This window comes from Camelus dromedarius, chromosome 5 (genome assembly GCF_036321535.1).
Source record: "Camelus dromedarius isolate mCamDro1 chromosome 5, mCamDro1.pat, whole genome shotgun sequence".
NCBI lineage: Eukaryota > Metazoa > Chordata > Mammalia > Artiodactyla > Camelidae > Camelus > Camelus dromedarius.
Window position 1 is genome coordinate 59,935,635 of NC_087440.1, and position 121,896 is coordinate 60,057,530.

Below are 121,896 nucleotides of genomic sequence, written 5' to 3' on the forward strand. Positions count from 1 at the left end.
GTTGTATATAAATATAATTTTGTATTGAAACACGAAATTTCATCTGTGTACAGCACATTTCATTGAATAAGGTCATTAAAAATAAGGTCCTGGAATGCCTTCCAGCTTATATAATTCTGAGAGTTTTCAAGGGCATTTAAGGATGTGTAGATCTTTGCCTGAGAAGCTGCTTTAGTGCAACAGAACTTAGGCAACCCGGAAGAACCAGGTAACATCTTTGGATTGTCCCTTTCAAATAGCAGATGTCTGAAGGAAGACCTTGAAAAATGTCAAAGGGCATTTTCTGACACAAGAAACTATCAGACACTATTTTTGACTGCAGAGAGATTTAGCCAGGCACTTGAGAAAGCAGGAATGAGGGAAGCGGAGTTGTCATTCAGACTCAGCCAGAGTGAACATCATTCCTCTTTAATGTTGGCATAAGCTGTTAAGTTCCTGGCAGTTAGGCTAATATTTTTCCGAAAGAAAATTTTTGAATCTATCCGTGCATGTAGACAGATATTTGGTTGACCTTACAGAGTTCTGTGCCAACATGGAAGCCATGATTTTGACATGGAAAAATACTTAAAATAAGTGTTAGCAATTGACTACCTTGAACATGAAAAATCTTTACAAAGTCTTCTGGAAAAATCTGATTTTCCATAATATTTTTCCTTGATAGGTTAGGCAGTATAGATTAGAAGAAAAATATACCAAAAATTAACATGATAAAATAAGCAACTGCCTAATATTTCACTTAGGGCCAGACCAAAGGAGCTCAAGAGTTATGGATGGAAGGAACTAACAAATGGATGAATAAATAATCTATTTGATGGAGTTGTTTCATATTTCAATTAATTGAGAAAGAATGTCTATCAACTGAGAGATTTTAGTTTTGATATTTTTCAGCCATATTGCTCTTTCTAGAAATTATTAGTTAGTAGGTTCATTTGCTTGAATTTTGAAAAAATAAAACCAAGTATCAAGCATAAACTTGTCTTCTTTTTGCTCTATCTGGAAGGTATATATCCCAATCTTTAGCAACTAGTAACAAGGTATTTGAATACACATTGGAAAGAAGAGATACACATTGAATACACAGGCTTATTTTCTATAATGTTAGGGATGAAGTTCAGTTAACACTAGACTTTGACAGTGGTGCCATGATACAGACACAGAAGAAGCATTAATGGCCAGTGACTTGGAAACAGATTATGTAGTTTGGTCTACTGTTTATGGAATGAGATAAATGGGAGAATTGATCTGCACTATAAAGGACTTCCTTTACCATTGCCTAATTTTTTCTTATGAAGTGAAAGAGAACAGAACAAAATCAGTAGTGGAATTGATACCACAACCTCTTTGTTCCTCAAGGTACTAGACTGAAAAACTTGACCCCATAATTTGAGAAGACATGTGTGCAAGAGACTAGTGGTCTATAATTTGACAGATTAAATAAATGGTTCTCCTTTCCCATCAAAGAAAACAGTAAACCCCCAATTATATAAAGAACCTCAGCCCAAGGCTCTGTGTTTTAGTTGAGTCCATCTTCTTGATTTCAGCAACTGGAGACTCAGAACCTTGGCAAACTTGGCTGACAAGGACCTGGTCACACTGGCACCTATTCTTCAGGCCTTGTGGATTAGCATAAAGTTTCCTCTTTACCACTTCTCTACGATGGCCTCTTATGTAGAGAGAAAATCTCAGATTTTACTTGATGTTCTGGTCCAATTTTTTTTTAATTAAAGTACAGTTGATTTATAATGTTGTGTTAGTTTCTGGTATACAGCAAAGTGATTCAGTTATACATATATATAGTCTCTTTCATATTCTTTTCTGTTATAGGTTACTACAAGCTACTGAATATAGTTCCCTGTGCTATCTAGTAGAACTTTGTTGTCTACCTATTTTGTATACAGTAGTGTGTATCTGTTAATCCCAAACTCCTCATTTATCCCTCCCCCCACTTCCCCTTTGCTAACTATGAGTTTTTTTCAATGTCTGTGAGTCTCTTTCTATGTCTGTGAGTTTTGTGAATAAGTTCATTTGTGTCATTTTTTAGATTCCCACATATAAGTGATATCGCATGATACTTGTCTTTCTTTGACTTATTTCACTTAGTGTGATAATCTCTGGGTCCATCCATGTTGCTACAAATGTCATTATTTCATTCTTTTTTATGGCTTAGTAGTATTCCATTGTATATAGATACCACAACTTTATCCAATCATCTGTTGACAAACGTTTAGGTTGTTTCCGTGTTTGTTTATTGTAAATAGTGCTTTATGAACATTGGGGTGCATATATCTTTTTGAATTAGAGTCTTCTCCACATATACATCTGGCCCAATTATTAACAGCACTTGTTTTCACTCTCAAAATGACCCCAATTAGAACAATAAATTATATGGTCACCCCACATCTTATCAACCTAGTGTGGAAATCACTCTCTCAAGGGTTTTCCATGAACATTGAAATCTGCCTCTATCCTGGCCATCCTAGATTTGAAGATATCTTGGGTACCATAAGTAATTAATTAAAGAAGAGCAACTGGAACAGTATACATCAATTCTCTGTGTGACTATGAGTAGGTCAATTAAATTTCCTGGCCTCAATTTCCTCATGTAAAATAAGGATATTAAAGTAAGTGATCCTTTCAGCAATAAATGTCTCTTGGCTGAAACCAACCAAGTTTTAGTCCTCTCTACTCTTTTCTTCAATTCACTCCTTGAGCCTGGGCACATCAGAAGGAAAGGTCAGGTGTCCTGTCATAGTATAGTCAAAGTCTCTGTTGAAGTCTAATAAACTCAACCATTATGAAGCTGCTGTGGATTCTTCATCATGCTTCTAAGATTCAAACAAACATTATCTTGAGCTTCCAGAGACATCCAGACCAGCTTTAGGGAGACAGAGCTACTAGGCTTCTGTGTACAGGAAACTCCAACCTCCCATTCCATGCTGTCCCTAAAATATTATGCCTGAGAACAAAACAGTGTTCTTTTCTACTACCCAGAAGACTTGACTCTCATTTCTGAGAAATATGGCTATGTCATAGACATACATTACCATTTATGATTGTATGGAAATAGGTAGGTGCATATCTTAAGCAACTCAACATTCCATCATTTGCAAACATTCATCTTGTACTCTACCTCTTCCAGAAAGGATTTGAGTTTGCTTTCATCTCCTCATTGATAACTACAATCTTGTTAGCTTATTAATTGTCTTTATGATCCAATAATTTCCACTTAATTATGAAGGGCAACTGGCAGGTCAGAGGTGAAAAATGAAGTCAGTGTCTTGGCAAGACAAAATCACACACAAAATGAAGTTGTGGGAATGGGGTGTGAAGAAAGAATCAAGAGAAAACAGAGGAGAATGCTCCACAGAGAAAATGGAACAGATGATAGAGACAAGAAACTACAAGGTCTGAGATCAAAACACAGAGTCTAGTTCTCAAAGGGGATGACTTGCCCTTATCATACCTCCTTTGTTTTTCAGTTTCCCTGTGTCCATTCAATCAGCCCTCTTTTCATTCAAAGTCGCAGTGAGTCTCTGTTCCTTGAAACCAAATAATCCCTTGAGACAAAAAAAAAAAAAAAAAAAAAAAAAAAAAAAGCCTGTTCATCAGATCTTTCAGTATAACTGCAGTCTAGCTGAGCGTATCAGTAAAAATCTCAGCAGCAAACAGAAGGCACATTCAACTTGAAGGTTTACAAAGGTGTGGGGGAAACATGGAGCCTCAGGGGAGAGCGCAGAAACCCAAGGTTAGTAACTGCAGAGCCAGCCCTTACCACACCTACACCTGAAAGAACAAAGGGAAGGAGTAGTTACTGGAACTCAGGAGAGTCCTGTGCAGAGGAACACTGAGAGGAGCGGTGACTTAGGTCAAGGAACACAGCTAGCCCGAGGCACCCTCTCAGAGAGGGAATCAGGGAAATGTATCCCAACCTCACCTCCCTGCCTCCAGTATCCTTCTGGGATTCCCCATCGGCCATCACCCCCACCTGAAGCCAGAGTGCAAGGAATTCTATGGATGTCCATACAGCTTACTGTCCCAGTGTAGAAATATCCGCTTCATCTGCATTTATCTGGATAAATGTCTGATTGCAACTTCCCAAGAAAGTGGTTAAACCTCCTGCACTCACAGCTTTGGGGGAGAAAGCACTATCTTTCTGGAAGGTGAGGTGCAGGTCCCGCTTAGTGAGAGGCAAATACACCAGACCTCCCATAGCATCCTTCTGGCCCAGCAAGGCAGGGGCCGCGCCTCACCCATCTGCCTCTCGTGTGCGTGCCTCTGCCTGGGAGGAGAAGCCTTCCTGAGAAAGGGAGCCATGGGCAGTAATGAGAAGTGGCAGCCAAGTGTGAAATCCTGCCACTGGCCAGCGGCAACTGGAAACAAGGCCGAAAATAGCTCAGGCAGAATCCCAGCTTCAGGGCAGGGTTAGAGACAGTGCTTTTACCAAGAGATGTCCTTTTAAGCCGTTTAGAGAACTCGTGGAAATGATATTGTCGTGTTATTTTTATTCCAAACATCCATTCCCAAAGGAACCCTGTGCCACAACGGCCTTTTGTGTCCCCCAGGAAAACAGGACTATTCTGGTAGGGCTGAGAAATCTACATGCAGGGACACAGCAGATGGCAGTTTACAAGGACCAGGGTCCAGGACAAAGCTGCGTGTGAAACACGAACAGAAAATGCCGCCTCACTCTCAAAACTCCTTACGTTCTTTTTTGTGGAGTATGAAAGTACCTCTTTCAATTTTATCACCAGGTCTTTGTAAAATAGATCATCATGTTCTCAGTTCTCATTCTATGAAACCCAGTGTGACTGCCTAATAATTGAGTATCCTTCTGAATAAATGCATTTTCTCTGCTATCTCTCACAACTGTTCCCTGGAAATCATGAAAAATTCCATTAAATACTGATTTTTGTGCTATTTTCATCACAAAAGAAGTATCGCAAGCCTCAAACGTGATCGCCAATTCCGGAGTGTAAAGTCTGAGTCAATATAATTCAGTAGACTGGTACGGAGTTTCTTCTGTGTGCTAGACCTGACCTTCAAGGAAGTGGACACAAACAAGGGACTATAGTACAGAATAACAAGTAAACTGGTGAGGGCCCATTGCCTGATCTACAGAGGGCCACCTTCTTGCCTTGTCCTTGTACAGCAGAGACAGAGATCTTCCTTCTCGTGTCTGTTCTTATCATGGCATAGTCCCATTCACAAGGGCTCTAACCTCACGACCTGATTACCTCCCAAAGGCCCACCTCCATGTATCATCATATTGGCAATTTGGAGTTCACTACATGAATTTGGGGAGGTGGTGGGGGGAACATTCATTCCATAGCATTGAGCCTACAAAGAATTTGAAGTACACTCAACTTTCAACACTAGAGTTTTCCGTAGGATTATGCTCTGTGTTATGCTAGTGCAATGAGCAGAGACGTACCCCAACAATCCAGAGGGGCTGGGTATCTTTTCAGTCATCTGTGAGAAGCAGATGTTGTGTCAAGCTGGGAAGAGAAACCAGCTTCTCGGGGGCTCAGGTTACATCTTGTCTTCAGTGAAACTCTTCAGAGTCATTTACAGAGTGGAGCCAAAGTTGATTGTTTTCTGTCTTACCCTTCTATAATCTACATGTGTGTGTGGTTTTTTTTTTTTTTTCTATTTTTATAATAATGAAATACACCTGCAATAAAACAAAAAAGAATTCAACCAAAGTAATGGAACATTTGCAATGAAAAAAAATTCCCATTAGTTTGGTTGAATTCTTTTTATTTTATTGCAAGTTTATTTCTAATTTGCTCACTAATGAGGCAACCAGCCTTCAGAAAGGATATTCTCCTTTAAGGGAACACAGATGTTTGACCTAAAACTCCATATTTGTGACATTTCAATATTGGTATCCTCATTTTCTTTCACTAATGAAATTGTAAGAAAATACAATCTGTTTGTCCTACAGCAATTTGGCTACAGTTCAAAAACTTTCTCATTAAAATGAAATAATATGCTCTGCAAATCTAATTGCAGGGGAATTGAACACACATATCAAATTGTCATCTGTGACCCAAAATGAAGGAATACACTGTAGAAGAACAGTGTCAGCAAACGAACAGTAGGAAGAGGTTCTGAGGAATGTCCACCCATCTCTGCTGTGGTCATTTCTGGGTCTATTTTGATATTTTTAAGGAAGAATTTTAAACCTTATACTTCACTTTTTGGTGTGAAATGACACATTTATTTGACTCTCATGGTAGTACTTCAAGAGTATTTGAAATGAATAAATGAAGACTGTTTGCATTTATAAGCCATTAAGTTTGTCGATTATAGCCAATATACCTGTTGGAGTTACAGCCAATAGGCAATGTTTAGGAAGCAGGCAAGGATACCAAGAAGGTTCATTGAAAGTTTGGTGTGGGTATTAGGTGTGCACAGGTAAAACCGGTCAAAACTTTTTGGTTGTTTTAATTTGCCTGAGTTGTTAAATTTAAATAAAAACATTTAGTCAATTAAAGCACTTGGCTCTATAATGGTTTTGATTCCCCAAACGCCATTGGATTTTCTGTTACCCAGTGCCAAGTCAAATGTCAGGTATATAGTGAGTATGTATTTGTAGAATGAATGAAGTAAGTGGAGTAATGTACAAAAAATTCCACACCTCCTGTTTTTCCTGATCAGGGTATACAGGTTAGTAAATACTTCCAAGTTCTGACATCAGTATTCCAAGACAAACATTTGACCCACCCAACTTCACATTATAATTGGAACACTGGATGATTTGTCTTCCTTGCTAATGACACTAGGAAGTAACTAACATTTAGTTGAAATAGTTACATCTTTGTAAAGATACCTACAAATTTGAATTTTTCTGTTGTGTGTAGAACGTAATTTTATCTATAAATGGTTTCCAAACTAGACAGTGACACTGATCAATTGGATAATTCAAGCATTTTTAACTGACATCAGACGTTGCAAGTGATTTGGAAATTTGGTGAAACTCTTTGACAGTTCCAGTCACGTCCCACACGCATATCTAATCCAAGCCAAACAGATTGCAGCAAAGGTATGTTTGTGCGTGTGTGTGTGTGTGTGTGTGTGTGTGTGTGTGTGAAAGCACTTGTGGATTTTTGTGTGTTTGTTTATTTTGCTAAATCCTGCCTGTCAATCCCAGAGGAATTTTGCACATTCACTGTTTACATAAGTAACCAAATGATCATAGAAAGTCAACCTGACCATATAGAAGAGACCCTAGTGGATCTTGAAATAGCATTCTTCTTAAAATTTTCTCAGTAACTGCCAGCATGCTCAGGGATTGCCAGGGTATGATTAACCTTCTTAGATCAGTTCCCACCATTGTGCAATGCATTTAAAAATATAGGAGCAAATAAATGATGTCACAGAGACAAAAACTCTGCAGGTAAAAACTAGCATAAAGCAGATAAGCATTTTCTGGAAGGGATACAGAGCTCTAAAACCTCTTAAAATAATTAAACCTTACTCTGAAAACATACGTATCAGATGTGAACTGCCCAAACTTGTTTCTGAACAGATCCGTTTTATATCCACAGAGGGTTTTTTAAAGACTTTTTTTTTATTTGTTCATAGAGTTTTAATGCACTAATTCCTGTTCATGCAGTTTAATTCATGGATCATTAAAATACTTCAGTGCCTAGCCCAGTCATTGCTCTGAGCCTACACCTTAAAATGTTCTTTTTCTTCCATTTAAAGATGAGAAAAGACTATTTCTGCCAACGGCTATTGGGTCATCCCATTTAACTAAAAACAGATCCCTTGCCTACCATACATATACACAAAAATGACCTGAGGCTTTTCTCAACTGATAGTTAGATCGATGACTTTGGTGTCCATGAGGTCCACATCTTGGCTAGGTAGCAGGAAAATGAAGTTGGGGTGTTAGCTCATCTCGAGTGGAAGAAGCATGGAATAGGAAACAAAATAGCATTCTAATCCTGGCTGAGACTTCAACCAGCCGCATACCTTTGTCAAAGAAGGACACCACTCTAAGCACTCATTAAATTCTCACACATGCTGCGGTAGGTTTAGCTAAGCACTACTAGTATCCCCTTTGCAGATGAAAGGATTTAGATACTTTCCCAGAGTCAGGTGGTAGGTTAGCGGCAGAGCCAGGACTCTCCCTTAAACAGGTTGGCTACTATACTGCTACTATGATCATGTATGTGAAAGGACTTTGAAAAATGTAACGAATGATTATTCTGACATTAGAGGGAAGCTCAGTAATCATGTTCATGTGCTGAAAATTGGAATGATTTAGAAATGGAATTTAGAATTGGAAAATTGGAAGGAATGGATAGCTGATGGTGATGGCTATCAGTGGTTGTAGGAGTGATCACCACTTGATTTTGAGGAGTGGCACATGTTAGTTAAATAAGGCAGCTAGGCTAAACATAGTCTGACCATATAATTCAGCAGGTGCACCTCCAGGTATTTACCTAACTGACCTGAGAGTTTATGCCCAGACAGAAACCTGCACAAGAATATTTATAGCAACTTTACTTATAATCACAAAAACTGAAAGCAACAAAAATGCTGTTCAATAAGTGAATGGATAAATAAACTGTGGTACTTCCATACAATGGAATATTATTCAGAGATAAAACGAAATGAGCTATCAAATCACAAAAAGATGTAGATGAACTTTAAATGCATAGTGCTAAGTGAAAGGAGGCCGTCTGAAAAGGCTATATACTATACGATTCCAATTTTAAGACAATCTGAAAAAGATAAAACTACAGAGATAATAAAAAGATCAGTGCTTTCCAGGGTTTCCAATATAAGGGAGGAAGAGTTAAGCAGATTAAACAGAGACAATTTCTTAGAGTGGTGAAACTTTTCTCTATGGTACTGTAATTGTTATACATGACACTATGCATGTGTCAAAACTCAAAGATCTTTTCAGCCCAAAGACTGACCCTTAATGTAGGCAAGCTAAAAAAAAATCATTTAGGAAGTTGAGGGATCCTAGGATGGAATTCAGGATGTGACAGAATAATCTAACTATATTAAATATATATAAATGAAACAACTCTACTGAAGAAGGTAGGAAGATAAGGTACTCACTTAACTAATTTTGGAAATGGGTGGAGTCTGAATACTAAAGGCAAAATAAAATATATATCAAACTGTACTCTAGTGGATAAAATCACTTCCCATGGGGTTTCGGGTTAATAATTCTGATACTGTTATACCTGTACACTGGAATTGAGCAATTCAGTAAATGGATGGTGGATAGCAGGGAACCCAGATTTCTCACTATTAGAGTGGGAGTTCACAGATAAGCAATGTGTAGGTTAGAATGGCCAATGTGGTTATGGATTAGATTCGAAGCTCTCCATATGAACTCATGTTTAGCTTAACATAGATCCATATGATTACATACAGAAATAGTACAAGTATGTATATATACAAGAGTTAGTACATGTAAGTATATTTCTTTGTTCTGCCAGCTGAGAGAGCCTAGAAGTAATGACATCCCAGTAGCAAGGAGCACTCTAAGTGCCCAGATCTTGGTTTCTAATACCATGCACTAAGAAAAGAAACCAGGGCTCCCTGGAAAAAATGGCTGATTCTAGGACTAGATCTGGAAATACACAAGATGGTCCTGGAGAAACTTGTAGTTCCAGAAAGTTAGGAGGTATTAAAACACACACACACACACACACACACACACACACACAATGATAGGGGAATGTCAAAGGGATATACCAGCCAACTGAAAGAGTTCCAATGGCTGAACCTGGATTTGAGCAAAAAAATTAAAACATAGTCTTGGACTATAACCCAAAGCATAAAAATAAATACCTGTGAGTCCATACTAATATAAATAAAAAATTGAATAAATAAATAAATGGAGGCAAAGAGACAAATCTCCCATGCAGAAGAATTCCAAATAATTTATGTAGATACGATACCTTCAAGGAGGTGGAACATATCTCCTTACTCCTTTAGCATCGGTTGTGCATAATGACTTCTTACAAAGAGTGCATTATGGAAGGGGTTTAACTTTACAGTGGAGAAACATAACAAACGAATTCAGCCAGGTGACCAAGGTCAACATCAACAGTTGATAGGTCATGTTGATAGCGTGGACCACAGTCATGGATAGCACATGGAGTGATGAAAATGATTCTTTATCTTTGTTGTCTTTCTCAAAAACTGATAACCCAGACTAATCATGAGAAAAACATCAGCTGAATCCAAATTAAGGCACACTCTACAAAATACTTGACCAGCACTCCTTAAGAACAAATTAACTCTGAGAAATTGTCACAGTCAAGAGAAGCTAGAAGGGACACAATAACTAAATGTAATGTGGTACCCTGGATGAGATCCTAGAATACAAAAAGGACATTAGGTAAATACCAAGGTAATCTGAGTAAATTCAGGACTTTAGTTAATAATAATATATTGATATTGATTTTTTTAAATTTTTTTTAACATTTTTTATTGATTTATAATCATTTTACAATGTGTCAAATTCCAGTGTTCAGCACAATTTTTCAGTCATTCATGGACATATACACACTCATTGTCACATTTTTTTCTCTGTGAGTTATCATAACATTTTGTGTATATTTCCCTGTGCTATACAGTGTAATCTTGTTTATCTATTCTACAATTTTGAAATCCCAGGATATTGATTAACTGTAACAAATCTACCATACTAATGTAAGATGAGAATCATAGGAGAAACTGGGTATGCAATATATGGGAACTCTCTGTACTATCTTTACAATTTTTATGTAAATATAAAACTTCTCTAAAATATGCAGTCAATTTTTTCAAGGGGAAGATTTTGGTTTTACCTAGAAGACCACATCACTGAAATCCCCAGATTCCAATATGGGAATAAAAGGTGTAATCAGATGTAATCCAGTAAAAAAAAAAAAAATCAATTTATCTCCTTGGATGTAATGATGATCTTAGTCACAACTAACTACTTCTTACAGATGGATATAGATATTGGAAAGGGATTTTTTTAAATGCAAAATCATCTTTAATTTATTGGCTAAATAAACAATAATCATTTTCAAACAGTTGCAAAGGGCAAGGAAATACATCTAGTCATGTAACTAGCCATTTTCAGAATCGCTACCTTTAGAAGTTCAGTGCCTTGACTAGAGTATCATTTTCCTAGAGATGGTTTGTTAGATGATTTATTTTACAATGAAACCTACCACAGCCAGTTCCTCAGCCCCTCCAATAACCTGGTGAAAGGCTTGGTCTGATGGAAGGATGCAGTGGAAGTTATGGAAAGGGGTATTTGAGCCTCTGTGTGGTTCTTGGCCCTATAATATGGTCAGTGAAGCACTGAGTCTTCACCCTTTCCCAACCCTGTGAAGCAAGATCTGATGGAGAAGTGTGAGTTGGAGGGGCCGGCATGTGCGGATACCATTGCCTTATCTCACCCTTACCTGGAGGCAGTTCTTGGAGGACGACCACAAAACAAGAGCAACAACTAACACATACTGGACACAGGTCCCATGCCAGGCACATTACTGTTGATCAATCCTGATGATCACACTGTGAGCAATAGAGTTTTATTCGTAAAGTTTTGACGGGGTGCAATAAACACCACCCTTCTTCACTACCTCCATTCCCAACAAATTGAGATATAAGACCAAGGAGTGACAGGTGGAGATAATATCTGTCTATCACTAATAAGTCTTTCTTACGGTGCTGGTGAGAGAGTAAACTGGCACAACCATTTTGGAAAATGAAAGCTGAACATATGTACACCTTATGCCCCAACAACTCCCCTCGTAGAAATACAGCCAATAAAATGTGTACACACGTGTCCACCAAAAGACATCTGCTACGATGTATGTAACAGCACCATTTGTCAAACTGGAAAATACTTAATCACCCAGCAACAGTAAATGGATAAGTAAATCTTGGTATATTTACACAACGGACTTGTATACAGCAATAAGAATGATTAAACTGTAACTACAGCCAAATACAAAAGATCACGAACTACGTAATTCCATTTATGAGAAGTACAAAGGCAGGCAAAACGAAATCTGTGGTTTTAGAAGTCAGAATGGTTGCTGCCCTTGTGTGGGGTGGGGACAGGGACCCAGAGGGAACAGGCATGAGGCTTCCTGCAGATGGTACTTGGTAAATGGGTGCTGCTCAGTGGATTTGGTTGTGAAAATTGTGGAGCTATACACTTAAGCAATATGCATTTTGATCATGTACATTATACTTCAATAAAAAGTTGTTTTAATCCTCTCTTGGTCCCACCTCCCTATCCAGCCACCACTTCATGTCTCTCCTCTTTAAAGCAAAGCAAATGCTTCTGAAAGAATTGTCTTTGTTCACTCCCTCCAATGTCTCTATTCTCTCTTGGATCCACTGCAACAAGGCTTTTGCCCTGTACTCTGTAGAGCTCCTCTTATGAAGATGAGTGATGACTTCCGGATGGCTCAGACCAACTGCTGGCTTGCCTGATTTCCTTATCAGCAGCATTCCATACAGATGAGTACCCTCTCCATAGTCACCTGGCTCTACACTCACTTTCACTCTTTAGGTGAACTCATTATGCCACATATCTTTAAATACTATATATACCTTTATGACTCCCAAGTTTATTTATCTTTAGCCCCAATCTCTTGGCACACCCCGCTTGTGTATCCCACTGTTTACATAACATCTCCATTTGGATGTCTAATAGACATCTCAAACAACATAGCCCAATCTGATTTCCTGAGACCCCTCCAAGTCTGCCTCTCTCACATTCTTCTCCTTTTCACTAAACTTCTCAGCCCTACTCTGTTCTCCCAGTTGTATACCCTCCCTCAAAAGTTGGAGTGATCCTTGACTCTTCTCTTTTTCTTACACAGTACACCTAATCTATAAACCAGAGCGGTTGGTTCTACCTTAAGAATCCAGCGAGAATTTGCCCACTTCTCACCACTTCTTCTGCTACCGTCCTGTTTCAAACCATCATTATTTCCTACATCATTATCTCTCAACAGCCTCCTCATGCTTCCCTCGCTCCCCGACCGCTTGCCTCTGCCCTTACTCCCCTACAGTTGATTTCTCACACAAAGTGATCTTGATAAATAATAATTCAGATCATCTCCTTTGCTCAAAACCCTCCTAATGGTTTCCATCTCACTCAGAATAAAAGACAAATTCCAAACTTTTGATCTTTAAAACTCTGTAAGATCTGACCTCACATTATCCCTCAAATCTCATCCCACACAACTCTCCCCTGGTGTTCCCTGCTTCATCCATTCTGGACTTTTTTGTTGTTGTTGTTCCTTATACAGACCAGGTATCCTCTCTGACGCTGGGCATTTGCACTTGCTGTTTCCTTTCTCAAGAATGCTTTTCCCCTGATATATACCTGATTTGCATTTTCATTTTTTCAGGTAGTTACTCAAATGTCATCCTTTTAAAAGAGGACTTCTGTGGCCGTCCTAACATTTCATACACACCTCTTCTGATTCCTCATCTCTGCATTAGTTTTTCTTTCCTCCTTGGCACTTATCACTCTCAGAGGTGTGTGTGTTCGTTTATGGATTGATGGGCTGTCCGTCTCCCCCACTAAACTGCAGGCTCTGTGAAGACAGGCAGTTTTGTCCATTCTGTTCCTTTGTGCTCCAAGCCCAAGGTGCAAGTAGAAGGCATCCATTCACTGCCCAGCTGCCTGTGATGTTGCAACTGTCACCATAAACCAAACCACTCTTCTGGTGTAGCATTCCAAGAGACCTTTCTCCCACAGGAGAGATGTTTCTTTTTATGATTCCACCAAAATGACCACGAGTTTCTCTAGGACTATTTGTACCTTTTTCAGGGTGCTGAGGAATTTGCTCCTGGGTCGTGAACGTGGGCAGAGGAGCCAGAACACAGTTCTTAACCTGCTCCCAGCGTGCCGCGTGTCTGCTTGGGGGCGGGAGCGGCCTGCCTCCCCGCCGCAAGGCTCCAGAGTGGGTTCTTCCTTCCGCAAGTCCTAGGATCGCAGCCTGACTGTCAAAGCCACGCGACGGCCATCTGTTCAGGTTATGTAACTTGAGATCTGGAACAGTTTTCAATGCAGGATTTGCTGCCCAAATAGAATCGTTTCAGAAAGAAGATTAAGGTTTCTTTGCAGGGAAAAGGAGACATTACCAGAAAAGCTATCATTTCGCTGGGTAGAAATAAACCGTGCTCTAAAATACAATAAATGAGGAAGACAAATTTGCTTCACTCGCAGTTTCCGGCTTTTTCAAAATAAAAGCAAGGTTATAGTTCAATTTTGTCAGTGCAAAATAAACTCTTAATCGGGAAAATGGAATTACTAGGTTAACAGATCTTGATTTTGCTCGGCCTGTCATCCTGCCCTGCAACGCTCCAAGCAGAACTGGGAGATGGGCTGGGGGGTGTTGATTGCTTAAGGCTTGATAAACTTATTGGCTTTATAGAATGGTCTTTCTTCCCGGGAGAGAAAGTTATCTGATCCCTCATTAGCAGGAGAGAAGCCCTGATTTGTTTTTCTAATATCACCCCATGTGACCCACAGTCACCTTACATGACCAAAGGAAACCATTTATGAAATGACTGCCTGGGGTTAAGGATTAAAATTGTACCTTTGTAGATTAGAATTTCTCCTGCTAAATTCAGTCACCTATACAAGGCTTGACTCTGCCCTCATTCTTCCTGGCTCCATAGTTTAACGTGCTGAGGATTTATGTTAAACACCACTCATTTTTCCACCTGGAACTAGCACTGTTGTTTTGTCTGATAGCAGAAACAGAGGTTTTATAATCACTGATTGGTTTTACTGGGGTTAAAATCAGTCAACGAATTAAAGTGTGAAAAAGGAAATGAAAATTACCATGACTTCCATTACCTGGGGATTCAGTGATTAATATGATTTGAAGATTCTTCTGTATTTTTTGAATATGCACATCTCTCTCTCTCTTTTTTTAACAAAATTAATCCTACTGTACACACCAATCAATACTGTTTAGCTAACAAGATGACAATAGACTACATTTGGGGGGTTGGTTGTATATCAAAGAGAAATCAGCTATTCAGAGAGGAATAGTCAGGTAAGGAAGGAAGAAAGATAGGACATGAACTCAGGTTAAGTGAATCACTGATTGACTGGCTGAATGGATGGATGGATGAGGAGTTACGGGCATGCCTCCGAGACATTGCAGGTTTGGTTCCAGACCACTGCAATAAAGTGAATATCAGAATAAAACAAGTCACACAAGTGTTTCAGTCTCCTGGTGCATATAAAAGTTAGGTTTACACTATACTGTTGTCTATTAAGTGTGCAATAGGATTATATCAAAAAAAATGTGTATAACTTGACCAAAAAATACTTCAATACATCTAAAAAATACTAACCATCATCTGAGCCTTCTAAGAAGGTTGAGTACTAATCTTTTTACTGATGAAGGGTCTTGCCTTAGTGTTGATGGCTGCTGACTGATCAGGTGGTTGCTAAAGGTTGGGGTGGCTGTGGCAATTTCTTAAAATAAGAGAGCAATGAATATTGCCACATTGATTGACTCATCCTTTCACAAACGTGCTGTGATGTTTGACAGCACTTTACCCACAGTAGAACTTCTTTCAAAATTGGAGTCAATCCTCTCAAATCCTGCCTCTGCTTTAACAACTAAGCTTCTGTTAGCATCCTAAATCCTTTGTCATCATTTCAACAATCAGTTACATTTACCATCTTATATGGGCACAGTTTGTGGTGCCCCAAAACAATGACAACAGTGACATCAAAGATCACTGATCACAGATCACCATAACAAATATAATAACGAAAAAGTTTGACATACTTCAAGAATTAACAAAATGTGACGCAGAGACACAAAGTAAGCAAATGCTGTTGGGAAAATGGTGCCAATAGACTTGCTCAAGGCAAGGTGGCCAAAAACCTTCAATTTGTTGAAGGGAAAAAAAAGGCAGTGTCTGTGAAGCCCAGTAAAGGATAATGGAAGAGAGAGCTCTGAACGGCCCTGGGGGAGATCTACCCAGGGGAAGAGAGCAAGTGTGAAGATGCTGAGGCAGGTGTGAGCTCTGTGCATCAGCAGAACAGCATGGAGACCCCCAGGGTCGTGGCGTGGGATAATCCTGGGGAAGGCAACACTGCAGAAGCAGGTTTTCTCTTTTCCAAATTTCTTTCAATCCTTCTGATTACCTCATGAAAAAGGTCTCAGTCTGATGCAAGTTCACACTTAACACTCCTCTTATGCAAAATCTGTTACTCTAACATCACAAAAAGAGGGCAGCTTTGGGGATCACAGCCTTCTGAGGTGACAATATTTAACTAAAATATAATAACATTGCTGGTTTTGTAAATTTACTTTCACATTTATTATCTATTATGGCAAGCAATCTGGTTTCCCATTCATAAGAGTGATAAAAATTTCTTTTTAAATAAACACATTTACATTTTCAATTAAATCATCTTCAAGAAAATTATGACATAAGAAGTGTGTAAAAGGTAACGATCGGAAATGGCAAAAATCATGAAGGTGATTGGCAAATGACTATTGTTTGGGAAACACTGTTCTAGCCCATCCCATCTGCACCTGAGCTCCCTAAAGATGGGTCCAAATCCACTGAAGTTCTGTTTCTGCTTTCTAAGATGATTACTGTGTAGTGAACCTAGGTATAAACTAATCCAGGTGCACAAGTCAGTGATACCACCACGTCTGAGGAGAATAGCTGCTTTTTAAAGAACTTTAAATCAAAGATTCTCTTTGGAAGAAATATCAAGGTATCATGGCAAGTATAAAAAACTGGGCAGAGAGTTCTGTTCAGAACCAAATAGGTTCTGGAAGTGATTTCCCATTTATATTATCTGGATGATTTTATTGACTGTTCTCCCTGTTGTTTCTGGACTTATAAGCTAGTTTGTTTTGAGATGGGATACTAATTTAGATGGAAGCCTTTCTTAAATGGAGTGCTTTCACAAACAAAAAGATACACTCGGGGAACAATGGTTTGGAAGATTATGTCCTATCTACTTTGCCGATGCAGTTTGAATTCCTCAGTGCTGTATATTTGAATTTTTTTTTTCTGAAATTGTTTCTAGTGAGATTTAAGCTAGGAGATAGATGGGAGTTGCTTTGTATTCTTGGCACCCTCTGGAAGTAGAAAATAAAACAGGAACAGAGCCATTCCAAGTATAGGTCCAGGCTGATTACTAGCAAGATAAGTGGTACAATACCATATCCATTTACAGTATAAATATTTTGCTCAATTTTTAGTGATTCCTGGAAGACAGAGTTGGAAAATGCTGTCCCTACTCTCACATGGAAGAAAGCCCCACTTGTACCAAATTTTAAATCATTAAAGAACTACTGATATAATCTTAATAATCAGAGGAGAAATTAGTCACCCATTTAAATTGTCTGTAGGATTTTTGAAATCCACATAACAAAATACATACAGTGACTAAAACAAAAAAGGAATTCCTCCCCCACCGCCACCCAGAAAAAAGCCCTGGACTAGAAATCAGAAGGGTCCAGATTCCAGTCTCAGCTCCATCAACCACCTCAGTGTCTGTTGACTTTGAAGAGCTCACTTCGTTTCTCTAGGCTGAGATTTTTTTTAACCCTGAAGTGAGAGAAACAGAGTAGACAGATGCCCTTTAGGATACAGATGCAATGTTTTTTTTACAACAACAACAACAAATATTACCAAACTGAATAAATTGGATGTCCTAAATAAACAGCATGTCTGGATAAAAGGCTTTCTGAATGACTGAGCAACGAAATTATAGAACACAGCCAGCCCAAAAGATGGACTTTTTAAAAATAAAAAGGTGTAATTGTCAGGAAGTACTAAATTACATTCGGACTCTGAGAAGCATGAAAGGATTCAAGCAGACACAAAGAAACTATATGAGATAAGAAACCCACACAGTCAGGATGTAGTCATAACACTGCCCAACTCATTGGACCCGAGGAGGAACAAATTTGCTCTATATTTCCATCTCTAAAACATGCACACCATCTGGGTCACTGTGACATGGACTGAATATCAGGTTACTCCTTAACTGGAATCAATGTGTAGCTGTGAGAAGAGAGTTGTATAAAGCTCCATTTCTGAGCAGGAGGAAAGGGAGCAATAGCCAGGCTGGAACCATTAAAAGTATTTTAGGGCCACACTTATATCATTTCACAATAATGTGCATGTCATTGTCTACTTGTATATTGTGTGGTCTGAGGACAACTTCCAAATTAAAATATGGTGATGGCTTCCATTAAGTTTGTCCTCGTAAATTTTTCTCTTTTCTATTCTTTTTTTTTTTGAGATTTTTTAAAAAAGTTATTTTAATGTAGGTACTAGGGATTGAATACAGGACCTTGTGCATGCTAAGCATGTGCTCTACCACTGAGCTATACCAACCCCCCTTTTTTCACTCCTTTAGATGGGACCCATCATTGACTCAATACTGTGAAACAGATATATACAATGGAGAGAGAAAAATAACAAGCCACATATAAAGCAAAATTCTAAGGGCCACAGGAAGCCTTGGCCACATTTATGGAAGACTAGGATAATGCTAGCCAGTCTGTCCAGATGTCTGGGAATGGATTAAGGTACTTTCTGGGGTTCCTTTTAGGATCAAGATGCCATAGAAAGTTTCAGTAACTGGCACATTGAAAGGGAGGAAAGACTGTGGGTTTATTTATTTTTAAATACTATATATCTTTGTGCTTAGGTAAATACTTGTGAGCACATATATATATTTTATTCATGAATATAATTTACATTGGATTCCTTGTAACAATTTTCAGAGAAACCATTTACTTAGAAGACAGCAGAGTAATATGGCAAACCTCTGTGGGTGGAGGTGAAATGTCATAATTTACAGGAAGTAATTTATCTTCCTGGTGGGCTATCAGGATATGGTGATGACTAGACTTGTTACTCAAATTATTTCCTAACAACAACTTTAAACAAAACAATGCTGAACTAGAAACTGTCTAGCATTTGAAAACCTGTGTGGGTTTCAACTCAACTTCTCAAGGACCACATTTTCCAAGGGGTTAGAAAGCAAGGTATATATAGAATTTCAGATATTATCTACCATAGTGGCTATGTCCTCTGAGCCCCAAACATGTCACAGGATGAGCTGCTAACAGAAGGAAGCAAATGTCTCTGCTCCATGGTAGAGTGAATTTTTGAAGAGGACATTCTAAAATAATCCATCAAGATAACTAGGGAAAAAAAAGGACAGAAATACAAATGTAGAGTCTAGTGGATACCTAAAGCCCAAGGGGGCAAACATTTGTCATTTTTGAGCTGAATACAAAAATTCCAAGAAGGCAAAGAAAAAATTTTTTTGCCAAGTGGCATCCTTCCCGCATCCCAAACTAAACTCTGCACAAGTAATATCACTCAGGTTGTGAAACTCCTACACGAAACCAACAAAAAAGTGTACACCAGAATTGCTGAAACAGATGTGTTTGTTTGTTTTTAATCTGAGTCCCTAACATCTCTGAAACACGAAGCTGAGCCATAAAAAGTACAGTTGGCCACATGTGCTAGTTGCCCTCACTTTTAGAACTGGCCAACTTTAAATCCAGAGGGGAGAAACAGCATCCTTCAGACATCACAAATGTCTTTCTACCCTGTACCGTAGCAATTAAACAATACACCATATTTTAAAATATATATATATATATATAAAAAACCAAAAAGTAAACAGAATTGTGGAATTCCTGCCATTGTGTTAAGGCATTTCATCAGCAGCCTCTATATTAGACTGGGACATCAGAACCCCTTAAGTGTACAACATTGTAAATCAGCTTTACTTCAATAAATAAATAAAAATTAAAAAGAACACCTTAAATGTGTGTCGTATTTTCTTTTAATTTTATTTTTTATTGACGCATAGTTGATTTACAAGGTTAGGTTCAGGTGTACAGCAAAGTGATTCAGTTATATAAATGTGTGTTGTATTTAACTTTCTTTTTTTCCAGAAGAATAAAAAAAAGTACATTTTTTACGGTAAATAAGTTGGATTAACATTAAGCAAAAAAAAAAGTAGTAAACAGGATGTCTGAACCATACGCATTAAAGATTTCAGAATGACGTGGCAATCAAATTATATATGCAGTACTTATGCTTTCAGGAAAAAACCCAGAATGCTCAGAAGGGGCTAAGTTATATGTGGATACTATAAAAAATGACGAGGTAGGATGTAGTTTTTTAAGGTAGATTTGGGGCTTTTTTTCACTTATAATACTCTGAGCTCATTCGTGTGTGCAATGCCTCAATCCTTCATGGAACAAAGAAAAGCCACAAAGACAAACAGGGCAAAAGTTCTCTCCAAATGGAAGATACAAATCAGAATCTTTGAAGAGGGAGGTTTCCCTGCACCCGCTCCGTAGAGGTGGTCAGCACCCGCTCAGCTAGACACAAGGCGACGTGAGAGAGAAATGCTGTGACGAGGATGCCGGTGGTCTCTGGTGCCCTTGCACTGCCCTAGTCCGCTGTTGATCAGTAACAGACCAGCTTGAGTGAGCGGTTCAGCTAAATCTGTCTGGTTTGCTGCCCCCTGTGCTCCAAGGTCACGTGCCTGGACGTGATCGTCTGCTGGTAAGTGACTAACCTTGCTGAGTCATGCTAAACTTGTGGGGCATGTAGCATCAGTGTTTTAATTAAACTGCCCTTAGAAGCACTGGGAAGCAATAACCATTCTCTGCCTTTGCTTGGGGTGTATCAGTGACACAGGACAGGGTTCCAGGCAGGGTATAATTCATATGAGCTAGTCTTCAGTAGATTTTTTTTCCAGTTAGAAGAAGGGAACCTGACCACTTCTTATAGATTTGACAAAAGGAAAGGCATTTTCCTAATTTTTCTGTCCATGCAAAAGATCGCATCGGGGGAGAACAAAGAGCAAGGCTATCCGTGGATGTATTCCCTCATTCCAACACTCGGGTGTAGGAAAGGAGCAGAAATGTCTGTCTTTGAGAAGACTCTGCAGATGCCGGAGTATAATAAAGTTCCAATAATTAAAAAGACCTTGCACTTGTACAGACTTTTATAGTTTGCCAAACACTTTCACGTAAATAATTTCATTTGTATCTCACAGCTTCCCATGAGATGTCAGGATTGTTCTTTTCCTTCAGTTGATTTTTGAAACTTGGGATGCACTGTGATATGTATACAAGTGATGTTCATTATACAAGTGAGTTTTCATTGTTCCCTACAAGTGTATGTAGAAAATTTCACAAGAGAAGCCATCCTCCAACCCCCACAAATACACACCCCATCCTACCCTAAAACCCATGGAGAAATGATTTTTAAGAGAAAGTGGCTGTTCACACCTTATTTTAGTTTTTCTAAAACAGGAAGCTGGTACCACAGTCAGAAAAGGGAAGCTAACCTTCCTCTTTCATTTTCTCTGGAGCTGTGATGCAAAGCAATGATGCAAAATATTTTATCTCAGTTAATCACCATAAAAGAAAATATCATTTAAAATATCAGAGTTAAAGGAGATAAGAGTCAAAGAAAGCTAATTTTTTTTTGAATGACAAGCTTCAACTCGTGATATGCACACGTGTATGTGGGTTGGTGAATCAAGTGAAGTGGAATGAGAATTCTTAATTTTGGGGTTTTTTTTTTAAATTGTGTTTTTTCTTAATTCAAGTATAGTCAGTTTACAATGTTGTGTCAATTTCTGGTGTACAGCATAATGATTCAGTTGTGCATATGCATATACATATACATATATTCCTTTTCATACTCTTTTTCATTATAGATTACTACAAGATATTGAATATAGTTCCCTGTGCTATACAGTAGAAACTTGTTTATCTGTTTCGTATATAGTAGTTAGTATCTGCAAATTTCAAACTCCCAATTTATCCCTTCCCACCCCCTTTCCCCCCAGGTAACCATAAGTTTGTCTGTGTCTATGAGTCTGTTTATGTTTTGTAAATAAGTCCATTTTTATTTTTTATTTAGAAGAACTCTTAATTATTACTTCTTCTTTGTTGTAGAGTTTTTAAAAGGTTACTCCCTGTCTACTCTGATAACCAAACAAAGTTCCCTCTGGTTTGGGGCAATTTGTCCCCCTTTTCATTTATTCAATGATATATGATTGCTTGAATGGTATAAATGCCACTGCACTTTTTGGCGATTGTCACAAAACTGTTGTTTTGAGCAGCCTTGATAGTTATTTGACCCTTTCTATTTGTTCTAGTGGTGTTCTTTCTTTCCCTTTGTCTGTCTGTCACTCAATCTGTCGTCCATGTCTCTGTGTTTCTCTCTCTCCGTACCTGTGATTTCACTCTCTCTTACTTTCTCCCTCCTCACACCATCCTCCTCTGCCCTCTCCGGTTACCGATGTCCTTAATATATCAAGAACAATAGCAATTCATAAACACCTCCCTCCCGTGGGCCCCTTTACATTCCTATTCCAATGTTCCCGCAGCTTGCTCCAAAATATCTCATTACAAGTGCTTGACGATTCACCTTAAAAAATCAGTTGCCGATGGCTCATTTGTATGCAATAGTGAAAAACTGGAGGTTAGCCAAACGTCTCTCAGGGAGCTATTGGTTAAATAAGTTATGGTCAGTTAATGAAATGGAGTACCATACAGCCATTAAAGCACAACTGTGTACTGCCATGGAAGATTATTCATGACATATTTTTGCATGGAAAAAGTGGGTTACAGAACAGTATGTACAATATGAAGATACTTGTAAGTATACAGATTCATGTCTTAGTCCATCCAGGCTGCTATACCAGAACACCGTCAACTGGGTGGCTTATAAACAACATTCATTTCTCACAATTTTGAAGGCTGGGAAGTCCAAGATCAAGGTGCCGGCAGGTTCAGTGTCTGGTGAGAGCCTGCTTCCTGTCCATAGATGGCTATCTTCTCGCTGCGCCCGCACATGGAAGAAGGGGCCAGGGAGCAACTGGGGTCTCTTTCATAACAGCACTGATCTCATTCATAAGGGCTCCACCTTCATGACCCAAACACCATCACACTGGGGATGAGGTTTCAACATCTGAATTTTGGAAGACGTGAACATTCAGTCTCGAGTGATTTGCGTGACAGTCGTTTTAGAAGAATTTATTCTGAATTGTAAGAAGAGGTTGCCGCTACGTAGTGAAAGTAGGCTTGATGTAATTTCTTTTTCTTCTTCTTTTTGTTTTTTAGTTATGTGGTAAAAAAAAAAACTATGGTGTTTTAAAAATCTTTTTAAAAATACCAGTCACTGCTACTCAGAGTAAGAGATCAAGGACTCACTTTCCCTAGCTTCTCACTGCTGCTTCCATCTTTAATGTAGGAAGCGGGGGCAATATTTCTGTTGGATTCTCAACCACCAGAAGACAGAGGACAAACTGAAGCAGTCAGTGGCCTCATTCCTCCCTTCCCAACCGCGGACACAGAGCAAGCAAAGCACACGGTCCCTGGAGCCCAGTGTCGCCCCTCCCCCTGGTGACAGAAGCAAAACCCTTGAATCATAGCTCTTAGGGACAGACCTGACTCTCCTCTGAATAACAGAGTCCTTGCTCTTAAAAGGACTATCATACACAGGTGTCAAAAACTTTAAATGGGGACCTTGCTATTATGACAACAATCTGTTTTTCTGGATCATGTACTGCTGCCAAAATTCCCTTTCTTTACTTGAATTTTCCTAAACTCTGAGCATAAATACTCCTTGATTTAACTAATTATATGCTATTCGAGTTGCTTTTCTAACATCCTTATTTGCATGTTTTAAAATAACGAAATAAAAACTGTTAGAGGCCCCACACAAATTTCCCCTTTGTGTGTGTGCTTGCATGTGTAAGAAAATGTAGTCCTAGGAACGGTAAATGGAGCAATATGTGATTTAAATTAATATAATTGGCTCTTATTTTACTAATTATGAAATGTCCTGTCTTAATAGCTCTTCTTTGCTCTTACTGTCAAAACCACTAAAACCATATCAACATTTACACATTGTAATGCCCCATATGTAACATTCGATTTATTCAGCCACTGCTCGGAGTTGGTAACATGAACCCTGAGGTCACCTCTGCAGATCATTTCCAGGGAAATCAATTGTGTATCCAAGATTAGGGGATTAGGCGGGGTTTTTAACGCATTTAAACAAACTTGCAATCTTCAGTTCACTTAGCAATACCCTTCATATACACCATTGTATGCACAACTGCAATGATTTCTAATTATTCTTATCTACCCAATAAATGACTTAACAACTGGGGCAACTTATTGCTGTTCACTCATTTGCATCATGATAATCCTGAGGGCAGTAAAACTGCACATGCTAACAAATATTCCATAAGTCAGATTTCTTATTAATTCAGATTGGGCCATCCTCGGGTTGACTGAGTTCCATTTTATTGTAAAAATGAATGTAACCACCAATTAATGTCACTTAAATTATATGTAGGCTTATGCATTCATTTCTTCATTCGCTCAGCCTACATTACTGAGTGCCAATTCTCTACCAGGTGTTGAGTTTGTCTGGGGATCTGGGGAGGGATAAGCTAGTTTTTCCACACTTAAAGATCGGTCTGGCTGTTGCGGGACACAGACAGGTAAGGAGACAACTGCACTCCAGGGAAGTAAGTCCTCTGACAGAAAGTCCAGTTATCTGTGTGTTGATGACTCTAGCCCGTATCGCTCTTCCACATACAGTTGCCTTTTCCATCTCTCCACTCTGATGTTCCTCAGAAAAACAGAACCCCTTCTGAGTATTTAAAACAGAGAGTTTAATGCTAGCTACATGGGAGTGAAGAGCTAAGAGACCAAACAGGAGACTCTGAGGGAACCCTGAGTCTGGCAACAACAGGGACCCACGGCCACCCCTACTCTGGAGGGACAAAGGTGATGTGTCTCTAGAGCACAAGGTGTGGGGTTCTCAGAGGACACAGGAGCAAGCGTGTCAGGAGGGACTGGGGCCACAGAGCAGACGCAGACGCTGCTGGAAACACGCCGGAGGTTGGAAGGGAAGAGGGACAACATCCTGGCTTTTCCCTTCTTCTGGTCGTCTAATCTCTTGCCAAAGTCTCCCGTGCCCAAACCAAGCCAGAGCCAGCTAACAGGAGAGCCTGGGGACCGCAGCCAGCAAGCCAGCTCCTGCTGATGCACAACAGAGCAGGGAAAGAGCAAAATGCTCTGTGGGCAGACAGGCCCGGGACCAACGCCTGCCTCCAACTCATTCAAAATGTTCATAATGGAAATTTTTATCTCCCTCACAGTCCAACCTAATCCCCAGAAACCTCTTCATCCTTCTCTGTTTTCTTACTTTCATTGCTGCCAACAACTGCCCAAGCAAACAATTTGGGTATCATTCTTGATTGCTTTCTCATTCTCATTCTGCCAATCAATCACCAAATCCGTTGACCTCTGTCTCCTTAATCTCGCAACACAGTCATTCTTCTCCATCCCAACTGCACATGCTTCTTTCAGGTCACCACCTTTTCTGACATCATTGACCACACCATCCTCCTAACTGATCTCATGCTGCTAGACTTGCCTCTTGCTCTCCTTCCAATTCATTTTACCCAAACTAATCTTTACAGTATAAATCTGATTATATCAACCTCTTGCTTAAAGCCCTTCTATGCAGTCCCAATGGGGTGTCCTCAGAATAGAATTCAAATTCCTTTTCATATGAGGTTCTTCTAATCTGACCCTTTTTGTTTTCAGCCCCATGTGTTCATTCATTCATGCATGCATGCATTCATGTAATCAATAAATGTTCATTGGGCCAAGCACTGGGACACTTCCTATGCTGAACAGTCCAGGCTCTCACTAACTAGCACCCTGAAAACCACATTCCCTCTCTCTTTCCTCTTCCCCAGCCACTCCCACCTTCACTCATTCCTTTCCCTGTGTTCCTGTTCTTCCTTCATATCTTAGATGAATCTTCCTCCAAGCAGCCTCCCCATTCTCCAAGTTCAGACTTGTGTCCCTTCTAAGTATTCCTCAGAGTGCTTTGTGCATTCTTCTTTCATTAGCTAGCCACACTTTATCGTGATTGTCCCTTTATTGATCTAAATCCTCAAACTGTGGTTCAGTTCTTGGAGAGAAGGAGCTCTATTTTATTTACTGTTTTATTCCTATCACCTAACACAGTGCACAATACCCGGCAGGCCTTCAAATCTTAAAATCAATTAATTCATTAATGAGCACAAGTGCTGTGGGAAGTCACCCTGTAAGGGAGTGGCAGGATGCTAGGAGGGGAAGGTGGGGGACGTTTCCCAGAGGAGATAGTATCTAGACTGAATTTTCAAGGACAAGTTGGAAAAGTGGTTGGAAGTTGGAAGGAAAACAAGTAGGTGAAAAAGTTAGGGGAAGCATGAGAAAAGCTATCATAGTATAAACACAGAGGCACATTCCAGAACTTTAGGTAGCTTTACAGACCCAGTTCATAAAGTTTGAGAAGAAAGAGAGTGAAAGATGAAGCTAACTAGGGATTATGAAAGGCCTTGCTAAAGAGCTCAAAGCTTAATTTATAATAGCCAAGACATGGAAGCAACTTGAATGTCCACTGACAGATGAATAGATAAACAAGATGTGGTGTATATAAATAGCGGAATACTACTCAGCCATAAAAATGACATAATGCCATTTGCAGTAATGTGGATGGATCTGAAGATTGTCATTCTAAGTGAAGTAAGCCAGAAAGAGAAAAACACCATATGATATCATTTATATGAGAAATCTGAAAAAAAAATGATACAAATGAACTTATTTACAAAATAGAAAGAGACTCACAGACAGAAAACTTACAGTTACCAAAGGAGAAGAAGGGGAGGGATAAATTAAGAGTTTGGGATTAGCATATAAAATAGATGAACTACAAGGTCCTATTGTGTAGCACAGGGAACTACATTCAATATCTTATAATAACCTATAAAGAAAAAGAGTATGAAAAAGAATATATATAGATAGATAGATAGATAGATAGATAGATAGATAGATAGATTTGTATAACTGACTCACTATGCTATACACTAACACAACATTGTAAATCAACTAAACTTTACTTTAAATTTTTAAAAAATTAATAACAATATAACAAAGGCTTAAAAATAGAAGTAAGAACTTAAACTAAAATTCCTGAAAGATGTTAAACAACAAATTGAGATGCTAACCCTTGCATTTACAAACAACGCTGTGGCAGCTGTGTGGGAAATGAATTGGAGACAGCAAGGCTGGCTGCAGGAAGGTCAGTTGAGACAAGAAATGGTTGGAGCTTGAACTTGGACAGAGTGGAGAAGATATTAAAGAAATAGAACTATTAGGACTTGGTGACTGATAAGAAAAGAGGGAAAATAAAGAGTGAAAAAAACAAGGATGAGTTGAATTTCACCAGGCTGGGTTTGCGATGCCTCTGGGCCATCAAGGTAGACATGCCCATTTGGTCCAGATATGTCTGAACTCAGAAATGGTCTAAAGTAGACATATAGGATAAGAATGGCTGCAAGTGTGAGAAGAGAAGTGAGAAAGGGATGGGTATGTGGATGTTCACTGCACAATTCTTCCAACTTTTCTCCGATTTGAAATTTGTCATCATAAAGCATTGAGAAGAAATGAGAAGAGGCTGAAGAAAATAAAGAAAAACAGAATAGAATAGAACAGAATAAAAATAAAATAAAGAGAAAATGCAACTAAAGAAGGAAGGTGGAAAACCAGCAAAGAGCGGTATTTTAGAAATCAAGGGAAATGTATCAAGTAGGAGGAAGTAATTAACAACATCAAATTCTGCAGATAATAAAGTGAGATAAGAAGTCTAAATCATTTATTGAGCTAAGCAATTTGAAACCTAGATAAAGGCAGTTTCCTAGAGTGATGGGAGTAGAAGTAATAATCAGGAAGTAAAAAGGGGAGACAATGAGCATAGACTACTTTCTTAGGAAAATTTGGCTGTGAAGGGAAAGCAGTATCAGGTGACAGACAGAGGAGACTATTACAAGGGTCCTTTTGGGGATGAGAGGCACCTGAGCTTGTTTGTACTCCGAGAGGAAGGAATCAGGGTGGAGGCTGGAGAGACAAGTGAGAGAGGAGATAAAGGGGGATCCAGATCCCTGAAGAAAGGGCAGGTGATGAAATCCAAACACAAGAACAGAAATCTGCTGCTGGCAGCAGGGAAGGTATCTCTTCCTAGAGACAAAGAGATAAGGATGTGAGTAGAAGCAGGTAGTTTTGTCAAGGGAACACAGGAAGTTGAGTGAGTTCCTGTTGAACCACCTCCAGTTTCTCAGGGAAACACTGGCAAGGAGCTGCTGATAAGGATGGGGAGGAGGCAACCCAAACAGCCAGGTGAGAGGATGGGCCTGTGTATGCTGTGCATGTTTACCGGTTTTCATGGAGTTAGAGGACTGGCGGGTAAAAGTAATCAGTACTATATTAAATGACCCATAACATAACTAATCTTTCTTTAAGGTTTTTACTGCCTGAGAATTATTTTACAAGTATCAATCGTAAGTCGGTACAATTTGAAGAAGTGCCGGTTAATAGGAACAATCTCTCTATGCCTTGTAAGGCGAATCAGTAAACCAAGACATCTGGACCACAGATGGGTCTCAGTTTTCACGACCCCTGCATGTGAAGGGCTCTTATGCACCTGTGCAGTGTTGGCTACTTTGGTCTCGGGGCAGTGTTTTTGACAATGTTTTCTTAAGAGGTATTCAAAGAATTTCTTGAACATGTCTTCCACTTAGCATGCCATATAATTCTCCTGGGCTGAGACTCCACTGCAGTGCATGCGACCTTCGTTAATTTCCCTCCTAAACAGCACAAAATATAATTGAAGTCAGACCAGGTTTAAGTCAATTTTTCTATAAATGTATTTTTTATTATAGATAATTGTGAGGTAGAAGCTTGAAACGGTTATTTTTCAGAAAGAGGCTTGAACCTATAAGCCTTATATTAATACGTCTAAGGGGGATCTCATTTTTTATGTGACTTAAACAAGGAACAGTTTTTCTCTCAGGTATCAGCAACCAAAGCCTTTATTTTGAAAACAACATACATGAAATAAATAGACAAAAGGAGAACAGATTCTTTCTGCCCTTTTACCTCTACCACTGCACCGTATTTCCCCCTAAAAGTCAACCAACTCCCTAATTAATGATAAACACTGGTACTTTTCCGCAAAGCTCTGCTACTGTTCTACAAATATTCGTTGGGCTTGTTCAAGTTACATTTAAAAAAGACTTCTTACAAGATGAATGAACAAATAAGCATGACATTTTATCTGAAGTCAACAATAGTAATGTCATAAGCAAAGTTTGCAATTTTGACCACCTGGCTGCAGCTGATGGTAATTGCTAGGGTTAATTAGTTGGGAAATTTTTGATTACATGCTCAGATAGTTGTATGAGATTGGGTTTTCTGGAAACATACTTTGAAACCAAAAGTTGCATGCAGAAAACTTATTAGGGAGACCTCTTAAGGAAATATTCCTACAAAGAAGAGGGAGAAATAAACCTGAGCAGAGGGAGAAGTTAACCCACAATGCATTTGCAAATGAGACTTCAGTTAATCCAGCAGTGAGCCCTGGAGCTGGGATGGCCTTTCAGAGTTGTCTCAAACTAAGGCAGTTGGGATGTGCCTTTGTACCCCTACATCAACTAGGCATTGACTACAGGCCCCTCCACAGGAAAGGATACAGCACGAGGCAAGGCTTTTCTCTGTGGTTGTGGGTAATGCCCCGTGAGAGACACAGCTGCAAGCTGTTAGCTGATATTCCCAGGAACGTGGGTTGGATGAGCCAGGCCCCAAGGGGACCTGGGTGGAGCCCAGGGAATCCACCAAAGCCCACCATCACATAGAACAGTCAGTCTCCTTGTTTCTTCCCAGTGTGCGCCATCTGGGAGGAGCTTCTCCAGGAGTTTCGTTGGGAAATCTCACGTTTTCTGGGCAACTCAGAAAGGTAAGTGGGACGAAGTACCGCTCCCTTTGCTGCATTTGACCTTAGGGCCCTAACTGATACTCAATATCCTGCTCCACTATCCACCCTCATTTAGCCCCTCTGATCTAGGCAGTTTGCCTAGTAGGCTAACCCAGCTCTCCACCTCCAAGGAATCCGAGCCTCTGGTTACCATTGCCCTCCTCAGGTGGTGGCTGCTGATGGTATCTATTTACTCTTAACAAGAGGGCAGGAGAAAACCAAGAGAGACGCCAGTGGATCCCTTGCCTGCCAAACACATTCTTTCCTGTCCCTACTATGGAGCAGGAGCTCACATTCTTCTGATGATTAGAGGCAATTTCTCTTGCCAGGATAGTGATTCCTTTTCTTGCCCGCTAGTCTTTTGGCACATGGAGCCCAAAGTGACCAAGTGAACGCTGAAGCTTAAAATGCAATGGGACTCTTATTATGTTCCAGGCCCACAGTGCCCAAAGCAGGGACGAGACATACAGATTTCCCAAATGGATCTCTGGGAGTGATGATATAAAGGGACATTCCCACTCCATTCCTTAGTTCCCAAATTCTTGTATTTTACCTATAAGGAATACAGGAGTGCTATATGATGTTTGTTATTTATGATGTATACAGCACCCTGGGAGATGGTGCCAATCTCTCAGGGAGTCATCTCTAAGATGGAGCCTCAGATGCATCTTTAAGAGGCTGTTTCACCACTCTATCAGGCTGATGGCCTCTGAGGGACACAGTGAGATAGGACTGATGAACCCCATAGCCATGTTCCACTGCTGCACTCCTGTGCTGTAAAGTGGGTCCCTACGTAAGTCTGAAAAACATCCAGTTCATGATGGGCATGAACAGTAGCTGAATGGCTACTTCATGTCTCATGGTCATGTGCTCTGTCCATGGTCCAATAGCCGACTGACTGGTTTTTGAATGGTTTATAGTTCTTTGCAGTAGAAAGCATGACCTTATGCCAAAACACCAGAAGTATACGTTATGATTTTCCTTTTGAAACTTCCCCTGAACTACAAATGATGTCATTTCCCACCACAAATACCGCTAGTACACATGTTTTGAACAAGGGCAAAAATTGATTATTGGATAAAAAAAACTCTTAGATATTACAATAGTTGTGGTTCTCTAAAGCTCAACTCTGACAAAATCATATTCCTTAATATTTCATTTCTCTTATTGAATTTTCATGGGCATCACATGAGCAGCATTGACACTGATTTCATGGAAAATACACAAAAGGCATACAAGGTGAGTGCTACAAAATAATGGTGAACAATGGCTGTGATTGGCAGGTTTTCTCTTGATGGATTGCTCGATCTTGAAGTCATATAGTGAGAGTAGACTGTGTGTGCCTACGGGCAGCCATTGACTACCTTGTGGATATGGTCTATGTTTCACCCTCAATGTTTATGTGTGTAACTTGGACTCTGAGAATTAAGTAAAAATAGTTTACATTTTATTATTTAATTCTAGAAAAGCCCTTCAACTCATCATTATTATGTCAAGTGCTAAAAAGAAAAGATGGTCAACAATATCTTACTGAAATTAGCCTATGGTTTTGTTGAAAGCCATTTGACTCAAGACAGTCTATATGTCATTTATTGTGATAGTTCTTTTATAACAGGGGCTTTGAAACATTACAACTTTTGGATTACTTGAAAAGAAAACATCTTGATAAAGCAAGTAAATGTATAAAGAGTTCAAAATTTTAAAACAGAATTTTGAGTTATGTAACTCTGACACTTTCTCAGTTGAGAAGAATACACATTTCGTGATGATCACTTTGTAAACTTAAGTAATGTTATATACCAGTTCTACCTCAATTAAAAAAATTAATATGTGAACATGATTGAACATGGTACATTGAAAGTATATGTTTTTCTGGGCTAGCTCTCAAAACAATTTAAAAATGTAAAGGAAAAAAGAACACATAAACAAAAAACAATGGAATGGTTGGGGCTTACAAAATTGCAGAAATCATTACAAAATCTGGTGGTGCTCATACACTTGCTAGGACGATTGTATGAATGTAGAGTATGCAATTACAAAAGTGATGCAGCCAAAATACAGTACTGTAAAAGAACTGCTATTGAGCAATGATTCAATTCAAAGTGTATCCATGAGTTGTCTGTTGACATTGAAAAGCAATTAATTAACACTAAAAACAATAAAAATTTTGATTTAAGTTGATGAAATACAACTTACTGACAATAAGGCCCTTCTAATGGTAACTCTTTGTTAACTCTGTGCTGATTTTAAATTGTAAAAAGGGATGTTTGTAAATTTTTTAGGAACTGAGTACACTCGAGCATCTATTTTTTTCCTGCTGTAAAATTCTGGCTTGATGAAACACAAGTACCATAGGAGAATTAGGTGCCCTGTACTACTGGTGGAGCAAATTGCAGGGTTGGAAGACATAAAGGTTTAGAACCCATCTAAAGGAAGTATGTTCTGAAGTTCTGACTATAAACTGCATTGTGCATCAACATCAACTGGATGCAACAAATGTTAGTGCAGTTCTTTATTTCACTATTATAATTAGAACCATCAACAAAATAAATTCACATAGCAAATATGATTACCTTTTCAGAAAATTTAATGTTGTTGAGGAATAGCATGTGAGGCTTCTACAAACAGAAGTCAGATGGCTCTCTGAAGTAAACTGTCTAAGAAGATTTGTAAACCTTTTTGATATGATAGTTCATTTTTTCAGAAAACAAAGGAGACAAGTTTAGCAAAGGAGATTGGCAAGCACAAAAACCAGCTTCTGTACTATGGTTAGAATTTTTCAGAGGTCTCATTTCAACTTCAAGTGAAATTGTGATAAATATGCAAATTTAGCAACCTTTACTGAAAAACTGGAAGTATCTTTACTTGAATGAAAAAAATGATTTCAAGGTATGCAAGAGTTAATTGAAATCAATGGATTACTCACTGAGAATAAGCTTAGGAATTTTTCAGATAGTTTAAGAAGTCAAACTTCTAACCAGAAAACAAGCTGGAGCAGCATGACTTATGGGCCAAAATCCAGGGAGAAAAAAATCCACTGTTTTGTGATCCCACACGACATCTTGTTAGTAGTAGTCCCCACCTGTTTAGGTAGGAACTCCAATTCTCCAAGTATTTCTGGGAATCCCAGAGGGGTATCCCACATGCATTAACTAATTAGTCCAGGTCATTCACTTTTCTTGCTATGGCTGGCGTATGCCCCGCTGGGACTCTGCTGTGGGTAAATGTCAGCAGGAGATCTGCTTAAATACTGTTGCTTGAATCTGCTGTGTTGATGTACTACACCGGATCCTTGCCAACACTCCAGCTGTCAGTGCCCTCAACCCATTCTGCATGTAATAGTACAGGAGCAGTGAGCTGCCAAGTGAAAAGATAAACAGTTTTCTTACCTCTGTATTATACTGTTTGAAGGTCTCTTAGCAACATCCTTAAACTCTAATGTGTTTGGAAAAATGTAGAACAGCTCTCTTTAATCCCTTAGTTTACGTTCCATACTGGACCTTTCTCCCTATGGGATAAATTGTATTTGAGGTTCAGCTGTCCTTTTATTGTAATTGGCTCCCATTGAGTTCTTAATAATCTATAGGCTCCTATATATGCCTGAAATCCAATAATTGACACTATCCCAATTATTTTTCCAAAAGGTGTATCAGCATCTGTTTAAATCATATCTAATGGAATAGATGCAAATAGATGCAGGGAGAAAGGAAGTTGCCTGTCTCTGCTCATAACTGTATTAGAATTTCAGTTTTGTCCCAGCTAGGATGCCCTGTTACATTCTCAAAGAAAATGTAACAGATTTTTATGGACAACAGTTTATATATGTGTATAAATATAAATATACATATACATATATATATATATACATATACATATATATTTTAAAAGGAAAAAAACCCTAAAACTAGAATTCTGCAAATTTGGATTCTAGTCTTATCTCTGTCACTAGTTTTCTGTGTGATCTCATGTCAGGAACCCATTTCTTAGTGCATTGCATTAAAGAGTTTCATAAGGTAGCTTTGATTATCAAGGATGATAGATGTGAAAGTGCTTTGGAAATACTAAATGTACTAGTCAAAGATGAAGGATTCTTATTTTTATAATGTTTAATTAAAATCTTGGTCTTTGACATTAATTGTCCACCTACTAAGTTATGACATTCACTTTGTATTTCTTAGTCTTTGAAGCTGTGAGATAAATTATTTTAGATGAGCTTTGTCATAAAATTCAGAGCTAGAAGGGACTTTGGAGATTCTATAGCTCCAATCCTTCATTTTTTTGGATGAGGAACTTGAGTCTCAAAGAAAGGTAGGTCATCTAGATTGCAGATGGGATAAAAGGCCAGGAACTCAAGATATTGATCCAAATGTAGTACTCATTTTATCACATGATGGAAGTGTGCTCTCCAGACATTATGTCTTCCTTTTCAGAAGTTATTCAACATGAGTAGTTGTCCACCATGCTTATTCCTCAGGCCTCCAAGTAAGCAAAAGGATATTTATTCACACCATTCTTTATTCCCCAAAATTTACACGCTAGTGTTCATGGAGCCCAGTTTTTAGGAGTCCAACAAAATGATATTTATTGATTTCTTTTTCTGTCCTAGACACTATTCAAGGCACTGATGATTTAGCAAGCTGACAAATCACTGCCAGAGCTTATATTCTGTTGAAATATTAGGCATAAAAGCAATATATGTGTTAAAAGTAAGCTGTTCTCTCAAACACATGACATACAGCTAATGCTCTTTTTGGCAGTGTGTTTCTTTAGTTGGAAGGCTCTGTTGGAGGATTGCTTCTCTATATTGGATTAATATTCAAGTTTCAGTCTTCCTAGAGGTGGTTTCTAAGTCCTTAAGTGATTTAAGAATACATCTATGGAAGCCTAGATGCAATATGAGAATGAGCTGTATGCCTTGTATGTTTTGTACTGAATGACACACATATTTTGCGAATACCCTTGGTGGCATTTGTTCCCTAAACATGCAACAGCCTTTAGTTAAGCAAGGGGAAAAGAGCCAGCTTTTAAAATCTGTGTCTGGCCGTTTGATTTTCCCTCCACATTTTAGAACAGAAAAAATTCATTCAGCTATTTTATCTTCTGAATTCTTCTCCTTTATGCCAACTGATAGTCAGCTGCTATTTATATACTCTTCTGGTTGGAGTATGAGAACAGGGTGTGTAAACCTCTGAAAAATGGAGCCAGACTTTTTTTTATTATACATATTTTTTATTATTTTTTTCCAGAAATGAAGAGCTTTAATATTCAGACCACCCAGATGAAATGTCATGGCAAATTTGATAAAAACCAAGAGGAAGTGAAATTGACACTGGGGGAAGGAAGAGGCAAATAGAGAGAAGGTGAAACCAAAAGGTACTGAGCATGTTTGGTGGGATGGGGAAGGACACCATCACTCCAGAGACATGTCATAGTAAAGGGACAGGAACAGTCCATATCAGCTTCAGGCTCTTCAGAAGCCAGAGAGATGCCAGAGTCCACCAAACCAGGTTCTCCAAGGTTTTTCAAGAAACAGGATTTGCTTTGCCAGATGAACAAGGAAGGAGGTCCCATGACTTTCAGGAGATCATGCAAGTCCTCCGAGACCTAGAGGTGGCCCAAGAGCCAATGGGCCACAGATAGAGCCAAGATGAACAACCAAAGGCTGGAATGTAGACAAAAATCTTGTGATTGGTCAATTGATAGTTGAAATGTAGCCTGGTAAGAATGATACTGAGTAAAGGGTCAGAAATTAGAGCAGTGGAACAGTGGCTAGGTGGTGAGCCTCTTAGTGATAGCGTCATTTTAAATCAACTTTATTGAGGTACAATTTACATACAATAAAACAAACCCATTTATGTGAGTTTGATGTGTTTTGAAATATGGATATACTCGTGTATCCACCACAACACCAAGACAACAGTTTTTCAGGATGGATTTCTGTTTTCCCACCACATAATTGTCTCAGCTATATCTTCCTGCAGGTCCTAGGATAGTCAAGCTCTGGGATTTGTCTGTGCTCCAACAGAAAGTGTCAAGGAAGTACCAGTAGCAAAAAGACTCTGAGATAAACTTCTTGTCCCTGAAGCTAGTTGCCACAGATATTGCTAACAGGATCTGGAAGGGGCTTGGAGAAAGTCCATGCAGCAAGGATCACAGATGTTCTGCTGCTTGGCCACACGGTGAGTGTAGAGGGAACAGTCAGGTATTGGATGGAGATGCTTATCTGTACAAATACAAAAACTTTTAACTCACTAAATTGTCTTACTTTTATCCCTTACAATCCCAGAAGAGTGGACAGGAAGTAGGGAATGAAGGTGAGGGTCAGGACAAGAAGGTGCTGGTTGAGGTAATGAAAGACAATGTCTGTAATTCTCAAGATCACCCCAAACCTTAGAACATAGTGCTTGTTCAATGTAATGAGCCATGATAACAAGATAATGCTGTGAAGCTTGGCTTTCTTGGTACTGCTTTGTAATTTACACTTATACAGGATAGTAGCTAACCTGTCTTTGCAAGTCCACATATAAAATTAATCAACTTCTTGCGACTGCCTCTGATTCTTCATAGGCAAGTCTGACACACTTAACCAAAGAACCTTTATAAGTTTTCCAATATAAGAGCCAAACAGCTAATGTTTCTGCATTACCCACAAAAAAAATCAAAGAGAAAACATTATCCACCCAAAATTTGGAAAATGTGAGTTGCCAGTGGCTTAGTGTACATGGAAAGAAAACCAGGCTAGAATAAATATTAAGCAATGTGAGATCCTTCTTTTCTTTCTGCTTTAATTTTTCTACCCCAGTTTTTTTCATTTAAAAATGCTTATTCTAAAATCCATGAATAAAAAAGATACAACCTGTAGTGGAAATTAACATCTAGAAGAAGGATACCTTTTAAATGGCGTGTTCACTGGCATTTTTAATGTCCTGGTAGTGTTTTCTTCCAGATAGAAACCACGGTTGTTTTGGAGAGGATGACTATTTTGCACAGTTTATAAAAGTAACCACTTCTGCCCTAAGACTTATTTTGAGATTCTTTCACCTACCTTCCAACATCTGACTGCCTGAAAAAAAAAAAAGAGTTTTCCTTGTAGCATTGAAACGAAGTTGGGTGAAGATGCGCAGAAGTTCTGGAAGGTTACAGTCTACCAAGAGCTATCTTTTAGCAGAGTTTTGGCAGAACTTCAGCAGACTGTATGTGGAAATTGAAGATTTTCTCCTCTAAGAGATAATGTGAGCAAATCTGAATTTTGGCCCCAAATAAGAAATAATTATACAATGTTAATTTATATCACAACTATAAATGCTCCAAATCTAGCAAGTGAATTCTTAAAACTCCTACTATAGAGTCATAGTGTACTTTTCACCCTTCACTTTCATAAAAATCAGATGGAGCTAAGCTGGTTTGAACTGGACTTTGAAATTCTTAGTTGTTTACAATGAAAAGCTTTCAAGTCCTTGCAGCTGAAAAACATGATGTATGGTATGCAAATCAGAGTAGATGCTGTAGAGATAGTAAGAACAAAGAAAAAAATTAATTTTTAACCTGCTGGAATAGTGAATATAGGTAAAAAGTAATTTTCTCTATTTAATTCATTTAAGGTTGATAGCTTTCACAAACAGATAAGGAAATTGACATGGTAGGATTTTTCCAAAGCAAACTATAATATAAAGATTTATCTTTCTAGCTGATGAATGTCTCTGCTAACCTGCCTAGAGAAACCCAATTTTTTTTGTACTCAAAGTTAAAAGATCTTTTTCATAGATACGAGTATTACATTAATTTTATTTTAAAAATTCTTTCGATTTTGCATTCTACTTCACTGTAAATCTGTTTATTATAAATATTGAAATTGTTAGATATAGATATACTGATAAGAGATAACCTGCAAACAGTATTGTCACATGAAATAAATTCAACAGGAAGACAAAGTATATACTAGTCTATTGTAGAAGGGAAGAACAAATCTGATTCCATATATTAGATCTGTGCCTTCAGCTCTAACCCTGTGCTCTGTTTCCAGTGCTTAGTCATGCTGGTTCTGAATCTTCTGTGAAAGAATGTGGCTTATAGCCTGAAATATATAGGATAGCCCATTCTCAAGGCTCTGACCTTTAAAGGTGTAACACTTTCCTGTTCATATAAAGATGAAGAAGTTGCAGAATAGAAAATAACACTTGTCTTGTTGGACAGATCAGGGACATCCTGATCTGATCTACGTGGACAGCTGCAAGAACAAAGGATTCTGAACACAAGAAGCTTGTGGCAACCAACTACACACCCTCCCCTTTTTTGTATAAAAGGAGCCTAAATTCTGACTTGGGGAAGATAGCTCTCTAGGACATTAACCCCCACTTCTCAGTCTGTTGACTTTCTAAATAAAGTCGTTATTCCTTGCCCCAACACCTAGTATCCTGACTTACTGGCCTGTCGTATGGTGAGCAGAACAAGTTTGGACTCAGTAACACTATCATCTGTTAAAAAAAAAAAAAAAAGGATCAGGGTAGAACATGAGACAGACCTTTTGACATACTAATTGAATATCTCTGGATAGACACAAATAATTGGTAATGGTGGTTCTCTGTCCAGAAAAAGAAGAGGCAAGAGAGGTCAGGAGAACTTTTTTATATTTGCTCATTTGCTGTATTTGAATTTTTTTTCTAGCCAAATGCATAATGTACCCACAAATACACATGTAGTTATATTACTCAACTTTTCCTCATTCTAAAATAGATACTATATTTTTGGCCTCCCCACCCCCACCTTCTATAATTGAGCATTTTTTGACACACAGGTATCACAGTATGAATAGCATAAAAGAATGGCATGGTTCCATTGATTCCTAGCTTTGTGACTTTGTATTCTGAACCTCTTTGTCCATACCCTTACTGATCAATAATAGGACCACCACAATTTCTATCTCACAGGGCTGTCATAGTGTTTAAATGAAAGAGTGTATCCAAAAATCCTTAGCACAGTGCTTAGAATGTTGCGTTCAAGAGATGATTGTTCTTTTGTGCTGGTTACAATCCTAGATTCTGGGGCTGCCAAGATAAAAGTGTTCACGTTCATAAGGAGCTTTCTACACCCTATAGTGGCACACAAACCTGCAGATTAAATAAAAAGTATATTTCTGGCCCATAATAGAATGGACACAATATATATTAAATCAATGAATGAAACAATGATATACTCTAAGTATGCTAACATATTGGTGTGGTCTGGGATGGGGGCTAGGAAGTGGGCAAGACAGATTCTCAATAAGCAGCTTTTCTTAATAAACAGCTTTCTACATTTATTAATGTACAAACGTATATGCAGATGAAAAAAAAGTTGAAATCCTGAAAGTATTTGGACCAGGAGATGGTAGTACTATTAATTTTCAAAGATAAGACTGTTCTTTTCTCTTAATGTCTTACCTTTCTACAAATGGAAATCCTTATGAAGCTGTCACTTTTCAGAATCTTTCAACTAACTCTGATGTTGAAAAAAAAATCCAAATATCAGTTTCCTTTCTGTTCAAAGGGATGTTTCATCAAGGTTCATTCCTATAAATTTAAGCCTTTTGCTTTATTCAGGAATACATGAAAACGACTTTGGAAGAGTGTTCCCTTTTCCTCTTATAATTAATAGACTATTTCTTATAAGAGTTCTGGGTTTACAGAAAAATTAAACAGAAAGTACAGTGGGTTCCCATGTACTTCCTCTTCCTCCACCTGCCAACCCACAGTTCTATTACTGGCATCTTGCATTGATGTGGTACCTTTGTTATAATTGATGAACCAATACTGATACATTATTATTAACTATAAATCCATAGTTCACATTAGGGGTCACACTTTGTGTTGTAGATTTCTATGGGTTTTGCCTAATGCATAAGGTCATGTGTCTACCGTTAGAGTATCATACAAAATAGTTTCACTGACCTAAAACCCCACTGTGGTCCAGGTATGCACCCCTCCTCCCCTCCCCCCAGTCTCCAGCAACCGCTGAGAAAAAATTTTTCTCTCTCCGTGTTTTTGCCTTTTCCAGAATGTCGTACAGTTAGAATCACACAGTATGAAGCTGTTTCAGATAGGTTTCCTTCACTTAGCAATATGCATTTAAGTTCTTCCTTTTAAGAACATGCTTTTAATGTCTTCTGGTAGCTTGATAGCTCATTTCTTTTTAGCACTGAATAATATTCCATCATCTGAATGTACCATAGTTTGTTTATCCATTTGCCTATTGGTGAATCTTAGTTGCTTCCAATTCTTAGCAGTTATGAATAAAATTGCTGTAAATATTCACGTGCAGGTTTTAGTGTGAACTTAAGTTTTCAACTCATTTGGGAAATTACGCTAGACTGTGTGGTAAGACTATGTTTGCTTTGTAGACTGACAAACTGTATTCCAGAGTGGCTGTACCATTGTGCATTCCTATTAACTATGAATAAGAGTTCCTAGTGCTCTACATACTTGAAAGCATTTGGTGTTGTCAATGTTCTGGATTTTAGCCATTTTAAGTGTGTGGTGGTGTATCATTGTTATTTAATTTGCAATTCCCTAATGATATATGATGTTGAGCATCTTTTCATAGGCTTGTTTGCCATTTGTGTATATTCTTTGGTGAGGTGTCTGTTCAGAACTTTTACCTACTTTTTAATTAGGTTATCTGTTTTCTTATTGTTTAGTTTTAAGACTTGTTTGTATATTTTGAATACAAGTCCTCTATGAGATATGTGTTTTGCAAGTATTTTCTCCCAGTATTTGGCCTGTTTTTTCATTCTCTTAGCAGTGTCTTTTGCAGAGTAGAAGTTTTTAACTACATGGAGTCCAATTTAACTATTTTTCTTTCATGGATCATGCTTTTGGTATTGGAGTGAAGATCACCTAGATTTTCTCCTGTTGTCAATAAATTTTATAGTTTTGCATTTTACATTTAGGTCTAGGATCCATTTTGAGTTAATTTTTGTGAAAGGTGTGAAAAGGTAGGAATCTAGATTCTGGTGGGGTTGTTTTGAATGTGGGTGTCGAGTTATTCCAGCTATTCTTTCTCCATTGGAGTGCCTTTGCTCCTTTGTCACAGATCATTTGGCAGTTTTTGTGTGGGTCTATTTCTGAGCTCTGTGTTCTATTCGTCTACTCTCTTGACAACACCACACTGTCTTGATTACTGTAGCTCTATAGTAAATCTTGAATTTAGGTAGTGTCAATTTAATTCTACTTTGTTCTTCTTCAGTACTGTGTTTGCTATTCTGATCTTTTGCCTTTTCATATAAATTTTAGGATCAGTTTGTTGGTATTACAAAGAAACTTGTTGGGGACTTGGATGGCACTGGGTCTATAGATCAACTGGGGGAAGAACTGACATCTTAACAATATTGAGTTTTCCTAACCATGAACATGAACTCTCTCTCTATTTAGACCTTCTTCAGTGTCTTTCATTAGAGTTTTATAGCTTTCCTCACAGAGGTCTGGTACATATTAAGTTAGATTTGTTCTTAAGTATTTAATTTTTTTGGAGCTAATGTAAATGATGTTGCATTTTCCCCCTAGTTTTATCAAGATATAGTTGACTTATGGAGTAAGTTTAAGGTGTACAATGTGATAATTCGATACACGTGTATATTGCAAAATGCTTACAACAATAAGCTTAGCTAACACATCCTTTACCTCACATAATTACCATTTTGTTGTTGTTCTTGTTATGGTGAGAACATTAAAGCTCTACTCTCACAGCTATGTTTAAGTACGCAGTACAGTATCATTAACTATACCTAATAGTGCTGTGTGATTTTAATTCAAATTCCAATTGCTCATTTCTTTATTTAGGAAAGCAGTTGACTCATGTATTAACCTTATTTCCCACAATCTTGCTATCATTGCTTCTTCATTCCAGGAGTTTTTCTGTTTGTGTTGTTTTTGTTTTATTGATTCTTTAGAATTCTATTTATTGCCCTTGTCCTTTATTTCTTTTTTGTCTTCTTTTTCTGCCTTCTTTGGTTTTAAAAAGAAGATTTCCATACGTTGAATTCTATATGATTACATATGCTCTCCTCTCTTAGCATATCAATTATACTTTAAAAAATTTAGAGGTTGCCCTAGAGATTGTAATATAGTTTTATGACTAATTCAATTCCACTTTCAAATAACATTATACTGCTTCACCAATAGTGCAAATACCTTATAATACAGTTTTCCCAATTCTTCTCTCCTATCCCTTTTAACTTTGCTGTCATTCACTTCATTTATCCATAAGGTATAATTATCAAACATACTTTTACTGTTTTTTTCTGAACAAAGTGTTATTTGCTAGTTCTACTAAGAATAAGAGAAAAATTAAAAAATTTATTTTACCTTCTTTTATTCATCCTATTACACTCTTCCAGTTGTTATGTAGATTTGATTTTCTATCCCATATGATTTTCCTTCTCCCTGAAAGACTTCCTTTAACATTCCTTGTAAGGCAGATCTACTGACAACAAATTTCCTCAATTTTATTTCTTCTTCGCTTTTGTAGGATAATTTCTTTGGGTACAGAATTCTAGGTTGGTGTGTTTTTTCTTTCAACACTTTAAATATTTCACTCCAGTCTCTTCTTCCTTGCATGGTCTCTGAAGAGAAATCCAATGTGATTCTTTTCCTTCCTCCTCTATAGGTAATCAAGATTTTTCTCTTTGCCTTTGATTTTCTGCATATGTGTGTATATGTATGTGTGTGTATATATACACATACACATACACACACACATACTTTTGGGTATTTTTCCTATTTGGTATTCTCTAAGCTTCCTGGATCTATGATTTGGTGTCTGTCATTAATTTTGGAAAATGCTCAGCCATTATTTCTTCAAATATTCCTCTGTTCCTCTCTCTTCTCTTTCTGGTGTTCCCATTGCAGTTAAGTTATAGCTTTTGTAATTGTTCCACAGTCCTTCGATATTCTGCTCCATCTTTTTCACTAATTTATTTTCTTTGCATTTCAGTTTTACAAGTTTGTATTGACATATCTTCAAGATCACTCATTCTTTCCTCAGCTATGTCCAGTCTACTGATGAACCCATCAAAAGCATTCTTCATTTCTGTTACATTGTTTTCCATTTCTAGCATTTCTTTTGATTCTTCCTTAGAGTTCCCATATCTCTTCTTACTTTACTTCTGTGTTCTTTCATGTTGTTCTTTTTCCATTAGAGTCCTTAGCATATTAATCATAACTATTTTAAATTCCTGGTCTGATAATTGCAAAATCTCTGCCATATCTGAGTCTGGTTTTTATGTTTGGTTTATCTCTTTGGATTGTGCTTTTTGCCTGTTAGCAAATGACTTATAATTTTTGGTTGAAAACCAGCCATGGTACATCAGATAAAAGGAACTTAGGTAGATAGGCTTTTACTATGAACTTTTATGTTTGTCTGGTGAGGAGACAGGCTATATTATTGTTTGCTGTAGCTGGGGTGTCTGAAGCTAAATTTTCCTCTAGTGTCCTTGTTTTTGTTTCTCTTGTCTTTGGTTATCCTTAGAGACTCTTTAAATAGGGTCTGAGGCTTGCAGTTCTTTAAGCTGTAATCCCGTTATTACCCAGGATTTTAGTTATAATCACTGGCCAGAGAGCATTTCTTACAAGTGGTTGTATGGTAAGGTGTGGGAGGAAGGAAAGCATTCTATAGTCTTATGATTAGATCTCAGCCTTTTTGTGAACCTGAGTTGAGTATTTCCCTTCTCTTATGTGGAAGGCTAGAGGGGGCTGGAGTTGCCCTAAGTTTGGTTAGGCTCTGGTGAAATAGTTTTCCTCGAGGGCAGATCTTGTTAAGAAGAACAGAGTACTCTGAAAGTATTTCAAAGGGGTTATTTTTTCCCTACCCATGCAAAAAGCAAGAGATTTTCTCAGATCTTCACACTGAAAATCTGTTAGGTCTCCTGGAGGTGAAACTCAAGGAAGCCGTGGGGCCCCCTAAGGCTGAGCCACACAGAGTCTACAGTAGCTCCTCATTTGCAGTTTAAAGTGTTCCTACTGATATTTGCTCCAACTCTGATGTTGGCTTCAGCTTCTGGCTTCTGCTCCTGGTAAACTGTGATCCTCTGGTAAGCTGTGATTCTCTGTATCTGTCTATCTGTCTCTTCAGGTTTCAGGGCAGCAGTTTTCCCTGTGACCTCAATTTCCTGATGGAGCTAAGAGTTGTTAGTTTTCAACTTGTTAAGCTTTATTTTCTTATTGTGAGGATGGGTGTTTCCAAGCTGTTTACATGATGGACCAGAAACTGAAAATCCTTTGGCATTCCTTTGTAAATGTATGCTGAAAATGTCTATCATAATTGAAAAGGGCTAGAGTCAAATTTCAGTCTAGTCTTATTCTCTAAAAATTCAGGAAAATTTACTTATTTATCTTCTGTTTTGATCCTTGAAAGAAAAAAAAAAGATTTTTAATGCCTATTATCTGCTAAGCACTTTCCTTCCAAATGATATGCTTTTTTGTTGTCCTTAGAATATAATAGATCAAAGGGATGGGGACAGGGGAAGAACTAAGGCTAAAAATAAGCCAAGAATCATTTATTGATCAGTTGGTCTTCTTATATACTTTGATACATTCTAAATTATCGGAATCTGATGTGTTTCACACTTTAAAAGGCTCAATGCTCTATGTAGTAGTAATCTAGATTGCAAGTTTTACCTTCCCTCCTGCTGAGTCACTGACTCACTTCCTACTATAAATGTGGGTTAGGAATCAATTCAGTCATTTGCAAGTAATCGTTCAGTCTACTCAGAAGGTTCTGCAAAGTGATTTGGAAGGAAATTTGGACACTTACATAGACTAGAAAGTAATTCAATAGATTGTTCACTAAGGTTTATTCACATTGTAATAACCTAAATGTATTTATTAATATGTTTGTAAAGAGGATAATTTAAAGTTTCATCCCCTAGAAAATTTCACTTTTTATAATTCTGTTACTTAACAGAATTGATTGATTTAGGGGATACCATTTGGTGCCTCTGTAATTATGCAAAAACAGGGTGGTTCAATATTACTGCTTTCCATGTTCATATGTGTATGTGTACGCTTATATATATATATGTATACAGACACACATAAAATACCATATTTCATACATTTTTAGAAAGGAAATTTGAACTTTGGCAAATGTAATAACTGTTCAAAAGTATCTTTTGCTGATTGGATTATCGTTCTACTTTAACCTTTAAAAATGCTCAAACATTTTTTAAAAATGACTTGATTTGTCATTACAAAAGGTTCGCTTTTTTGTTATAATAAATATTACATACTTCAGTTATAATCACTGTGCCATAGAGAATTTCTTACAAGTATAATGAGAGAGGAAATGATTGAAGATCTCTGCAATCATGTTCATATACAAGGGTGGGAACACCCTGTACAGTTCCACAGTTGAAAACAGATAATATATGTGAATTTATATTAACATAACTGACATTCTTTGATAGTTAAAACTGGCTGAAATGTGGCAGAAATCCAAGTAATTATCACTCGCAAAGGCACAAATTTGGGGGTAATAATGATAAAAGTAATGAAAACAAGACCACCAATAATACTAGTGGCTAACATTTATTGATAGTTTACTATCTGCCAGCTATTATTCTAAGTGTTTTACATGTACTTTCTCATTTAATCATACCCTGATTGTGTGGCATGGACACAAATGACTAAACTGAGGCACAGAGAAGTTAAATGACTTGCTAGTTAGTGTCAGAGCCTGTACTCAAGTTCACCTTGACTCTGACACCAGTGTTCTTAACACTGAGTTTTCAGGATGTTAATTTAGAAGGTTTTTAACTTAGAGAGCTGTTCTTTCTACAATTAAAAAAGAAAACATGAGTAATTATTTTTGGTCCTTTCCTCTTTTCAGGCATTTCCCATGTTACTTTCCAAGGAGACATATAATTCAGCACTGTAGATATGAAAAAAAAAAGTGGCATTAAGATCAATCTTTAATCATATCTTTATGGATCCAGTTAAAAAGAGGTGCTATGTGAATTCATTTTTGTCTTATCAGAGTTTAATGCTATGTTATGTAGGCCACTGTTTTTATATGCCAACATAATTGAAATCTACTGCAGATATCCATATTAATTTATAACCCAAAGCTAGACTGTAACAACATAACTAATAAGGCAAAGGTGAGAAGTAAAATAATCTCCAAGAGAAGATATAAGTGCAATGCTCCTTTTTCGAGCTAGAAATACATTTCTTTTTCATTTAAAAGACTGCCAGGCTTGAAATATATGCTTCCAAAGACAAAAAGTGATTAGGTCTTATCCAGGAGCCTGCAAAGTTCTGTTAGCAAACAGGCAATACTGGCTGCCACTATATCGAGTTAATTCCAGCTCATGTCCCCCGCTAAGATCCAGTGTGGGTGGTTTGGAGTCTCGGTCCTCTTTCCTGTCTACAAAGTGAACTCAATTCAAGGTAGTAAGTCTCAAACTACGTGTCGTCTTCTTTTTCTGAATCCAAGATTATTTTCCACTTTAAAAGCAACAATAGAATATAATAAAAGTCTACCCTAAAACCGTTTTCCTACTCTTTTCCTGAAATTCAGGTTTATGCTTTTATTAAAGTCACTTATACCTATTTGTAATGCTTAACGTAATTTCAGATTGTTAAGATTTTCTGGTACCTTAACTACTTCCCTTGTGAGGTTTACAGCAAGAGGAGTTTGCTTTATATTTTTATTGGTGCTTACTCGGTAATCAAATTTCATCAGATTAAAACTTAGTGGACCATCAGAGTACCCTCGTGTTCTATGGCAAAGGGTGCGGTTGGTGACATGGCCCGTGGTTGGGTAACCTGGCAAGAAAGACCCCACTGTAGCACATCTTAGCAAAGGGTTTGCTGCCACGACGCGAAAAGCCTGCTTTTTTAAAAACTGGGACTCGGCAGAGCCGGCGGCAACCTGCACATCACAGCTGCCGAGGAAAAAGAAAGCGGGAGACTTGCTGCACCGAGAGCAGAAGTGTGATGCAGGCTTGGAACCCAAAAACCGAAATCCCTTCTCAGCAGCGCCTCCCAAAGCCAGTCACTGCTTTCCTCGGAGAAAGCGCAGAGTCCCCAGATCCAGCCTGGCCGCACCCCATCTCCTTTCTCTTTCCTCCGCAGCCGCACACAGACGAGCACGTGAGCGCGGCAGCGCGTCCCAGCTGTGCCTCAGCTGACCACCTCCTGATTGGCTGAGACAGACGTGGGCTGGGGTGGGGACTGGCCGCCTGCGTCGTCCACCATTGGCTCTCAGGGAACCCGCCTCCCCCTCAGGTGAGGCGGGATTGCGTGAGCGCGCGCCGGACTCCGAGGGCGGGCGCGCCCCCGACACTCCCCCCGGACGCGCGCCCCCGAGCGCGCCTCCGCCCTTGCCCGCCCCCTGCCGCTGCCTCAGCTCCTCAGTGCACAGAGCCGCCTCGTCTGAGGGGACGCGAGGATCTCCCTCGCCGCCGCTTCGGCCAGTGCCTCAGGCCAGGCCCTGACAAGCTGCCCCAGGGGAGGCTCTTCGGAGCCAGACCTGGACCCTTGCGCCTGCCTCCTGCTCTCCTGCCTCTGGTCTCACGAGGGGTTTCCCGCCTCGCACCCCCCACCTCTGGACGTGCCTTTCCTCCCCTCCCCGCGTGTGGAGGGAGCCAGCGCTTAGGCCGGAGCGAGCCTGGGGGCTGCCGGCCGTGAAGGCATCGCGGGGACCGATTCGCCATGGAGGGCGCCGGCGGCGCGAACGACAAGAAAAAGTAAGCCTACTCCCCCCTCCGGCCGCGTTCTCCGCCCGCCCCCCGCCCGGGGCCCGCGGGCCGGCCTCCGCGTTCCGGGGGGCCGCCTTTTTGTTTCTGCCTCTCCTCCCCTCCCTCCCTCTCCCCCAGCCTCGCCGGCCGGGCTCCCCCACTGTCCACGTCGCCATCTTGTCGTGGGGGGTGGGAGACGCGTCGAAAGTGCTTTCAGGGGCCGCGGGCCGGGGGCTGGGCCCTGCTCGCCTCCCCTCCCGGCCGCCTGGGCCTCGCACCGCCCTCCCTCCCCGCCTCAAACCCCTAGCTGGCCCCGAACCCCGCTCGGGGTGACTTCCCCGAGCCTGAAAGCCCCGGGAAGAGAAATGAGCCGCAGCGCGGTCGCCGCCGCTTGCACCCGAGCTTCCGCTCCTTCCCGCCCCCATCCTCTCCGGTTCCATTGAAAACTCGGCCCCGGGGCGGACCGTGTCCGCAGGTTCTGGCTTCCCTGTGGGCTCGGGGCCCTGGGTTTGCGATCCAGGGGCTCGCGTGGTCGAATGCGACCTGGCCCCGCGGTTGTCCAACCGCGGCGGGTGTCTCTGCCTTTGTGCGTTAGGGATTTGCCGCGATGGCCTGAGATGCTAACTTTTTAGTCTGCACGTGCAGATTTGGTTTGGTTTTGTTTTAATCGCCTGGAAAAAAACTTGCCTCTCGACTGAGAGTCAGAGTAACGGGAATTTAGAGAAATAGCAACATTTTAATTAGGACATCAGAATTGGATGCTTGGTTTTCTATCACCTGTCAAGAGAGTCCAGACGTTATAAGTGAATTATATGCTTCATTCATTCTTGGAAATATCGTAGTGAAAACGTAGCGGCGGGCTAAATTCAGGCAAAGACTTTTCATGAGCTTAAAAAAAAATATGTGATCAGAACAAATGAAACCCAGCACTAAAACGCTGGAAAAACTTTAGACCTGTCTCATTTCTCTGAAATTGAAGTAAATGAAAAATATATCCAAAATAAATAATCATTCTGTTAGGACTTAATGCAAGTTTCTAAAGCACCTTTAAGTTTGAGTCTAAGTGTTATATTATAGGATTAAGAATTGTAGGTCCAACCAGTGGAATTAAGAATGATTCTCCCCACCCCAATTTGGTCCACTTTGGTATTTTAACCTTTGAGGAAATTATTTTAAGGAATTTAAGATTTATGGTAGGAGTTGTGGTTAGTAGACTGGCTTTACTGTTAAGTCCTTCCACTCTTCTGAAAGGGATTAACTGCCCTAATCAGTATCAGCAGAAGATAAACTTGTTTATGTTCTTGCTGTTTTGTGGATTCCTATTTTGGTCTTTATCAAATAGAATGATAAATTCTCAGTTTGTATACACCAGAGAAAGCACGTATAAAACTCAAAAAGTGAATAAACAGGTCTAGACTTAATTCCAAGAGTTGCTTGGGGTTAACTACAATTAATTTTACAGTAGTGATTACAAGGCTTTTGATGAAATGATAAGACTGCTATATTGTAAACCTAAGGCAGATCACCTCTGTATCGCCAATTTTCTGCCTTTATATGCTGAATCATACTTAATATTGTGCATGAAGTTATTCACCAATCACTCCCTTTTTTAATGCAATATTGTACTCATTTCTCCTTTGCAATTCATCAGTTGAGAATATCGTAAGCAGCTTTAATGTGAATGAATTAATTAGCTACTGTGCTTCACCCCCAAGTCTAAACTAGTTCTTAGATTTTCCTGTCCTTTTTGTTATTTTCAAATTTTTCTCATTTAAAAATTTAGCAAGCTTGGATTGGGTTTAATCATATTTCTTAACGCAGAGTTTCTTATACCTGAAAAGTTGAGTTAAACACACAATAAATGGTGGCTACTCAACAATTCTTAGACGCTGTTTGTTAAAGATGTCTTTTTTATCCCTTTCTAACTAATAATTTTAAAACTTTTTGAAAAGATAACTGAGAGATTGAAGGGTAGAGATTTTTCTTACAGTTTTTCCATTTTAAATAAGCCTGTAGAGTGCAGATAGGGGAGACAAATTTGTCTTTTTTAAAGGGGGGCTAGGAAACTCAAAAGCTGAAGGAGTGGAAGAAATCAGAACAGAGGTTAGGTATGGTTAAAATAGATTTAGCATAGAGAATTTCGTGTTGATTCCTTAGCAGTAGGGATTGGACAATTAATAGCACATTAATATTGATTTTTAGATTTCAAAGGAATGTGAAGAGGTTCATTGTTCCCTTTCAGGTTTCAGGCCAGACTCCGTCAAAGTTTTCCAAAACAAAGAGTTATTAGATCTTTAAAGTAAAATCTCTGAAAATGGACATTCCTTTATCTTTAACTTTGGTCATTAAGAATCAAGAAGCTCTCATTCACTAGTAAACTTTTTTCTTGTTACAATTTTACTCTGATTTTTTCTTCTTTGAAGAGAAGCCTGGTGGTTAAGAGCATAGCATTTGGACCTGACACCTCTGAGTCCAGCCTTTTCACTTGTTAGCTTTGTGAGCCTGGGCAAGTTACTGAATGCTTCTGAGCCTATTTCCTCCTTTTGAAACCATAATAATAGCAACCATTTTAATGGTTATTGTGAAGATTAAATAAGATAATGCCTAGTGGCTGGTTTAGGAGTCTTGGTAACACTGTATACTTGAAAATAGGCATTACCTGTTAAAGTTTTAATTTAAACTTTCGCAACACTTAAAAACTTTTTTTCATGTCCTTTCAAATATTTCTTTTTCTTAGTTCCTTTTCTCCCCACTTTAATGCATCTTTTCTGTATCTCCTAAGAGTGAAAAGACTATCAGTGGATCCAGAACTTTAAAGGGGGTTCTTTCCAGTTGAAACAGTACATCCCTGGGTTATGTTGGCATCTAGCATCAGTTATCCTTGACCATCTGATCTGCTGTCTATCCTAGACCCCCTTTTTCACACTTCCTTACCCCTTGTTTCCTCCCCAAATCGTCTACTAAATATTTACTCTGGACTTTCAGAGAGTCACAAACACATATACTAGTCAGTTTGTTTTAGCAGGGTGTGTGCAAGGCACTGCAGTCTTAGGGATGGCAGTAACTTAAAACCTTTTTTGTCTTGATACCACAGTTTAAAGTAGACAATTTTATAAATGTTAATATTTGGTAAACATGATGGATTGATAAAATACTTCCAGTAGAGCATATGAACCTATATGGTAGAAAAACTGTTTTTCACTTAAGAATTTCTCCACAGGTAAGATCATTGGCTTTCATCTCAAGGCAAGGCCTCAAGCCTATATTGTTAGTCTGATTTTTGTGGCTCAATTTGTATAAAATTTATATTAGTGCACTCTTCTACATGTATGTATTTATTGAAGTATCACATAGTTTTAGATTAAGTCTGTAGTTCATTCCTTTGGTCCACTGCAAAGCATTTTGTGCAGTTTAGATAACATCAGTCTTTCTACCTGTTGACTTCCATTGTCTTCGCAGCTTTATAGGTGTTTGGGCTCAAGGTTAAGATTTTGTGGTTATAGTCTATTGTATGTTAAGAATGGTGTGTAGGAGGCTGAAGGGGATTAGTCTCTTGACTGATTTTTTTTTTTTTTGGAAGAACTTGTGATAGTTTACTGTGTTTGGTGGTGAAATAAAAAATTTATGCCACGGATATTAAAGATTTGGGTTAGATTACTGTGCTGTTTATAGACATGTCCTCTTAAAATATAATTTTTAAAAACTTAGATACTTAAAAATACTATATTCTTTTCTTATCTAAGATTAACATAGGTCTGTTTCTCAAGTAGGAGAAAATAATCTGACTTAAATGTGTTGTTGGCTTAGTTGTCTATTAAGAAATTTATTTTAATTAATAAGAACGTTCTTCTTTTTTTCTTCTGGTTTAATATTTTTTAACACTGGGACTAATCCAGTTGGTGGATTTTACCCAGCCTTCTGCTACTTGTGTATATGTTGTGTATGTTTTCTGCTTAACTAGAGGGTTAGAAAAAGAATTTGAAACTAAGATAAGCCAATCTTCTTGTTGCTCAGTATTTTTGGTAAAAGTATGGCCATAATTTTTAAATTTACTATAGGCCTTGGAATTTTAAAAATAATTGTTAATCCCTGTTTTCTTGGAGCATTAATAATCAACTATTTTGCATGTGCATTGAATTTTATATTAAATTTGTCTTTTCTGCAATAAAGAGTAATAAACCCATACCTGTGCCAGACATGACACAGATGTGCCAGACACTTTTATAAAATATAATATATAAAATCTAAATCTATAAAAACAAAGTTTAAGTGATTACCTCATGACTTTTTCCCCCTATAGCTTTTGAAGTGATTGTGGGGTTTTTTTAATTGTGGTTTTAAAAAACACATGACATAAAATTTCCTGTCTTAACTATTTCTGCGTGTACAATTCAGTAGTGTTAAGTATTCACATTGTTGTGTAACCAGTCTTCAGAACTTTTTCACCTTGTAAAACTGAAACTCTGTAACTAATAAATAGTTACTCCCAATTTCCCCCTTTTACTCCTGGCAACCATCATTCTACTCTGTTTCTATGAATTTGACTACTAAATATCTCATATAAATAGAAACATACAGTTTTTGTCTTTTTGTGACTTGTTTATTTCACTTAGTGTAGTATTTTGAAGATTCATCCATGTTGTATAGCATGTGTGAAAATTTCTTTCCTTTTTAAGGCTGAATAATGTATACCACATTTTATCCATTCACCTTTCAATGGACACTTAGGTTGTATTCAGGAAAATAATAAATAAACAGTCTATAATAGAAATAGAAGAGGGTTTTATTTGAGCCAAACGGAGGACTATAGCCTGGAAGACAGCCTCCCAGATTACTCTGAGAAACTGCTCCAGAGAAGTGTGGTTTTCACCATAGTTTTGTCTTGTCAGAACAAAGAACATCAGACAAACGAGGGATCATTCCATCAGGGTTTCAGAAAAACAGATCAGCACGTACACAGCGAGTTCAGTATGGCCTTGGCACCTGGGAAGGGAGTCTTATCATCCAAGGAGTACCAGCAGTGGCATCCCAGAAGGGGAGGCATTTAATCTTTATTTTTAACATGGACGTTCTTTGCTTCTGGGCAGTGTGTCCTTTTCTTTAATAATTAAAGCAGACATACAAAGTATGTTTGGTTGGCTACAAACAAGCTATTCTACTTAGCATAAAATTCAAGTTAACTCATATATAAGTCAGAATGACGTCCCTGTACTTCGATATGTGAAATTTTCTTTTATCACTTGCTTCCACTTGTTGACTGTTGTGAATGGTGATGCTATGAGTATGAGTGTGCAAATACCTCTTGGAGATCTTGCTTTCAGTTATTTTGGATATATCTCCAGAAGTGAATTGCTGGATCATATGGTAACTCTTATTTTTAATTTTTTAAGGAACAACCCATACTGTTTTCCATAGTGGCTGCACCATTTTAAATTTCCATCAGCAGTGCACAGGGGTTCCTATTTCTCCACATCCTTCCCAACACTTGTTATTTTGTGTTTTTATGATGGTAGCCATCATAATATGTTGAAAGGATTGTATTTTTAAGGGTTTCTTTGTGGATAATTAAACAACTTAAAACTAACAACAGAGAACAGTTGCCGGTGGAAACTTTATCAGAAGTGAAGTTAAGCACCTACAAAATGAGACTTAAGTTTTTCTAGTGACCTAGAAAAATTTGATGTGCCAGTACTTTTTCAGAAAAATATTTATTGTTAAAATGGTCTCTACCAGTTTTATTGTTGATAAAGTCCCATTTCATTAGTAACTTTGTTTTATAGACCTTAAAACAATAATTGAAATTTTTATAAGAAAACTGTCCCCAAGATGTTACCTTTTAGTTGTTCTGGTGATCTCAGCTGTTATTTTTAAGTATTTCTTTATTTAAAGTTGTGCTTGGTTATAGTATTAAAGATTATTTCAAAACGTGATTTTCTTTTTTTTTTTTTTTAAACGTGATTTTCAAAATTCATTGTTTTGTAAATGGGACAAAAATCTAGTAATGGAACATAACTTACTATAATTCTTCACCCACTTTTTTTGAAAGTCACAATATAAAGTGTCTACTAGTTAATACTGCATTTTTCACTTATTAATGACAGTTCCTCTGTGCTTGTCCACTTTTCCTAATAGTTTGTGAGAATTTTTTTTCCAACTGAATAGTACTATGGTAAAAATAAACAGAAGGTTTAAAGGCAGAACATTTAAGTCTTTGAGTTGGAATATATTTCTGTTCTTATAGATCTTTTCTTGTGAATTCTGATGCTAAGCAAATTTCTTTAAAGTTACTCCTTCCCCATTTCAGTTATAAAATTGAAACATATTTTCAATGGACAAGGTCACAAGTAGACTGAATTTGAAACTTGTGATGTAAAAGAGGATACTGGCACACAGTGACCTCTTAATAAGTATTTGAATGAATAAATGAAACAATGAAAAACTGAATGAACAAAGAAAACAGAGAAAGATTGGAAGAGTTTTAAAAGGATTTTTGGAAGTCATTATTGCTCTTCTGTGTTCCACTTTTCACGTGAAATTTTCTTATGGTTGGGAATCTCTTGTGCTATTTTCTTTAGTACCTTTAAATCTTGAATTTTAATTTTTTGTTATTTAAAAAATATTTATAGTATCTATTAGAACCAGGCTAGAAAACACATTTTGTTAATAAATATAGCTACGTGACATGTACTGGCCTTGAAAGTAAAACAGTACCCTATTTTAAGGCACGTTAAAAGTTAGTACCTGCCAATTGTATATATTCAGAACACCAAGTGAAAAGTTTATTAAAAGACGCATATGTGTTTGGCTGTGGAAAATCAGCTAGGTAAATGTGGAAAGTATCTCTACTTTATCTATCTTGTTTCATCTTTAGCAAACATTACTTAAGTTTATTCTGAACTTCCAGCAAGTTTACACAAGTTTATACTCTCTAGCAGTATTTGAAAGTGCCCTTTTCTGTACTTTATCATCACTAGTTTATTTTTTAATATGATACTGGCAGTTTATAAGTATATTAGAATTCTTTTTTATTGCAAGTGGTGAAACACAACTCAAAGTAGTTTGGGGTGGTGAGATAGGAGGCTGTTACTGGCTCACTCAATCTAGCTTTGGTTTAAGAGATGGAGTCTCAAATGATATCCTTAAAGTGTAAGCCTAGGCTTTCTTTTGATTATTACTTGGTTTATATTTTGCTCAAGTTTGCATGTTTGCCTCATTCTGCCACTGACAGGCTATTTATATGGTATGAAATATAGCCACTAAGCATTCCCATGTCGGTATCCATACAGTTTGTGATGGTAAAAAAAAAAGTGAAAAGAAACTCCCTTTGTCTTCTAGTATCCACATATCAGTCTCCTGGATGAATGCCAGTTTGTCCTGCTTAGACTATTCATTTTTAACTATGTCAGTGGGGTTTCCTGATTACATGAGTCAAATGTCTTTTTGTACGTTATTTGATTGTCTTGATATAGATTATTAATTACCTCCTTATACAGGACTCTTGATCAATGCTAGTATCCTAATAAATGGGCTATAGGTTTTGGTTATAAATCACCTGAATTAACGTTCTACAGAATTTTCTATCAAGCATAGTTACTCTACAACTGTTCTTGCTGTGCCTTTGGGGAAGCTTAAAATCTTTTCTATGGACTAGGATTTTCATTTCATTTCCTTAAGAAAAATGTAGTAATAACTGACTAATGGCCAAGAGCTTTGCCTCTAGAGGCTGGCTGCTCACTTTGCCTCTTAAGCTGTGTAATCTTGTACAAGTTGCCTTACCTCTCTAGGTTTCACTTTGTTCATCTGTAAATTAGGATAAGAATAATTGCTTTGTAGGATTGTTGTGAAGATAAAAGAGATACTAACCCATGTGGAACACCCATAACAGTTCTTGGCACAAAACAAGGGCTTAATAAATTAGAAACCATAATTTTATTCATATTATTATTGTATTTATTAAGTTGTTTTTAAGAAGAATTTCACTCTCTTGAAGTCTCATGATACTATTTAGAATCCCTCAAGCCTTCTTTAGGACAATCTGACAAAGGCTGGTGTCCTTTTGAGCCAAACCATCAGTGAACTTACAATAGTGGTAGGATAGTTAGTGCTGCTTTTCTTTTACGTTGGTTTTTTCCATGAATATCTGGCCTTTGAAAATTAAATAAAGACACTTTTTTTTTGTGTAGATATGTGTCTTTCCAAAATAATTATTTTCTACAGTGACAATAGTAAAGGAAAAAAATTCTCAAGGATATTCATTTGGCTGTTAAAGGATGGGAAATTAAGGAAGCCTACTTTTCCATGCTCTTTTGGTATCAAGACTTCATTAAATGTCTCGTTAGTTTGTTCGCAGAGGAGATTGCCTGCCTTTGCAGATAACATAGCTAAAATGTTTAAATGGGTTATATGTCAAACCAGTAGAGCCTTCCTTGTGAGTGGAGGAAGGGATATTTTCTTGGTTAAGAAGAAAAAGTTGATTTATTTCAATGGTTCAAAAATTTTTTTCAATCCTAGACCCTAAAAAACTATTTCAGAGAATTGAAAAAACATTCCACTGTTACCACATTTTCATTTAGTCATCTTTAAAGCCTAATCATACTCTTATCTTTTTGAGAAAAAGTTGGTTTTTATTAAGCATGCACTTTATTACTGGATTTTCATTGAGTTATACTTCTGGCTTCTTACTCCCAGCAATTGTATCTCACTACATAATACAGCCCAACCCACTCAGTTCAGTGTTCTGCCTGACAAACATAGTTGTCATGGTATGTGTATGTAGTTGCAGCTAAAAATAAATTTTTCTCATTTTTCAAATTTGCTGGCTAACCTGTTAAACCTCTTCTACAAGACCGGCTGATGGTTCTCAAACTTCTGTGGCTTAAGAATCACCTGGATGTTTAGTTAGTTTAGTTAGTATGAGGATTCTTAGGTACCCATCTTCAGAGATTCTGATTTGGTAAATTTAGGAAGGAACTCAGGAATCTGTAAACTTTATAAGCACCCATAGATGAAACATAAACCTTGAACAGCTAAGGGTGCTTACTAGAATCATCTGGAAGATTGTCGTTTATTTTTTATTTTATTATTATTTTTATTGGACTTCATCAATATTTCTTCCAGTTTTATTGAGATATAATTGACATACAGTACTGTATCACTTTAAGGTTTACAGTATAATGATTTGACTTATAAATATCATGTACTGATCACCACAATAAGTTTAGTGAACATCCATCATCTTATATACATGCAAAATAAAAGAAAAAGAAAAAAATCGTTTCTTCTTGTGATGAGAACTCTTAGGATTTACTCTCTTAACTTTCATATATAACATACAGCAGCTAATTTATTATCATCGTTAATCTACATGGAAGATTGCATTTTAAACAGATATGTCAAGCCTACAATTTGAATTTCCAGGGTTGGAATCTAGCCACAAATATCTGGGGGGAGAAAGTTCTGTTAGTGATTGTGATGTATATCACAGGTCAACCATTGATCAATCTAGTCTAAGTCCTTATTTTATTGTATAGTTACTGTGTTCTAAGTATGTGGCAGTGTTAATGTCTTAGAGGCTGGATATGTTTCCAGTATTTGTAGAACATCTGGGCAGATTTTTTAAAGACAAAGTATTTGATAAACAGTTTTTGAGTGTTGAGGAACAATCTTTTACTTCTCTAGGCATTTTTGAAGGATACAAAAGAAATATTTTCTTAGAGTAGAGGAGCTCAAAGTATTCTAGGAGACCAGCATCTTTGGTGTTAACCTAACTTACTAGCAATGCAGATTCTCAGGTCCCACCCAGCACTTCAAATTGGAAACTCTGTGATGCAAGCTAAAGTTTGAGAACCTTTATCTTAGAGTAATAGCTTCATATTTTTTGTTTAATTTATCTAGTACTTACACATTGTAGGGGATCAAAGATTCTTCTGAGAGGCTCACCAATTCTGAACCGAGAGAGTTTATTTAAATATAGTTAAGAATAATGTAAAAACAAAGTGTATTCTTTATGTAAACAGATGTAAATCTATTAGCTAATTAATAGATTTAATTTATGCATAAATAGAACATTTACGGATTAATGCTATCTCAGATGTGATACAGATTTCTTTTTCACAGTGTACCCTGTAATTTAAAAGTGATTCTTTTCCCCCCTATTTATTTTGCTATAGCATTAGAAAATCAAGTATTTAAACTAACTATGCATTTTTGTGAAGTTATTGAAAGGTGAATAATCCATAGTTTCTCTAATTGTGGATATTTAAGAGATACTGCCAAGTTAGTAAGATAATGATCATCTATCTAAGCTGAGAAATTTTTAAGCTGTTTTCAAAAATAATACAAGTATGTATATTCTTAATATTTTTCTTTAGAAACAAACCATTTCACCTATTTTTTTAAATTTCAAATTAATTATGAAATGATGAATTTTCAAAATCTGAAAGTTAGACTAGAATGAAAAATTGACTTACTCAGTTTTTACTTTCCACTTCCTGGGAAGAAATGTGATCTTGCTTTATTCCAAAATGAAGGAAAATTTTAACTTGTTTTCAATTAGTCTTTTTGGAAAACAAGTTAAAAAGTTAGATGACTACTTCTCTCAGATTTTTTTGACAAATTCAGGTGCATTAATAGTGTTAGTTCACTGGTGAGTTTTTCTTAAAGTACAGAATAATCTGTGATCCTGTCATCTTAAAACTGCTTATTTGTAAACTTTGCTAACTGTATATCATTGTATCTTTCTGGTTTTATCTGTGCATTTATAATTTATACATTTATTTTTATACACACATGTATTACATCCAGAGAGAAAGGGATTCATACTCAAATTTGTTGTAAAGCCTGCTGTTTTTGCATAGTATTGTGTTGTAACATCTTCTGTGAGCACAAATTAATTTGTGTAGACTTCTCTTTGTCTCCTAAAATTTGATGTTACTTGGTTTTGTGGGAAGATTATTTCTATGACTAATGTTTTGTCAGTTAGGGATTGACCCTGGTAACCACTATTGAATGAAGACAGGAGATAAAGATATATTTGTCCTAGAGTGTAAGCTCCATAGGCAGTGGAGACTTGGTCTGTTTGTTTATTGCCTTATGCCCCATGTTAAGAACAGTGTCTGGCTCCTAGGAGGTGATCAAGAAATATTTGGAATAAATGAATGACTTCTCTAACATGAGTATCCTGACAACTCACTTTTAAATTTATTGATTAGACCTCAGAAGACATTTTTCTGGAGAAATTAATTACAAATAACAGCTAGCTAGCTGTCCTGAAAATGTAATTTATATTTAATTTGAAATGTCAAATTTTTGCTATTTTTTTCCATTAAGTGGGGATTTTTTTTAAAGTTAAACATTATTTATTTGAAGTATTCTGCTTTTGCAGCAATTACCAGATGGAAAATATAACAACAAATCCTGTTTATAATGAGAATATTTCTAATAATAAATACAAAATACTTGTCTAAGGGTAACCCCCTCCTTGGAAAAAAGCCGACAAGATTAGAAATCAACTTAATGAAAACTTTTGTGTCTTATGATAAAAATTACAACACTTTCTTGGAAAAGATTATAGAAGACAAAGTGAATCAACACTCATGTTTCCAGTTGGGCTAGGGAGACATAATTATAAAAGTGATAAAGGCTATTGATTTAATTGATTAACATCATTAACTATAACTCATGCATTTTCCTGACATATAGATTGCAGTAACTGGGGAAGTAACCTTAAACCTTGAGCCTCTTTTCAGCAAATTAGTACTCTAGTTTCTCGACACTCTCCCTATGCCTCTAAATCTCTTCTCTGGCAGGATCACTTACTCTCCTTGGTGATGATATTGGTACTATTCACTGTTACGCTGCTTGGTGATATATATATATATATATATATATATATATATATATATATATGTATGTATATATATATATATATATATGTATATATAAGCTTTTCTCCCCCCATTCTAACTTACATCTAGTATGCTTACTTATATTTGAAAGTGCGTACCCAGATAATTACAGTAAATCCGAATAGTATGCCTTGTTCATAGCACTAACATTGTTATGCTGTTTAAGTATGATTGTAGTCTGTAGGATCACAGGAGCGCTGATAAAGCACAAATTCAGTGATCCCAAAAAAGAATGTTGAAGGGGCAGTTAGCCTTCCATGGACTGAAGTCAAAGTCAAATAGCAGATTTGGACCAAATACTAAATCCACTTGTGCACATGCCTACTAAGAATACAAAAATAAATGAAGCAATTTCCTACCTCCAAGAAGCTTCAAGGACTAGGAAGATAAATGTAGCAAAATAACCAGAATGGTCAGATGTAGGGGAGAGAAGCAGTTTTGGAAGACAGAACAGAGGTAAAGTGATGATGGAGTTGAATCTTGAAAGTTTCTCACATAAATTTACTAAGTCACATATTGAGAAGGATACCCCAGCAGAGAGAATGGGGTGAGTGAGCCAGAAAGCAATAAAATATTATGCTTTTGAGTAATTGCAATGTGGCCGATGAAATGTGGGAAATGAAAAGGATGAAGTGATGGGCAGGGCAGGGAATTAGGTAAAGGAGGGTTTCATCTGAAAATAATTAGACTTTGTTGTATGTACATTTGATGGGATATAAGCAGGACATAATATCAGGTTTCTTATTTTGGAAGGCTCATTGTGGTAGTAATTTGAGGGTGAAATTAAATAAAAGTGATAATGAAGATTAGTTCAGTCATTGGTTCCCAAATCTCACTGTGTATCATACGCATTTTGGGAGTTTTTAAAAACCCAGATTTGAGGGCCCTACTTCAGACCTACTGAATCAGATTTACAAAGGTAGAGAGCCTAGAAGTTTGAAATGTTGACTGTCCCCAAGTAATTACACTGCAGCTAGACCAGCATTTGGAAATATAGCGTTAGATAACTATTTCAGTAGACCAAGTGGGAGGCTGGCAAAGCTCTGCTTATCACTATATCCCTAGTACTTACATAGTGCATGATACTTGATAGATATTCAATAAATATTTATTGAATGAATAGTTCTTGAATGAAGGTTTATTCTGAGGTTCAGGAAAGCCACTTCACATCTATTGTTTTGGTTTTCTATAGAATTGTTATGCTAATTATATACGCTAATACATGAAAGCATTATATGCACCTGAAAGCAATACACAGTACCTAGCAAATAGTAACTCCTCAATAAATGTTAGAAGTGGGAAAATTCTCTTCATCTTTTCTCTCATGGTACTTTGTATATAATTAGGTATCTTGGCAGTTGTCTTGTGCCTAGCCAGATCTCCTGACGTTAACATGCAGATTGGTTTTACTTTGGGAGTACAGATAAGATTGGTTTTACTTTGGGGATACAGATATTAAGCAAATAAAACACCAACAATAGTGTGCTAAGTTGTTCAAATTGCTCTTCTGTATAAATTAAAAATAGTCTAGTGGGAGTATATGAGGTAGATTGCACTACTAATTCTCTCCCCTTAGTGGTTGGCAGTACCCACTAAAAGTTGGTTTGCTTTGAAGAGGTGGCTAGTGGGGCAGAGAGCATCACCATTGTAGATGCTTTTCAATTAGGATTTTGGATTTACAAGCCAACTCCAGGAAAGAACCTGCATGTGTTCCTCTGAATAGCTTAAGGTCAAGTCCTAAATTCCAAAGCCAACCCTGTATGTCTTTGTAGATGTGAAGTTGATCGGTTTTGAACTTTATAATAATGGTCTGGACTTATAAATACTTATCTTGGTAATTAAAATGAGTTTCTGAAGGGCAACATAGTCTAGTATTAAATCATGGTTTGTAGAGCCAGACTGCTTGAGTTTGAGCTTACCATTTATTAACTGTGTAAACTTGGGTAAGCTATGTAACCAGGTTTCATTATTTGTAGCATGGTGATGATATAATGATTTAAATAAATTAGTAACTGAAAAATGTTTAGAATACCACTGTGTATGTAGTAAGCACCGTGTGTAGATGTTTAGATTTGCAGCTGCAGGCCAGACTGTCAATGAAAGAATGAAAATTTCCTTGGAATTTCCTCTGACCTGAGACATTAAGAAGGATAGGTTAGTTAAAACAATGAGATATACAAATTTCACCCAACAGCTTAGCAAAAATTAAAAAGCTAAAAAACATTTATAACATATATTACTGCTGAATGTATAGAGAAATAGATACTCCTGTTCTTGGATTGGCAGAGACAAAAATGGATACAGGCCTTTTTGGAAAGGATAATTTAAATGCCACATCCTTTAGATTATGAAATTTTACTTTAAAACGTCTATCTTATAGAAATCTAACACAAGAAGTGCAAAACAACAGCTTTTACCTTCAAGACCAGAAGAAGTTTTTAAAGCAACAAATAATAGAGCTGAGTTTTTTTTTTAAAGATTTATACATTAACTTTATTATAAATAAGTCTGCTCGTCTGTTAACATTTTAAATAATTATGATCTAACTTCAGTTCTTAAAGTCACATATATTTACAATCAGGAATGCCAACAGGTTTTTCTTATGAAATTAGTAGACAACATAGATGAATTAACATGTATGCAATTATTTTGTGTTTTTATTAATCTGAAGAATAATAGGCATTCTCTGTAAAATGGCTATTGCTTATTCATGAACTTTGTACACAATAAGCTTAATGAGACAACGGCTCTAAATGTATTTCCTTTACAAAAGATATAAGATATAATTGTTAGCTTCTTGTCCAATACTGTATGTTAAGTAATAACATAGCACCACAAAGATTGAGCTATTTTGCTAATTTACTCAAACATTGGTTCTAAAACAGTCATGGAAATGGGTAATTTTTACGGTACTCTTGACTGATATCTAGTATGAGTAGCAGACCATGAAATAGCACCTAATGCAGACATATCAGTAGCAGAACTTTACTTGATCTGTACTTAATGGAAACAACATAGATGGAATTGGTAATTTAGAGAAAAACAATACCCTTATTTGCATGCTAAAAATCTGCCTGTTCTGATCTACAAAACTTGTATTGTGCCATCTAAGTAGTAAGTAAGTAAATAGTAGAGGATTCATCTCTGTGGGACCTAGACCCCATGATCTACCAGAGGTAATTGTTGATCAATAGTACTGTAATTCTGCGGGGTATGACTTGATTAAAAAGTCTTCCTGTGAGTAGACAGGAGGCTGTGCAGTTAAGATGCTGAAACTATTAAGAATTTTGGAAGTTTTAGCTTTAAGCTGAGAAATGTTTTAAGAGCTCCTGTAGTCCACATGTGAAGAACACCAGATAAATTTCTTCCATTAAATCTTTATTACAGGTCTCCTGATTGCTTTATGTCTAGATTGATTATGAATAGAAGACATACTGATTTTCATCACCTTCTTCATCTAATTTAGGTTTGTCAACTCTTGAAGTATCATATTACTTGTTTTATTGAGGCTTATTTTTCCCCCCAATTCTGGCTCGTGCTCAGATTCATATTTTCACAGTCTTCACTAGCTTAAATACATTGTCCTTAAATGTTTTATCCAAGCTCACATTTCTAGTGGGTTTATCTTAAAATTTAGTTGTCACATCTTAGACAATCATTATCTTCAAAGTTCTGGACAATACAAGTATTTCTAAAGGTACGGAGATAATCCATCACCATGGTTAGCTTGATCAGATGCCCTTTAGAAGCATATAGCAGGTAATACAAGGATTTAAACTTTTCACCAAGTATTTCAGTTGGATAATCATTTGTTGGTAGCTTAGTTTGGTTGAGTAATTAAAAGAGGGCTACTAAGTCTGATGAAAGTTGTGATAAAATTCTAATTACCTGGGCTAACTGTGGCATTTGAACCAATATTTGAGTTTATCATGAGATCATTGATCATCATTCTTTTATTGGTGATTTTACTTGAATCAGATAGGAGTCCGTTTCCCACTGCTATTGCTGCCTCTTACCTGCTAATTCAAGATGGAAAAGTGAGAGAATCAGTATCTGAGCTACTAGGGCAAGTGGGAACACACTAGATCTCTAATTTTTAATAGCTCACCTTAAATCTCAAGCTTCCCAGCTTAAATTGATCTAGATGCTTGAATTGAAATTTTTCTATCAAAGTTCACTTACTAACAATAGCAAATGTTCACATTCCTTGTCAGAGGAGCACACAAACTTGAACAAGTGCTAGAACTATATCATCACTATTGTCACAACACTACTGCTAGATACTCACTTTTTTATATACAACGTAACAGAGGCATACTCTTGAGAATGAAGAACCCTGCTTGTTTTTGAGAATGTTGCTTCTATGATTGAACCTTGCAGCTTTGCAGATCATTGGAGGGAGAAGAGATTTAAGTTAGAGACAGTTATGTGCTTAATTCACAGAATGTAAGGAGGATTAAGTGGAATAATGCTGGCGGGGTTCTTAGCATACTGCCAAGTGCTCAATAAATGGTAATGGCTATTTTCAACATTTAATAAATAATTGACTTATTAGGATTAAGTTGAGGTTCATAGGAGAGCAGATGAGTATTTGAACATTCTCCATTAAGGTAAAACCTTGTAGAAGAGCAGAGTTGAGTGAAAAAACATCTGGGTTCAAATCCTGTCTGTTACAGCATGGCTGTTTTTAAGCTACTGAACCCTAGTTTCCTCGTCTGTAAAATGGGGATATTTAATCTATTTACAGGTTGTTATGAGAGAACTAGTACAAGATAGTGCTTGACATGTAGTAGGTTTTAGTAAACAATAGCCACTAAAGAAGAAGCTAAGGACAGAACCAGGCTAGCCTTGTTTATCTTCTGCTGGTAGAGAGGAATAGATATTGCTACACAGTAAAGCAGAGGAAGTTGGCTCTGCTGGGACAACTTACGAAAATCTTTCCAACTGACTTTATTCTTGGAAGAGTTCCCTAAAGATGTATCATTGTATTGACACCCTTAGTAATCTTCCTTAACCTGCTGTCTTGAATTCTTAATATTGTGCCATGTCTTTTTTTTCTTCCATAACCCTGCATTTATTTGGTACCTTTTGTGCTAGTAATAGATAAGGTGCTGCTAAGGGAGTAAGCAGGCTAAACATGGTAGCTGATTATAGCTAAGAGAAATTCCTATAGCTTATAGTCAGTATTGCTCATGTGGTAGGGTAGAGAGTGAGAAAGCTGTAAGTTGAGACTACTTTTGAACGGCCATGAAAGTGCAGCCTTAGATATACATGCCAGGGAGGAAACACTTGCTTTGGACAGGTATAAGACTTCCTCTTGGACTTCTTAGGAGAGTTCCTTGTACCTGCAGTAATCCAAAAATTTGTATAGCTGTCTTTTATAAAAATACATTTATGTAGTAGACAAATCGCTATATAATTTTAATTATATGGCATTTTCTAATCTTTCCATGGTAAGCAGAAAAATGTAAAATGAGTTTTATTCAAGCAAAGGCAACAAATGTATAAATTTTCCATCTTTTTTCTCTCCTCCACCTCCTCCTTTTTTGTTAAATAGGATAAGTTCTGAACGTCGAAAAGAGAAATCTAGAGATGCAGCCAGATCTCGACGAAGTAAAGAGTCTGAAGTTTTTTATGAGCTTGCTCATCAGCTGCCACTTCCCCATAATGTGAGCTCGCATCTTGATAAGGCTTCTGTTATGAGGCTTACCATCAGCTATTTGCGTGTGAGGAAACTTCTGGATGCTGGTGAGTTGTTTTACAAGGGCATGATAGGTCTAGAAATTAGAAATCAGAAGTAATTGGAAATTACTTTTAGAAGGTGGTCATACTCTCACTTCTTTTTTAATATATCCTTTTTATTACTTGCTTTTAAAGCTTCAGTCAGGAATTTTAAGACACTGACCTTCCCTCCTTCTTTTTCTCTTGCTCCACTTACCTACCTACCTATATCTATCTTACTTTTAATGACATGACCTTTCTCTTTTCAGTGGTTCGCCTTGCTACATTATTTTAAATAACCATTAAAAGTAGCTGACAAATCTAATTTTAGTCTAATTGTCCTCTGGCCTTGACTGTTATGTGTTAAAAAGACAATGACAGGAGAAAAATGTAAATATACAGAAAAAACATGCTTCGTGTATTAAAGTATCTGGGGAAAACTTTATAAAAATATCTGAATATTACTATCATTTAAGTATAGCTTTTTAACTAGTTATTTTTTTCTTCTTTTACCTTTTTATTAGGTGATTTGGATATTGAAGATGAAATGAAGGCACAGATGAACTGCTTTTATTTGAAAGCCTTGGATGGTTTTGTTATGGTTCTCACAGATGATGGTGACATGATTTACATTTCGGATAATGTGAACAAATACATGGGATTAACTCAGGTAAATACCCGCATATTAAGAGCCCTTCTGTATGTTTTTATAATTTTATGTTATAGATCGAATTCTTTTAATGTTTTTACAGTTTGAACTAACTGGACACAGTGTGTTTGATTTTACTCATCCGTGTGACCATGAGGAAATGAGAGAAATGCTTACACACAGAAATGGTGAGAAGAAAAGCTTACTGTTTGATTTATTGTGATACGTGGTTCTACATAATCAGATACTGTCATTAATTTTAAAATTTTGCTATTGTACTAACCTAAGGTAAAACCTCATTTTGTGCTTAATAAAATGTTATTCTGTTCTTTGTTAAATTCATGTTACTCTATTTTTTAGAAATTTTATAAAAATACCCAAATTTTTTAAGAGCCCACACAATTCCATAAATAATTGTACAGATTCAAGGATTGATAAAATAAAGTGGAAAAATAAATAAAAATTAGGACCAAGGAGGTTAGTTTGTAATGTAACTTTAAATAAGGGGAAATCATAATACAAATAATAGGATTTTAGACAGTCATTAAAGCTGAAGTGCCAGTTTGGGTTCAAGCTTCTAAAGTCCCAAGCAAAAGAAAATAAAAAGTTTACCAAATTTTAAAGAGTGTAACTGCTTATTTGACCCCTCAGGTTGTCCACAATAATTTGAGACTATGTTGTTAGATGCAAAGTATTATCTAATAGATGTCCCTGTATTAGCAACAACAAAAAAGACCTGCTAAGAGTTAACCTTTAACTCTTAAGAATGAATTATTCAAAGCAACCAAATGTTCCAAGATTTGGGAGAAAAGTACCTTTTGAATTACAAAAACTTAACAATTAATGAAAGTCTTTTCACATGTGTGCCTTCTTAAGCAGAGTATACTGATCTAATTTGATCTTCCTTTCATGACTCAAAGTGACCACACTGAAAATTTGTCATTGTGCTCTGCAGTTGTTCTTTGCAGTGCTCCCATTTAAGTGTATGTTTTTTTTTTGCCTCTACATGAAACAACCTCAGGTTTGTAGTTCTTTTTAAATCATTTTTTTATGGCTTTCTTTTTCATCTCATCTCATTTATACTAAGTTGGCCTTTATTGAGAAATTACTCTGTGCCAGGACACATTTTATGTCCTTTAACTCCTTTATTCCTCACAACAACCCTGTGAAGTTACTATTTCTATTTTACTGAGGAAACTGTGTTCCAGACTAATTGAGTGACTTGCCCAAGATTACTTGGTTAGTAAAAGGCAGAGTGTGGGTTAAACTCAGGTAGACTGGCTTGAGTCCATACTCCTCGTTAGTACTTTAAAGCTCTTTTCATGTCTACCAACTCTCACTACATTCTCACCTTGTCAGTAGGAGCCCTCTTCTGTTTTTTAATTTCACGCTGTGTGTTTACTGTGAACTTGGAAAGCAAATGCATACTTCTTAACAATCCTGTGTAAAGGAGTAAATATACTCTGAACAGGGACCTAAGTGGGCTGTCAATGAGTTTAGTATATAACTTTTAGTGTTTAGACTTTGAGGTTTGTATTGGCGGCTCAGTGCTTCCCTTGGGCTAGACTATAAATGCATGGGTATATGGAAGTCTTGTTTTGATTTGGTGATGAGGCTAATGCATTATTCTAAATCAGTATAATCCACTAATTATAGCTTACGTGTTTGTTTTTAACCAAATGTTTTTTTTTAAAGCATATGAACATTAAGAAAAATCATTCCTGATGTAGTTAATGAGTTTCTGATATTTTATTGGGAAACAAAAATGCAGATTTTCACTATTAGCAAAGAGGGACTGCTACAGTGCATCACGTGTTAATGATAAACTAAGAACCTGTGATATGTTTACACAGCATAGTCCCATTTCATTTACATTCTAAAAATACGACTTTATTATAAAGTATTTATTTTTATAGGGCTGAAAAATTAGTTGTTTAAAAATTTTTCTTCATTAGGAAAATGCTATTTCTTTTCAGTTACCTTAGTTTTCAAATTTATCTTCATGTCCCAGTTCAAAGACTTTGGGTTTCCAAAGATTAGTCCAGTTCAAGTTTAGATTATGAAGGACTGAAAATACCCCTAAAGAATTTACATGTAGATCTCTACTGCTTCCACAACCACCACCCTGGCAACCCAGCCCCATCTCGACACACACATACACACACACACACCTCCATACCATCACCAAGACCATTATGGTTCTTATGGCATTTTTAAAAAATCCACTTTCAAATGCTTCTAGGAAGGGCAAATTCATTCTTAGGTAAGTAAACCCCAGTAACTTATATCAGCACGAAGATGGCCTCAACTTGCCTATGTTCCATTATTATGAATGTGAACTAGAACTCTTATTCTTTTCTCAAAAGTCCAGCATTTCTAGCTAAGCAAGCCTAAATTTAAGCATATTATCTTGTTTTCCACTTGACACTTTTCTTTCAATATACCAGCCTTAAAATATCTAGATTTTTTAAAGAATTTCTCTTCTCCTTTATTTCCATTAATCTTCAAGTTTTTATAGATTTTACCTCTTCATTTGTCTTTTGTCACCCTTTTTTTCACTTCTACTGCTGCTCAGCCCCTCATTACCATCATTATATTCTAACACATCATATATATTGCTGCTAGATTAATGTTTCTTAAGCTCTTATTATGCTTCCCAACTCAGATTTGTTAGAAGCTGCAATTTGTATATTTAAAGCTGAACTCATCGTGGCACCCATGGCCCTCTATAGTTATAGCTCTAACCATCCCTTCTAACTTTGTCTCATTATCCTTCTGCATGTACTTTATATTGTAGTCAAACTTAGTGTGTACTGTTCCCCAAATTTGTGCTATTTTTTTACCTCTGCATTTTTCATTCTTTTTCTTCTGCACTGAATACCCTTCTTACTCACCTCTTACTTACTAAGAAGAACTTAGTGTTCTTGTAACTCTTGAGTGCTTACTCTATATTGTATTGTCATTGGCCTCACTACATCTATTAAATTTTTAACTTCTTCAGGACAGGCATTTTGTCTTATTAATTTTTGTACTGCCCGAAGTATCCAGTCCAGGTCCTGAATAATAAATATTTTTGTATTTGTGTTGAATCAGACTGTTCAATGAAGATAAGAAATCAAGTTGCTATTTGCTTAGTCACCTGAGTGTAATCTCATTTTTTTAGTTATATGAGGTCTGGAATGAGAGGAAATAGACTTGAATTTATTTAACTCTAACTTTGCTTTGGAAAGTCATTCAGTATTTTTTTTTCCCTAGTAACAAAGTAGAAATAATTTCCTGCTTGCTTTCCAGGAAGATTTAAGGAAAAATCAGATATATAAAAATTTTATTTGCTATTGAAAAGAAATTTTCTATTTTAAGAGTTCTATAAATATATAGAATATTTATCATACATTGAGCTAACACATTTAGTAAAGATTTGGAGGAGTTTACTGAAATTATTTTTTTGGGTGTGTTTTGTACACGGATAGCACAGTTGTAGGGCAAATTCATACCACCTTTATATTTCTTTGTAATATGACCAACTTTACTAGCTTGAATGTGAAATGATTAAGTATTATCCCAAATACGGATTCTCATCCCAACTCAGAGAATCACTGCTGTTGTGAACCTGTTACTGACCTAGAGTGTGTTAAATCCCTTGGATATGTTGCAATGAGCAAAGCAGGTATGAATCACTGTGTTCATGCTGAGACTTCATTGAACAGCACCTAGGTGCTGAGTACTGTGCTACCCTTACTGTAATAAATTTGTGTATTAATTTTGTTTAACTTTATTTCATGCTTTCTTTAGGCCTTGTGAAAAAGGGTAAAGAGCAAAATACACAGCGAAGCTTTTTTCTCAGAATGAAGTGTACCCTAACTAGCCGGGGGAGAACTATGAACATAAAATCCGCAACATGGAAAGTAAGTAAAAATTATTTGTGAATGGTAATACACTTGATTTATAGATAAATTCCTACATCTTGACATTACTAGTACTAAGACAGCATTAGAACTGTGAGGGAAAACTTACTATTCCTTGGCATTTGCAGATTTAACATCAGAAATAGTGTAGTAATTCACCAGTTTGAGGCATGAACTTAAGTTATGTGCACTGTGACACTGCTGGCTTTGCCAACCACTCTGAATCTTGATAGAGATTAATTTTCCATTCATTGTTGTATCATTTCTTTGCTCATTGTTGAAACAGTCATCAGAGCAAGAAATAACCATCAAACAGCTACAGTGACCAGACGAATGAAAAATCAGCCTAGATTTCTATGAAGGAAAAGTTTTTTAAAGAGTAATCTATGTTCCTGAAGAGTAGGTCATGGCTGATGTTGTGGGGAAAACATTTGTTGATTTTCAAAAATATAGTTAATCTAACTAATGACAATAAATTTTATCAATGGTTACTTGCCATGTCTGACTTGACTATCTCTGCATTTTGTTTTTTATTAACATTGTATATCTTTTTAAAACTGCTTTGTTTTCTTCATACACAGGTACTTCACTGCACAGGCCATATTCATGTGTACGATACCAACAGTAACCAATCTCAGTGTGGGTATAAGAAACCACCCATGACGTGCTTGGTGCTGATTTGTGAACCCATTCCTCATCCATCAAATATTGAAATTCCTTTAGATAGCAAGACTTTTCTCAGTCGTCACAGCCTGGATATGAAATTTTCTTACTGTGATGAAAGGTAAATGAAATACAAAATATAACTTGAAATTTTTAATTAGCCCATGGTACTTTTTTTTTGTATTAACAGTGTAAAGACTATGTATGCTTCTTCCCACTTAAGTTGAATACAGTGCATCCTAGAATTTAGTAAGATCAATTTCATAAATTAACTCAGCCGTATTTATTGAACATTTACTATGTACCATGCATACTTACTCTTACCAGGTGCTACCCAGAGATTATTAAGATGAGATCTTTTTCCTTTCGGGGCTCTAATTTATGTAAAGAAAAAACAAATATATTTCAAAGACATACAGTGTATAATTTGAGGAAGGATAAATTACTTTTTGTTATGGACTAGGAAGGAAAGTCTTTGGTTATCTCCTTCCCTGTATATTTTTTCTGAGCAGTTTCATTCTCATTCTACTGCTGTTTCCCAAATTTCTGTTCATAACTATTTCCACTTAATTGCCAATTCGGTATTTTTATCTGGACAGATATTCTTCTGTATTAAAAACTAAATGTTTCTGTAACTGAACTGAACCACTCCTGCCCTAAAACAACATCAAAAACTGCTTTTCTTGTTACAATGCCTATCATGGTCAATACACCACTGTAGACATGTGACTCCAGCAAAAATTGGAGTTTTGCTTTCATTATCTACACTCAGTTGGTCTCTAAATCTTAATAGATTTACCCTCTACATATATCTCTTGATCCATTCCTTCCTTCCACTCTTTCTTTCCGGCCATTGAGTTCTTCAGCGCATTATTACCTTTGGCGTGAACTGTCGCCACAGTCTCCTAACTGCATATCTGCCAAAAGATTTGTGCCCTTTTAATCACATCCAGGTTTCCAAGAAGTGGTCTTTCTAATGTGAAAATCAGATCATGTCATACTTCTGTTGAAAATGCCTCATTCCTTCATCTTCACACACAGAAACCTTTGTTTATTATGTTGCTTAAAAGGCCAGGGGATTACTTTTTATATAAAAATCATCCTCTGGCCAATTTGGGTATTCTTGTCTATACTCCCAGTATATGTCTTTTGATCTCTCAAATTTATGATCTTGGATGAAAATGAATGTAGAAGGATCTCTTGAGATCTGACTACCCCTAAATCTCCTGGATACTTTGTTAAGAGGAAATAATTTTAGGTGATATTATCTCTGTAGCCCCCTTGAACCTTTTTCTTTCAAATGGAGTCTGCTGGGATGTTTGAAAGGTGCAGATTAAATCCTTAGTGAATAAAGAAAGATAGGTACAAGGGTCTGCAGTTCCCAAGAGTTCATGGGTAAAATCCAGATCTTTGAACATGGATGGGAAAAATTATATCTTTATTTTCATTAACTTCTAATAAAGTGAATCTTTAATTATGCATCTAGGTAATAAACCACAGTAGTATAAACAATCTGTGAGTTTGTCATCAGTACAAATCAGATATTTTTATATCATATTACTTGTCATAGGCATCTGTTAATATTGTGTGCACTTATCACCACTTTGATATTGTGTTTATTAGACTTGCTGCTAGAGCTTGTTATTTAGTGCATGAGTAAAGAATCACATAATTATTAAAAAAAAAAGTTTTGTTTATGAAAGTATTAGAAGAGCAGGAGATTTTTGTTTATCAAAAGACAATATGGATTTTGAAAAGCTCAAAGAAAAATAGACCTATTCAATAAAATCTAAACTTCTTAGCATGGTAAGCAAAGATATTTATGATCTGGCCCCTGCGCATTTCTCCAGATTAATCAGGAGGAGGGGGGCCCCTCCTGATGTGGCCCCAACACCCTACACCAGAGAGCTTCACATGTTGTATTACTGTCTTACTGCAATGTTTTCCTCAACTCCAAACACAGACTTAGCTTCCAGGATCCTCCTACGTACAGCTCTACTTGTAGAGCTTTCCTTCTTTTTTTTTGAGAAACTACTGTTCCTTGTACATAGCCTGTCATAGTCTTTTCTGTGCTTTTGTAATTATTTGCTTGCTTGTTCCTTTTTTACTGTAAGACTGTAACATAGTGGCTGAAGGCATAGGTTCTGTAGCCAGGGACTACCAAATCCTGACTTTGCTGCCTATTTCCAGATGATCTTGGACACACTACTTTTATCTGAGCATCAGTTTCTTCATCTTTAATAACACCTGCTTTGTACAGAGTATAATACATGTATTATCTTCAGCTTGAAGGTTATATGAGAAAACCAATTTTAAGCCCTTAGCTATAAAATAGATAAGAAGCCCCTGCCACACTGGACAAGGAAAAGTGACCGAGCACCAGCTTTGGTATCACGTAATCCTAGACTCAGTCCTGGTACTTAAAGTGTGGCCTGGGTCTTAGAACTTAACTGTTTTAAACCTCATGTTAAATAAGGGTCATGATTCAAAAATCTGTTGTAAGGCTTGAAGGAGTTTGTTGAGTGCCTAGTGCACATAGTGACTGTTTCACCACTGGGGTTAGCTTTAAGAAAAGTGAAGGTAGAAGAGGTAGAGGTATTTTATGGTGTTTACTGCCAGTATTTATGTCAATGTATGATAGAACAGAGATGTCCATTTTTTTTTTTATTTTTTGAACTCAGTAATAAAGTGTAGGAGTGGACTGGGGAGAAGGGAAAGTGATGGAGCTAGAATGAGAAAAAGAAAGGGAGTGACATTCCCCTTCTGATTATACAAGGAAATTCGCAAAATTGTTGTGACAGAGGAATAAAGGAAGCCAGTTTAGATATCAACCAAATAATGTTTTGAGTTAGACAAGGAAAATGCTGTTTTCTGGTTAGAGCTCTAGAAAGGAACTTTTCACAGCTATAACCCCCTAAGAACCAAGATACAGAAAAAATTTTGCACAATTTTGAAAAAAATCTAACATACCAAACTTCTTACATCCAAAAATGTCCCACCAATGGCTATTATTTATTGTACTAGTTTCCACTTACAATCATTCATTTATTTGAGCATCTGCTATGTTCATGGGACGATAACTAGCACTAAAGTAGAACTGAAGGTTAGTCGTTCCTACCCTCTACCCTCATGACGCTTAGAATGAGTGAATCATACACTGCAAAGTAGCTTTAGATTACAGGTTTCCTAGTCCACTGAAAACACTTTTTGATCAAATTTTCTGGGTCAGTCCTCCCCTTTTTGGTGCAAAAAGCAATGTAATTCTCTGAAGTTAAATTAACTTTACCTTTCTCCCTCAAATATGAATAAAATTGACCTTCTAGGAAAACAATGCTGTTTATATTTTGACATCCTTTCTCCCTTAGTGATAACATGTACCTCAACTCAGATTGGGAAGCACTGATTGACATCTCATTAAATCAGAGCTCCTTAGCATGTATTCAAAACCCTCATTAATCTGATCCTCCTTCCTAGAACTTCTCCAGCCTCATGTCTCCCCATCTGTCCCCACTAACCACATCTGAGTCTTTGTTGCCATTACAATATCAAGCATTTTCTCATCTTTCTTTGCTTGTAGTGTACCTTCTTCCCCAGATAGTTTTGCTTTCTCTGACTCTCTTCTATACTCATCTTGTAAGTCTCCTTTAAGAAGCTGTCCCTCACCCCACCACTCCTTCTTGCAGATAGGGGTTGTTCCTCTAATTCCAGCAAGATTCCCACCACTGCACTTGCCGTGTAATTTCATAAGTAGTGTGGTAAGTGCATCAGAAAATTTACCACATTGAGTTTTGCCTCTGCATTTTCACACCTAGAACAATGTCAGGCACATACAGGAATATAAAGGTTTAAATAAAGAAAAAAAATTAATCCCATGAGAATTTTATTTAAATATACAACCTGTACCAATTAAAATTATTTTTAAAGCATAATTTAAAGAAACAGGACTTTTAAAAACAGTAGTTTCCTTTCTAGTGCTGCCACCTAGCGTAGATGTGTGTAGGGGATATCCCTTAGTAAAGAATTCTGAATTTTGTCTTAGTTTTGTTTTGTTTTTTGTTTGTTTGTTTTTAACAGAAAAAGCTATTTATCTATTTAGTCATTTTGGAATAAACTATGACAGATGTAGCCTTAAGATGTGACAACACAAAACAGTATTATTACCTTTATACGTTTCTCAGGAGAAGGTATCTTTCTTGTGTGTTTTCTGGACTTAGTTTATTTTTTGGATACAATACCTTATATAACGTTTGCTTGTACATCATTTAGTAAGTCTTTTAAATTCTAAAGGTTGTAACTCATGTTTTGCTCCCAGAAAAGAATATTTCTGTTTAGCACAGTGCTAAGAAGACAGCTTTCTCTTTCTGGTGAAATGGGTTCCATTTCAGACTGTGGTTAAAGATAGTAATAAAATCTAGTCTCTGCCATAAAGGAACTGCCAGGGAACCAGAAGGGACAACTGGATTACTTTCTAGTTTATTTTCAGTTTGATATCATTGTTTCATCTGAAATGAATTCCTATAATTTTATTTAATTTCAAAACTAAGTATAAGAGCATCTTCCAAAACTAGCATAAGAAGTATTTATTTAGTTCCCATTTAGTGTAAGATACTCTTTGGTTGTTGATACTAAAATTTTGTAGTAGATGTTGATCCAAAGTGAAGCTTTACCTAGGGAAACTGTTGTATAAAGAATCTGATTTTGTATACACACACACGAAAAGAATCTGATTTTATGGTAAAATACTGTTATGGATTTAATCTACAATTTAAATGTCACTGACTACCTTTAAAGCTTTTATTTAACTTAGCAGTACTTCATCATATCTATTTATTAATACTCTATCTTGTTACCAAAAGTATGAAAAAGAAGTGTGTACAATAAAATGTGATAAAAAAATAGTTAACGAACTTGAGTGAAAGGGATAAAACAGTTAAATAGCAGGATGAACCCATAGGGCTTAAAGAAATGCATGGCCCTGCATTTACTAACTGTAGAGTTACTAAAGGTGAGATGTAAGTTTATCTAAACAAAGAAAGATGCCCTTTATTTTTAAAAGTTCACTTGTCCATAAGATTAATGCATATCTAGTTACTCTAGAGGAGCAAAATTTTTCTTCATTAGTTAGTTTCTCTCATTTTTCTTCTTACTTACATTTTTTACTTAACAGAATTACTGAATTGATGGGATATGAGCCAGAAGAACTTTTGGGCCGCTCAATTTATGAATATTATCATGCTTTGGACTCTGATCATCTGACCAAAACTCATCACGATAGTAAGTATAATGGAAAAACTCAGAAATATTCTAATTATTTAACTCTTGCAATCGTTACTATTTGGTCATATATCTAACTTTTGGGTTAAAATCAACCAGTCTTCCCAGGCTAAATATTTTAATAGACCTCATCGTAAGTGGATCTGGGTCATTAAATCTATGTTTTATATTTGTTATAACTAATACCAGTTAAAGAATCATTTAATAATATATAAAACTTCCCTGGCATTTTAAAAACAAAGACTGGAAAAAAAGCATCAAATATTACAGCATTTTCAGAGTTCATACCTAAGTATTCAGAACAGCTAGCACAGAAAAGGCACTCAGAAAATAATTATTCAGTGAATCAATGAATTTGATCAACATCATGGTAACAGGTACTCTTGACATAGAGATAATTCTCAATTTTACTCATATGAATGTTATTTGAGGATCCCATGGTAAGTAAAACTTTGGAATTTCTAAACTTGTCTGTTCTAATCCATACGTAAACATGACTTTCCAGTGTGATTGGGGATACCTGAGTGTCGCTGAGTTAGCATGATCAGCCTTGAACTGCAGAGTGGGCCCAAGTCTGCAGTCAGGGACCCCAGTACTCATGATAATGTCATCTTTACTATTTATCTAGTACTTTATCCTGAATCAGTAATTAATAAGACTGCCTAAATTGCTAGAAGACTTCAGTATGATACCAGTTGCAATTCAGATATCCTAGCACAGCTAATTTGAACCATCTTTGGTTCTCTGGAAACTATAGCAGGAGTTTAAGGAAATGATAACACTTCTGCTTTCTGGAGTGTTCTCTGTGGAATAAAGGTTATTCACTTTCTAATCTTTGTGATACTTTCAACATGTAAGTCATTAAAGGAATTTTAGTCACCGCTCTCCCTCATTCCTGGCTTTCATCTTAAAGTGAAAGCTGGCAGAAAAGGAGTTTATTTTGGGGATTAGAAGAATGAGATGGGTACATTTTCAGCTATCCTGGAGCATTTTCTCTGCCTCTCCATTTAAACAGTTACAACTGATTCTGTTAAAATAAATATTTCTCCTTTTTTCTAAAACAGTGATCAATATTCATCATCCATTCAGTCGATTGAAAATTCAAAGTTATTTTCTTTGCATGACTCTTTTTCCTTTTCACTCCTAGTGTTTACTAAAGGACAAGTCACCACAGGACAGTACAGGATGCTTGCCAAAAGAGGTGGATACGTCTGGGTTGAAACTCAAGCAACTGTCATATATAACACTAAGAACTCTCAACCACAGTGCATTGTATGTGTAAATTACGTTGTGAGGTAAGCTTGGAAAGTAAATATTTGTGGGGAGCAAGTAGTAACTCTTTGGATACTTTTTTCTTTTATAGGAAGAGAAGATTATAAACTAACTGAATTTTATTTTACTTTCAATTTTCTACCTATTTATTAAGTACTCTAACCTGAGTTTTTAGGCCAGTTATTCTACAGAGATTCCACTAACTACTATCAGTAGCTATTTATCGCCATCCTTTTTACTCCTATTTTAAAAAAGACCTTGGGGGGAAAAAAATCAGATCTCCTGTGGATTACTTCGTTACTAGTCATACGGCTATCAGCATAGACAATCTCAAGGCAGCTATGTTATTTTTATAAATAGAAAAATACTGGCCTTGGAATAGTTAGATTTGTGTCATAGCTCTGTCCTTCATTAGCTCCGTGGTTTAGGGAAGTCTCCTCATTTCTCTGAATTGCATCCATTTAGGAGAGATGATAATACTTACCTCAAAAGGTTAAAATGAGGATTAAGTGAAATTCTATGTGAAATTACTGTCAAAGGCTATATGACATAGCACATGGCTTTTATATATTCACAAACTCTTAGTTTATTGGCTTACTAATATTATGGATATCATAAACTAATCTTTCATTTAATCTATTTCAGTAAGTAACTGCCCCCTTCTAGTCCATCTTCCACATTACCAGCAGGTTGAGTTTTCTTGCATGGGTATCTGATCATCTCATTTTCCTGATAATTGTTTTAAAGATCCCTTTATTACCCACTGCATACTTGCATAGCATCATTTCTTGTCATTATTTTTTAAATTTCCTTGCTTTCATTGATTTAGCTCTCTTTCTGAAATATGTGGCCATCTCTCTTAGGAAGACTTTAGTCATTTGTTTTTATTTTTGCCACTTCTGTCATCATCCTTTAATGTTTTGAAATTAGGCCAACGAGTTCTTTTGTGACTTTCCCATTATATAAGAATCACCCACTTGGAATGTCCTTCTTTTCCACTTTCCCAGTCTGTCTAATAAATCCTACCTAAGTCCAGGTCTCAGCTTGTTGGCTTCTCTGTGACGCAGACCTTCTTCATTTTAGCAGTTATCACTTTGTATTTTAATTATTTGCACACCTACTTTTGCATTGGATTTTAAACTTTCTGAGGGCAAGGGCTAGATATTTTAAACTTTGTATCCTCAGTTCATTTCACATAGTAAACAAGTAATATTTGTTGATTAAAGGAAAAATAAAATTAAGCCAAGCATGAAGATGGAATTGTTCATCATCTCTCTTCAGCCCTATCCTGCAGGTGGTATCACCAGATCATTTGTTTTTACCACCACAGAAAATACAGTGCCTCTCTTAGAGAGACCATGGTCATTTATTTATCTTTCTTTATATTCTAGGACTGTCCTTAGATCATGCTTTATATATTAGTGTCAAAAAGTTCTTCTGTGCCAGTTTCACTACATGTGGGCACAAAAATTGTGAAGATCTGTTTATTGTCCTACATGTCCTTAACTATTACATTTCTTTGTTACCACTTATCTTCCCAAAGGGATAGCTGAAGTTTCTTAATTGAAATTAGCCAAATATTTGAATTATCTTGTATTGTGAATTTTAATAAGTCTTTACTTCATATTGATATTTTAAACCCTGAATGTGACCAGGTATGCATGAGAGATGTTTTAAGGCATCTTAAAATGTTCCTTTTCATAAAGCAGAATTTTTAATTTTTTTTTTTTGAGAGACAAGGTCATTTCAAAGTCCTTCTCCTCTCCCATTGTGTCAAGTGCTCATTTAAGAATTACTAATCTCTCTTTTTTGACAGTGGTATTATTCAGCACGACTTGATTTTCTCCCTTCAACAAACAGAATGTGTCCTCAAACCAGTTGAATCGTCAGATATGAAAATGACTCAGCTATTCACCAAAGTTGAAACAGAAGATACAAGTAGCCTCTTTGATAAACTTAAGAAGGAACCTGATGCTTTAACTTTACTGGCCCCAGCTGCTGGAGACACAATCATATCTTTAGATTTTGGCAGCAATGGTAAGTCTTCGGTTATTTTGTTAATTGCCTAAACAATGTATGTTAATTGCCTAGACTTTACTCTGACATTTTGTTGGTAATCATTTGGACAGTGTGGCCTTTGCCCCTATAATTTCTCAACATTCCTGCTTTTGTCACGTTGTTGGGAATTGTGCTTCAAAGTGTCCTTAAGGTATTTCTTCTTCCCACTTTTAATTTTTTTCTCAGCTACTCTGCTATTTCTATATCCTACTCTCATAGTGTCTTCACAATCTAGCAGTTATGTTGCAATAGGCATCATTGCATTAAAGGATAAATAAGCAGTCATATCACAATATCAAACATTGAAAAAGAAAACTAATTTCAAGGTAGTTTAAATGTAAATGAATAAAAGGAACTGCAGGGGGTTTTATGCTATATAGATTAACAGGAGTTGTCAATAGTGCATTGGAAAGATAACTCAGACTTAAGTTATACCATAATACCTGTAGACTTTCAGAGTAAGTAAAATTTCATAACATTTTTGTTTGAGTGAACTAGACAAACGTTTTGTGAAAGGGGACATAAAATCTAGATAGTCTCTAAATTGACTAGATTTTTTTTCCCTACAGACACAGAAGCTGATGACCAACAACTTGAGGAAGTTCCCTTGTATAATGATGTAATGCTCCCCTCATCCAATGAGAAATTACAGAATATGAATTTGGCGATGTCTCCATTACCTTCCTCTGAAACTCCAAAGCCTCTCAGAAGTAGTGCTGACCCTGCACTCAATCAGGAAGTTGCATTAAAGTTAGAACCAAATCCAGAGTCACTGGAACTTTCTTTTACCATGCCCCAGATTCAAGATCAGCCAGCTAGTCCTTCTGATGGAAGCACCAGACAAAGTTCACCTGAGGTAGGTGTCATGATATAATAAGAAAAGTATAACTTACAGATTTTAACATTTAGGGATGTATTTATAAATTTGATTCATACTTTAATTTGACCTACATGTCATAGCTTTTTGTGTGAATTTTAGCACTTTTAAAATCACTACAAAAGCTATGGCTAACAGACCTCAGTGCATGTTTTAGGGTCAAAGATAGTCAGGAACATGGGAAGGAGTGATCTTAACATAAGGTGAAAGGTAAAACTTATGTTACTCCTCTATATGTTCATATCAGTAGACCAAAAAAGTCTTGAACTTAAGAGATCCACAGAGAACAAGTACTGTGTGCCTATGATTGCTCCAAGTACCTTCATACTACCCTTTGAGTTAGAGAACTGTCCAGTAGCAAAACTTAAAAGGGAAAGGACCCTAAGCTCTTTGTCCAATTTAGTCCGTTTTCCATCACTTGTTTGAAATCCTGTCACATGAAAATACTGAGTCTCACACAGAGTAATACTTAGTAATGTTTTAATTCAAGTTCTGTCTTGATATTAGTTTTCCTGTAAACAAAATAAAATAAAAATATCTTTAAGGGCTAGGTTGGGCCAGGACTAAAGTTACCACATAGAGCTCTATTTCTAAATCTAGAATGATTTTATTTCAGAGCTTTCTGTGTCTACAAACATGCTCATGAGTAGAGCAGCTCAGATTTGAATATTACGGCTTTATAAATGAGACTCAAATAGGCATTAATAGGTGGTACATAATTTTACATTAAATATCTGTTGATTCAGACTGGTAAGCTAAAAGTAGATCTGACTCTTCCTTGCCTTCTGGAGAATATATCCTATTCTCTGGTTGCTCAGTTTGCCTAGCTCAAAAATGTTCAATTCGTTTTGTTTTTATTCCAACAAAAGTAAACCTAATAAAAATGTTAAGATGAGGGCAGCAAAAATTTATGCTTAGAATGCATAGCTATAATTTTTTGGTTAGAATTCTTGCTGAAAACTAAAATAGTACTGCATTCATTAAGGTAAATACAAGTAAAGAACTTAAGCTCCCACCCCTCCCCTCCCCCTCACTTCCCCTTACAGTAGCTGGGAGACTTTTAGGTAGATCACCGCAGCCGTGTGGCCTCTCAGTACACAGCTAGATTCCAGTGATAGATCATTGGCCAACTAGTCACCATATGAGAGAATTGTTAGATGAGTTTCATTCTTTGGAATAAGTACTTTAGAATAAAAGTAGATAAATGCATCTTTTAATTTTATAAGGGATGTTATATCATGCATGGATATACTAGCAAAATTAGTTACAAGCTCAAAAAATTAATTTCTCACTAGTTAGATAAAATTTGATAGAAGAGATGGACTTTTTTGTATTCTATGAGATCAAGCTTGCAAATTCTAACAACTAGCAAAACATTTATGCACGCTTCTTCAGGGGAAAGTAAGTATATTAATTCCTTTTACAGCCTAACAGTCCCAGTGAATATTGTTTTGATGTGGATAGCGATATGGTCAATGAATTCAAGTTGGAATTGGTAGAGAAACTTTTTGCTGAAGACACAGAAGCAAAGAATCCATTTTCCACTCAGGTATAGGAACTTGTTTATTATATATTTTTTCTATTAAATTTTATTTTTAGTCTTAAGTGGCTTTGGGCTTAACTTGTTTTTCTTTTATAAGGCGTGGTCATTGTAAAAATTCATGTGTTTGTTACTTTAAAGGACACTGATTTAGACTTGGAGATGTTAGCTCCTTATATCCCAATGGATGATGACTTCCAGTTACGTTCCTTCGATCAGTTGTCACCATTGGAAAGCAGTTCTACAAGCCCTCAAAGTGCGAGCACAGTTACAGTATTCCAGCAGACTCAAATGCAAGAACCTCCTGTTACCACCACTACCACTGCCACCACTGATGAATTAAAAACAGTGACAAAAGATGGTATGGAAGACATTAAAATATTGATTGCATTTCCATCTCCTCCCCACGTACCTAAAGAAACTGCTTGTGCCACAACATCAACATATAGTGATACTGGAAGTCGGACATCCTCACCAAACAGAGCAGGAAAAGGAGTCATAGAACAGACAGAAAAATCTCATCCACGAAGCCCTAATGTGTTATCTGTCGCTTTGAGTCAAAGGTATTTATATGTAACATTAAAGTTATAGTTCGTTTATTATTTTTGAGGAAATGTATATAATGGTAAATTATTTCTAAACATAGCAAACTTTTGGTATATGCTTTAAGGAACATAAAATTGACATACAAATTCTGAATGTAAAACGAGCAGTCAAAAAACTTTCTAAATTAGCTCGTGTATTATTTTATAATCATGTCACTTATCTAAATCTAGGAGGATCTTCTAATACCTCTAAAAATAAAATCCAGCCAATAAATTCTGTACATGTATGAAAACTGGCCTAGTTTCTTTTGATTGCTTAAGTCAGACTACTTAACTATCCTCACTGCCTCCATCTCTTGGAGCTCTTTTTAAGCTTTCCAGAGAAAAAAGCCTTTTCACTTAAAGGTATTTCCAATTCCCCATTCCAAATTCAGCTTGATAATCTTCAGTCCTCGGTATTCAATATAGATATTTGCAAGCCTTAAAATTTTTTTTATGTATAGTCATAGCATTAGATATATTATAGGTTAAGTAGGTTTTTAAAAGCTACAGCAGGAATCTAAGCGTCGTTTACAACATTGCTTCTATGGAGCTCATTCAAGCAAACATGTCCACCACCCAAATTTTAAGTTATAATTTTTATGTATAATTTCTAATAAGATTTCACATATTTTAAATTTTAGGCCGTTGTCAGAGGAAACAAGTTGTAGCTAGTCAGTGGGGCAGTGTGTGGAGGAGAGAAATGCTTTTTTAGGAGACACCTTTTCCCAGAACTAGGAAAAGATCTTGGGGCTTTCAGTTAATGAAGAAGTACTTAACATTACATTTTTACCATGTCACCAACTGACATTACAGCACCTCTGGGCGGTGACAGTGCCCTGACATTTTTATGTTACTAATATTTAACTCAGTATCTAACACATAGTACTTCCTTCAATAAATGGTTATTGGATGGAGAGATGAATGAATATAGCAACAGAATCAGCAATGACCTGTAATTGACAGTTACAGCTACAGAGAACCATGGGATATTCAGTTTTCTATATAACTATGTACTTGTCAAAACCAAAGTCCAGCAAACATCTAGTCACTTTAGCAATTTTTTTTTTTACATTAGTTCCAATATGGTGTGCACTAAACACTTTAAGAAATGAATGTACCTTTCAGAACTATATGGAGGCTTTTTCTTCACCACCTCTCTAGGTAATTTTCAGGATCAAAATGGTGTGTTAAACTAGACAACTTACAACTTTAGAGCAAAGATTAAAAATAAACCGTTAAAAGTACTACTACTTTTGATATTTACAGAATAGACTGAGTTATACTTAATAAGGAAAATATATTTATATAAAAATTTAAAAACCTGCCTGTCTGTATATTGAAGGTTTTATAGAATTTTTTAAAAATATAAAACAAGACTGCATGTAGAAGAGCTGTTAGAGTAACACATCACTTACCCATATGGCATTCTCAACTAGATGGAACACAGCAAGGAGCTATTGTGATTATGCTGGGGTGGAGGAGGGGGCTGAGGCAGCTCTTGAAAAGGCAAAATAGTATAGCAGAATTGATGTACTTGATGCATAAAATAATAGTTTGCTATTTAATATTAATTTTAGATACAGGTAGTTCAGATTTGATGACCAGATCAATACTGAGGGCAAAATGGCTTAGTGGGAAGATCACTGGGAAGGAGGGTGGATATCAGGAGACCTACAATGTACTTCCATATCTGCAGCTAATTAACAACAGAGCACATTATCTAACAGACCTCAGGTTTCTCATTTATAAACTATGTATTATATACCTGTATTGTCTTGGGGATTAAAGCGAACCTAAAATTAGAACTAATAAACATGCAATGTTTTATAAACTGAAAGCATTACACAAATGTGAAATTAATCTTGTATTACAATAGTCCCAAGAATATCTGTGTATTAGGTGGAATGAAAGGCCAGTATTTAATTCTTTGATGTCAATTTAGTTCTATTCAGTTCTATTTCATAAGTAAGGAAATGCATATCTTAGGAAATTTTGTTTTGAAAAATGAGCTTTGGCTTTTAAGGTAATAATCCAGTAATCAGGAAAGTTCTTATGTAACATTATATTCCTAATGTTGGAAAACAGGCATTCTATATTTTGTTTTTAAAAAGCTAATTGGATTTTTTTAAATAAATAAAACAACCATATTTTTATTTAAAAATTTTTTTTTCAGAACTACCACTCCTGAGGAAGAACTAAATCCAAAGATACTAGCTTTGCAGAATGCTCAGAGAAAGCGAAAAATAGAACATGATGGTTCACTTTTTCAAGCAGTAGGAATTGTAAGTGTGACAGTATGTTTGCTTTTCTATTCTAGTTGATGTCCTATTTCTGAGTTAGATATGTAGGTGACTTCTTGTATCTTCCAAATACTCAGGGTACATTTTCAGAAGTTACACATTGTTTTTTTTTCATTTTGTATACACTCTTTCTTAGAAATACAATCATTTAATGAATACAGTCTCAGCGTAAAAATTCCAAGCACTAGAGATGTATTTTGAGTAAGTGAAATTCTCCCCTTGTTCCACCTCCAGTATCACCAAGTCATTCTCTTCCCTTTAGGTTACTTTCCCTTCTTACCCCCAAAACAGTCAATGCTGGTGTGATCCATACTGATACTTTGAGACCAAATCAACTGGAAAGCATTTACACATACAGTTGCCATAGTGAGTGGCAAATGACTTCATCATGGTAGTACTAAGAAAAAAAAATTTAAAATAATTTAGGGCAGTGCTTAAAAATCTTGCCTATGTATTGTTACTAAACTTACACTGATTTCAAAATTTTTGATTTAAAAGAAAATTCAACATAATAAAATTGAAATAACTTTACTGTTTTTAGGGAACATTATTACAGCAACCAGATGATCGTGCAACTACTACATCACTTTCTTGGAAACGTGTAAAAGGATGCAAATCTAGTGAACAGAATGGAATGGAACAAAAGACAATTATTTTAATACCTTCTGGTTAGTTTATTCTTTTTGCCCTTGACCATCACAAACAATTAAAATATATGAAACTTTTATTTAGGAGCCTTACTCTAAATGAGTGATATTCATTCCCTAGCAGGATTAAAAAGTAAGGTTGCATTTTATTTGATCAGTGACAGGAATAACTATTTCAAGATGGAACTTTCATTTTTAATAATTATCTTTGACCTGTCTGTGTGCTATAAATATTGAATAGAAGCTGAAACTTTTTCATTTTAATGTCTTTTTCTAAATTGCTTTTCACTCCTCTGTGCCTTCAGTGTATCCTTTAAACACTTCTGACATAGCAGCACCAGTAACACTTAATTGCACTTTTTTGTTTACATAATTGTGGTTTTGCTCAATAGACTGAAAACCCTTCCAGAGCTTATTTGCCTTATTTCCCCCAATACCTTAGTGCATAGTCGCTATTTAATAATATTCATTGTCTAGATGAATGAATACTTAGGTATCTCTTTGTTTTTCAGATTTAGCATGTAGACTGCTGGGGCAATCAATGGATGAGAGTGGATTACCACAGTTGACCAGTTATGATTGTGAAGTTAATGCTCCTATACAAGGCAGCAGAAACCTACTGCAGGGTGAAGAATTACTCAGAGCTTTGGATCAAGTTAACTGAGCTTTTTCATAATCTCATTCCTTTTTTTGGACACTGGTGGCTCATTACCTAAAGCAGTCTATTTATATTTTCTATATCTAATTTTAGAAGCCTGGCTACAAATACTGCACAAACTTGGTTAGTTCAATTTCGATCCCCTTTCTACTTAATCTACATTAATGCTCTTTTTTAGTATGTTCTTTAATGCCAGCTCACAGACAGCACATTTTCACAGTTCTTTGGTATTTAAACCATTGCATTGCAGTAGCATCATTTTTAAAATGCACCTTTTTATTTATTTATTTTGGGCTAGGGAGTTTGTCCCTTATTGAATTATTTTTAATAAGATGCCAATATAATTTTTTTTAAGAAGGCAGTAACCTTTCATCCTGATGAGTTTGAAAAATTTTTACTCAGTTTTTTCACATTTTACATAAACAATAATGATTTGCCAGCAGTACATGGTAGCCACAATTGCACAATATATTTTCTTAAAAAAATACCAGCAGTTAACTCATGCAATATATTCTGCATTTATAAAACTAGTTTTTAAGAAGAAATTTTTTTTGGCCTATGAAATTATTAAACCTGGAACATGACATTGTTAATCATATAATAATGATTCTTAAATGCTTGTATGGTTTATTATTTAAATGGGTAAAGCCATTTACGTGATATAGAAAGATATGCATATATCTGGAAGGTATGTGGCATTTATTTGGATAAAATTCTCAATTCAGAGAAATGATCTGATGTTTCTGTAGTCACTTTGCCAGCTCAAAAGAAAACAATACCCTATCTGTAGTTGTGGAAGTTTATGCTAATATTGTGTAATTGATATTAAGCCTAAATGTTCTGCCCACCCTGTTGGTATAAAGGTATTTTGAGCAGATTGTGAACAAGAAAAAAATCATGCTTTGTTAGCAAAATTGCCTAGTATATGTTAATTTGCTCAAAATCTGATGTTTGGTTTTATGCACTTTGTCGCTATTAACATCCTTCTGTTTTCATATAGATTTTAATAATTGAGTAATTTTAGAAGCATTATTTTAGAAATATATAGTTGTCACAGTAAACATCTTGTTTTTCTATGTGCATTGTACAAATTTTTCATTCCTTTTGCTCTTTGTGGTTGGATCTAACACTAACTGTATTGTTTTGTTACATCAAATAAACATCTTCTGTGGACCAGGCCCCCTTTGATCACCTTTTATGTTAAAATAATATTTGCTTCAACACCTCCAGCTCCTAAAATTATTTATCAACAATTTAAGTATTTTATGAAAATTACATTGCTTTTGCTGAGTTCTACATTTATCTTATTGCCATTACCTTAATTTATACTGTGTCCCTAAATGTAATGTTAAATAACAAATCATAATGTTCTACTGTAAAAAGTACACTTTTAGAAAAGAAAATTGTCATTTATGAATTTATGAACCTATTAAAGTAAAACAAAATTTTACTGTTTTAATATGAATGGGATGAATGAAGCAAATCCTAAACATTACAGTTACATAATGTTGTAAGGGCTAGAAATTCCTCTAAAGATTGTCCAATCTGTTGTTACTCACAGATGAAGAGATTTAGACCTCCAATAATAAATGATTTGTCCAAGCCTTAAAGGTAATAAATGGCAGACCAAAGATTTAAACTTAGGTCTTCTGACTCTAATATGAAACTAGAAAGACCTTGCTTTGTTTTTGTCTAAATTATACTGTATATTTTAAATTTTTTAAATAACTTTATTCATTTTTCCTATATTTTAAAAATGAAATAGTGATGACTCTTTTCTGATTGTAAAAGTAATACATTCTTACTTAAAATTTAAAAAAATCAGACAGCACAAACATATAACCAAGAAACAGCAAAATCACTGTGCATCCCTACACCTAAAAGCAAGAGCAAATTATTTTTATGGACAAATTACATAGGCAGTGCCCGAGCCTTAGGCTCTGTATCCTGAGGTTACAGGAACAAAAATCCTGAACAAAATAAACTAAGCCACAGATCTTAGGAGGCTGTTTTTATCTTACAGTGAAGAAAGTGTGATTACAATTACATGAAAATTTGGGCACACAAGTTTACAACACTAAGACTCAATCCAAGATTTTGGGGGCACATGTATATTTCACTGCTAATACTATGATCTAAAATGCTTCTGCTTTTAATTATAGATAGTACTAGAGGTAGTATTTTAGAAAAAAGTAGTTGCTTAATACTCCTAGGTTGAAATAAAAAATTCTGCTTATTTTGGTAGCAAATTAAGTTCAGCTAAAATCTAGAAGTTTATCGTTCTCAAATATTAGTAAATGGTCAGATCTGTAACAACCAGGAGTTGGAAAATGACTTGTGGGAGCAATGGTTTAGACTAGAAAGCCACTTTAAAGGGCGGTAAAGCTGGAAGAAAACAAATATCCACCCCTTGCTCATTCAGAAAACAAGCCCCCTAGAGAGCTTGAAGCTGTTTTAAATAGAACCAGCCCTTCCTCCTAGCACTGTGCCAGCCTCTTTGAGACCATCACAAAAGTCTTTACAATGCCTTTATTCAAGAAGTATAGCCCTACGCCAGCAACTACAGTCCTATGAATTGCTCATCTCCCTTCCTTATGCGAGCTTATACTTTCTCTTTCTACAGTGCTGCTGTGAGTGAATGACCATAGTTTTATTTTCACATCTGAAGAAAGTATGGCAAAGGAGTTTGGTGTATTTTATTCATCTGTTCTAAGCCTCACCACTTTGGAACTGAAAGAGTTCTGTAGGGAGCCTACCAGTGCTAGGTACAATTGCTCTTAGGTTAGGAGTTAAAATGGATCTAATGTCTGTTAAGTAATAATATGCCATACTTTGTGCTAATCATTTTGCATGTTATCTCAATCTCAAAAAAAAAAAAAACACCCTATGAATTATTACCTGTATCTCATTTTGTAGATGACAGAGCAGTCTTAGAGATACGGCCTAAGGTTCAGATCTCAAGCTGGTGGGGTTCTAGCCAGACCGGTAGAACCTACCCTTTTCCCTATTAACTGTTTAAATGGCAAATAGGAGAAAGCAATGGGGGTGTAGGGAACTGAGGGTGGAGGTCCCTTGACAGTAATGAAATCAGAGGACAATGAGAGTGATGTTCTATGAAAGGAATGGCAAGACAAATGGAAATGAATGAAAGTGGTGTCCCCATGGTATTTAGTGGGTTTTGAATTTGAACTAGACTTTCAGGTGTCTCCTTATGAAGACATTAACTCACAGGTAAATGAGGTGGTGTATGAAAAGCACGTTGGTAAACTAAAAGGCTGTAAGAATATATGGTACGGTTCTGCCAGAGCTGTTTGATTTAATGGCATACTAGACATGTTTATTTTCTTTTAACTTTGTTATCAACCCCACAACTACCATTTTAAATCTTGATTTCCCCCTACAACCTATAAAACAGGAAAGAGATGAACTTAAACTTACTGGCTTTGCAGAAACAAACATTCTTAAAGTTCAAATTTCTACTGTAGCAACGTCAAAAACAAGTTGCAAAGAATGTAATTTTTTATTTAACAGCGGGGTTGGGTTAAATAAAACCTTAGCAAACATGTTGCTTGCTGGAACCAACAAAATGCAGAGAAAAAAAATATTTTACTTGGGTGTTTTTTGTCTGCCACTAACCACTTTGCTCATATTTCATCCCTTTAAATAGCGCTGAACCTGTTGTCCCAGATGATTTTACAGAGAATTAGTTCAATCAGTAGAATTTGATATGAAATAGTCACCCTGTAAGATAAAACTACACCTTACCTCGAACCCTTCTATGAACGCCTTCTGGAGCTTTGTTGTGTTCACACCTTTCAGAGGTTTGGACATAATTTTTATTCTTACCTGTAGTGGGCGGTTTTATCCAAGACGCTGCTCAGACACCCGATCTCCTCGTACTATTTAATTTCTTTTATTCCCTTGTGTTGGCTCCATTCCGGGACGGAGAGGAAAGACAGGTGCCTGAGAGCGGCAGTGATCAGACCCTCAGCGGGGAAAATAGCAAAGATGCGGAAGGGACCCGGTACCCGTTCTGTCCCTGACGCCCTGGTGCCTACATGATAAGGATGTGAAAAGCGAGCCTCGGGGAGAAACTTCCCCAAACCCCGCCCGCAGCACTGCAGGCCACGCCCCGGTACGTGCTCGGGCGCAGCACCGCAGCCCCAGCCCCGCCCGCGAGCGGCGGCCTGATGACACGGCTCCGGGGCGGCCGCTCCCCGCTCGCGTGTACGTGTGGGAGCGCATGTGGAGGCGCCGTCCCGCCCGGCCTTCGGGGGCGCGGGCGGGGGCTGCCCTTTGTCACCCGTGACGTGTCCGGTTCTGCTGCTTGCCCTTCCCCAAACTTCTGTTTTGGAGGTTGGGGTTTGACGGGAGGGGACAGTAGAGGGAATGAGAGTGGAAGCGTAGCCGTAGAGCTGTCTTCCGAGCTCCGCTCCGGAGCGCGATGCTGTGCCCTGGACGGCAGAGAGGGACCGAGAGGGCGCCCGTTAAAAATTAGTCCTCAGCCGCTCATCTTGTCGCAAGTAGAAGAGTTGTTTATTTCAACGTGTGACCCGTAAGGAACTCAAAGATTAGTTTATTTTAAATAAAGCACCCTGAGATATGCTGGAATAAGTAAAACGAAACTTTAGGTGCCCCAGGTGGGTGTTTAGTGTTTTGGGGATTTTGTTTGTTTTTTTGTTGTTGTTGTTGTTGTTTTGTTTGCTCGCCGTGTTTTTTGAGTTTGTTGTGTGCCAGCAGCTTATGGAGGCCAGCTATAGAGAATCCTTTGGGAGAGAATAATCTTGTTGGACAGAAGCGAGGCGAGTTTACGAAAAACGGAAAAGCTCGGGGCCTTAAATTTCATCTCCTATAATTAGCAGGTTATGATTGAGCAGTTTGTTGTAAAGTAGGGACAGTTATTGTTTAGAAGAAAGTCGCCTTTTGTTTCCGCAATTGGGTACATTTTACATTTTATTTTAAATTGTTTTCTTCAGGAAAATTGTTTCTGGATTTTCAAAGACTTTCTTTAAAAAGTAGGACAATGAAAATTATTTTTTTTTTAACATTTTCAAAAAGTGGTCGAGGTGTTTTAAATATTTTCCACTAATAAAAACTGGTCTGTAACCTCAGTCATTATGTTTGCGTTTAATTGGAGGTACAGCTCTTTTGGTCTTACGAATACTTATTAAATCATTATAAACTCCTCCGTGGAGCAGGCCAGGGGATTGGGGTGGGGTGGGGTGGGGTGGGAGGGGCTGTAATGTTAATCACAAAGGGTGATGCATTTTTTAAAATGAGAAACATCATATATAGCCTGACAGGTACGTTGGGATGCCGTTAAATCAAATAATTTTTAGGGATCTCTGAAATACTAAAACATTAAGGAACACTTTATGTAGAGATCCTTTCCATACATTTCTGAATAATATTGGCTCTTTGAAACAGTTTTGTTTTGTTTTTTTAATGGTTCTACACACAGCTGCTTATGACATACTCTAATAGGATCACTGAACAAGCTTTGGGGTAAACCATTATAAACTGTTGCTGACTCTGCAGCCTACTGGTAGAATATTTAAAGCAAAAACCTAACTGAAGTAAGCTACTAACATTGCAAATTCAGAGCCAGCGTAGCCTGGGTAGGGGCTTTGCATCTTCCTAGGCAAATTCAACTGCAAATATTTCCATCCTTGTGAACTTCACCTTTAGCCCTTTCACTTTCTTAACTACTCATTTTTTTTATGATCAATCTATGATCATTTATACATGTCTTATCTCCCCTACTAAACTCTTAGTTCCTTCAGAGCAAGCTTCCCATCTGATTCATCTTTTGATTATTCCTGAAACTTTCCACTCTTCTCTCACAAGGACAGCTCACACAAGGGGTGACATAGAGACCAGAGAAGAAATGATCAGAGGAATGGGGTGGGGAAAACAGGACCATTTTCTAGCTCTTCCAGTGAAATCCATTTATTCAAAGAACAATTCTTGAAGGTGAGTCCAAGATGTTTGCTATTTTCTGAACATTTATGACCCCTCAAAATTTGTATGTTGAGATCCAGCCTCCAAGATGATAGTATTTGGAGATGGGGACTTTGGGAGGTGATTAGGTCATGAGGGTGGAGCCCTCGTGAATGGGATTTGTGCCCTTCTAAAGGATGCTCCAGAAAGCTCCATGCTTGTTTGGTCATGTGAGGATACAATGAAAGTCAGCAATCTGCAAGCTGGAATAGGGCTCTCACCAGCTAGCACTGGCTGTGCTAGCATTCTGATCTTGGACTTAAACTTCCAGCCTCTAGAAGTGTGAGGAATAAATGTTTGTTGTTTAAAAGCTACCCAGTTTATGGTATTTTGTTTTAGCAGCTTGAATGGAGACAATGTTATCCTAAGACCTGTTGGTGATAGAAACGCTCTAGAATGTTGTGCTTGCCATCGGGAGTGCAGTTAATTCCCATTCTATGAGGTTCTCACACATTCAGCTGTAATTGGGCAAACATAATTGAAGGCTAAATAGACTTTTTATTGGCCATTTACTATGTCCTAGGTCATCAGTTCCTTTTCATCAATTGTCTCTAGCTTGATAGTCTATGTCCAAGCCAAGCTGCTCCCCACAGGCACCTCAGAATTGGCCTCTCAAAAACTATGTGAAATGAAATTCATATTTTATGACATGACAAGAAAAATTTAAACTTAAAAAATTCTTCTCTGCCCTTTGGTCTCTCTCCCTGTTCTGTGCATTGCGTATCCTCATTACACATCGACCAAACCTCCCCTATCAGCAGGAATGCCTGCTAAACCGTAAAAAGGTGCATTCTCCTACCATCAACAAGACAACTCTTTAAAAGATGACATTCCTTCTTGAGCTTGTGAGGGATCACATGACTCACCAGGATGACGCTTAGATCTGGATTATGTTAACTGTCAATAATATGACATTTGATGTATGGCCTTCATCTCAAAAAAACTTATATTAACTTATATTAACTGTGCCTTGATGTCTAACTGGTGGAACATTTCTGAGATGCTCTTCCCAGATTATAATACTCAAATTTGGCTCAAATAAAATTTTCCATTTCTTTCTTAGATTGACTAAATTTTTCGTCAACAACTAACTCCTCACACGCCCTTCAAATAGCTCCTCCTGTATCCCCTGCTCAGTGAACGGCATCACCCTGTCTCCAAAACCAGAGCCCTAGACAAAACTTGTCACTTACATCCATATCCACCACATCCAGTCTGACACAGTCTTCTTCATTTTTACAATTTAAAAATTTCCATTATGGAAACTTTTGAACATGTCCAGAGGTAAAGAGAATAGTATGTATAATGATGCCAAAGTGTCTTTGCAGTTTGGTTTGGGAAGTAGACTCCAAGATGGCAAATGCAGGACATTTATCAGGGAGTGTTTTAAGGAAAAACACATGTGGATGGGACAAAGCAGAGTGAGCAGAAGGAGAAACTGAGCTGAGATGCAGTCCCAACAAAGGCCTCCAGCAGCCACATGGGGAACTCTGGACCTGAAATGGTCCTTGAGCATTGTACCAAGTTACAGGGAGGGCAGAGCCTTTACACCCCTACAGTGATGAGTCAGCGGATGGGGGCTGCCCCCAGAAAAAGACAAGACCTTTAATGAGGTGGTTTTCTTCAGCTGAGACAATCCCCCAAGAGGACTGACAGCTGAGGACCATGCTCTGCTGTGCTCCCAGCAGTCAGAAGACTTAAGTCTTTCATTTCTGAGACTTCTGGATGCCTCATCACAGCATCAGTCATGGTACCCACTTCAAAAATCAACTCATGGCTTTTTTCATTAGTACCTTTACACATCCCTCCTCTCCCCACTCCATGATTTTGAAGCAAGTTCCAGACATCATATAATTTCATTTGTAAATAATTCAGTATGTGTCTCTAAAAATTACATTCTTTTTTGGGACATACCCACAATACTATTATTACACCTAAAATTTTAACAATAAACTTTTAGTGTTATCAAGTCATCAAAGTCAGTGACACACAGTCTTTTTGTTTCTAGGTATTTAATTTAACCTCTTCTCTACATGTCCACTGAAACAGCCTCACCAATTCTTGCATGGGCTTCCTATAATTACCCTGTGTTATCCGCCCCATCCCTGCTGCACTGCACCTTGGCCAAACTGACCTTTCTAAAACAAAACTATGGTTATATTATTTCCATACTTTAAATTCCCAATGTAAAGCAGTAATTTTCCTTGGAGAGGGGATGGGGGAGAGTATCAGAAGACTTTTACTAACCAAATAATACATTTCTGTATCTTTATAATATTGTATAGGAAATATGATTACTTTTGTTAACAGAAAAAAATGTTTAAATTAATAGCTATTGATTGTCTTCAGATGATGGTTCAGATGCTCTAATGTTTTTATATTTGGTGTTCAGTCCAAAACTGTGAGGGATCAGAGGTAGATATTATATATACACAGAAACACCAGACCCTGGACCAGAGAACAGACCATTTATGACTCGCAGAGCATGTTAATACTGGTTCCCTGTGCCCCAGTTCCCCGTGGGCTACACAGCAAGGGTCAGATATTCACCTGTATGTGCAGCGGGGTTTGTACAACAGGAAAGGAACCCTCAAATTATGAGACTTGGAGCTTATATAAAGCAGCTGGCCCATCTGCCCATCTTCCCCTCCAGAACGTTGCTAAAGAATGGAAACAAATATTCTCTTTGGGGGAGGAGAGAGGGGACGGTTTTTATCTCTTTCCTTCACTACCTTGGAATGCTAGCAAATGGCTCCAGGGGCGATAAGTCTCTAAACCTTTTGAGAATTATCTATCTTTAAGACTTATATTAAGGCATCTTCACTCAGAAGGCTCAGAATGTGCAGGAACACTGGGAAATCCAGGGGGGGGATTCTCCCAGCACAAAGCATGCCAGGCCTTAGGATCTCCTGCCTGTTTCCCCAAATATTACAGCTTCTTTCCTTTGCGTCCTGTGCTGCAGTGATAGAACCTCCCAATATTCTCTCTTACCTCTTGGTGCATTTGCACTTGATTTTTTTCTGCATCTGCAGCACTCCTCCTATTTTCATCTTCCTCTCTTAATTCTTTCCCTCCTTTTACACAATTCAGTTCTCCTTTAGAAAGCTTATCCTCTCCAGGACTGATTAGGGGTTTCTCCTAGGTGTTCCCATGTTGTACTGTGCTTACCTCTTTCATTGTATTCATCACACTAACATTACATGATCTTCTTGAGATGAGTTGTTCTACATTAGACGGGGAGCAACCTGAGGAACAGATTTATGCCTTTAAATGGATCTTCAGGAGAATGGCAGTATGAGGCGCTCTATGGACTTACTCCCCTGGGAAGCAACTGTAACTGGTAAAAATTTTAGACAAGAACCATTTAAAGTCTCTTGAAATTGTTCGAAGGGAATACAAAAGATGAAGAACCATTTATTTGAGAAAATCTACTAAATCTTGGTCAGACAGCAAGAGTCAGTGGCCCTTGAGCCATAGACCTGCTGCCTCTCCCATCCTGCTCAGTATGACAAAAGCTCCAGTCTGGGTGGGCATGGTCAAGTAAATGGGGCTCACCCTTCCTCCAGATCTCAGTAAAGGATTTTGGATCTTCCTGGGAGAGCCAGGCTGCCAGCACTTCTCATCCTCCTTAGCTTCATGTTGGAAAGGTTAAATTCCAGTTAAGTATGTCCTAGAGATTGGAGAGATTGGGAACTCCTTTCTTCCTTTCAGACACTATTCATAGGACAGAGGCTCCACCCCAGGTTCAGAAGTCCATGAAGGTGACCTCACCTCAGCTCACAGCACTTATATGTGAGTTCAAAGCCCAGAGAAGCAGTCAGAGAAGAACAGAAGTCACTGACCCCTTCCAGAGCCCTGCTTATAAAGCAGGGATATCACTCTCAAAGAAATGGAACATGGTCCCCATTCCCAGCTAGAGCAGTGGCTCAGATATTTTGCCCAGGGGGAGAGAAAAATTCATTAGAACAGAGAACTCTGAAGCTCTCCCCAGAGGAACTGACTTTATTTGGAAGACTGTGAGAAAATTCAAACCTAAAGGTGCTCTTGAAAACAATGCATTTATTTGGTAGTAAGTAACTAATTAAGAGGAGGCTGGTAGCTCTACACAGCAAGAAGCTAAACTGCAGGCCAGCCAATTTACCAGAGAGAGCCTGGGAAAGAGACAACTAAGAACGGCCTTCTTGGGATCAGAACAAACCTCAAGATTGGACTCAAAGATTATCTCTGCAAAGGAACCTAAATGTAATTGGATTAGACTATGGAGCAATTCATACCCCAGAATATTGTCAAAAGCTATAGAGCAATCAGCTAGCAATAGTGAAGCCTAATAGCTGGGTGTGATACCAAAAAAGGCAGACAGCTTAACAGAGAAATCAGCGAAAGAGACACTCACAGAGAGCCCTGCTAAAACCACTATCATCCCAGGGTGGCTGTGTGCATAGCTTCAGGAAATTGATAGATACACAGGAAACATTATGAAACTTCATTTGATGATGCTAAAGATTACTTGAATGTTTATAGGATAGGGACACTCAACATGATAAAAATGTTATTCCTTTACAAACTGATGTGGATGCAGTGCAATTTAATCAAAATCCCAAGGGTAATTATTAGAGAAATTTGACAACTTGAATTTAAAATTTATATGGAGAAGCAAAAGTCTTAGAATAATCAAGACAGTCCTGAAGAAGAGTAGGATGAAAGGACTTTCCTTCCTAGGTAAGACTTTTTTTTTTTTTTTTTAAAGCTGCAGTAATTAGAGTATGGTATTTGTGTAGTGAAATCTAAATTGACCTTTGGAAGTAAATAGTAACACAGAAACAGGCTGAAGCAGGCATCTTCCTGTTCCAGGCTTAACCATTTCATTTCTGGTCTGTGGGAAAGTTAAGGGATTCTAGGGGAGGGGCCTGGGTGGCCCAGATCGGAGGGCTGAGGGTAGTCAGGAGGCTCAGGGCAGTAACTATAGACTAATAGTAATGGAAATATTTTAGTATGCTGTTAACAGGTACAAAGGTGTTCAGTTATGTATTGGCTTCAGTTAGCCCTGCACACTTGATACATGACAGAAGTGACTTTTTAAATTATTGGGAAAGAATAGACAGTTCAGTCACAGGTGCTGGAAAATGCACATACATACATATAGTTAAGGAAAAAAGTAAAATTGGATCCTCAACTCATACCATACATAGAAATCATTTTTAGGTAGATTATGGTGGATTAAAAGGGCTATCCTTTAAGATTTTGGAATAAAATTGTGACAGTGATGTTGGCAGTCCAACTATGCTTGTGCACCTCTTCCATATATCGGAGTTGTTGCTTCCAAGTGGTTTCCCAGTTAGGGACTATATTTCCCAGATCTCTCTGTGCCTCCATGGGGCCATGTGACTGAGTTCTGGCCAATGGAATGTGGACTGAAATGTTGTACACCAGTGCTTCTCAAACTATTGGTGGTAATGGACTATTTCTCCCCAAACTATTGTGGGCCAATATTTTGTAAACTACAATAAAAATAAATTACCAGAAAATTAAAATTTAAAAGTTCATATCAAATACAAGTCCCTTTTAAAAAGTTATTAGATTCAACAGACATAAAATTACTTTTTCAAATTGCTATTAAAAGTTTGCAAACCCTGTAATTTCTGTACTTTTGTGTGATGAAGAGGTAAAAAACAAAGCTTGCAGACCAGCAGAAGTCAAGGGCTCAAATAAAATATTTATGACCAAAAGATTAAAAAGTTCACTGCACTAGAAATAAAAAATTTGTACATCAAAAGTCACCATAAAGATAATACATAAAAGTAAGTCTCAAACTAGGAAAAGCTATTTGTAATACATATAACAAACATCAATTTAGTATTCATTATTTGCTACAAATCAATAAGAAAAAGCCAAACAACCCAATTGAAAAATGGGCAAAATACATAAACAGGAATTTCATAGTAAAGGAAATATGAATACAGAATTAAAATTTGAGAAGATGCACAACCACATTAGTAATCAGAAAAATGCATGTTAAGACCAAAGTTAGATACCAAGTTTCTGAGATGATATGGCTGAACTGGGAACTCTCATACACTGATAGTAAAGTGTTAATCAGTTCAACCACTCTAGAAAACAATTCGACATTACCTTGTTAAATTTTACATTTGCACCCATTATCATGCAACAATTCCACTCTTAGGTATAAATACTCTAAACTCCTGCAACATATATGTAGAAATCCCGTATTAAACAAACAAAAATAAAGGATGCCCAGTTAAATTGCATTTAAGATAAACAATAATTATTTTAGTTGATCTGAAATTCAAACTTAATTTGGTCTTGTGTATTTTACCTGGCAATCCCACAAATAGGAGACAGATACAAAAGTTTTCATAGAAAAATTGTTTATAATAACAAGATCTGGAACCCACCTAAATTCACATGGGGGAAATAAAGGATAAACTGTATCTTCACACAATAGAATATTAGCAGTAAAAATGAATAAGTTACAGCTATGACAAATAACATAAATGAATCTTAGAAACATTATTAAAGTTAAAAAGCAATTCTAAGAATGTATATTAGAAATTGCAGTACCATTTTCATAAAACTCAAAACCAACCACAACTAAACAATGTATTGCTTAGAGATCCATACACCCGTGATAAAATATTTACAAGAGGATGAGAAACAAAATAAGGTAGCTGTTACCAAGGTAATGGCAGAGGTAGGGGAATAGGTTTGAGGGCGAATTCGCATATTGATGTGATGGTGTTGATCATTTTGGATTCTTACACAGGTAGAAGACGCACAGGTGTTCATTTTACTGCTATGCTTCTTATTCGGACATGTTATATAAGTTTTCTTCTCCATAAGTTTGTACACAAGTAGTACATAAGATATTACATAAAATTTTAAAAAAGATAAATGATGAGACAAGTTAAGTGAGTTGAACCTCCATCTATAGACAGAAAGCCTAATGCTTTTCTATTAGAGAAGCTTGGGGGTGGAATGTGCACAGAAGGCCAATTCAAATAATCAAGTTTATGTAAAGCAGATCGGGTAATTCCTGCTAAGTATTGCGCTAGGTTGCGGTGGTGGTGGGGAGATGTTGACAAGAGCTGCTCAGGAGTGGTTGCAGAGACTGCTAGGGCTACACATTAAGCACCATATTATGCGGGTATAGACTGTAAGAGAATGAGTACAGTCCACTACTCAGTAAACCCTCTTAGATCCTCTTTCCACGTGGGGGTGGGCTGAGGCTACTGCTGTAAAAATTGGCTTCTGAAATTTTTGTATCACTTCAAAGGAAAGTTGATAGTTAAGGGTAATATCAGGTTACATAAGCTAGCCTAACGTAGACCTAAAATCCTTCCTGGGCTCACAGGCCATTTGAGACGTAAACTTCCTCAGCGTCGTTAAATGTCGCTCTGCCTTCTCTAACACAGGGGAACCGCTATAACAGACGCGACAATGCACGCGCAGCAAACATCGCGATATCTTGGGCAGACCCGGTTGGAGGCAGGGCTGAAGGGGCCGGATAATACGTCACGGAGAGCGTGTGCGTCACGTCGTAGGGGCGGGGCGGCGGGGTGGCGGGGCGGCGGGGCCGGGTTTTCTCGGCTACCGGCGCCGGCTGGTGTGCGTGCTTTGCAGATATGGGGACTCCTGCAGGCTTGCAGACCGACTGTGAGGCGCTGCTCAGCCGCTTCCAGGAGATGGACAGCGTGCGCTTTGAGGACTTCACCGAACTCTGGCGGAGCATGAAGTTCGGGACCATCTTCTGGTGGGTGTTTCTTGTCCGCTACCTGCCGCTCTCCCCGCTCAGAGGCGGCGTAGCAGGTTTCTTCCTCCCTCTCCGCTCCGCCGCACCTGGGAGGGCTGAGAAGAGTGGCCGTCCCTGAACACCGCCTCCATCTCCCCTGTGCTTTCAGTTGTGCTCGGCTCCTCGCTTTCCCGGGGCGGTTTCGTTGGCTTGGATTCTATGCTTTTGCGGCTTCCTCCTCAATATGTGTATCTCTACCTGGCCGTCCTTGTAAACTCTTCTCTCCGTCTCCTCAGCCTCACTCTGACCTGGGTCACCAACATTTGCCCCCCGCAACAGTCTTGTTTTCTTAGAATTCCATGTTTAAAAACAAAACAAAAGCATAGGCAAGACAAAATCCTGCATGAGTGGATTAATTTGCCTACAACTACCAAAGTTATCTTTCTAAAGTGCATACTTGATCATGTCACGTCCCCGCTTCCCACCCTCCAGTGGTTTCCATTGCCTTTGGGATACAGCTCAAATCCCCTAGCTGGCAAGACCCTCCGTGATTGGCCTCTGCGCATCGTTGCAGCATCATCTACCAGTCCACTCTGTGCTCTCGCTTTCTGACTCCAGCATCCGCGGTGGCCCTCTCCAGGCGTTTCCTCAGCCTGGAGCTTTCCCCCAAGTCCCTTTGCCTGGCTACCTTATTCTTAACTCAGGTTTCAGCTCAAAAGACAATTCCTCAGAGAAGCCTTTCTTTGCCCTTCTAGACTAAGTAAGGTGTTCGTGTTCTTTTTTTTTTTTTTTTCCTGTAGCACTCTGTGCTTATTCTATCTCTTCACTTTAACCACATTTTATTGTAAGTGTATAGTTCAGAAAACAGTATAGTGTAGTGGTTAAGAGCACAGATAATGGAGCCAAACTGCCTGAATTTGAATCAGAGTCCACTAATTGTGATAAAGTTAAGTGAGTTACTTGCCTGAGCTTCCTTATCTATCTTTCTCTCTCTCTTTCTCTTTCTTTCTTTCTTTCTTTCTTTCTTTCTTTCTTTCTTTTCTTTCTTTCTTTCTTTCTTTCTTTCTTTCGAAGTGTAGTTGATTTACAATGTTGTGTTAATTTCTGGTGTACAGCATGGTGATTCAGTTACACATATATATTCTTTTTCATTATAGGTTATTACAAGGTATTGAGTATAGTTCCCTGTGCTATACAGTAGAACCTTGTTGTTTATTCTGTATATAGTAGTTTGTATCTGTTAAATAAGGACAATGATAATACCTAATATTGTAGTTTTGAGGGTTAAATGAGCTAGTATATGTTAAGTGAACTCTAAAATATATAAATAAATATTCATTATTATTTTTAAAAATTTTCCTTCCACCAGACTGATCTTTGAGGAGAGTGACTAGAGGAATCTGGTATCTGTTAGCATAACACATACAATATTGAAAAGGCTGAATAATTGACTGAATGCATAAGCCCCTGTGATTAAAACGCTATGTTTTGCAGAATAAAATGTAAACACTCTCTTTTTTCTCTTTGTTGATATAAAATAATTACCTGTGTAGTTTGTATATTGCCGGGGATAGAGGATGTGGAGCCATTTGTTGTACAATGAATGAAAGGAGAGGAACTAATTTTTTTAATGGCTACTAAATGTAATGCATTTATAGCTGTATTTAATCCCTAGAGCAACTCTGAGATAAGATGTAATTATCCTTGTTTTATAGATGAAGAAATTGAGGCTTAAGAAGGTTAAGAATTTCTTCATGATCACACAACTAGTAGGTGGTAGAGCAGATACTGAAACGAATATTCTTACAGTTTCTAAAACCCATGATCTTTAGCTGTATCCTTCTTGGGAAAAGTGGTACTTTAGAAAAATTATGTTGGGGTTTGCCAATTTTTAGCTAATGAGGAAGGAACTAAAATGAGAAAACAGGTAGAGACCATTTGAGGAGTGGTGGATTTTCTTTAGAAATTGCTTTAGTTGCCAATACTGTAATATGTATTTTGCATTCTTTAGTATATTTATTATTTGAAGAGCCCAGGCTTTGGAAGTGTCATGGAGTCTGCTTTCTTACCCAGCTCCTTCTTTGCTTTGGTGACCTTTACTCTGCAGAATTGGGAGGAGGAGGGTGGGTCACATTGTACTGTGGGTCTCTGACTTTTTCACCTTGCTCTCTCAAGGACAAATTAGGATTACTGTGACTCGTTGAGGGCATTGGGGGAAATCTTCATTATGTATTAAAATGCATACATATTTTCTTTTAATTGAAGTACAGTTGACTTACAGTATTATGTTAGTTTCAGATGTACAACGTAGTGATCAAATACATGATGAAATGATTGACTGCAAGTCCAGTAACCATCTGTCACCTTACAAAATTAATGTATTATTGAGTTTATTCCTTATGCTGTGTATTCCATCCCTGTGACTTACTTATTTTATAACCGGAAGTTTGTATCTCTTAATCCCCTTTATCTATTTTGCCCACCCCTCCACTTCTCCTCCCCTTGGCATCCACCAGTTTACTCTCTGTATTCATGTCTGTTTCTGTTTTGTTTATTCGTTTATTTTGGTTTTTAGATTCCACACATAAGTGAGACCATACAGAATTTGTCCTTCTCTGTCTAACTTATTTCACTTAGCATAATACCTTCTGGGTCACTCTGTGTTGTCAAAATGCACATACTTTTGTATTTTATTTGTAACATAACCATAGTTATTTTAATATATTAAATATTTAAAATTCTTAACCGGTAATAATTTGTAACCCCACTCCTTTTGCTCCCCTTTTGCTCCTCAATTCAGTACTAAAGTTAATGATTTAGGAAGACGCATCATATTTATCTAGTGGATCCCTGTGCCTGGGGGTAAGCAGCACAGCAGAAAAATAGGTCTTTGTGCTTTAATCATGAAAGGATCAGGTGTGGGATGCCCATCCAGTTTCTAGCAGGTGCTATTTAAGCAAGTATATATATACCTCTTCTAGTTTTTGTGCATTATTTTTTTAGAGTCATAATATATTTTCTCATTGTTTTCTAGTGGTAGAATGAGAAATTTAGAAAAGAACACATTTACAAAAGAAGCTTTAGCTTTGGCTTGGCGATATTTTTTACCTCCGTACACCTTCCAGATCAGAGTTGGTGCTTTGTATCTGCTGTATGGATTATATAACACCCAACTGTGTCAACCAAAACAAAAGGTAATACTTGGTGAGTTGTTTTCTTCCAGCAGAGATATGAAACAGGTACAATATTTTCAGAGCAAATTCACTTAAATAGAAATGCCAGTGTTTCAAAATTATAATTATATAATTATATAATTTTATTATAATCAAAATTATAATAAAAATCTTTGTGAAAAAAGATTTACATTTACTAACAACTTTTTTTATTCCTCTTGTTGGCAGATCAGAGTTGCCCTGAAGGATTGGGATGAAGTTTTAAAATTTCAGCAAGATTTGATAAACGCACAACATTTTGATGCAGCTTATATTTTTAGGAAGCTACGACTAGACAGAGCATTTCACTTTACAGCAATGCCTAAATTGGTATGTTATTCAAAATAGATTGGTTTCAAAATGAGAAATTATGCTTCATTGTCTATAAAGTACTTCAGCCTTCGGAAAGTGGAAAGAATATTACGTAGTTTCCAATACTTGTAGAAAGTCTTCAATTAAGAGAAAATGCATTCTGATTACTTTTTTTTTCTTTTTTGCAAACAAAAATTCAGTCTCTGCTTATAAATGCAGTGTTTCTGGGTGCTATCTTAAGCAGATCATTAGGAGAGGGAATTAGATTGGGTATCTGCATCTGCTTACTCCTTTGTTCAAACATCAGAGAGGCTACTGAAAGGACTGAGGGATTTTAATGTTGGTTTAAAAGTTGAAACTTCCACTGATAAAATACATATTTCTTCAGTCTTGAGATAGTTTCAGACATTAGATTGAAAGAACACTTGAACTGCAAGGTTCTATTTCTGGTTCTGCCATCAGCTGGCAAGTCATGTAACTTCTCTGAATCTCCTTTGAATTTGTAAGCATATGGCCTGGCATCTTAAGGGTTATTTCAAAAGTCTAATAGTCTTTGGAAAATGGATTATTTAATAAACATGTACTCAGAGCTGCTTTTTATTCATCCATGTTTACAGATAGACAGTTTTTACTGCTGGCTTACTTATTTCAGTACTTAAAATAATCCTTTAAAAGACCCTCTTATTATTTAGCTGTCATACAGAATGAAGAAAAAAATTCAACGAGCTGAAGTTACAGAAGAATTTAAAGACCCAAATGATCGTGTAATGAAACTTATCACTTCTGATGTATTAGAGGTAAGTTTGCTTTTATGTTTTTGAAATTAAAAAAAAATCATTTTATTCTTACCTATATATTGAGGTTGTATCTTTATCTACTGGATATTGAACATTTTTCTAATGCTTTTAACCAATCATAGAATGCTAGGTGTCAGGAATACTGCACCCTAAATATATCAAAATTTATAGAGTAAATCTTGAAACACAATGAGAAACAAAAAGATGTAGAAGATTGGACTTGGACTAAGGGACCTTTAGATTCAAATACTGAAACCACCATTTTTTTTTTTTTTTGGTTGGGTGTAGCTAGTTAGGTTTATTTCTTTATTTGTTACTGGAGGTACTGGGGGTTGAACCCAGGACCTCATGCATGCTAAACATGTGCTTTACCACTGAGCTATACCTACCTCCCCCGCCATTTGTATTTGACTTTAGATAGGTCATAAAACAAGAATTTAAAGTGACTTTATTTTTATTATTATTTTTTTAACAATATGTGTTTGTTTCCTAAGTTCCTTTTTATAACACTTATGTAAAAACCCACCATTGAAACAGTGAGGCTATTCTGATAAAACAAAAATTTGAAACCAAGAATTAAAGATAAGCGGTATCATCTTAAAAAAGCTTTTCCACCTAGTATATTTTGCTATTTTATTTGAGTTGTGCAGTATTGAGAAAAATCTCCTTTTGTATGGATAAGTAGTGATACAGTTTTACCTGAGTAGAAAAGTTGCCCTGAGGTTAAAACAAAACCCCACTAAAGGGCTACAGTGATACATTCCCTTTTTAAAAGAATGGATTCATATATATACATCATGAGTGTGCTTGAGCGAGTGTGAGCAGGTGGGGGGCCTTGGTTTCCTCCTCGCTGATATTAGGATTACAACCCTTATTTCATCCATTTGTGAGAATTGAGACTGAATTACGTCTGCAGAGTGCTGAGTGTGGCATATGGCACAGAGTAGACTCAATAAATGTTACTATCTTTTCCCCCAACCCCATTCAGTCTTTCTCTTTATCAGGATTGAAAGAGAGGTCAGATCTTTGCTCAAATGTTTCTCTGCTCTAGATGCTGCCATGTTCTAATAGCTTCAGCTGTCATGTTGCATCTGTGACTTTTTAACTCAGGTAGCAGATTGATTTTTGTAAGCACTCTGGGTCTGCTCTGTATACTGGCCTTATTTTTGAGCAAGAATTTTAAAAAATTAATTAAATATTTAAATTGAAGTATAATTGATTTACAGTGTTGTGTTAGTTTCAGGTGTACAGTAAAGTGATTCAGTTATATACATATATATTCTTTTTCAGATTCTTTTCCTTATAAGTTATTACAAGATATTGAATATAGTTCCCTGTGCTATACAATAGGTCCTTGTTGTTTATCTAAGAATTGTTAATCTGGGCCCATGGGTGGCCTTGAGATGGTCCCTGTATCCCTGTCCCCCCTAAATTGTATGAAAATTACGGTATGTGTGGACGCTTGGTTAGGGTGCGGTACCCTAACCACCTTCAGATTCTCAAAGGTGCTTGTGTCTCCCAGAATGTTAAGAAGTACTGAATTAGAAGGAAATTGTTTACTAAATATCTAAAGACATAGTATTTTGCAGGAGCTGTACAAGATTGTTTTAGATTATTTTATTCTTCTTAACAAAAGTTATTTTAAACAATTTCTAATTTTTTGTTAATTTTTCTTAACGTAGGTGTTTTTATCCCTGATTTAAAGTTGAGAAAAACAGAGGCACAAAGAAGTGAAGTTAGGAAGTGAGGGAGCCAAGGTTCTGTATGGCTGCAGTGCCTGTTTTTTGGACAGGAAAGGTCTTGTCTGAGCTGGGATGGAGTGAGAAATACATCAATTGCACACACCTAGTGAGGTATAACAAGAAATAGGATCTTTGCCCTCTAGCAGCTGAGTGAGACAGAGGTGTGAGATTACATGTAGAAAAATGTGAGAAAAGAGCTTTGTATAGTAGAAGGAATTTGTATTTGGTATTTTTGGCAGAGGGGAATCATTTAGAAGGTACTGGAGACTGGAGAGGGAGACTTAAAGTGTATATGTAGGTTTGGAGTCAGGAGCCAGTTAGAAGGGGAGTTTGTGTCGAAGAGAAGCAGCATGGTCCCTGCTGTGGAGGAGGTGGTGGGGCTGTGACAGGAGCCTGGCGGAGAGGTTAGCCTTGAGCAGAAGGCACATTTCTTCCTTTGAAACCTGAGGGAAGGAGGGGAAAATAGATTCATATTATTGGTTGTGAAGAAGCAGAAGGCATCAGACCCAACAGCCTGAACTTTAAGAGAGGGCCTCCTGTGGGAACCAAGAATTGAGAACGTTTGGAATAGCTATCGTAGAGAACGAAAGATTTTGGGATACCAGGAAGGGTTTGCCAAGAAATACGGATGTGAACTATAAAGAGAGAAGCAGAGAATGTGTTAGAATAGCCAGACATTGTTCTTATCAATATTCTCCTCGTGAAAAAAAGATGATTTGAACCCAGTTGGTTGTAATTTTTGATTGTTGACTAATTTGGTGGTAGAATGTTAATTTTTTTTCAACATACCTTGTTAAACATGCTCTTTCATTTTAAGCTCTCTTGCTCCAGTGTGTTGAATTAAAGGTTCTTCTGTTAAATAAATTGTATATGTCAGCAAGCAGATACGGGAGATTTTAGAGAACAGAGCTGGGGTGATGCACAAAGCCATATTCTTTTAGGGTGATTGCAGAGGAGGGTCAGAAGGGACAGGCTATGGAATACCTATTCATGGAAGCTTCTAGAAATGGCGCAGTCTGTGTGAAGGCATCCCGACTTTATGTCACATCTTTGGCTTGCCGCAGATCTGCTTTGAGAGCCTTTTCCTTCAATACCTGTGTTGGCTCTATTTCTCCTATCCTCATATATAGCCTGTGACTGATTTTCATTGGTAATCCTTAAATTCTATACTTGGCTATTTTCCTTCTACTTCCTGCAAATGTATTAAATCTTGATGTCAGCATACTTGAATTCTGGTCATGATTCTGCCACTCATTAGTTCTCTTTTGTGGTTAAGGGGGCCTAATAAAACAAGGGAATAGAATATTGAATCAAAATATCTGATTTCTTTTTTTTTTAATTGAAGTATAATTGACATACAGTATTTTAGTTTCAGGTATACAACATCATGATTCAATATTTGTATATATTGCCAAATGATCACCACAGTAAATCTTGTTAACATCCATCACCATACGTAATTACCATTTTTTAAAGGCATCTGATTTCCAAATCTAACTCTCCTACTTAAATATGACCTTCGGCAAACCATTTCATTTTTGAATCTGTTTCTTCATTTATACAGTTATAATAATGGCATTACATGTTGAGTATTCACCATTAGCCATAATATAATTTATTTCTACCCTGGCAGAGACTAACCGAGCCCCATTTGACCTGACAGAAGGAGAGTCTGAATTAGTATCATGATTTAATGTAGAATATGCAGCAGGCCCATTTGCCCTGTTCTTTATAGCTGAGTATGCCAATATTATTATAATAAATGTCTTCACCACTATATTGCCAGGACAGTGCCAGGAACTATGCTCGATGTTTTTTGTATGTTATCTCACTAATCATCATAGTAACCCTTCAGAGAAGGTGGTATTTTCCCAATTTTAAAAACAAGGTGGGGGAGGGTGTAGCTCAGTGGTAGAGTGTGTGCTTAATATGCACAAGGTTCTAGGTTCAGTTCCCAGTACCTTCATTAATTAATAATTAAAAAAACTAATTACCCCACCCACCAAAAGAAACTACAAAAAACAAAGAGAATTAAATAAATAAATAAAAACAAGGAAACTGAGGCTCAGAGAAGTTAAGTCATTTGCATAAAGGTACAGATCCTGGATTTGAATGTCCATATATATAAAGATGAAAGTCCATACATTATCTTTTCTTTCTTAATCCTTTGACTTTTGTCTCATGTCTTACATTATACAGAATACTTTGATGTGTAAAACCTCACTTAATACTTTTATAGTAGATTAGGTGTCTTTACTTCATTTTGTACAGTTGTGGATTGTGATTCTAGACTGAGGGATTTGCTCAAGGTCACAATCTAACAAGTGACACAACTCAAGCTCAAAATCAGGTCCAGCTAGTGGTCTTTGCTCTGTACTGTAGTGCAGGTAAAATAACAGGAATCCAGCACAGTGTACTGTATAAAAAGGTAGGGGCTCCCCATGTCTGGACACTGTTCCTCACTGAAAATCCTGCACATGTGAGCACACACCACTCCTGAGCAGTTCCGGGTTCCTTGGAAAGATGTTGATCAAGTCCATCAAAATGTAGAGACACATTAAGTAACTTGTCTTGGAGATGACGCAGAGGTTGCAGTGATCTTCTGTGTTGGAGTGTCCATAGTTCTCAGCTGGTCTTGAGCCAGTCCCAGAGCTGGTTTTATGTGATTTCTTGTGTCTGCCTACTGTATGCTGTCTTTTTCTTTACCCCATAGACCTGCCCATTTGGCTGGAGGTTTTGGGGGAGGAAGGTCTAATTAGTAATTGATGCCTCAAATGGTGTCATAAATCACTGTATTTCATATAATCCTGAATCTTAGCTCTGAAGTAATGAGGAAGCTTACAGGGACAGGCACAAGAGCTTTGAGATTTGTGAAAGTCAGCACATCTCTGTGGCGGATTGCATGAACTTTATTAAATAGGAATTTCCAGCTGATCGTAAAGAACTATGTAAATATCCTGCTGTGACAGCATGAAATAAAAATGTGATCTTAGTTATCAGTAGTAATATTTAAAGGTATACTATACTACAAATAGTTTTTGTCATATTTAGGAATTCAGTCTTATGTTAACTAGTCTTTCCCCACGTCTCTCCGTACATTGTATATTCACTAATGTTTGTTGAGTTGAATTTGATGATTTCATACGTCTGGAAAGCGGCCTCTTCGTTAATAAAGTAGTAGTATTTTACATGATTTTATATTATTTTCAATATACTGTAGTATGTTATTCCTTATCAACTCTGTCACTTTGGAAGATGATCTTATTTTGTTTTGGTTTTGTGTTTAAGTTTCTCCTCAAAAATTGAATTAAAAGACTCATCTTTTCACCTTCAGGAAATGCTGAATGTTCATGACCATTATCAGAGAATGAAACATGTAATTTCAGTTGATAAGTCCAATCCAGACAAAGCCCTCAGCTTGATAAAGGATGATTTTTTTGACAATATCAAGAACATAGTTTTGGAGCATCAGCAGTGGCACAAAGACAGAAAGGTTTGTAACTGCTTCTTTACTGTCTCACTTTGGGTTTGCATTATTCCTGACTGCCTGATGTGGGTGATGATGCTGAGAGGCAGCCTGGCAGCCTTGTTTACTGGCTACTCCCTGTGAAGCTAAGATGCGGACGGGGCTTTACTTTTCTCGTTCCAGCTTTGGCAGTTAGTAGCTGTGTGATGTTATTTAACCTTACAAATGGATTTTATATAGAATTATATAATATATAAACAACTAAAATTAATAATAATTATATAACATAAATAATGTCCATTTATATATAGTTTACATAATTATAGAAGAATAAGTAAGTAATCTTGGTATACCATGGATTTATTACAGTCTTTATAATTTATCATTTCCAGAGGTTGCACACTAGCAGTCTTTGGGTCAAATCCTGCACACGCTTTTTTTTTTTGGCATAGTATTGTTCCTAACATTTTAAAAATTGAATTGATTACCAACATTTAAATATTTGTGATTTTAACTTAAAATTCCAGACATCCTTTAGAACTTCTTTTTTAAATGAGAGGTTTGGTAACACTGGTCCTACTTTGCTGCACAGCAGCAGACAGCTAGACCTGAGTGGTAGCTTCTTCCATTGTGACAGGGCACATGCTTCCCTGCTTACCATGATTTCTACCTGGCTTGGTTTATCCATTGACAGATCTTATCAGCACAAATCTTCAATTTAATTTTCTGGTTCAAATACTGATGGTAGAGCTGCCCATATTCCATATTACCCTTTTCAGTTGGAGAAGCTTTTTTACTCTGGAAACCTAAAGGCCAGCCTTGCTAAATTTACCTTTGAAACTACTACTCCATTTAATTTTACTAAGTACTTCTAGGAAAAAAAATGAAAAAACAGATCATTTCTGATTTGCTATTATGTGTTTGATAATGTGTTTGTGTTTTCACAAATGCTAAGTAGGGATTGTTATATATTATTTGTCAGAAGGATGTGTTGCTACTTTTTGGCTTACATAAAGGGAGATAGCTCAAAACTCAATTTTAGAAAAGATAAATAAGGAAAGTGATGAGGACATGACAGCCTTGGGAAGAAGAAAATAGTTTGCTTCCTCTTTGCACATTTATTTTAATGAGAGTACATTTTAGAATGTTTGAATACTCTTAAGTGCTGCAAATGCGTTACACAGATGACCTAGGCATTTAATATAAACATCTATTAGAAAACTCTCTTTTAATAACTCTCTTTAATGAGCGTTACAAAGGCCTTTGAAAACCTGAAGGGAGGAAGAATAAACTAGTTTTCTTACTATCACATAAAGTGCATGTTATTCTTTATTAGTTTGGAGGATTTAGGCTTTTTTTTGGTAAGTTTTATAACTATTCTGAAACCTTACCATGATCTTCATGTTAGGTGGTAAACCATGCTGCAATTCTGTGAAATATTCTTTTAGGTTTTCAGTAATTAAAAGTAAATGATTTTCATTGTTCTGAAATTGATTTTCAGTTAATTTTTTGTTAATTTGAATTGTAAATATGAATATATAACTTTTTTGATCTTACAGAATCTATCCTTGAAATCTAAAGTTAAAGATGGAGAAGAAAAGAGTGAAGGAAATTCACAAGGATCAGAGGTCAGAAAAATTCCGTATATGATTGCTTGTGGGGCATTAGTTTGGTTAGCTTCTTTTCATTTCACGTGTGGCTGTGATTCTGTATACTAAACATAATGCGCTGTGGTCCGTATTATAATACATATCTCAGAAGATTCTGTAACAGGTTCTATGAAGAGCTAGTCTGTCCTTCACTGGAAACCTGTGAAAGACCACATCAGGTGGAGACTGGGAGTGAGGATATTAACAGTTTTCCGCAGGAAAGGGGAAGGATGACTCTGGAAGGTGCCCTCAGCCCTTATGGGAGCAGAGTGAGGCTTTGGTACTACTGTGTCTTTTCTAACTTCCTGTCAGCCTTTCAGCCGGGGTGGAGCTCAAGCTTCTGTTTACTGTACTGGTTTCTGCCTCCATAGTTTTCATCCGTCTTAGCGGATGAGGCAAGGAGGCATCTTTGGGCACAGGCAAATGAGGAGGGAATGGCCTAATCTCCAAGCCTCTCGTTCATTTATCCCCCTTAAATCCTGAGTGAGAACAGTTGGGAGCCGTGGGTGTGTTACCCTGGCACCTGTTGGAGTGTGTCCAATAAATGTTAGTTTCTTTTTCCCTGCCTTCTGTCTCACACCTGATTTCTAATAAAAAAATGGTTGGGAATTCATAATTTCACTTAATGTTTATGTGTTTTGACCTTTTCCCCTTCCTGTTTATTTTTGCTTGCAGAGATGTGAAAGGGCAGAATCATTAGCGAAAATAAAATCAAAGGCCTTTTCAGTTGTTGCTCAGGTAAATTATTTATTTAATAAATAATTTAGAAATGTACTTGATGCTTTTTTATTTACATTTTAATTTTTTCATCAAAGTAATACCTGTACATAGTTTTAAAAATCTAGTAATACTCAGTGGCTCATATGTTCCAACACGTTACTGCGGTGCCACGTCCTGCCCCCGTCCTCCTCATCTTAAGAGGTGGCCCTCTTCAACTTGTTTTCTTTTAGTTATTTCAGTGTTTATCAGGAATTTTGAAGTCATTGTTCTTTATTGTCTTCTGGCCTCTGGTATTGCTGATCGTGGAAGGTTTTAGAATTTTCTCTTTATCCCTGGAGTTCTGGAATTTCATGACAGTGTACCTTGGTATACCTTTTTTTCATCAGTGTCCTTAGCTCTCATGCTGGTCATACTTTGGATCTGATAGCCTTCAGTTCTGAGGAATTTTTTGTATTGTTTCTTTGGTAGTATGCTTTGCTGCATTTTTGTTCTTTTTATTATTTCTCCTGACATTTTTTTTCATTACTAAGATTTCTTTGTTGTTCTGTGAATCTTTTCTTACTTAAAAAATGTATTCTTCATTATTATAATTTTTTTTTTTCTGGTTGCAATAGGTTTATCTGTTTGAGGATGTTAACTACAGTTTTTTTTTGAAGTTTCCTCCTTTTCCCCTAGAGTACCTGGTTTTGTTTACTCTGTCCTCTGTCTTTCACTCAGTTGGCTTTTTTCAAAGTTTTGGAGAGTCTCAGGTCATATTTAAAAGTGGTCATGTGGAGAGAGAGTTTTTTAGCCTCAGTGTTTTTCTTGGATCTAGTCATTTTTACCAGGGAGCAGGCAGGCTTCCATTTCTTCGTCTTGGGGAGGAAAGTGGTAAATAAGCCAGCGTTTGGGGAGCCTGCAGAGAATCTGCCAACAGGCTCGTTCCTTATGGAGGTTTCACTCAGCCTCCCGATGTCCAGTGGGAGGCTTTCTGCCCTTCCGTAGCTGTACCAGTTTCCCCAAGCCTTCTGTTTCTCTCGTTTAGCCCTGCTGGAGAGCACACCTCCTGTTTCCTGCAGGAAGAGATCAGTTCAGCTTTGAGGCTGGGGAATGGGATACTGTTCCCTATGCAGGGTTTTCGCATATCCACTCATTTTTCAGTCCCAATTCTGATGATGCCAGTTCTGATCCACCTGGGTCAGCTTGCCTTACAGTAGCTTCCTCAATACAGGCAGTTAGGTTTCAGCTTTCTTCATTCTAAGTCAGCTCTTACTCTCCCACTTCCAAAATTTTGGGCTTTTCTGTTTACAGCTGCATTGTATCCTATTATTTATGTTTTGTTAGTTTACTCATTGTTATTCCTTTACCTTCATTTTAGTCGGGTTTCAGGAAGGAGCACTGATAAACTTATGTGCTTAATCCGTATTTTTTTTTTCTGGATTTTTTTCATGAATCTAAGAATGTCTTTATGCAGTGGGAAATTACTGTCATTTTCTGGTTGTAGAAATAAAAAGGAATAAATGAAAAAATTAAAAGTGACTCTAGATTAGTTAAGTGTTATGTATTTGCTGTGCCACAGTAAATTGAGTGCAAAGTATTGCTGAATGAAAGCACCAGGGACAATAAGGTAATTATCCCCAATTCTTTTAAACCAGAACTATTTCCATATCATATAGGCTAATTGTTGCTTAATATATTTCTTAAGACATTATGAAATACTTTAGAAGAAATTATTAAACAAATTATAACCCCTATAAATTTTTATTAGAGTATGTCATTGCATAGTTGTGGTTTTCTGATTATTGAGGTACAATTAACATACAGTGCATGGCAGCTTTTAAACCATTGTTAATACCTGTATCACATGTATGACATTAATTGAGAACTCCTGTGTTAGTCAGGACTCTGCTTAAGCTAAAATAAGGGAATTCACTGATGGTGTAACAGAAAGTCCTTGGACTGTCCCTCCGTGCCTCACCTTTTATGTTGCTCTCTCTGTCTTTGTGGGCTGTTTGTGACAGCTCCAGCCTTGCATGTTCCCAGCTTTAGGTTCGGTGGAAAGGGAGAATTTTCTTTCCTAAAACTTAAACAGAATTTTAAAATTGAGTTAGGTCAGCTGTGACACAGATCACATACCCACCCCTGAACAAATCACTGTGGCCATGGGGATGTGAAGCTAATTTTGACTGGATCGGGGCTTTTAGCCATTCATGGAGCCAGGCATAAAGTAGTTCCACTTGAAATACATGGTGCTAACTAAGGAAATAAAATGTTATTAGAAGAAAAGGGGAATAGGTTATTAGGTGGTTTAAAAAAAACAAACAGACTTGTCCTTTACACCTTGATGTCTCAGTATGTAACTATAACATTTTAACCCAACAAGTTTATTTTATACTCAGTTTGAGTAGATGATGATGACCACTGCAGGGAACTCTCCCTGTTGTAAAGATAGGAGTATAGACATGTGACAGGTATTAAGCAAGCCAGTGTAATGGTAGAGTACTTTATGACAAGTATTTCTGTAACTCTTTCCTCATCTTTGATTGTGTATTTTGTCTTTCTCTAAATCATCATTGGATTCATCTTGTGATTCACTGTGGTTAATGGGATTTCTGACTCTTTAGGCATCCAAGTCAAGAAGGCATCGTCAGGTCAAAATTGACTCTTCTGACTCTGATTCTGCATCTGGTCAAGGACAAATCAAAGCAACTAGGAAAAAAAGAAACAGAGAAACACTGAAATCGGCAGGAAGGAAGACATCTTCCAGAAACAGAGGTAACTTTTTAAAGTCTTTTTGAGACTTAGAAAGGGAAAATGGGTGTTTGCAACCTCTCCTCACCATGTTTTCTTTATTAAAAAGAATTAGATATTTGTTTGAGAACCTTGTGAGATTTAATATTAAAATAAATAAGTTATCTTAGATTCTTGGAATCTTATTGCTGCAAGGGACCCTAGGAGTCATCAGATTTGTCATTTCATAGGTGATGAAATTTAGGCCCATAAAGATTAAATAACTTGCCAAAAGTGATATAGATAATTATAGAATCAGTCTAGAATTATCCAGAGCATACTTTATTGGTATTTTTTTGTGTGAATCAAACTTATGTGTAGAATAAGGTATAATAAGTAATAAATACATTGTATAAACCATATTTTCTATTAGCTGCACTAATTAAGCTGTACCTACTTTTCTTTTGAAATAGTTTATAAAATTATCTTTGGTATTTGGTTTTTAAAGAAGTAACTATATATGTCAATAGTTTAATTTTTAAACATTGCACACATAATGTATATTCACCTTATATGAAGTTGGAATCTGATTAGCAGGCTCAGGGAGAAAAAGGAGCACTAGAAACAGTGGATACTTAGTGCCTCATAGAAGAACCCACTCCAGCTACTGCAGCAGTATATGAAGGTATATTACAACCTTTTAACATGTTTTTTTTTTTTCCCCTATGTTGAGGCAGTAGGGGAGAATTAAAGTTAAATACCTTTAATCATAGCCCAGATATGATTCAGTTCCATAACATAATGCTTGTAGTGCACTGAGAATTCAGAGTTGGAGATACCACATTTGTTAAGGATAATCAGGAAATAACTTCAAAAGGAGAATTTTTTTTTAGTTCTCTTTACAAAGCTAGCAGATGTGAAGAGCACTTGTTAGACCAACCTCACTGATAAGTATTACATGTATCAAAAGAATCTCAGAGACAGAACAGCTAGACTGACTGCAGTCATTCTAGGATGCAGGGATGGTGCACTTAGGAATCTGTCAATATAATTTACCATATAAATATGTTAAAGGGAAAAATGGGAACTCATTTTAATAATTACCCAAGAAGACATATGATAAAAATCCAGCATCCATTCTTGACTAGAAAAAAAGTCCTCTAGATTTAGGGAGTCAGCAAACTTTCTGTAAAGGGCCAGATAGTAAATATTTTAGGACCAGTTGGAACCTTCATTCACTTCTGGTGGGAAGCCAGAATGGTATAGTCATTCTAGAAAACTGTGTGGCAGTTCTAATAAAGTTAAACATATACTTACTATGAAACAGCAGTCCTACCTCTTGGTATTTACCCAAGAGAAATGAAAACTTGTCACACAGAAATTTGTATGCAGAAGTTTACAGCAGCGTGTGAGCAGTCCACTCTGCCTGGAGTGTAAAGGATGTGCTGAAGAGTTACGGTTCATGGAGAAAAATATGTTGAGCATCGTACTGTGAACAGGCTTTAAATGTGGAACCAAGAAGTTTGGACTTGATTTAGTAGGCAGACTTCTGAGCAAGAAAGTGGTATGACCAGCTTTCTTTGAAGAACATCAGTCTGGGAGTAGTATGGTAGGTAGGTGGAACAGACTGAACATAGGAACACTGAGCACAAGGCTGTTGGGGAGTAATGAGGATCTGGCCAGGTGCTTGAGCACCTACTGCTTGTAGGAATTAGACGAGCAGACTAAGAGAGGAGAGCCAGTCGGTATCTCCGGGTGACCAAATATAGAGGCTGATTGAGAGGGATGAGAAAGGATGCTTAATGCCTCAGCAGCTAGGGGAATGCTGGTAACTTTAACAGAATTAGGATCACAGGATGAAGATTTCATTTGGGGGAGAATTTGCTGCAATGTGCCTTTCCAGGCTCAATTCCTGTAATAGCTGTCTAGAACATAAATAGGTGCTCAAGTATATTGATTGGGTTTACCTATGTTTGTATTATTTAAGCTTAAGCTATAGCTGTTCACCATTCCTAGAACACAACATCAGTAATAGTAATGATGATGTATGAGGGTGACGATGATTAACAGCTGTTATTTGTGGAACACTTATTATCTGCCAAACTTTTTCACATGTCCAAGGTCACCTAACTAGTAAATAGAGCTGAGACTTGAATGGCAGTCTGTCTGAATCCAAGACTGAATCCTTAACTGCCATACTTGCTAGCTCTCAAGTAACTGGAAATACGGATTTGGAGCCCCAGTCAGACATACGGTTGAATACTTGTATTCTGGCTGCATGTCTAGTGATCGTGTGTGTTGAGATGAGCAGTGGTCTGTTACTTAGAATTGCATCCCACATGATCAGCTTTGAGCATAGTAAAACTGTCTGCCTTGACACGCTCTTGGGAGCTAGTTTTGTGGCTAGCTGAGGTTAATGATTTAGATGTCAAAATCTCCTTTTTAAAAGTTCATTCAGGTTGATATCTTTCTAAAACATACTAAATTCTTCTTTATACATTTCTTATTTTCTTTGCTGTGCATTTATCATTTTTATAATTAGAAAAATACTGAAGTGTATGTATGTGCTGTTATCCAGAACAGTGGATCCTGCACATAATTTAATTTTCCCTTTATGATTGAGGGTTGTCATGAGCATATTACTTTACTGGGTTTTGTAATATAAGGATCCTATCAAGAAATATCCAAAGTGTGTTGGGCAGTTTATCGTTACACTCACGGCTTCGTGCTGCAGTCCCTTGTCAGTTCTTAACGTTTCTCTGTCACGTTTGTTGTGGTGGGTGTCTTTTTTCTGTTCTCAGTGTGCAGGCTGGTAGCAGTTTTTTTCCCCTTTTGCTGCTGCTTTTTAACTGTAATGGTTTAAGAAACTGGTCAGCCATTCATTCCAGTTTTATGTAAAATAAATGTAATTAGGTTCTGCATAAAGGCCTGAGGAACATATCTATGACTGAGGTTCATGAGCTTTTATTTATATGTGAACTTTGAGATAAACATATTACAGTGTTGTGTGTTCACTTCTTGGTCCTGGCTGCATGATAGGCGGGTAAAGCATTGTATTTTGTTTTTAAAAGCTTTTAGAGAATGTTGCTTTCATTTTGTGAACTTACTGATTTAATGTAGAAATAGGTCTCTAAGATGCATTTAATCCTTATGTGATTAGATGAAGGTTTGTTTCACGGCTGACAGGTTTTAACTCAGAAATCCTTCCACTTGACATTGTTGCATAGATTCAGTTAGGTTGTAAATGTGGATTTTAAAAAAATCATTAATAGTTGATATGGATGGACATGACTACAAGATTGTGAAGACAGTATTAGTAATTTTGGATAGATTGTACTGATTATAATTTTGTGAACAACTGAAAAATTTTATAGTTTCAAAACCTCCCCACCTGCCAAAAAAAGTGATGATTCGATATGGAAATAGATTTCCTGAAAGATTATCTATCATCTTAAAAAATCATGTAAAAATTATTGTAGTTAATACTAAAGACTTCCAAGTAAAGGTAAAATTCTATTTTAATAACTTGATGAGAAATTGATATTATTTTATTAAGTTTGAACTGTGTTTAACATGGAAGCTTATTGCAACAGTTTACTCAGCTGTATCTTAGAGCAATCTATTTCTTCCCTAAAATCTGCACCCCATTAAGATCCCAGCATAATGTGTTCAGAGCAGAAAGCTTAAACTCATTTTCATTTAATTTCTTGCCTCCTGTGCTGGCAGGTACTTATTAACATATATACTCTGTGAAATGCTGTGTTATAAAGTAGTTGAATCCATATTTGGTCATTTACTGTTTGTTGAGGACCTGCTATATGCCAGACACGCTTCTAAATGCTGGGGATACATCAACTTAAACAAACTGGAATCTATCCTTGTGTAGCATACATTGTAGTGGGAAGAGGCAGGCTGTACGCAGACAAATTAATATACAAGGTATCAGGTGGTTAAAGTGTTGTGGAGAAGAATAAAGCATCAGAGGGAGAAGTGTGTGGGGGCTGCTGTTGGGACAGGGAAGTTACATGCTGAAGGAGACCCGAAATGACATTGATATTTGATAATTTGATTAGGATATTTCTTCAGGCAACAGAAGGTTACTGTAGAAAAACTCCAATGTTTTGGAAAATGGAAAATTCCTGGCAAATTATGACTAAGGGAAATATATCTTGTAGAGCATCTGTGGTGATACAAAGAAGTATGTCTGCTTCAAAAACAAGGCTATTAAATTTAGAATTACATTTGTGGTTACTTAATAAAGTTGAAGTAACACACATGATTATTCCCTGATGTCTGCAGATATTACCTGTGCTGTGTGTAATAAAGATGAGTAATCTATGTTTGGCTAATTTATTTCCCTTTTCCTCCATTTTCTTATAGATACAATGTATTAACACTTTTATAAAGATATGTTTTTTAATATGCATATTTCTATTTACCATTACAGTTTTTTAGCTCTTAGTTTAAGTATCTAATCTTTGTTATTGAAATAATATCATTATTTGTGTAGTTTTTTCTCAATGATTAACATTCTTTGTTTTCATATAAAATCACTTTTCAACTGTTTCCAGGTGGCATGCAGAATGTGCATAAGGAAGATAAATCTCTGAGTCTGAGTATGCCTGTAATTACAGAAGAGGAAGAGGAGAATGAAAGTTTTAGCGAAACAGATACAGGTGAAATTTTGTCAAACTACTTGTAGAGCGTCAAGGTTTAGAACCTGTGAGTAACATGGTCGCCTGCGCGTCCCTGTGATGCTTTTATCTTTGGCACGTTGGAGAATTTTAGTGTAATCGTACTCTTAATCATGACACTTAAAGTAAATGATAATCCAGTGAATGAATGGGTGTGGAGAGGCAGCAGTCAGTCCAGGTGAGATGTGATGGATAGGGAAAAATACCATTATTATAGGTGAATATTCCTAATCGTGAGGGTGTCTGAAATGTACTCCTAATAAAGGGCAAACCTCACAAAATATGAATTTCTGGATATAACTTTAAAAAGATTTTATTGTTAAAGATACTTTATGTCATGTTCTAGTAAATGTAAAATTTTCACGTAGGAAATGGTGCTTGTAACGAAGTGGTCAGTGGCACAACATGAATTAAAATAGTTACACCTTTTAGTGTTGCTGTGGTTTTCATAATTTGTTTATACTATTTATTAAACAATAGTTCAAATAAGTATGATCTCTAGTAATAATTGTAGTAATTTAGAGCATAAGTTACATTTAGCAGGCTAGGCTTGATAGTTGGTAATCCATCAATGATAATGAATATAATGTGTATTAAGAATATGCCTAATGTCTTTTTTCATTATGGCTCTATATTCATTCGGCAAACATTTATTGAGTGCCTGCTGTGTTTCAAGTGCTTAGCTAGGTACAGGAATATAAAGATATATAGTATAAGAATGTAAGAACCATTTTATTTTGATCACAGTGATTGTAGATCTGAGCACAGTGAGTGGCTCCTAGTGGACATAAGTAAATCTCATTTAATGAATCAGATCAGTCTGTGCCCCAAAGGACCTTACAGTTTAATGTGGGAGAAGAACAACTCAGTACCTTATGGTAAAGAGAAACAGGGTGCTATGGAAGCATGCAGAAGACAAAGACCATTAAGCAGAATATTTGTTCCTTCAGAAATCTGAGTGCTTCTGTGATTGGCTTATGTCGGCATAGAACAGTCCTTTACAGTCTTGTGGTGAGTTTCAGACAGCAGTCGCTTCCTAGTTTTGTCCGGTGGCTTTTTTTTGCAAATAAACAGTTAAACACATATACACCCTGTGGCTGCCTGGCAAGTCCTATTCCAAAATCTATCAGCTTGTGATTTTTTAAAATTTGGTTTTTATTAAATCATAAATACATATGCACACAATTTTACAATTCAGTTTTATAATACTTATTATAAGAAGCAAGTCCTCTGACTCTGACTCCCATTTCTTACTCCCAGAGACAACCACTTTTAATTCTTTACTAAGTATTTTGGTCATTACCTCTGTATTTCTAAGTAACATGTTAATATATGGGTACTTCATATTTCAGTTCTGTGAATTATCTGTTGACTTCCCACTGAGGAGGGTGAGGATTTAATTCTCTTGAAAAAAAAATTTTTTTCCCCTTATTTGAAGTGTAATTGACCTATATCACTATGTTAATTTCAGGTACACACCATAGTGATGTAATATTTCTCTACATTACAAAGTGATCACCATGATATGTCTAGTTACTATCTATCACCATACAAAGATGTTACAATATAATACTTTTATATATTCTTCGTATTTTTTGTCTTTTCTCTAACTTTTCCTGTCATTCTCCTTTCGATTTTCATTGCTGGGGAATACTTTTTTTTACATCTTCCATAATTTTCATGTTTTGGTATCTTCTGTTATTTGCTTTATTTTTTAATGATCTGTAACTTTTGGGTTCACAGCTGTTTTTAGACGGACACTTACTTGAGTGTTGGTTATGGTGTTTGTCATGGCAGCCAAAAAGATGTGTGGTCCTAGTGTTTTTGGTTACATTGTCAGTTTTAATTGAGAAGCAATTGAAATCTTAGTCACTTTCTCTTAGCTCTGGCCCAGGTACCTTCCAGATCTGGCACATTGGGTCCATGCTAATTATAGGGAGGGCGTACCCACAGGAAACAACCTTGGTGTATCTTATTATGAAGTAGGATTTAGGATGACCAAAATCTACATTGGTAAGTTTACGGCTGCAATACCATTTTGAGGGAAAAAAATTGTTGTATGTCAGACTTAAGATTTCTTGTTGTATCTTGGCTATGCAGGTGTTCTTACTGTTATACCAATCCATATAGTTTAAATGTGTGTTACCAATTAAGTACTATTTTTTAGACCTGACAGACTTCTTAATTTATGTTTTTAGAGTTGACTGCATCCAAGAGGAGAAGAAAACTCAAAACAAAGAAGAGCCTGGTGTGGAGTTCTTAATTTTGAGCTTTCCAATAGAAGAAAAGATTTATATTTTGTGTATTGAACAGGAAGACTGAAAGTATTAAAAATAATTCTTCTGGGAAGCTGTAGGTATTTCTTTGAAATGGCAATACTTTAGTTCTAGAATAAAGGTACAAAAAATAAAATAAGAATTTACTCTAAAATTTAATTCTAACATTTTATTTTGTGAAATATGCATAAATGAAGATAAAATTTGGATTTAGAGTGTAATAGAAATAATCCTTTATTTGCAGGTTATTGCTGTTTCCTACAACTTTTTGTCTTAGTTCTTTAATGGTAATATTAACTATTCTATTTAAAATCTTTTTTCTTGAAGTATTGTTTATTACATGTAAATAGCTAATTATTTTGTATCTAGAGTTTGGTAATGGATTTGTTTATGGTGTATATTAACTACTTTATATATTGTTAAATACAATAAAGTTTTTGCCTTATTTGCTTTATTTTTTAATACATGAAACTTATATGGTGAGTAACTTATGTGGTTGTTAAGTTAGGAAGCCCAGTTTCTACTTTTGTAATCAATTAAGTATTCTTTAGTGCTTGTTTTAAAGCTCCCTTTGGCCTCACATTTCTGTATGTATGTATATATGTATGCTTGTGTATGTATAGATATATGTATATATGTGTCCATATATGCATACAATATGATTAGTCAACACACTAAGTACAACATTTAAATACTGATTATTTCTAATAAGACCTTTAAGAGTGGTAATATAAATTCTGAAATGTGTCTATGGTACAGAAAGTTGGTGCTCATAGAAAAAAATTCTATGGCTTCGTGAATGTGCCTCCATTAATTCCTCATTCTAGACATTTACATGGAGATTGCTTCAGCCGTGCTGTGAGAACTGCCCCGGCAGCAGACT

General features: G+C 36.8%; 2 protein-coding genes and 1 non-coding gene across 6 annotated transcripts; all 3 read left to right on the plus strand.

Annotated features, from left to right (window-relative positions):
* The first annotated feature begins 47,278 nt into the window (after positions 1-47,278).
* HIF1A (hypoxia inducible factor 1 subunit alpha) lies at positions 47,279-86,867 on the plus strand. 2 transcript variants are annotated; one of them, XM_064486007.1, is made up of 16 exons: positions 47,280-47,641; positions 62,926-63,004; positions 65,096-65,286; positions 65,784-65,929; positions 66,012-66,096; positions 69,701-69,813; positions 70,395-70,597; positions 75,644-75,750; positions 76,898-77,045; positions 78,839-79,059; positions 79,650-79,936; positions 81,384-81,506; positions 81,639-82,060; positions 84,258-84,366; positions 84,926-85,052; positions 85,544-86,867. In XM_064486007.1, exons 3-16 carry the CDS (start codon positions 65,238-65,240, stop codon positions 85,693-85,695), a joined length of 2,292 nt encoding a protein of 763 aa, XP_064342077.1. In that variant the 5' UTR covers positions 47,280-47,641; positions 62,926-63,004; positions 65,096-65,237; the 3' UTR covers positions 85,696-86,867. The 2 variants fall into 2 exon arrangements, with proteins under 2 accessions (XP_031309681.1, XP_064342077.1); XM_031453821.2 differs by lacking the exon at positions 62,926-63,004 and having other exon boundaries at positions 47,279-47,641.
* A 12,404-nt stretch (positions 86,868-99,271) lies between these two features.
* On the plus strand, positions 99,272-121,435 carry SNAPC1 (small nuclear RNA activating complex polypeptide 1). 3 transcript variants are annotated; one of them, XM_064486008.1, is made up of 10 exons: positions 99,272-99,457; positions 102,471-102,630; positions 102,838-102,978; positions 103,653-103,757; positions 108,834-108,992; positions 110,525-110,593; positions 111,290-111,352; positions 113,938-114,088; positions 118,615-118,711; positions 120,934-121,435. In XM_064486008.1, exons 1-10 carry the CDS (start codon positions 99,330-99,332, stop codon positions 120,998-121,000), a joined length of 1,140 nt encoding a protein of 379 aa, XP_064342078.1. In that variant the 5' UTR covers positions 99,272-99,329; the 3' UTR covers positions 121,001-121,435. The 3 variants fall into 3 exon arrangements, with proteins under 3 accessions (XP_064342078.1, XP_031309683.1, XP_064342079.1); XM_031453823.2 differs by having other exon boundaries at positions 118,615-118,719; positions 120,936-121,434; XM_064486009.1 differs by having other exon boundaries at positions 118,615-118,765; positions 120,936-120,999.
* TRNAI-AAU (transfer RNA isoleucine (anticodon AAU)) lies at positions 107,394-107,465 on the plus strand. The gene has a single exon. It is a non-coding gene; the product is annotated as a tRNA-Ile (tRNA).
* Positions 121,436-121,896: the final 461 nt, after the last annotated feature.

Excerpts from the sequence above, each read along its gene's own strand:
- HIF1A (XM_031453821.2), top strand. The coding sequence starts at position 47,607 with ATGGAGGGCGCCGGCGGCGCGAACGACAAGAAAAA. Across the intron at positions 66,097-69,700 it reads AATGCTTACACACAGAAATG|GCCTTGTGAAAAAGGGTAAA; the intron begins GTGAGAAGAAAA and ends TGCTTTCTTTAG. Across the intron at positions 84,367-84,925 it reads TTTTTCAAGCAGTAGGAATT|GGAACATTATTACAGCAACC; the intron begins GTAAGTGTGACA and ends TACTGTTTTTAG.
- SNAPC1 (XM_031453823.2), top strand. The coding sequence starts at position 99,330 with ATGGGGACTCCTGCAGGCTTGCAGACCGACTGTGAGGCGCTGCTCAGC. Across the intron at positions 102,631-102,837 it reads TGTGTCAACCAAAACAAAAG|ATCAGAGTTGCCCTGAAGGA; the intron begins GTAATACTTGGT and ends TCTTGTTGGCAG. Across the intron at positions 103,758-108,833 it reads TCACTTCTGATGTATTAGAG|GAAATGCTGAATGTTCATGA; the intron begins GTAAGTTTGCTT and ends TTTCACCTTCAG.